The sequence below is a fragment of the Aethalodelphis obliquidens genome, unplaced genomic scaffold (genome assembly GCF_003676395.1).
Source record: "Aethalodelphis obliquidens isolate GAN/ISIS:26980383/991018 unplaced genomic scaffold, ASM367639v1 scaffold17, whole genome shotgun sequence".
NCBI classification, from domain to species: Eukaryota; Metazoa; Chordata; class Mammalia; order Artiodactyla; family Delphinidae; genus Aethalodelphis; species Aethalodelphis obliquidens.
Genome location: NW_020837961.1, coordinates 17,483,471 through 17,613,563, shown reverse-complemented (window position 1 = coordinate 17,613,563; position 130,093 = coordinate 17,483,471). Strand labels below are relative to the sequence as shown.

At 37.7% G+C, this 130,093-nt stretch overlaps 1 protein-coding gene and 1 non-coding gene across 3 annotated transcripts; both read left to right on the top strand.

The window, feature by feature from the left end:
- The first annotated feature begins 8,556 nt into the window (after window positions 1–8,556).
- Window positions 8,557–96,670, top strand: EMCN (endomucin). Of its 2 annotated transcripts, none has more exons than XM_027117001.1 (12): window positions 8,557–8,719; window positions 39,187–39,309; window positions 40,910–40,981; window positions 52,452–52,562; window positions 64,961–64,999; window positions 76,809–76,901; window positions 77,333–77,386; window positions 79,254–79,349; window positions 82,845–82,869; window positions 84,343–84,404; window positions 89,966–90,039; window positions 91,851–94,883. In XM_027117001.1, exons 1-11 carry the CDS (start codon window positions 8,650–8,652, stop codon window positions 89,998–90,000), a joined length of 780 nt encoding a protein of 259 aa, XP_026972802.1. In that variant the 5' UTR covers window positions 8,557–8,649; the 3' UTR covers window positions 90,001–90,039; window positions 91,851–94,883. The 2 variants fall into 2 exon arrangements, with proteins under 2 accessions (XP_026972802.1, XP_026972801.1); XM_027117000.1 differs by lacking the exon at window positions 91,851–94,883 and adding an exon at window positions 96,171–96,670 and having other exon boundaries at window positions 8,558–8,719.
- LOC113626149 (U1 spliceosomal RNA) lies at window positions 60,573–60,735 on the top strand. The gene has a single exon (XR_003435058.1). It is a non-coding gene; the product is annotated as a U1 spliceosomal RNA (small nuclear RNA).
- Window positions 96,671–130,093: the final 33,423 nt, after the last annotated feature.

The window sequence follows — 130,093 nt, the reverse complement described above, 5'->3', positions numbered from 1 at the left end:
TGTGTGTGTGTGTGTGTGTGTGTGTGTGTGTGTGTGTGTGTGTGTTTGTGTGTGTGTTAGAGAGAAAGAGAGAGAGAGAGAATGAAAATGAAAAACAGAACTGGTACAGTTTCATGCTACCTGTACAGATTTAGAGACATTTTTCCAGAACCATATTATTTTTTAGTTGAATATTTTAGACATTTTAACGTCCTCCATTTAGCTCCTCCAGGAAGGACAAGAAAAAGATTTTGTGGGAACTGAAGCTTATAAAAAGTGATAGTTACTTTTAAGGAAAAGATGTAAGGTATGAAGGCAATTATTCATTTAGAATGAGAGGAAAAAAGCACAACTGATGATGTATTTTAAAAGCCAACAAGTATCACAAAAGTCACAAAAAACACAGTTCTGTAATACTTATTTTCTACATATTTTGGCTTTGTAATATTTGATCACTTCCTCATATGACAAAAATTTTGTAAAATCATTTTCTACAGGGAGAAGAGAAAGATAATCATTCTTTCTCTAGCTGGGTTGAACAAAATTTGTTCTAGGTTACTTATAGTTGAGATGTCTAAACCTATGACTGCACACATATATACTTGCTACTTCTGCTACTAATCTAAGAAATACTGGCAACGTGATAAATTCTATTTCTCATGATTCTTATCAAAAAAGAAAAAAATTACATTGCGTTTTTATGTGACTATGTGGCATTTGTTGTTTTCCTGACAGAAGGGAACAAAAGGAACCACATGTTCAGCATGTACTTTGATGCATCTCATGAGTAGAATTATTCACAAACTACCATTTGACTCCATACATTTCAAATATTATTTTGCTTCCACAGTCCACAAAAGTCCAGTTCCAAGAGCTATCAAATGCATTCATATCATAATCAGACACATGCCTATCCATGTACAGCGCAAGGCCTGTCAGTGCAGTGACCAGTGAAGACATTCCTGAAAGGCAGTAGTGCGTTGAAGCAACTAGCAACTTAATAATACATAGAAGTGACTGTAAACCACAAAAAATACCTGTCACCAAATCCTAACTAAATTCCCAACTCAATTTCCCCTAAGCCATATCCTCATAATATCCATTCCAATGCTACCCAGCAGAAGAGGAAGGGAGACAAGGGAGAGAGAGACAATAATCCTAACTGATTTCAGCTAAAGCATTCTTCCTTTTATAAAGTTTATAGCAAAAACATATAACTACATGAAAAGTTTGCTAAGTCCCACCTAGATAAGCTTGATATTAGTATATGCAAGTGAAAGTCTCCGAAACATAAGTTTCATTAGCTTTGTGATAAATCTGCTTTTTGCCCCGAGGTCTGTCTCTGGTGGAAGTTTCATTCATCAGTGTATGGTGTTTCATGCAGAATGAAGACTGTGGAAAGGACAGTAGGTGGAGAGGAAGCCTGGTCTCCTGCAGAGTAGAGGTTCCACATGGCCTCTTAAAGGGCCATTAGTCCTGAGCCTCATATTTTGTCTTCTACATCTTTGTCTCTTAGAACATCAAAGGGGAAAAATATGTTTAGTATAGCGGGAGCTTCCATCTTTCATTATTTTCATCATGAAGAAAATCAACCAAAGGAATAGACACTGCTTTTCCAGTGTTGCCCAGGCAGGGTTGTCATAGAGGGAATACGTGGTTGGGCCACAATGGATCAGTATCTAGCGTTCAGTTTTGTAGCCCCAGAAACTCAAACTTGTTGAATCTGGAGAATTAAACCAAGCTAGTTACACTCAAAGAAGCTGGTTGGAGAAAAACACAAATGCTAATTTAGTAATTTAACAGAACATAATTACTGCTAAGGAGCTGAGACATTTGCCCTATGGGTCAATATGTTTTTTGGTTGTTTTTGGTTTTTGTTTTTTCCCAAGAGAATTCTACTTGGGTTGCGAAGGTGTTATTAGAAGATTATTTGGGCAGCACAAAACAAAACATGGTATTATAAACTGATTAGATAGAATGCCCTTCTAATAGAATCACACCTTGGTCACCATGTCTCAAATTTGAGTGTTCACAAAAACACCTCGGCCAAATAGAAAGGAAAAAATCTAAAACCACTTTGAATATAACCATTACTTCACGAGTTGGCAGTATTTTACTCTTGTTCTATGAATCAGGATGCAAATATAATGAGATTTAAAAGGGGTTCATGAACAATTATTCAAGGCAGTTTGGAATGTTTGGGATTTAAGAGCTCAGAATCATAAAAACTAAATATGTCTTTCCACATGGCCACTTGAAAAGATCATGACAGGCTTAATTAGCTGTGAGGCTGACAATATAAATGGAATTAATGGAATTTATATTTTAATTTAAAGCAATAAAAATTCTGTAAAAGTGAGTTTCTGAGATATTGTTGCTGCTTTTTTTTTTATTTTTGCAGTATGCGGGCCTCTCACTGTTGTGGCTTCTCCCGTTGCAGAGCACAGGCTCCCGACGCGCAGGCTCAGCGATCATGGCTCACGGGCCCAGCCGCTCCGCGGCATGTGGGATCTTCCCAGACCGGGGCACGAACCCGTGTCCCCTGCATCGGCAGGCGGACTCTCAACCGCTGCGCCACCAGGGAAGCCCGTCAGCCAGTTTTGACAAGAGTCAGGGTGGGGTGTATGGAACATCATAATCTGGGAAATCTCTCCACAGGTTAGTAAAATGTTGATCTGGGATACAGTATCCAAGGGGAAACCAAACTGAAACACCAGTAGGTAGAGGCCATTATGAAGGGCATCGACTGGATCCTGGGAGGGAATGACCAAAGAAGATTGGGAACAAAATAGACAAAGAGAGCAAACAGCAGTTTCTTGAATCCCCGGGGGAGTCGCCCAGGAGCCATTAGTAAGGTAACTCTTTCACTGAGTTATGTGTAAAGAGTGGTTTATTAAGAGGAATGAACCAGTACAGACACTCCGTTTCTAACTTTAAGTTTATATGTTTCTATGAATACCAGAAAGCTGTGCCTGCAGTTGGCTTTCTTTATTTGGAAAAAAAGAGAAAAAACAACCCAGTTTCTAGAGAATTAACTTCAACTTCCATTTGTCTGGAAGTTTGGAAGGGCGAAGTAAATAAATCCCTCATCATGCTTTTAAATTGTTTCAGATCTAGTCCTATGAAAGATTCCTCTGAGTATTACGAAATGGCCACAGAGATGAACAATGCAAAAAGGGATTGGGGAAACAGAATAAGAACTAAAATGGGTAGAAAAAAGGAGGAAAATCTGAATAGGTAAATTAGTTAAGCTGGATGGAGTATATATGAAGTGAAAGCACTTAGATGCCATGCAGTTATGTCACACTTTTGTATGAACATAACTGTAAAAAATCCCTGGCATAGACTACTCACTCAATTTTTATTAGGTATCATTTGACATAAGAAAAGAATATTCCCCTAAGATACTATTTCTAGCACACCAAAAATAAGACATCGGAGCAGAAATCTTGGACATAGGGTGTGTGGTAACAGCTGAGCTAAATGGAAAGTTGAGTAAATAATGAAGTACTTTATATTTGCTTATTTATCAATATTTCTGAGTTCATTTACATATTACAGAACTCCAAGGAAGTAATCATACCTGTGCTTCATTAGATATAATTAAATGAATTATATTCTATCTTATTCCCCAAAAGTGCTTGTAAAAATCTCATTTCCTTATTAATAGGATTAATGGAAAAAACCCTTAAGCTCAGTTTTGTACACAAAAAAACCAATTTATGACAATGATTTCCAAAGCTTCTTAAGGCAGATAAGGATGAGACATGGTGATTGAACTTTTTAACAAGAAGCATAGCCCAACAGGAGAACTGCCTTACAGAGTAATGAGCCCCAGTCATTTCTACGTTTGACATGCAAGCTCGTTCACCATTTGTCAGGGGATTCCTGACAAATGATGATGCTACTAAGAATTTTGTACTAAAGTAACTTTTTTGAATATCTTATCCACGAGCGACTGTGCTTTTACAATTTTCCCATATTTATGCCCTTATATATCGAGACTTAGAGACTGAACCCTATAAGGTTAGGGAGTTAGTGTGAGGTGAGAGCCTTGTCTTTATACGTTGAGGTGTAAAATTATAATGGACCATTGCAGAATGTAAAAGACAAGCTCTTCGGAAACTTCAAAAATCAGCTTACCGTGTCTTCTTTTAACTTGAGCAATAATGAAATAGCACTGGCCCTTGGCCACTGGGAGTTGATTATTAGTAAGTGAGGAAGATATTTTACTGACATAAGTTTGGCCAAATGACTGGGCCCGCCCACTATTGATCCTCGTATCCATTTTGGCTTTGCAGGAGGGGGACTTAATATCTCTAGGACCATGAGCCTGTTTGTCTTCAGCTCTGTTCCTAATACCTTCAGGAGATTCCCCAATTGCCATTTCAGATAGACAAGTAACAAAAGGAATCTGTTAGGTTCTATCTCCACTGAAGAAAGGACCTGATATTTAAAGAAACTTAAAAGTGGAACATGGAATAAATTCCTAAAAATAAGATTTGGGAGTCTGTTTAATCTGCTGTCAACAATATTTTGGGACTCTCATCATCGGAATACTTCTTAGGAAACTGGTCAGTCACTTTGGAATAATATGGTTTATTTAAAATCTGAACAACCTGAAAGCATACCATGGAACGAAGACAATCTATTTTAGCCTAAACTACAAGGTTAAGGTTTGTCTGTTTTAATATACAATTTTAGAAGACTTTCTGGAATCTCACTTAATTCTCTAAACACATTTGAAGTTTCCATGGTGATTATCTCCTTTTTTTCATGGGGAGACCAAGGCATAAAGAGGCCAGGTAATTCAGTTGAGCCATGAAGGACCAAAAGAAGGAGCCAGGATTGAACACAGAGCTCATGCTCTTTGCTAGTTCATGATCCCTTTTTTTTTTTTTTTTGCGGTACGCGGGCCTCTCACTGTTGTGGCCTCTCCCGTGGCAGAGCACAGGCTTCGGACGCGCAGGCTCAGTGGCCCGCGCGCGGCATGTGGAATCGTCCCGGACCGGGGCACGAACACGTGTCCCCTGCATCGGCAGGCGGACTCTCAACCACTGCGCCACCAGGGAAGCCCCATGATCACCTTTTGGCCTTCCTACCATTTTAGGTGATTTTATTCAGTGACGCGCTAGGAGAGAGGAAGGAGGCAAGGATGGAAAGGAAGTTTAATTTGGGGCTCAGTAATGGTGCCGGCTGAATAATCTTCTCAGCACCACACAAGTTAAAGTATGCCCATCAGTGTTGGAGTCTTCACTACACAATTTCTTCAGTGTCAAAGATGTCAATTGCAAACCTTGAGATGTGCTGGGAAAGAATTCTGAGATTGCTCTTGCATGACCTCACAACAGCTTATCTCTCAGATTCAACAAGAATACAGAGGACGAATTGTGAAAAAAACAAAAGCAAAAACCTCTTTTCATTTCTCAGATTAGAGTGGTTTAGTTCTCTTCACAGGTTTTCTTTTAATAAAGTGCTCTTAAATCACACACTTCCAAATAATGAAAACATTCAAGTAGGTTAGAATAAAAAATGTTTGTATAAATATTCCCTCAAAATATTAAATTAAACAAAAAGTATCAGGTCAAACATAAGTTTTGTTTTGTTTTGTTTTATGATAGAGATAATACGTTTTACTCTGAAAATCTTTTTAAGAAAAATAAAAAAATACAAGATAAAAACCATCCACAATTCGCTGCCAGAATATAAGCACTGTTAACATTTTCTATTTTAAATACATGTGTATATTCACACATATGTATATATGCATATGTACATACAAATGCATAGATACATGCAATAAAATATCATGAAGGTGTTTCCACATCCATAAAAAATTTTTTAATACTATTTTGTGGCAGAATATTCCATCTTATTCCCCAATAATTAATGTCCTTGACAAGTGTTTATAATAACATAAACTTTAATGAGCATCTTCCTTTTTAGAATAAGTTCCTAAACATATCATTGCAAGTTCAAAGAGTATGGTTCTTTAACATAGATGTATATTGTTTTAGTGTATCAATAACCTTGATGTATATTGTCAGGTCACATCCCCCTGAAAGGTCATACCCCAAGAATAAGACAGTAACTTTCCTTGAACATTAATTAAAACTGGGTATTGTCAGAAAATATACCTAATTATATTGGAAAGGCAAAAAAAAAATCTGTTATCTCAGTTCTTGAATATCCATGTGTTTAATTTCTACTGAGATAAATAATACTTTTCCATTTTGTTGGCCTTCTGTTTCTTCTATGATGTTGTTATTTTCAGGTGCAAAGTCATTGTTTTATTATTGATTAGCAAAAGGTCTTTTCATATGAAGGATATCAAATCTGTATTACGTATTATTTTTTCATGAACTTTTACATTTGCCTTTTCATCTTGTGTGTTGAGCCAAAAATCTTTTAATTCCTATGTAAGAAAAAAGATCAAGTCTTTCTTTTATGTATTCTGCTTTTGGAGTTATGCATAAAATGTCCTCTCTACCCCAGTTATATGCAAATAGTCACCCATGTTATCTTTTAGAATGTTATAATGTTGTTTTTTATGTTTAAATCTTTAACGTATAAGAAATTTATTTTGGTATTTGAAGTAGATACCTAACTTTAATTTTTTTTAAGATGGTTAAAAACCTGTCAAAAATCACCTATTAAATAATACATTCTACTCATCACATTTGCTGTATATTAAATTCATCTATATCTAAGCTCGCCACACACACATATGGGCAAATATACCTATGTATATATGTAGATAGCTATATATATTTCTGTGTCTGTACTTTCTATTTTATACCATTGATCTGTCTCTTCTTGCAGTCGCCACTGTTTCAATGAATTCTTTTAGCTTAAAGATACCCCTGATCTATTAAGATAAAGCTGACCTACTGTACTACTCCTATTTTTCCTTTTTTTTTTTTTTGCCTAACCATTTAAAAATGCATTTCTCAGATTTTGTTTTTATTTTCTTCATCTACAGGTCTTATCTTTTAAATAGACATAATATTCTATTATCAAGCATTCTTGGAATAGGCATCTAATGTTTTTCACGGAAATGCCTAGCAGTCAGGCATCAGAATCAAAGAAATCAAAATGCTATTGAATTCCTGCAACAATGATTGTGACCAACATCAGGACTGACCATGTGTGCTGAAAACTCCCTAGTTAAAGCAGAGGAAGGAGCAGGAAGTGAGGTAATGTGAGTGGCTCCACTGTGAGTTCATGGCCACACCCCAATTTATTTCTGGAAAGTGCATGTGACATCTATTCACATACATTGCTATCTTTATACTCTCCAGGATATGACAAATAAAGTAACAGCTCCAAAGGCAGTCTGTTTTAGAAAATTACTTAGAAGAGAGGGTAAAATTAGGTTTTATACACAAAATAGACACTTAGAGGCTCTTCTGAGACTTGGTATAACTTAGGATAAAACAACCTAGTTTTGGGGGTGTTTTGATCAATCAACTTGCTCTATCCACTCTCGGAATAAGTCCTTCCCTGCACCGCGCAGCAGTGAAATGTATGTCCTCCTTATAAACAGATAAAGGTGTACTTTTGGAATAGTTTTCTTGGCGGAACAGATGAATTAATATTGACCCACTGACACTCTTTTGTCCAGGGGCTTCATGCCTAAAGGTATATAAAGGACGATTGGCTGAGTTTAGACGTGTAGCCTGTGGCTGGGGAGAAGTGTAGAATTACTTGGCGCATACACACAGGGATTTTAGTCAGGGCTGAGCCTGCGTTAGCACCATGTTTTAATCAATTGCTATTAACATCAAAGAGATCCTTAATACACAGAGTATCTTGCCTGATTGACATTCTGGTCCAAAGACTCCATCTCTCCCTACTTCATTGACTTGTTACAAGGGCATTCCATCCCAGTGCCATTCCCATCACATTTCCTAGAGAAGAGTATCCACAGGGTATTATAAGTATTTTTTCCTTTTCCTTCAACGAATTCCAACAATAAGACCAGGAATGAGCCGTGAGCACTCACGGGTCTTTACTTAATTCTATTAGAAATATCCTGAAAAACCTCCCTGGCCATCAGATAAGAAGTCTTTTCACTTACTCAAGTCAGAGCATGATCTACTTAATAAAGTTTTGCACTTATCTCCAGAAGGTGGTCTTTACTGATCTGGCTTTCAAGTTGGAAAGAGAGAAGAAAAGTTGATTCTTTGTGGATTCTGCTCTCAAATTTAACCCTCAGGCAATTAAAGCCTCTTTATCCAAACCAAGTCGTTGTTTAATAAGGCCCCTTTATAAACACTCCAAAACATGCTTTCAAAACAAAAGTTAGAAAGCCTGTAAGATCCATTCTCAAGAAAGATCTCTTTCTGTTCAAAACCCGTCCTGACCTTTTTGTTGAAGAAGAACAAAATAATGTAGTAACAAAAACACAAGTGGCTGCCAAAGGAAGAGAAAAAAAAAAGTTCCTGTAAGGGACTGAAACAATAAATCTCCTCTCTGCTGAACTCCCAAAGGGAGTGTGTGCATTTCCTCCTGTTCTTTATCAGAGCCCCCGAAATAAGTAGGCATGGGCAGTGGCTGTTCAAGTCCAGCACACCTTTTCCATTTGCTGAGAAGGCCCTGCCAGGCTGGGAGGGAGTTGTCCCTGCCTGACCCTGGAGAGAAGAGCCACTGTGACGAGCCACAGGCACCATGAAACTGCTTCAAGGGACCATACTTTGTCTTCTTCTGTCCAGTCTTTGTAGCAGTTTGGACGACGCAGGTACCCTTTTCTCTTATTGTTCTGACGGTGTGGATCAGAAATCACTAGTGGGCGGCTCTGAGCCTCAGTTTACCTTCAGGGAGCCTCCCCTGAGAAGTAGACGCAGCAGTGCGTTTGCTGAGTTGAGTGTGTGTGCGTGGACGGGGGGATGCGTGGAGAAGGCTCCGCAGAGAGGATGTTTGTTTTCACGGAAGGAAAGTGTTTGCTGCTGCAGCGGCCTTGAAGTGTGTTCCATGGCATCGTAAAGGTACCGGGAATATACAATAGCCTTTTCAGAGAGTAACAATCTGGGGATCAAATGCTGGCTAAAAATGGACTATTTCTCAAAAATGTGCTCTTTTCAGACGTAAGTCTAGAAATAACAAGATTGTCATGTACCGGTGAAAGGCTGTAATCAGAAACATTGCTCTGCAGACGCTGGCCTATATTTGTCCCAACTATCTTTTGGCTCTGATAAATTGAGAGGTTGGATAAAACTGCCTGGGCAAGTGAATCTTAATATCTTGAGGGTGAGGGTGAGAATGGAGGAGAGTCACTTGATTAAAGTTTATGGATGCTTGCTCTAGAAATTAACACAGATCTACACACATACGTACAATATTTTGCATAACATTTCAGGGAATTTATAGACATAAAAACCCTACCCATTGACTGCAGGTTCTGAAACTTAGATAAAGGATATATATGCACCTACATAAGCCCTGACTATATTAATGACCAGTTGCAAGAAATTATTACATTTGACTTTTAACCCTTCCGGAGGGATTTACTGTAAGCAATTAGATTTAATCAATATTTATTAGGCTCTCACCATGTATTCAGCAGTGCAAGGAATACAAAAATGAGTTAAGACATTGTCCTTGCCCACAGTGGCAAATGCACTATTGGGAGAAATAAGCATGTAAATCTAACATAAGACAGATTTAATAGGTGCGAAAACTAAAGTACAAACTATCATAAAAGAACACGGTTGGGACACATTGATTCTGGCTCTGAGGAGCCCTGGAAAAACCTCAATTCTAATTTTATTGTGCATGTGCTCTTTTCAAACTTCACTGCTTACAAAATTCCATTTGCAGTGATTAGGTAGGAAAAAATAAACACACTCCTTCTTGAACAATATTTATCATTAATTTCTCAAAATATGTTATATAAATTTAGTACAAATGCCCAAACACTGCAAAATCACATACGATTGATTACAATCCATCTGGGACTTTCCAGGGTTAAGCTGAAGTGGGTATAAGACCAGAAAATTTCACTTAGATGAGTTACAAAGTTCTGATTTTTTTTTAATAAAGAATATTTATGAGATGACACAGAAATCAATGCACTAGCTTATAAGTAACTCTTCAGTTTGCATGGGAGAGATAGATAGGAATGGATTACATGTACTTCAGAAAGCAAAGTGGAATAGAATCAATAGAAGTAGCCTACAAAACCTGACCGTAAGGAAGCTGGAAAGGTGAAGGATAACCCAGAGATGACCTGGAAGATTTTTCTATTATGATCATTGTAGGAATAAAACCAGCGTCCTTTAGCTCATTGGTAATGAGCCCAACCTCTCTATTAATAGTGTTTTCTTTCTAATGAACTATTAACCAAAGTAAGATAATTTCTTTTTTTTAATTTAATTTTGTTTATATTTTTATACAGCAGGTTCTTATTAGTTACCCATTTTATACATATTAGTGTATATATGTCAATAGTAAGATAATTTCTTATTTGAGCAGAGACAGCGGTTACATAATGACTATCTCTTTCAACCTCTGCCAGGGAGCCTTTGTTAATTTTAAGGCAAGTGTCTGTAAAATCTACCCCATTTATCCTAGAAGAAGAAGTGCTGGTTCAGGAGCATAAATTGACCATCGGAGTGAGGCCTACAAGGAACTGGAAGAGATTTTCCCATCCACGTGTATGATTTTTTTTGCACCTGGTTCTGCCTGTTTTATGTTTTCCTTCCCAGATACGGTTCAGGAAATGAAGCGTTTCCTAAGCTGATTTATTAAGTTCTTTTCCTAACCCCCTGTACCGGAAACACATTGATTTCAAAGCTTTATATGTTCCCCAAGCTTAGAATGCTTAACATATTTCATCAGCAGAGTTGATTATAGGAGTACAGAAGGAGGCATTTCATCTGCCTTAAATTCACAAGTTGTCAAGAAGATCCATGCTTTTTTGCATAGTAATTTATTCCTAAATAATGATCTTTTAGAGAAATTGACTACTTTTCTTTTTCTTTCTGTCTTTTTTGTCAGTTTCAGATTTAAATAAATACAATATAGTTTTTTGTGCTCTTCGTGAAAACCAAGGAAATCTTTCTGCATGGCAGTGAGTGACTTTATTACTTGGTGAGCGGTACAATATTTTACAGTTTCCAATTTGGAAAGCCGTTCTATTGAAATATGTATGGGAGGTTCTTGAAAAGGAACTGTCATTCTTTCCCAAGGTTTTCTAAATTGTATTTAAAACTGAACAGACCCCTGCGTGGCTTTTAAGCTCCTTTGGCTTTTAAGTCTAGACTGATGAGCTTTAGACTGTCAGGACTGAGAAAAGTTAAATGAAGAAGGATTCCAAGAAAAAAGAGGCCCTGGAAGCAATTTACTTTTCAAGTACCATTTGCTTTTTGAACTTTACATTAATTTAGGAAAGATTAAAATGTTTTAGCCATCTGCAAGCAGGAACACACGTCACTTTATTGGTGTCTGAAGAAGAATTTAATTGCTTGTTGAAATTCATTTGTTAGGGATTGAACATTCAGTGTCATGGAAAAAAAAAATGGATTGAACACCCTCTAAGACAAACACTATGCTAGACGCTGTAGGTTTATAGCGATCACTGTGACTCAGCCCTTGTCCTAGAAGTGGTGGGGAAAGAGGAGCGCCAAATAATTACAAGTTTGACTCTATCGTAAGTCTTAAGTGGTAAATAAAGAATGCTGTGGAGAATTCACAACTAGCTTAGTTTTGGGTGTAGGAACATCAGAAAAGCCTTCATATAAAAGTGGAAATTATGATAAACTTTGAAACTTGAGAAACAGGTTGGATGGATGGAATTTCTTGAATAGGAACTTTAAAACATCAGTATGTAAGGAGGTCACAGATTGGACAGAGTTTAAGTGTTGGAAATATAGCCTCAGGATATGTTGAATACCAGGATGAGTAATATTGACTCATGTAGTTAATTACATTGGATTCTCTAAATGTGTTTGAGCATGGGAATTATCTGATTGGGACCATAAACTGAGAAGATTAATCTGTCAACAGGGTATACATTAGACTATTGCAGTCAGGAGAGAGAAAAGCTAAAGAAAATGGTTCAAGTGTTATTCCAAGTCTGAAAGTCTGTCAATAAAATGAAAAGAAGGGTCTAGGGAAGAGCTTTAAAGAAGTAGGAAGTTTGTGACGCCGTATTATTGACTGGCTATGAGAGAGATAGTGACTGAGGTGTAGCGTGTTATTTGAATAACAGAAGTAGGGAAATGGATTGGGACCAGACGTATGGAAAGATAGGAGGAGATGGTTTCGGGAGAAAGTGATGAACTTGATTTTGGACATGGTGAGTTCGAAGTCTTAATAAGATATTTAAATAGAGATGTCCAATGGTAGGTTAAAATCGTCTGGTTGTTAGGTGGAATGCCCCTGGAGGTGATGGTGGGGGATGAGTGTTCTTTACACTTGTCTGCCAAGAGATTTTAGTCCTGTCCTACTCACTGGAAGATTAGTAACATAGCGAGGCAATTTATTTCTCTGCTGGACGCCCATATTTGTAACTCTCTTATGGCCCTTATTTTCCAACTTTATCTTAGTTATTTGTGTGCATATCTTATCCCCTGTACCAGACTATAAGCACCATGAAAGTAAGGGTCATATTTATTATAGTCTGGATAGTAACAGTTCTAAACACATAATAAGGATATAATAAGCTGAATGAATGCATAAATGAATGATATAGTTGCCTATCCATTTTTAATTTCTTCCTCTGATAATCACTTTTTGTTTACTACCTTATCCTTGTGAAAGAGTTGTGGACAGGTATGAATCACAGAACATAACATGAAAACAAGTGGAGTATTTTGATCCCTGGCTATGAAAGCACGAGCCAAATACATGGAAAGGGGCTTCTTATCAAAGTAAGTCAATTCCCAAACTCCAGCAGAGGAGAATATGTTAGGGGTAGGGGGACAACCTAGTACCAGGTGACAGTAATTTACAGCAAACCTGGACGAATAAACTACTCTGACTATAATCATTGGGAGGAAGAATATCTAAATAAAATTGATTCTACTTCTCCTTTTTTGGGTATCAAATACTTTATGTAATATCTTCTATGGCTATAAATATTCAAGGAGAAACCTTATTACCAACCAATTTCTCAAAAATACAAAATGCCTTTTTTTCTAAAAGCAAAGTTCACATAAGAGAAGTTGGAAAAAAATTAAATAAATATCGTACATCATTAACTCATGTGTTATTTTAAGTAACATATGTGTTGCTTCAGAGCAGATTATCTTACTTGTTACTTCCTCTTAGCTTAGTCACTATCAATAGATCTTACCTGAAGTGGGTGATCTATTATAGAAAGAGTGAATGAGTGTGGAAACAAATTCAATGGGAAAAGTTTCCAAGCCTTTTATTTGGCATACTTTCCTTACTACTCTTTTTTTCTTCAATGATCTTTAAAAGTAGAAGTGATCATTCTAGAATTCTTATTTTTAAGAGACTCATAACAGTTGTCACTGGCAAATTGGCAATTTTATCTTGCTGATTGTAATTATTCAGATGTTGAGAAAAAAAGATGAACGTCTGAACGTTTCAAAAGCTTCTAATTTACTGGATAGTTGCCCATCCTTTCCTTTTCATTGATGACATTATATTTCAAGCTTCAGGTAAATATTTTAACTTGTAAATAATTATCTAGTCCAAGTTCCTTATATTCTTTTTTTCTTAGTCATCACTTTCCAACTTCCTCTTTACCTCTGAGAACAATCTGAGATGTGTTTTTCTAAACCTTGAATGTCAAAGCAGGAATTGACTCTAAACGACATTCCATTCCATTCCCTTGTAGTAAATGTCTCCATTCCTGTTAGTGAATTCCTGTGGGTCATTATAGCTCTGTCAGGTTAGGCTAATAATGCCTGTTGAGTGTTAAAAGAAGTTCTTTTAGTTAACAAGTAAGATCCTTTTTCCTTTTCTACTGTTGCACACAATATCAACAGTAGCATGGGAAAGATTAGTGGTGTCAATCACATCTAGAAGGGCCACTATATGATTCCCAAAGTTTGGCAACCATAAAAAAAATAGTTTTCTAAACTTGAATAGAGGTTTTGTGTCTTGTAGAATGACATATCAGTAGAGGTAATCATAACTAGTCTCTATATAGAAGCAGCCACCTACATCCTCTCTGGATGCCTTTAATCTAACCATTGCTATGGCAACCTCTCAGGTGTAGCTTGACAGTATCTTGTCTCACGTGAATGAGTATCTCTTGCTTTCCTGTCTCCTGTTGTTCTCATACTAAGGCATGCTTCACCTACAGAAACCCACCTGGCACTGTTGTGTATCTGAGCTAGAAGTGCAGGAGCCTTAGCACTCTATGAGACAGGCTTTGCCCAAAAGAAGAAAGGGGCCAGTGAATAAATGCTTTCCTCTTCTATTGCTGCTCCATTTTCACTATTTTAGTTCTCTACTCCTTTTCTTGACATCACTTTCCTTTACAAACTGCATACAAACCCTTGTCTCAGGCTCTGCTTTTTGAAGAAATTCAGGATTGATTATTTTCTGATGGGAACATTTTGGTTTGGATGATAATATATACATTATACCAGAGTTTCTCTGATATTCTAATTGATATTCACTACCTTTCTTCCTCTTCATTTCAAGAAAAAATTCGATAAAGCTTTTGTTGAATAAGTTAAACAATATTCTAAGCAGGTCCTTTCCTAAGGCAATCATTTGTCTGTATAGAGTCAATAAGGAACTATATTGTGAGGTTGGTAGTCAAAAATGTCAATGTCATTGATTCTATTCTTAGTGTGCTGCTCATCTGAAAGGTAAACTGATTTTTATTCTGTTTAATCAGTCATATTCTGGCCTAAACCTAAATTAGTTGTGTCAAAAAACAGAGAATGGAGACTTCCCTGGTGGTCCAGTGGTTAAGACTTCCACTGCACTTCCACTGCAGGGAGTGTGTGTTCTATCCCTGGCTGGGGAACTAAGATCCTGCAAGCTGCAAGATGCGGCCAAAAAAAAAGAAAAAAAGAAAAATGGAGATCACAACTAGGTCTGGTCCAAGTTAACCAAGATATGTATTGTTACAACATCTACTGACATCTACCATTTGTTGTACCTGGCACTTTACACACATTACTTCCATCACAACATTTCAAGGCCAGCTTTGTCATTCCCATTTTACTGATTAGGACACCGAGGCTTGGAGATAGTGTAAAGTTATCCTAGAGTGATAGTGCTTAAAATCAAATCAGAGAATATTATTCTTCAAAATCTTCCCTTCTAGCTTGCTATCTTCCAATGCAGTACAACTGCAATAAGTTGAGTTTTTCTGATCAAAAGAATAAGGGTAGAGACGTTCCACTTGAGTCGTTTGGAAGCACTGCTGCCTCTCATAGCCCCTTCAGCACCTCTAAACTGCAAACTAAGACCACAGTGCTATGAATGAATTTCTACTTAGTGCTAATTAGCCACTTAATATCCTGGATTCAATTAATTATTAGGGGATAGGTTAAAGGAGTTGTAGGCATTTCCCTACCTACTCACTGTTATGTTGGTTGGAAAAAAATAATGTTCTTGGCTCTGATACAAATGTCAGTGCAGCTAATATGGGACTTAGAAGAGAAGGAAAGAAGCAAAGAGGAAATAACTATTAGTGAAATAATTACTTAGTGTCACACCTATAATTCTTCTGGAGCCAGACTGTCTGGGTTCAAATTCCAGCTCTGCCACTTACTATCTGTGTGAACTCGGGCAAGTTACTTAACCTTCAGCTTTCTCAGCTATAAAATAGGGATAAGTACAGTCTCACCTCATAGGGATATTGGGAGGATCGTGTGAGGTAATACACAAAAACACTGAGAATAGTGTCCAGTATACAATGACTCTATGTTTTGCTGAGTTTGGGAACTCAGAATCCTACAGATTATAATATCCAATTCCTTAGACAAACTACTTTATTGCCAAGTTGATTCCAATCTGGAATCAGCAAATATTTAAATAATTACAATGTTCATTCTCACAAAGAGAAAAACCAGCACATAATTTTTCACAATAGAATTGAAGTAGGAATGAAATACGATTGCCAGTTATGTTCTTAATCATAATATATACAGGCACAATTTGACATATACAGACTGGTATATTATCTAAGATGCTTTTCAGATTTGTAAGTTATTTAACTCACCGTATAAACTACTCACTCAAATTAATAAGCAAAATTGTACTTGTGTTTAACGAAAATTCTAACTTTTTAGTCTGAGAATAGTCAACATCCTCAAATATTATTTCTTATCTTAAAGTATTGAGCATTGCTTACTCTTAGAGGTGGGATAGGTTAGTGGAAGGAACTTTGTTCTTAATGTGAGAACCAACCAACTTTGGATCCAGCTTCTTAGTATGCTGAAGCCAGCCAAGACACTAAATGCTTGTTACCCTCAGTTTCTTTATCTAAAAATGAGAAAAATGATAATTGTTGACACAATATTGGTATTAAATAATTGGAAAACCTATTTTAGATACTCTGTAAGTCATAAATCACTATTAAAATTTAGTTATTAATATGCAACCTAACATTTAACTCACGGAATCAACAGATGAAGAGGAATGTACTTCATAATTTGAGAATTTTTCTTTACTGTCTGGGCCTTTAACTGCCAATCCATCATTGCTCTTTTAGCCATGTACCTTTACATATTTTTTTATGGCTGCTACACACTCAAATTGCTATGTGTTGAAATTATGCCCAAGTTAAAAAAAACACACACACAAAACACAGAATATCATTTGTATCACACATTGAACTTATTTTTTTTTCCCACATCTTAATTGGAGTATAAATGCTTTACAATGTTGTGTTAGTTTCTGCTGTACAAAAAAGTGAATCAGCTGTATGTATATATATATATATCCCCATATCCCCTCCCTCTTGAGCCTCCCTCCCACCCTCCCTATCCCACCCCCCTAGGTCTTCACAAAGCATCGAGTTGATCTCCTTGTGTTACGCAGCAGCTTCCCACTAGCTATCTATTTCACGTTTGATAGTGTATATATGTCCATGCCACTCTCTCACTTCATCCCAGCTTCCCCTTCCCCCCAAACTTATTTTTAACTGAAGTGGGAAAAGGAACGATTTGTGTGTGTGTGTGTGTGTGTATGTGTGGTATGAACTGTGAAATTGTCCTCCTAGGGCATTCAGCAAGTATGAGGACATAAATGCTGAACTCTCACACACTTCCCCTAGGGAAGAGAGGCCACTCCTGCATTTGTCAGCTCAAGGCTATTCTGACAACTCCTCTGTCCAACAGTGAGACATCCCCCAGTTATCTCTCCCCCACAAATCCAATTTTAAAAAGTGAGAATCACCTTTTTAAATGCACATAATTAACTAATTTAAAGGTTTATTAATGGTAATTGCATTATTGGGATTAAGATAATTAAATTATGTGAATCTATGAACTTTTTTTTTTCATTTTCTGAAGGCCTCATTTGTTGGGTGCAAGTTTTATATCAATTAATGTTTAAAACGCTATAGATTTGCAAAGTAGAAGAAAAATGACAATGTTGTCAATCATTTAAAAAACCCTTATTAGAGTCCATTACAACCTAACTAAACATAAATCTCTTGGAAGCAAGGACAATGTCTAATTGATCATTGTTTTCTGCATGACCTATCTTTGAACACATAGGTGATGCTCACCAACTGGCTCTTGCTTTAATTTGGAGAACTGTATTTCTTCAAAAGTCAGCAGAGTTGAAAATACCCAAGGCATTCCTGGCTTTGTTTTCAGTGACTTGAGGACAATATTTATTTATTTATTTATTTATTTATTTTGCGGTACACGGGCCTTTCACTGTTGTGGCCTCTCCCGCTGCGGAGCACAGGCTCCGGACGCGCAGGCTCAGCGGCCATGGCTCACGGGCCCAGCCGCTCCGCGGCATGTGGGATCTTCCCGGACCGGGGCACGAACCGGCGTACCCTGCATCGGCAGGCAGACTCTCAACCACTGCGCCACCAGGGAAGCCCACAATATTTATTTTTATCCTTGGCCTGGGTTGTGGAGAAGCTGTGAGTGTCATTTTAGGATACTCTCTTCATTGGCTGAACTTATTTGATTTGCTCTATGAAGTTGACCTACTGTCTTATATTTGTATGAATAACAGAAAATGCCTGCCTTTCGTTTACATCAACTGTCCAAATCACACCAGAATGGTGTGATTATCTGAAGGCAAGTATTGAATCATTCCTGTGTCTTGCTCACAAGAAAAAATTGGTATCCTTTTATTCTAGGCACCATTCATCAGGTAATCCTGAATCATTTAGCTCAGAATAATCCTTACCCCCACCAGAACAAAATGTAAAATTATGGAAATTCAAGACACGCTGATTACAGAAGTCACCTCTCTGTTTCTGAAGTCTTGGTTCAGAAGGTCGAATAAATAACTTTATCCTATCTGATCCTGTTCAGAAGTAAAGGGATCCAATAATTCAATTATTCCCAGATTTTTAAATTGTCACTGATCAATAAATAATCAAAATGCCATCTGGGCAGTTGACATGGGACGAACAGCTTTTTCCTTTGTCAAATAAAAACACAAAAGTCCTACAACGCATATACCATTTTACGATCGTATCACATGAAAGAAAACCTGCTGTAGCTCCTTCCATATATTTGGAATATAAGATGTTCTCTTCCCTTCTTTTCTCATTGAGCTCTGGCTGGTGTCACAGACCAACGCTGTGCACCTGTGCGGGGTGCGCCGTCCTCTGAGCCAAGACCCTTTGGCTTTCGTCACCAGCAGCCACAAGCTTGCTGTGTGACTGAGCTAAGCAATTTTTTTTTTTTAACCTCTCAAGACTTTCATTTCTCCATCTATAACATGATGTGGTTTGACTAATCGATATCGAAGTTTTCTCCTGGATCTACAATTGTACGATCTTCCTGTAGCGAGCCATTTCTGTACATTTCGCCTCAAGTTATCTTGCTTCATTTTCATTCTGTGATTCCTAAATATGTTCATTCTGGAGCAAGATGTTCAATTCTGTTCCCTAATGTTTACCTCCTTCGGGAATTTTCAGATAGGGCTGTTAGAACGGATCTTCTTTGCATGTGAAAAAGCCAATTCTCTGCCGTGAGCAACATTTCTCAGAGTACGTACCAATGAAAGATCTTTTTTCCATTTTTCTACATGGCATTATTTGTATTTGGCTTGGCTGAGGGAGGGGTAGAAAAAAGGACTGCGAGAGAGAGAAGGAAATTTTCTGACATCAGAAAAAGATTGAGAGGAAAAATGAGGTTAAAAGAGATGGAGAAAGTGATAGAGGCTGATAGAGAGGCAGAGGCTCTCTGAAGGGGCTGGGATGGAGAAAGGTCAAGAATGAGAAGTGGAGGAAGGCTGATAGAGAGATGGGGAGACATTCTTTTTTTTAACATCATTATTGGAGTATAATTGCTTTACAATGGTGTGTTATTTTCTGCTGTATAACAAAGTGAATGAGCTATACATATACATATGTTCCTATATCTCCTCCCTCTTGCTCTCCCTCCCACCCTCCCTATCCCACCCCTCTAGGTGGTCTCAAAGCACCGAGCTGATCTCCCTGTGCTATGTGGCTGCTTCCCACTAGCTATTTTACATTTGGTAGTGTATATATGTCCATGCCACTCTCTCACTTCGTCCCAGCTTACCCTTCCCCCTCCTGTGTCCTCAAGTCCATTCTCTACTTCTGGGTCTTTATTACTGTCCTGCCCCTAGGTTCTTCAGAGCCAATTTTTTTTTTTTTTTTTTTAAGATTCCATATATATGTGTTAGCATACGGTATTTGTCTTTCTCTTTCTGACTTACTGCAGTCAGTATAACAGACTCTAGGTCCATCCACCTCACTACAAATAGATGGGGAGACATTCTAAATGCTCTAATGATTTGGGAGGAGCTTTCCCTATCGGCCCTCTAGCCACTTTTACAGATCCAATACCTTGTAGATTTCTTTCTTATCATTAAATCTCTTGCCAGTTCATTCCTCCATCCATTGCTTTGGCTGAATGCTGAATTTTTCAAAGCACTTTCACTGATCAAATATCTCATTTAATCCTTGACATTTGCCAGGGGATTGGCCAAGCTGGTGTTATCTGTGCTCATTATCAGAGGAGAAAAGCCCAAGGACTCGCACTTAGTGACTCAAAGCAGTAGCCCTCAATGTTAAAATATCTATTAAAATATTTTTTCCCAGTGATCTCCAGGCCACTCCCTTTCAGTAAAACACAGAAAACTATTTTTCCAGCAGTTACTGCAGATAATTTTTATACACTTGTACACTGAAATACCCTCTGAGAAACCCTAGACTAGACTCAAGTTTGTGACTAGTCATCTGAGCTCTTTTCACTGTCCCATACCTGCAAGATAACCAGAGGTGTCTGGAGGTGTTTATCTTTCAGAAAAGTGCTAGGGTGTAGTGCCTTCAGGGAAAATTTTGGTATTAATTCAGTATAACCTAATTTCTTCTTTTCTTTTTTACTTATACTAGTTTAGGATAATAGGAAACTTGATTTGGTCAAGACAAATATTAGTGGAAACGTTGAAATCTTCCTAGTCACATAGGCTTAAATTCCAGCTTTTTTTGGCCATCTCTTTATAAAGAGAGAGTCTTTACTCCCAACTCATTGTAAGATCTTATTGATTGCTTTCCATTCTGCTATTAATCTCCCTTCTGTTTTCATTAATACCAAAAGACCAGGAGCCTCTGCTGTATAGGCTACTCAAGAAAATTAGCCACCTTGAATAATGGATTGATTAGGGAAACAGCTGTAGTAGTCCTATCAAAGTTTCAAGTGGGGTCAGGATGTGTTTGATAATCCAAACACAAGTATTTCTGGTTCCCAGAGAACTGTTAAGAGCCAGAGGAATTTGAGAAGGTAGGGAGGATTAAATGATTAGCATTTGAGCATGAAGAGAAATGGAGAAGCGGTGAAGTTATGAATCTGGGCAATATATACAGGAAAACCTCCAGTATTAGAAAATGACAAACAAATCTGTAAACTGGTCATTACCCTGCTATTTCTTAATAAACCAGGATAAGATAAGTTTTAGAAAGAAGTCAACAGCCTCTCTTCCAGAGTTTTACAAACTAGAAACCTCTGATATCTAACTGGCAGAAGTGTGTTGTTTGGCCACACAATGTTTTATGACTACAAGCTACTATTTAAAAATCAGCAAGTTTCACAAAACAACAATGGCGACAGAGAAAGAAAGAGAAAATCTTATTTTCAGCTCTTTTGGCAACTCTAGGTTTCATATTTCCTCACAGCAGCACTCGGTTAAACCTGAGTAATAAGTGCCCCCTTTAAATTGGGGAATGCTCTCATTCCTGCAAAAGTATGTGCACTTCCACCCAATCTGACTCTCTCATTTGCTGCTTCGCAGATGTGGGCATAGGGTTAATCCCTTCACCTGTAGGATTTCATCTAAGCATTACGTGTGCAATTTGCAAAGCTATCACCATGTGCATGGTGGTTCAATAGATTTTTGAAAGGACAGGGTTCTGAGACAATTTTCTACAACTAACTAGGCTTGCCAGCTCAATCTCAGAATTTTAAAGACATTCCAGTCACCATTTTCTTTTTTATTTTTCTTAAAGATTAATGCTTTTATTACAATATGCTATAAGTAATTAACTTAGCCCTGATTAGTACTCTTGTTTCACAGTCTAGAGAAAGCATAAAACTTAGAAAATAATTTAAAGAATTTAGAAACGACAAATCATAGCACACGATTAAAATGTTGCTTGGGGTTTCCTTTGCCTTTACACCTTTTTCTGATGTATTTATTTTTACCCTGTTTTACTAAATTTGCACATTTTTTGCATTTGCTCTTTTGTTGTTTATATTTATTCCTACTAAACTTCGTCCTGTAAATGAATAATAATTTAATTATTTTATATTGCAAATTTCCTTACTATTATCCAAGATATTAAAAATGCAGCTCAACACACTCTCCTTTAAAAACCTGATTTAGATTCTAACTGGATTATTGTAGGTCATATGGCCCCTTTTTTTAATACAGTTGATCCTTGAACAACATGGGTTTGAACTGTGTGGGTCCACTTATATGTGGATTTTTTTAAATAGTAAATACTACAGTACTATGCAATTGGAGGTTGGTTGAATCCATGGATGCAAAACCTCAAATACAGAGGATAAGGAAGAATTGTGGAGAAGGAGGGCAGACTATAAATTATGTGTAGACTGCACAGAGGGTCAGCACCCCTAGCCCCCATGTTGTTCAAGGATCAACTGTATAACATTTTCTCCACATAGGTATTTGAGACATTAGATAATTATTGATCACCTATTCAGCCCTTAGTTTCTACTTGTATTATCAGTCCCTTAAACAATACTAAGCTTTGGGCTGCTTTGACCCTGATTGTTAAAGAAAGATGGGAATAACGCATAGTGGTATGAGATGAAAAGGGAAGGATAAAAATGGAGTTTGGGCTGACGTTCTGTCATATGGAGAAGCTAAAATTTAGGACATTACAAGGTACTTTAAAACTTACTGAGTGGGGGGGCTTCCCTGGTAGCGCAGTGGTTAAAAATCCACCTGCCAAGGCAGGGGACACAGGTTCGAGCCCTGGTCCAGGAAGATCCCACATGCCGCGGAGCAGCTAAGCCCGTGTGCCACAACGACTGAGCCTGCACTCTAGAGTCTGTTAGCCACAACTACTGAGCCCATGTACCACAACTACAGAAGCCCACACACCTAGAGCCCATGCTCCACAACAAGAGAAGCCACTGCAATGAGAAGCCCTTGCACCACAACGAAGAGTAGCGCCCGCAACTAGAGAAAGCCCATGCGCAGCCACAAAGACCCAATGCAGCCACAAATAAATAATAAATAAATAAACTTATTTAAAAAAAAAAAAAAAAAAAACTTACTGAGTGGGGACTTCCCTGGTGGTGTAGTGGTTAAGAATCCGCCAGCCAATGCAGGGGACACGGGTTCAAGCCCTGGTCCAGGAAGATCCCACATGCCACGGAGTAACTAAACCCATGTGCCACAACTACCTAGCCTGTGCCCTAGAGACTGTGAGTCACAACTACTGAGCCCACAAGCCACAACAACTGAAGCCCACGCACCTAGAGCTCCATGAGAAGAGAAGCCACTGCAACAAGAGAAGCCACTGCAATGAGAAGCCCGCAGACTGCAATGAAGAGTAGCCCCTGCTCGCCACAACTAGAGAAAGCCCATGCGCAGCAACGAAGACCCAACACAGCCAAAAATAAATAAATAAATATATTTTTTTAAAAAAAAGACTTACTGAGTGGCCTTAAAAGGCTCTCACCTAAAGCAGTATTTCCAGGGTGTGTAATGGGTACAACTGGTTGTACTTGAGATAATTTTAGGCATAAACGGAATTAAACAATATTGACTCAAATCTCTATGATTCTTACAGTTATACAGTGTATGTTTGGTGTTATGTCTTACTGTGCTGTAACACTCATTAATTTCACTTTTCAACATAGGGAGAGCAGGACTCAAGCATGGAACCATCATAGTCAATGATATCTTTATAGAATATGAATTTTATCATAGTATTTATTTATTTATTTACGGTACGCGGGCCTCTCACTGTTGTGGCCTCTCCCGTTGCGGAGCACAGGCTCTCGACGGGCAGGCTCAGCGGCCATGGCTCACGGGCCCAGCCGCTCCGCGGCATGTGGGATCTTCCCAGACCGGGGCACGAACCCGTGTCCCCTGCATCGGCAGGCGGACTCTCAACCACTGCTTCACCAGGGAAGCCCCCATTGTGTTTATTTTTATAGTTAATTTTTTAAGTGAGTTGATTTTAAGAAAAAGAGTAAGGCACCAATAGCAGATAGAGAATATGAATAAGCTCATAAAACTCGTACAGGAGTGAATGAAATTTTGGACACACTTTACTAGAGATTAAACCTTAGGAGGCTGCTATAACCAAATATGGCGTTTCCTTTTGCCAGCTTTTCTTTTCTCACTAGGAAGTTGCTAAAATGCACAAGAGTTTTAAAGACACTTTTATAGTTGGTAAGTGACTCTTCTGAATTTTAACAAACATATTTCACTTCAACCTTTATCACCCAGGAGAATAGGAAGTGTAATGCTTTCAAATGTTACAGAAGTCTCACTAGAAATAAGAAAAATGCCCAAAACATAGAAAATTCCCCACAAATTCTTCCCAGATTTTAAAATGACCCATATATCAGAAAAAAATCATAAATCCAAGTTTATGCAGCATTCAACACTGTTGAGTTCACAAAAAAAGCAGAGAAATGTTTACAAATAGTAGTAAAGCATAAAGGAATAATGATTCAGCAACAAATTTAAACTCAGAAATTTTATTTCAGTATGAAGTTTCAATAGTAGATCATACGTTCAATATAAATTCAACCCAAGTTTGTATTTTCTATTTTTAGTTTAAAGTGATAGATTAATTAAAATAGTTTGAAGATTCTGGCTATTCCGGTAAAACTTATATTTAGCATATAATAAACAGTTAATAAACACCTATTGTCAAGCACTAGTAATGGGAGATACACAGATAAATGTTAATGCTATTAGAATTGCTTGAAAATTGATTATTCTGGTATATTTTACATAATGATTCTAAACTAATAAAAATGTTTAGTTATCACTAATCAGTAGAGAAATGCAAACCAAAACTACAATGAGTTATCACCTCACACCGGTCAGAATGGTCATCGTAAAAAATCTACAAACAATAAATGCTGGAGAGGGTGTGTGGAGAAAAGGGAACCGTCTTGCACTGTTGGTAGGAATGTAAATTGATACAGCCACTATGGAGAACAGTATGGAGGTTCCTTAAAAAACTAAAAATAGGGGCTTCCCTGGTGGCGCAGTGGTTGAGAGTCCGCCTGCCGATGCAGGGGACACGGGTTCGTGCCCCGGTCTGGGAAGATCCCACATGCCGCAGAGCGGCTGGACCCGTGAGCCATGGCCACTGAGCCTGCGCGTCCGGACCCTGTGTCCCGCAACGGGAGAGGCCACAACAGTGAGAGGCCCGCGTACCGCAAAAAACAACAACAACAACAACAAAAACTAAAAATAGAACTACCACACGACCCAGCAATCCCACTATTGGGCATATACCCTGAGAAAACCATAATTCAAAAAGAGTCATGTACCACAATGATCACTGAAGCACTATTTACAATAGCCAGGACATGGAAGCAGCCTAAGTGTCCATCAACAGATGAATGGATAAAGAAGATGTGGCACATATATACAATGGAATATTACTCAGCCATAAAAAGACGAAATTGAGTTATTTGTAGTGAGGTGGATGGACCTAGAGTCTGTCCTACAGAGTGAAGTCAGAAAGAGAAAAACAAATACCCTATGCTAACACATATATATGGAATCTAAAAAAAAAAAAAAAAAAAAAAAAGGTCCTCATGAACCTAGGGGTGGGAAAGGAATAAAGACCCAGACATAGAGAATGGACTTGAGGCCATGGGAAGGGGGAAGGGTAAGCTGGGATGAAATGAGAGAGTAGCATTGACATATATACACTACCAAATGTAAAATAGATAGCTAGTGGGAAGCAGCCGCATAGCACAGGGAGGTCAGCTCAGTGCTTTGTGACCACCTAGAGGGGTGGGATAGGGAGGGTGGGAGGATATGCAAGAGGGAGGGGTTATGAGGATATATGTATATGTATAGCTGATTCACTTTGTTGTAAAGCAGAAACTAACACACCATTGTAAAGCAATTATACTCCAATAAAGACGTTAAAAAAATGTTTAGTTATACAGAGCACCATGCTTCTTAGGCATACCGGATAAAAGAAACTAAGTATGTATCAATAATAATGCGAGATTACATCTATTGGTTTTCTCTCATTAATATTGCTGTTAGGAAAGTAAATTTAATTGTTCTGGCATGAATTCATCTTCAAACCCAGAAAAATCAGTTTACAAATAAATGCCAACTGTGATCTAATGGTAACCTTCACACTTAGAAAACACTTTATTACTTAATAATGGTGGTATCTCAGATTTAAGTAATTATCGCTGCTGCATTGAAGTGCTTGTCCTATAGCTCCGTAGTCTATTTATTCTGATTATCCATCCTGCCATATTTGTGAAGCAAACAATTTATAGCCAACTCTGGAATAATTTGCTATACAGCAAATTTACAATTATCTTCTGCAGCAAGCACATAACTGTGACTCAGCCAATTTGATTCTGAGTCTGGTAAACAGCATTTAATAAAATAAAAATAATTTTATATAATTCAGATCGCTCCTGGATATCTCCAACTTTAATGTAAAAACATGTTCAGATTATAGACTTCCTTGCTGCTCTGGGAAAAAGCCCAATGCAGCCCATTTCTTCAAATCTTTCGTGGTGGAGGGAGGATTGAGTTCTCATGTTCACCTTTCTTTCCACCTTCTTGCACCCTTCAAATTTTGTACTCCACTTGGTTTCTTGTGACATTTTCTTTAACTTTGCACTGGCAACAACCAAAATGTAGTTCTCCTTTCTTTCCTGCATGCCCAGAAAGATCCACTTAACTAAAGTCTTGCTGGGTATTTGCGGACTGCATGTGGAATAGGTGACTTTACTGAAGGAAGGGAGGTTTTACAACAGAGTGGTGCAAAGTTAAGAATGTGTTTTAGGTATCTCCGTTCTTGAAAGTCTTTTGGATGCTTTACCTTCTTTCTTGGTCTATTCTCTCTCCTCCTCCCCCATATCTTCTCCTCTCTTACCCTCAAGGGTAAAAAATAACAGATCATTTCCATTTTCTTGGGCAGAACAATTCAGTTCTCTCTAGCTCTTTCTCTTACATTTCTTAAAGTTTTGGACATCCTTTTGAATTTCCAAAATCACTCTGACAAGTGTACACCTGACTGTTTGCTCTTAAATAAGAACAAATTTTCCATCCTAGTCATCATCTTGGCATTTGGGAAGGGATTTTGGAATGGTTCTTTCTTCTAGTTAAATTTGAATGATATTATGCGAGAGGGCACTACTTTTAAATGATGAGGCAAATTTGAGTTGATTGAGAAATAAAAGTATACAGTCATCCTTCTCTTTAAATATGGATTTCCTGATTTCTTCCATTGTCAGCAGAGCTGAATGTATCAGAAAGATACTTTCCAACCAGGCTTTGAAAACATATTCTGTAAACATGTCTGTTGCCTACTATTAAATAACAAAAATCTGTTGCAATGTTCAGTGTAAGCTCTTTCTTTTTCCAAAGGCTGCATCTGTCCCACAACACGCAGCGTTATTTTTAAATGTGTTAGATTTAATTAACCCATCACAAGTGACTCTTCGATGGCATCCTAAAGGTATGTTCAAAATATTTTTAATTTGGAAAATATGCCATATAAAAGCTAGTCTCCAAAATCAGAAAGTAGACACCATGACTTCTTCTCTGTTCTTATATAAATACATGATAGGCTTCTACTGGGCATGTGGTTCCATCTGAGCAAAACTGAGCAGTTTTTCCATCTCCAGTGTGGAGAAACCGATTCACAGAAAGAAAAAGTATGCTTTTATTCTAGCACTTAGAGCCGGCACATATTGGAAACAAAGAGCTATAAATCCCCTTCTCTGTAAGTCGCTGCTTGTTTGTTTCTAATTAAAAAGTATGAGTCATGGGTGTTTAAAGACTGACCCTAATTATTTGCAGGGAATGGATAAGACAAGATATCAAATTCCGGCTCAGTTTGTGATGCTGTATAAAGTCATCAGTCAAATAAACAAAATTGTACTGTTATTGACATACTAAGATCCACAAAGGAGTGGTCCCCCAATGTTTTGAAGATAAGTGCCTCATTTACATGGAAATTGTGAACCCCTTCCCAGTAAGATAATAATTGCACCCACTAATTGAGAAGACAGAATGCTGCTAAATATTTAGCAATTTTTAAACATTTGTATTTCATTAATCACAATAGAAACTATATAAATTTTAAAATGGTAGCGTATATGTGTGAATCATTTTTTTTCAATATGCAGACAATAGTTACTTGGAATATAGATTCAGCGATCCCTGGTTGAAACTCTGTAGATCCCAATTGTACCATGCCCACCACATGGTAGCAACCATGGACCTATGGAACAGCAACATGGAAAACCTCTTTCTTCTACTACATGAAACTGACTTTCATGTTTTCTTTATTCTATCCTGGAATCTTTCTGTTCCATTATTATAATCACAGTTTCTTAAAAGAAATGGTATAAGGATATCAGAAAAAGATAATACTAAAAATAATTTATAAAATCTGGCAAAGTTGTTGTCAAATTTAGGATGTAATTGGAAGAATCAGGTTATGATTTAGGGAGGAGCTTACGTTTTATTTAGAAAGACTTTACTAGCTTGAACTTACTGACTGTGTTGGACATGGCTCTGTAAATAGTTAATCAAGTATTTAGGGACAGTATAAGCAAGAAACATCAATTTGTCTGACCTATTGGTAGAGCTCTAAAATGTATCTCATGTCATCGACTTTTTTTTTTTTTTTTTTTTTGGTACACGGGACTCTCACTGTTGTGGCCTCTCCCGTTGCGGAGCACAGGCTCCGGACGTGCAGGCTCAGCGGCCATGGCTCACGGGCCCAGCCGCTCTGCGGCATGTGGGATCTTCCCGGACTGGGGCCCAAACCCACGTCCCCTGCATCGGCAGGCGGACTCTCAACAACTGCGCCACCAGGGAAGCCCGTCATCGACTTTTTAATCAGGATAAATTCAAGTGTAACCTAGATGTTAGCTGCATCTCTCAAGCTTTTATATATATTAATGTTTTGCTCTGCACAGAAACCCTATGTTTCTATAATTTTAAAAACAGAGGCTAAAGAGATTAAGTAATTTGCATAAGGTCACATAGCTGGTAAATTGTGGAGACCTGCAGTCACCTACTTCCTACACTACACTGCCTCTTGTTTTATTCTGTGCTAAGATATTTTTTTCATTTATTTAGTGTCTTTTCTTGCATTCACAAGAGACCCTGAATATATATGCTAAAAATAATTTGATGCAAATGAAATAAAGAAGGCAAAATAGTTCTTTGATGTGATCAATGTAAATTAATTGGTGATTTTGCTGTAAAAGTGAGACTGAACAATAATATATTCACTACATCACTGTTGCTTTACCCCAAAACAAGAAAGGAAAAAAAAATTTTTTTTATCATTTCCCTAAATCCAGAACTAACAAATAAAGGACACTGAAAAAAATCATGTCTTAGAAAGCCCTTCATAAATTTTCTGAGTCATATGATATTACAATAAAAGTTGACTTTCTTACTTTAAAATTTTTTAATAAAGTTGTTTCGCACTAATATTCTATTGATGAACAAGATAAGATATAACTTTGAGTGAAGAGATTTTGCTCTGTTTTACTTAATAATCCCTGATGGATGATGTGACTGGTCAATAAAAACAAAAAAAACGGAGGTACTACTGATGACAAATGCTTTTTACTTTCAGTAATTTACCTTAATTAGTTTCATTTGTTTTCATAATTAATAGCAACAATATGAGAAAAACAATTGTGCTCTAAAGTACTCTAAATAATACCGAATAGTAGCACAGAAATACTGCAACCACAAACGTGACATTGCAGTTCTAAGACTAGCCAATGTAGAGGAAAATCACAAGAAAGATGGGATTAGAACATCTGAGTGTAAACAAGGCTCTAACATCTTCCGCTGCTGCAGAAGATAATTGTAACTGTGACTCTTGGCAAGTCACAATCAGACCTCAGTTTCTTCATCTATGAAATGAAGATAACAGTATTGTCTGTTCTACTGTTCTATGAAATTGTTAAAATCAAATGATGTCAGTGAAAGCAATTATTGTTACACATGTTTGCATTCTTGGAATGTCTGTCATCTATAAAGTTTTTTGTCACTTCAAATAATTCTTTTTAGGGCAAGAAAAGATTGTCTTTGACTTTTCAGAAGATAGAAATAACATTTTGTCCTTTTATTTTACCCCTTAATAACTGAAATTACCATCTTTCAACAGATACAAATTAAAAAGCATTTAAAATCAGTTAGAGAGTTTTTCTTTACACTTAGAGAAGACAAAAATAGAGTAGATGAGGTGATAAATATGACATCTCAAAGTCAGCCAAATATCATTTTCTAGCTTCAAATGCAATACTGTAGACTTTTGTACAATCTCAGCTGTCACTCATTAAGTGTAGACATGAACACACACACACACACAGACCTACACATACACATTGCTGAGAAGGAGCTGTCTAGCTTATTGTATATGAGCTCTATTCATTCACGTAGATGCTAGTTTACCTATAATAAAATATTTCATCATTTGTTCTGCTATGTAAAAGAAAAGTTTCGGGCTTCCCTGGTGGCGCAGTGGTTGAGAGTCCGCCTGCCGATGCAAGGGACACGGGTTCGTGCCCCGGTCCAGGAGGATCCCACATGCCACGGAGCGGCTGGGCCTGTGAGCCATGGCCACTGAGCCTGCGCGTCCGGAGCCTGTGCCCCGCAGCGGGAGAGGCCACAACAGTGAGAGGCCCGCGTACCGCAAAAAAAAAAAAAAAAAAAAGTTTCAACACAAAGTATTCCAAATACCTATTCCAAACTTTGTCTTTCACATTTTCTCTATTTCTGGGTAGACTAACACCCTAAAGGGAAATACATTTTGTCCAGGTAACATTATCAGATTGCAAATAAACATAATCATTTTCTCCCTTGTAATACAGAATGCCTTTTGGGGCTTAGATTTCTCCCAGGTGATGAGTTTATAACTCTATAAAGCCTTTGTATATAACTGCTAAAGTACAAGCGTCCTTCTTGGTATGTAGAAATGCAACTTATGCTCAATTATTTGCCATAATGGATATTTACATTGTAATTTAATCTTACAGGTAATATAATTTTACAGTTGAAGAGATTTTGTTCAACAGACACTTTTCATAGAAAGGAAACTGAGGCCCAAAGTGGTGAAGTGGCTCACACAGTTACATAATTAGTTGATGTCACAATTGCCAAGGCTGTGTGTCCTTCCACCTCCCGTGGTGTCATTTCATGTGTGTCAATCACTCTTCTAATGTCACTGCTGGTGGAAAGTGTCTAGTGAGACCTTCCCTGTTCCTGAAGAAATGCCAGGAGAGCCTGTAGTGAAGACCCAGGATTTCAAGTGGCGACATTCTAAGCTCAGAAGAAAGCTGGGGGCGCCATTAGAGAGAGAAGAGGAACACCTCCTGCTCCGTTATCACTGCCCCTGTGTGGAGCCCAGACAAGGGACAGAGCAGTGCTGTTCCTCCCAGGACTGAGAGGGCCCTTGATTGATCCCCTTCCTGAGACAAGCCCAAGAGACTTGCTTGTAAGGTTTGCTGGTGCCGACAAGAACCTGCAAAGCCTAAGCATCTTGTTTCCTGGGAAGATGCTTTTTGAGCCACAGAATCACAGCTCCTCTCTGGGGTCAGAGCAGAGCATGGTAGGAGGGATCTGGGGATGGTTGATCTAAGAGCCCAGGAGTATGGCCAGGTCACTCCTTTCCCCTAATACTCTCACTCCTATAAATATTAAATATAACCTTTGCTTTTTTTATACCTCAAAGAGCTGAAACTTTCCAAACCTGATACAGTATACAAAAAGTCCCCTTATAATAGAGTCCACAATCTCAAATATCTTGTTATTATGCAACCTGAGTTTTAAAGAATCACAATTAGTTTGTGAAGGAAAAATACCTGCATTGCCCCATAATTTCAAACCTGACACGTGGGTGAGTGGAGGAAACTTGCCTTGGGAGGCTCCACCTGTGTGTCAGCCAGAACACCTTGGATTCTCAGGTCCATTTTGCAGATATTGTTGTTTTCTGTTTAAGAAACTCGCCAATGTACTGCTGCCTTCCCATTCTCCCCAGAGGGGCCAGGTGGCTGAGACACCTGTCCATGCTTGAGCCTGCCAGGCCTGGCACTCCTTCCCCACCTCACAGATGGCTGGCAACCTGAGGAGATTCGTCTTTAAGGCATAGCTCTCTCCCACTTACCTGCATATTTTCCTCTCTGTGAGAGATGAGATCTCCTTCTTTTTATTTTTATTTTTTTAACATCTTTATTGGAGTATAATTGCTTTACAATGTTGCATTAGTTTCTGCTGTATAACAAAGTGAATCAGCTATACGTATACATATATCCCCATATCCCTTCCCTCTTGCATCTTCCTCCCACCCTCCCTATCCCACCCCTCTAGGTGGTCACAAAACACCAAGCTGATCTCCCTGTGCTATGCGGCTGCTTCCCACTAGCTATCTATTTTACATTTGGTAGTGTATATAAGCCCATGCCTCTCTCTCACTTTGTCCCAGCTTACCCTTCCCCCTCCCCGTGTCCTCAAGTCCATTCTCTACATCTTCGTCTTTATTCTAACTTATCCCCCAAATTCATTCCACCTAGGAAAGGTAAGCATTCTAAAACCTTTTGTGCTCACTACAGTATTTTGTTAGCCTTAATCGAAAAAGTAAACTTCAAATCCTTCTTTTTTTTTTTGAGTTGCCACTAGCTCTGATGTTTTCATTGAAAATTAAATTTTTCTGTTTTCCTCTCCCCAAAGATTCTATTTTTAAGTGTCTAATATCCCCAAGGCCCCATTTCAGGCCTTATGTTATATAGCCTCTGTTTTATTTGGCACTATTGTCTTTGCCCTTCTCTTTGAATATCCTTTCTTCTTTTTCTACCATGAAGCATGATTTTTCTTTCTTTCTTGTGCTCATTTATCTGATTCCTTTTGAAATCTGTTCCACGGAGAAAATGATTCTCATTATCCTAGACACATAGAGAGACATCACCTTACTTTGATTTCACTCGTATAGGATGAGCTATGCATAGCATTAATTATACAGCACCATTTTCATATGGCACCTTAGCATAACCTTATAGGTGTTTCATGCATGTAGAGCTTGAGTATCAAAATAAAGTCTAAGATCCTCTAGGAAAAACATATTTTTAATTTTTGCTTAGGTCTTATTGAAATAGATGCTTAGTAAACGTTTATTGAGGTAGGTTACTCATTGGCTAGTAGTTTACTTATACATTTCATATAAGGTATCATGAAATTTTTAGATCAATGCAAGTAGAAGTCATCAGGAATACATCATCATGTAATAATTGTTGTTTTCTTTGAATTGAGGAAAAAAATTAACTTCATTTAATTTGGTTGGCAATGAACCAAAGTGACCTGTGCTGTATAAAAGAGCAAGGACCACCATTAATGGAAAAACGTGTTGCTATGACACTGATAATCAAAAGGAGTTGGTGCCCTGTCTTTCACAAAGGCTCTCTTTTGATGGGAATATAGAAAGGGTATCATATTTCCTTTATTTATTTTTATTATATTACTATAGAAATATATTTTACTTATATATAAATTTTGTATATTATACTATGTAATTAACATTTTAATATATTTTTAATGGGTGAGGGAAAATTGAAATTTTCCACTTAAACTTTGCTAATTCTTTGTTACTTCTTTTCTGACAAAGAAGATATAGCGTATATGTTGAACAAAAATTATAATGCTAGCAACTACTGACAAAGTACTATGAAAAAGGACCTTCTCACTATTTATGATACCCCAATTTGTGCACTGCCATCACATACAAACGTTAAGAAGTGGATCTCTATTCACTATAAGCCATGATGCATAGGGGAGAAGCAACCACAAATGACAACTGAAAATTGACAATTACTTTATTTCAAGATAAAATCTGTATAAAGTTCCTAAAAGCCTAAGGGGTGGCATATATGGGAGGTGGCACTGCATGAAGACAATATGAAATAGTAGAAATAGTATGTTGTAAGCTATTGAAATATAAAATTAGCTACTTTACCATCAATTCCATAGAGCAGTTGATCTAAGTGATGAGATTATTACCTAATAATGGTACTTTGAAGGTTTATAAGACCATTTAGTAGTTAGCATTTTGAATTTACTGTAATTATATATTTCTAAAGAAACCGTTCTTCTGTTTCCTTAAAGAACTTAAAACCTTCTTCTGAAATTGTGTTTATGGTTAAAACTAGCAAAGTAAATATTTTCAAAGGGAAACTTCAGCACTGTCTCTGCCACAATTGCATTCCACGTACCCAAATGGTAGAATTAGAAAAAAAAAATCAACTTTTTACTAATTGGTGCTATGATCTTTTGAAACTACCTTAAACTCATACATTTTCTAAGCTATAAAATGTAGGACTTCTATTACATTAAGATCTTTTTGAAAAGTTCTTTCCAGATCTCAAGTTCTAGAATTCTAAGTTACTGTCATTCAGTGTTTGTGCTGATCTAGAAGAAGCAAGAGCAATCTTCTTTAGTAGTGGATTTTCAGTGGACTTTAGAAACAGAATTGGTAGGGAAAAAGAAAGCTAGAGAAGCAATTGCTCCTTATGAGGATGGATGAAATTCTAACTCTTAGAGACTATTCGTGAGTTACCTCTAAATGTAATTACAAAGCATGTCTGAGAAGACTGGAGTCGATGACTTGATCATTTGAAAACAGGAGAAAGTATGAATCTTGGTTTCTAGCCATAAACTGAATTCTCAAAGTTCTTATGATTTTTATAATTAAAATAGTTATTTTATTAAAATCCCAATAATGCTTCATCCTTTCATAGCGTAGGAAACTGGTGCTAAGGCATCCCTTGTGCTCTCTCAGTTGGAGTGTATGGATATAGGGTAGAGTCAGGATGAAATGCCATCTGTTTCTCCCCAAAGCAGCACTATCTGGTTTGGCACAAGCAAAGCTGTGAAGCACAGGTCTCCTTGTTAAATTATTCTTTAATCACTTTGGAGATAAAGAGAGGGGAAATGCTACCTCACAGTGTCCTATGAAAACACTTCAGAATTAACCATTTTCCTCAATGGTTTATTATGAGATCAAATCAGACCTAGAAGAGATTTACAGATAATACAGTAAAAGCATAATTGATGGTTACTTGAATCCTGGTCAATAAAACCTTCAACAGTGGTAGTTACGGGAAATAATTCTTTTCCACCGTATGAGGAGAGAAAGTTTCTATTTGCAGAATTTTTTTAAACTCAGTAAATCTCTATTTTTATTTTTCAATTATAAATAGTTTTAAAAGATTGGAAATATTTTAAAGCTTTCAGTCTACTATGGAAAAATTTTATATGTGTGTTTATGTATAGGTACACGACAGTATGAATGCTTGTTATTAAAAAAGGAAAAAAAACAGTGAGGTGTTTTGTCTGTTTCCTCATCCTAGGCACGTAGAGGTAAAACATCGGTGCATCTAGTCACTTCCACATTTTTAATATCACACTCCGTCAAAGGCAGAAAGCAGGTGGGGCGGGGGTATGTGGCTTGGCATGGAGCCACCTTCCCATGGCCAGATGTGTGACGCTTCAGGGTATCTTCTCCGGAGTCAAAGGTGTCTGGATTCAAATTCGAACTGTATTACTTCCTATAATATGGACAAGTTGCTTACCATTTTTGATCCTCTTCTGTAAAATGGTGATCTAAGAGTATAAACATTGTAGGGTCTTAGAATTAAATGATATAATCCATGGAAAGTATTCACATACTACCTGGCGCAGAGTGACGCTCAGTATTCTTAGGGGTTGTTTGTCAGTCCTTGCCAAAAGAGGGAATACTCTCTGTTGAACAATCTGAAGAACTAGTAATGGAGACATTGATGAGTGCTAATGGATTAAGGTTTTACTCAGGGAAATCCGTGGCCAAATGTGTAGAAGGGCGGTAAGAAGGAGAAGCCTTACAGCACATTTCAACCTGACCACATAAGTAGCTAGAAATGTGTCTTGTTGTAGTTTGCCTCAAGTCATTGTATGGATGAGAACTCACTGATCTCACATGATGACTTCAAGAGGGCCGACCACATTGGTAAACATAAAAATGGCGGCTTTCAATTCTGTTCCACTGGTATCTTCTCATTCTCTGCCCCACTTATTTCCCCATTGTGTTTCCTACGGTTGAATTTCCATTTGGTCACTTCCTATGGCTCCCCACAGACTCGTAGATAAAGTCCTAAGTCTCTGACTTGGTGTTCAGAGTCCTTTACAATCTGGTCTCCAGAATTTTACCAGACACATCCACCATGTCCTGTCGTAGTACACAGCAATCCAGCCAAACAGAGCTCTTTGCAGTGCCCTCAGATATGTCTCACTCTCCCACTTCAGATCTTTACTCATGCTCTTTCCTCTTCCTGTGTCACCATATTACTCACTCTTCAAGCTCCAGCTCCTATGTCAACTCTCTCATGAAGTATTCCTTGCTCATGCCAGCAGGGTGGTCATTTTTTTTTTTTTTAATTTTGCGGTACGTGGGCCTCTCACTGTTGTGGCCTCTCCCGTTGTGGAGCACAGGCTCCGGACGCGCAGGCTCAGCGGCCATGGCTCACGGGCCCAGCCGCTCCGCGACATGTGGGATCTTTCCGGACCGGGGCACGAACCCGTGTCCCCTGCATCGGCAGGCGGACTCTCAACCACTGCGCCACCAGGGAAGCCCAGGGTGATCATTTTTTATCTTATAAATTCTTGCCCTAACTTTTTCTTGTCCCACAGTTTTCACATTTTTAGCTGGAATCACAGTAAGAGATACATTTTGCATTAACACACATTTCATTCTCAAACACACACACACACACACACACACACACAATGCTAAACAAAAGCTTCATGAAACAATACTTACCCTCACTATTTGCAGTATTAATCTAATATTGCCTCTTTTCTCTTTCATTTGGAAAAAAAAAGCTCTGGCTGCAATGTATTAAATAGACTTAAATTACTCTTTAATTGTATCATAACCTGAAGTTTGAAAAACACTGGTCTACACAACTCATACAGAATATTCTTTATTATTTATTGTGTATAGGCATTATGTTCCCTACCAGATTAAAAGCTACTCAAGGGTGATACTATGTGGAGCAACATAGAGTCTTTTGCAGTATCTAATCATGCTTTTCATATTAGTTCCCCAATAAGTATGTGTGGAAGCAAAAAAGGAAAGAAAAAAGTAAGGGAGGGAGGAAAGAAATATGAAAAATATCTCTGGAGTTGTTGATTATACTCAGAAATTAAGGTTGTTGCTATTTAGCAAGTCAACAGAGAGAGATCATTCAAGTTATTTACTGGTGAAATTTCCAGTCCATGGGGTATATGCCTCTTCAAATAACTTCTTCAATCTCAGTTTAAACTTAGAAATTAATGTTACCTCATGGACTCTAGGACAGAAAGAAAAATAGTGAGAACAAAATGACTAATAGAGAAAAGGTAACCTCATACACGCTGTGCTCCTTTTCTCTGCTGAGTATTGAGGGGAAGGAGAGGATGGGAGTAAGACCAAGGGTGTGAAGTGTTTCTCCAGAGGTGAAAAAGCTTTTGACTTGATTTCGGTAAAGCCCTTGAAAAAGCTGTTCTGTCATTCCTGTATGTGCGGAACACATCGGTATGTGCTGCATACATCAAGCAATTTCTGTGAGCTGTCTGTAAACAAAGTCAACGCTAAGCATAAACACTCCCAAGGCCCTCAAGTCTATAAAATAAAACAGGAAGTACACACTATCTCATGACATCTCAAATATTGCTTTTCAATGACTTGAAAGATTTTGGGGTTTTTTCCTCAGATTCAAAGAGGAAAATTTTGGATGAAATTTAAATTTGAGAAGTCATACAAATGACATACAATTACTGTAATGACATACTCAGTTTGACTGGGATTTGAACATGAGTCTTTGTTATTCAAAGTCCATCCTCTCAACTACCTGTTGTACTGACTCTGTATACAACTGACCCTTAAATAGCATGAGTTTGTACTGCGTGGGTCCACTTATACACAGATTTTTTTCAATAGTAAATACTACAGTGCTAAAATCTGAAGTTGTTTGAATCTTTGGATGCAGAGAAACCTCGGATAGGAAGGGCCACATATAAGTTATACTTGGATTTTTCTATCGCATGGAAGGTAGACGCCCCTAACCCCCAAGTTGTTAAAGGGTCAACTGTTCTGTATACAAAGTAACAACATAAAAATAGTGCTTTCCATGAACAGGAATATTTTTTCCACATCCTTTGTAAACATTTGTTTGCTGTTTTTTGATCTGCAACATAACAGTAAGTATACAGAGACAAGTCCAACAAATGCAGGATTAAAAAAGTGTATAAATGCCAATAAGTTACAATAATATTATATGAAACAAATCTTTCCATAGATCACTGAGAATTAAATCCTACATACTTCACTTTTAAAAAATAATATTGCAATGGAAGTTTTAAGAATTATTGTAAGATATTGGCTTTCTATTGCCAAAAAATAATTATTAAAAATAAACATAGGGCTTCCCTGGTGGCACAGTGGTTGAGAACCCGCCTGCCGATGCAGGGGACACGGGTTCGTACCCCGGTCTGGGAAGATCCCACGTGCCGCGGAGCAGCTGGGCCCGTGACCCATGGCCGCTGAGCCTGCACGTCCGGAGCCTGTGCTCCGCAACGGGAGAGGCCACAACAGTGAAAGGCCCGCGTACTGAAACAAAACAAATATATATATATATATATTTATATATATGTGTATACATATATATATATAATATACATAACAATGTATTGTCTTCACTTCTGTGCCTTTGAGAGAAATAAGTCATTTGAAAAGGCAGATTTATGGTGGCTCTATTCCCAAGAATGTAGGCTTGTTGCAATTGTTGAATTTCTTTAAAATTTATTTTCTCTTTAGAATATATATGTAGTTTATGGAGAGAGAGAGAGAGAAATGCTATGTACCAAAAAAAGATGCACTAATACTGAGATTTTAGTATTTAGTAACTTTAACGTGCTCTAAAACATTCAGTAAAATACCCACTGCCCAGAGAGTGCCTATTTAATTATTTCATCGGACAATGTTAGTTTAGTTGGATTAAAAATATTGTTAAGCTTCGAACTCATACATTTATTCCTCACTAGTTTTGTCAGATATTATTTTGTTTCAGAACCACAGACTGATTCTGCCAACCATCTTAAAAATTCACGCCATTGGTGAGAAGCAGATGGAGTTAGTGAATGAATACAGAAATCAAGGCTGGATTCATTACAATTAGAAAATTAATTCCAAAACCATACCCGATGCAGTAGTATACATACAGTTTACTTTGTTTAAATATACTAGGCTGTGATTGGCAAAATAAATGTAAATTTTAATGCAACTGCTTTAACACAATTTACTTTTTTCCGAAGTCAAAGATACAGCCACTCCTGTATTATCATCAACTTCTGCAACAAAAACATCTGTACCAACATCAAACACAACGTCATCACCAAATGTTGCAGAGAAATCAACAGTTGAAATATCTGCTAAAGGTAGGATTAACTCTTCATGACACTTACTTTAACTTTAACAAATTAAATTAGTAGCACCCATATAAATTAATCATAGGAAAATAATTTGGGAATCTCATATCTGTGCTTTGAAGGTCTAGGTTATTTCACTATTTTGAAACTCATGTGTTATTTTGGGTTGAATACAGAACTGTGAGATCACAGTGGGCTTCTTCGATGATATCGCTTTGGGTCACTTCCTGTTTGGGAATGATCCTATTGTGATGGTTACATATACAAAGTTTATTTTTAGAGAAGAAAAAATTGTCATTTCTCAGTCATAAAAATATCTTTCTAAATATTCCAGTTCCCCACTTAAGCAGCACAGCTCACAAGGTGAAACTGTATTAATAACAGAGCTGCTTGTATATTTTGGAGATTAATCCTTTGTCAGTTGCTTCCTTTGTCAGTTGCTTTGTTTGCATAGCACAGGGAGATCAGCTGGATGCTTTGTGACAATTTAGAGGGGTGGGATAGCGAGGGTGGGAGGGAAGCTCACGAGGGAGAGGATATGGGGATGTATGTATACATATAGCTGATTCACTTTGTTGTACAGCAGAAACTAAACACAACATTGTAAATCAATTATACTCCAATAAAGATATAAAAAAATAAAGTACTAGGTAAACTGTGCAGAGCCAAATATCTCCTCCCCCAAACACAGCATGTGTATATATAAGAACCAAGATTTTATGAATGTCACACAGTAAAAATAGAACCCTTGCCCTAATCACAAAAGGACATTCTAACATGTTTTAAGAGAAAAGGGAATGCTACCATGAGTAGCAAATCAGTAAGTTGTGTTCACTACTTAAAGCAGATCTTTATCCTTTTGTTGGTCCCCCTGTCCTGTATGAGTGCCATCTTAACTGAAACAACATTTACTACATGCTCACTCTATGCCAGGAATTATTCTTCATACGACGAAGATTAAAAAGATGACTAAGGGCCAGTCGGAGCATGCGGCAGCTGCGGGGAGTGGGGGGAGGGGCATGGGAAAAAAGAGGTGACTAAGGGTTAGGTACTGCCCTCAGAAGCCTAGGAGAGGGCTTTGTACAGAGTGGGAAATCAATGAATTGTATCATAAATGAAAAAAATTAATTAATTACAGGAGTTTGCAAGTTCCTTTATTATTTATGTTTATTGGAAGTTTCAAAGCCACAACTAAATCAACAAAATGAAATCTTACTTTGGGAAAAAAAGGCACATTACTCCTAGGTCCTATTGACCAGGTAATTTTTCCCACTGGGAAAAATAATATGATTTTAAATACTTCACTTTTAAAGAGACCTAAGTAACAATCTGCAGTAGAAATTTGCTTTTGGGACCTCTCATACAAAAGTGTGTGTGTGTGTGTGTGTGTGTGTGTGTGTGTGTGTGTATTTATCGGGCCACCCAAGCATTCAGTACTTACATTCCTCACCTTGGACAAAAGAAGCTGGAAAATGGAAAAATAAAGATAGACAAAGGTTTACCCAGTACCTATAGAAGGATTTTAATTCACCTTCAGATTTGACTTACTTTTCTTTACTCCATGACAGGTGAGATGAAATTGTAATTAATAATAATGTCATCTATCTAGGAGCTACCAGCAAGGAACCCTTAGAAACAACTCTGCTGTCAACACTGTCTTCAGTAACCACAGCAGTTAATGGTGAGTAATGTATCTGCTTTGCCACCATTTTTCTTTTATGTATATCATCACATACCATACCATAATAGTCACCCTTTTAAAGTATTCAATTAAGTGGGCTTTAGCATATTCACAAGCTTCTGTACACATCTGGGACATTTTCATCACCCCCAAAAGAAACCCTACATCTATTACCAATCACTCCCCCACCCTTCCTCTAACCCCTGGCAACCACTACTTTCTGTTTCTATAAATTTACCTATTCTAGAAATTTCATATAAATGGAATCATATGATATATGATCTTTTGTGTCTGGCTTCTTTCACTTAGCATAATGTTCTTAGATTCATCCATGCTATAACATGTATCTGTAGTTTATTTTTTTCTATTACTGAATGATATTTCATTGTGTAGACAGACCACATTTTGTTTATCTGTTTATTCGTTGATGGACATTTGGGTTGTTTCTACTTTTTTGCCTATTGTAAATAATGATGCTAAGAACAATTATGTGCATGTTTTTGTGTGGCCATGTGTTTTCATTTCTCTTGGGTATTCTCAAAAATTAATGAACAGAAACCTCAGTATTTTAAATAGAGTTGATGGGCCAGAAGAGGGAGCTCTCACACCCTGAGACAATAGCAGAGCCCAACAGGAAGCAGAGACTCTCTTCTTCCCTGGCAAGGACTCAATCAATGAAAAGTCAGGGACTCTTTGTTTACTATCACCCTCCCCACTTCCTTTTCCCCTCTATAAAAATTTCTTCTTCCCTTGCCATGTGGGAACTTACACATGACTTGCCATGGTTGCAGACCCTGAATTGCAATTCTCTTCTGATCCCAAGTAAGTGCATCTTGGCTGGAGAAATATCTGTCAGTCCGTTGGCTTCAGGTCAACAGTGAATACCTTGAAGTGGAATTGTGGAGTCACACGGTAACTCTATGTTTAACTTTTTGAGGAACTGATTTCCAAAGCAGCTTCACTATATTACATTCCCACCAGAAAGGTATAAGGGTACCTTCTCTGCACTGATGAGTCTGTCTCCAGTAAAAGGAAAATTTATATCCTGCCTTTAGGCAGATAAGGGAGGCATTTTTATGCATTTGCTACTTCTTAATTGCATTCAGTTTAAAATAATTTTATATCAAAGATGCATATTTGGGGGTGACATATTCTGGTTTCCTTTAGTAGTTTATGCTGTGGATCAAATCAGAGAAATACTTGCTCAACTCAAGATCACAAAGATTTAGACCAACGTTTTCTTCTAAGAAGTTGATACTTTCAGCTTTTAAAGTCTTTGATATAGTGTGAGTTAGATGTCCAGCTTCATTCTTTTGCATGTAGTCATCCAGTTGTCCTAACACCAATTGTTGAAAAGACTATTCTTTTCCCATTTGAATTATGGTAGAACCCTTGATAGAAGTCAGCTGGCCATAAAGGTATGTTTTTACTCCTGGACTTGCAATTCTAATCCATTTATGTATATATCTATTCTTATGCCAGAATCATTCAGTCTTGGTTATCATAGCTTTGCATTAAGTTTTGAAATTGGGAAATGTGAATCCTCCAACTTTTTCTTCTTTTTCTAGATTGTTTTGACTATTCTGGGTCACTTGAATTTCCATGTGAATTTTAGGATAAACTTGTCCTAACTTTCTGCAAAAAGCCAGCTGGGATTGTGATAGGGATTGCATTGAATCTATAGATCAATTTGGGAAGTACTGCCATCTTCACAGCTGTAAGTCTTCCAAATCATGAATACAGGATGCCTTTATTTAGGTCTTTAATATCCTTTGATAATGTTTACAGTTTTCAGTGCAGAAGACATTCACTTCTTTTGTTCAATTTATTCCTAATATTTTATTCATTTTATTGCTACTGTAAATGGAATCATTTTGCTCAATTTTGTTTTTGGATTGTTCATTGCTACTGTATAGAAATAGAATTTATTTTCATATACTGATATTATATCCTTCCACCTTGTTGAACTCATTTATTGGTTCAAGTTGTGTGTGTGTGTGTGGTGTGTGTATTCCTTAGTATTTTCTATATATAAGATTCATCTGCAAGTGGAGATAGTTTTACTTCCTCCTTTCCAATATGGATGTCTTTTATTTTCTTGCCTATTTGCCCTGACTAGAACTTCCAGTTCAATATTGAATAGAAGTGGTGAGAGAGGGCTCCTTTTCTTGTTCCCAATCTTAGAGGAACGCTTTCAGTATGTCACCATTAAGTATGATATTATTGTAGGTTTTTCAGAGATGCCCTTAATCAGGTTGAGGAAGTCCTCTTATATTACTAGTTTGCTGAGTGTTTTCATCATGCAAAAGTGTTAGATTTTGTTAAATGCCGTTCTTAGTGTATTAAGATTATTCTGTGATTTTTAATCCCTTATTTTATTAATATGGTATATGACATTGATTTTCATATGTGGGACCCATCTTGCATTCCTGTGGTAAATCCCACCTGGTGATGGTATATCATGCCTTTTATATGTTGCTAGATTTGTTATCAATTATTTTGTTAAGAATTTTCATGTCTGTATTCATAAGAGATATAAGTTTGTAGTTTTCTTCTGTTGTCTTCATCTGATTTTGGTATCGGGTTAATAATAATAGCCCCATAGGATGCACTGTGAAGTGTTTTCGTCTCTACTAATTTTTGGAAAAATTTGTAAACAATTGATGGTAAATATTCTTTAAACGTTTGGTAGAAGGTACCAGTGAAAATCTGGGATTTTCTTTGTGGAAAGCTTTTGATTACTAATTCAATCTCTTTACTTGGTATAGGCCTTTTCAGATTTTCTATTTCTTCTTGACTCAGTTTTGGTAGTTGATGCAACTGGGGTGTTAAAGTCTTCTATTATTATTGTGTTATTGTCAATTCTCCCTTTATTTTTGTTAATATTTGCCTTATATATGTAGGTGCTGCTATGTTGGATGCATGTATATTTACAATTATTTGATCTTGTGGGTTGATCCCTTGACCATTAGATAATGTCTTTCTTCATCTCTTGTTGCAGTCTTATTTTAAAGTCTATTTTGAGTAACTCAAAGTGGAGTAAATACTGCCAGAAGTTTACGTTCAAGAGTTCAGAATGCTACTCCCACTGGAAGGGCTGGGTCCTGGCAAGCTGCCCTCTGCCTGACTTCCTAGCATGCTCTGGACCGTGCATTTTTCTGACCAACAGTCAGAATTAATTACTTTTTCAATTGCTAAAATGTGGGGACCAGAGCTGTGTAGACTTAGATGAAAGGGAGGAAAATATTTCGATTTTGCAACTCCAGCCTGAATGGGCAATATTGCACATTGCTCAGCTTGATTTGTTTGTTAATTCAATTAAGCTCAACAGCCCACCTACAGGGGTTTGGTTAAATAAATTATAATACATGGATTTAAAAAGAAGTAAGTAGCTCTAAAATATACCATCATAAAAATGTGTCTAAGGTATGAAGTGTTTAATGCACTTTGAGCAATCATACCCCAATAAAGTGGTTTTTTAAAAATAAATTTAAAAAAAAAGTCTAAATTGTCTGTTATGAGTACTGCTACCCCAGCTTTCTTTTCATTTTCATTTGCATGGAATACCTTTTTCCATCCTCTCACATTCAGTCTATGTGTGTCTTTAGATCTGAAGTGAGTCTCCTGTAGGCAGTGTATATATGGGTCTTGTTTTTCGTTTTGTTTTGTTTTTTTAATCCGTTCAGCCACTCTATGTCTTTTGACTGGAACAGTTAATTCACTTACATTTAAGGTAATTATTGATAGGTATGTATTTATTTTCATTTTGTTAATTGTTTTCTGGTTGTTTTGTACTTCTTTTCTGTTCCTTTCTTCTTTTGCTCTATTCCCTTATGATTTGATGACAATCTTTAGTGTTATGTTTGGATTTCTTTCTCTTTTTTGTGTGTCTCTGTTATAGATTTTTGGTTTGTGATTATCATGAGATTTATACATAATTCTCTCTCTCTTTCTCTCTCTATATATATGTTTAATGTTTTTGACATCAACTTTTACATCTTTTTGTTTTAGGTATCCCTTAAATACTTATTGTTGATCTAGATGATTTTACTGCCTTGTCTTTTAACTTTCCTACTAGCTTTATGTGGTTGATCTACTATATTTACTGTATGTTTGCTTTTACCAATGAGATCTCTACTTTCATAATTTTCATATTTGTAGTTGTGGTCTTTTCTACTTCACTTAGGGAAGTCCCTTTAACATATCTTGTAGAGCTGGTTTAGTGGTGCTGAACTCTTTTAGCCTTTGCTTGCCTGTAAAACTCTTTATCTCTTCTTCAAATCTGAATGATATGTTTTCCAGTTAGATTATTCTTGGTTGTAGGTTTTTTCCTCTCATTACCTTGAATATATCATGCCACTCCCTTCCGGCTTACAAAGATTCTGCTGAAAATGCAGCTCATAGTCTTATGGGAGTTCTCTTGTATGTAACTAGTTGCTTTTCTCTTGGTGCTTTTAAGATTCTCTTCTTATCTTTAATATTTGTCATTTTAATTATGTTTCTTGCTGTAAACCACTTTAGGTTCATCTTGTCTGGAACTCTCTGTACTTTCCAGAAATAGACGCATGTTTCCTTTCCCAGCTTAGGGGAGTTTTCAGCTATTATTTCTTCAAATATGTTCTCTGCTTCTTTCTCTCTTTCTTCTCCTTCTAGGATCCCCCTTATAATGTGAATGTTAGTGCTTGATCTTATCCCAGAGGTCTCTTAAACTGTCCCCATCTTTTAAAATTCTTTTTTTCTTTTTTGTTCAGCTTGGAGACTGAGACTCCTCAGTCTCCAGTTCACTGATCGTTCCTCTGTATCATCTAATCTCCTGTTGATTCCTTCTACTGTATTTTTTATTTCAGTTATTGTATTCTTCAGCTCCATTTGATTCTTTTTATATTTTCTAACTCTTTATTAACTTCTCAACGTGATCATTCATTCTTCTCCCAAGTTCACTGAGCATTTTCATGATCATTACCTTGACCTCTTTATCATGTAGATTACTTATCTCCACTTCACTTAGTTCTTCTTCTTGGGTTTTGTCTTGTTCCTTCATTTGGAACATATTCTTTTGTCTCTTCATTTTGCCTGTCTCTATACATTTATTTCTATGTCTTAGGTAGGTTGGTTATGTTTTCCAGTCTTTGAGAAGTGGCCTTATGTAGGAGACATCCTATGGGGCTCAGCAGCCCACATCTTTCTGGTCACCAGAGCTGTATGCTCTAGGGGTGCCCCCTGTGGTGACTGTGTGGGCCCTTCTGTTGTGGTGGAACCAACTCCTGTGGGCACACTGGTAGGCAGGGCTGGCCCCAGGCCAGTTGGCTGCCAAGCTGTGACTCATATGGTGACTGCCAGCCCACGGGTAGGTAGGGCCAGGATCTGGCATGGCTGGTTGTGTCACCCAGCAGGTCCTGGAGCTGGTGCCTTCCTGCTGGTAGATAGGACCAGGTCCCAGTGTGGCTGCTGTGCAACCTGGGGAGTCCTAGGGCTGGTGACAGCCTGTTGGCAGGTGGGGTTGGGACCCGGAGCAGCTGGTTGCAGAGCCCCAGATCTCTAGGGACTGGTGCCTGCCTGCTGGTGGGTGGGTAAGTCTCTGGCGCTTCAAGGCTGGAGGGAGGTTTCCAAAATTGTGCTTGTCATCGCCAGCATCCTCATGGTAGAACAAGCTCCCCAGAATGTTTGCTGCCAGCATCTATGTTCCCAAGGGGAATCCACGTTGCTTCCTCTCTCTCTGTGGGGCTCTCCAAGATCAGCAAATGAATCTGACTCAGGCTCCTTTCAAATTACTGCCTCTGTACTGGAACTCGGAGCATGTGAAACTTTGTGTGAGCCCTTTAAGAGTGGGGTCTCTGTTTCCTATAGCCCTCTGGCTCTCCCATTACACAAGCCCTGCAGGCCTTCCAAGCCAGGTGTTCTGGGCACTCATTTTCCTGGGAGTGTAGGACATGCAGGTAGCGGGTCCCAATGTAGAATTCAGACCCCTCGCTCCTTGGGGAGAGCCTCTGGAATTGTGATAATCCTCCCGTTTGTGTGTCACCTATCTGTGGGTGTGGGTCTTCACTATACTGCATCTCTACCCCTCCTACCTGTCCTGTTGTGGTTCCTTCTTTGTATCTTTAGTTGTGGAAAATCTTTTCTGCTAGTCTTCAGGTGACTTTCATAGACAGTTTTCCTGTAAATAGTTGTAATTTTGCTGTACCTGGGGGCAGAGTTAGCTCAGCGTCTTCCTACCCCATCATCTTGCCCACACCTCAGGATATATTATCATTTTTTAAAGATTATTTTAAAATTGTTTAAAAACCGAAAAACTGAGTTTCAGAGAGCTTACATGACTTAACAAAAAAGCACAAAATTCATAATAACAATTTGGAATTTGAAAGTTGGCTCTTTAATTTTAAATTTTTCTCTCTATTGAACTAATTCACAATTAACTATTACTTAATGAGTATTACTATTTTAATCTCAACTATTTAGACTTCACTATTTAATAGTGAGCCCCTCAGGTTTTAACAGTGCTTATATAGCACTTTTCTTTCCTACACAAAATAGTCACAGAACTCTGTAACTTTTTGCCTTTCTTTTCCCTTTTTGGTTCATGTTCTGGTTCTTTCCCTGCTTTTAGGCTATATTTTGGGTGAGATTGCCAGCCTGCTATGAATGGTTATTTCTTTTAGGTTGCTCCTTTAAGTGGAAAACACATACACACATACATAAACACACACAACCAACTTGTTAGCATTGTGTTTTAAAAAGAGTAAATAAGTCCAAGTGAAAGGTGATATTCTTGAGCATAGTATAGAAACATTATTAGCACATGAATTTCACAATAACACAAGATCTTGTTATTTCTGCCTACTGTGTTGTTCATCTTACTTTCAGTGTGGTCAGACAATGTCTGATTTTAGGACCCTCATAAGTAATGCAATTAGTTGTTGTCTAAAATTGTTTGTAATTAGCAGAAACGTTTCTCATAAAATCTTTTGCAAAAGTCCAAAATGTGAATATATCAGACAAACAGAAGTTGAACCGCCCAGTTTGAAGCAGTGTGGTGGTATGTGCAGGGTGGACTGCCAGCCATTTCTCTCTCTTACCACCAAGCCTGTGAGGCTTCCCTACTGGACCCTTAGGACTTTAGTAGTACAGTTAAATTTTACTGAAATAAGTCATTATTCTGTTTAGTTAAATTCTATTCATAGTAAAATAAGTAATGAATGTGTTCTACAACCGGAAAACAAACAAAGCAATTCTTTTGCACCCTCCATCTAAGCTGGGAATAACCTCATCTGTAATGGTTAATTACAGTTTTTCCAAAGGGGCAGCTCAAATGTTTGAGAAGCTTTTAATGTCCCCATAAGCACTGTTGCTGATTTTTCCTATGTAAGAATTTATGGGTAAATAGGATCAATTGATATGAGAAAATAAAGAAGAAGCTCCTACCAATATTTGCTCTGGCTCCAAGAAACACTGTTAAAATAGATCTTAAGGAAATAGAAAGTCAACATCTATTTGTTAGTGAAGTCTCTAAGAAAGAACGAAGGGATTAAAACATTACTACATTGCTCCGAGGGCACCCAATACCTCAACCCACTTGATTTGGGGGATATATAATGCAAAAAGCCACTCTAAGTACAGATATAAGTTTATTCATGACCTAGGATCAGTCCCAAGTTCCTATATGAGCTTACCTTGGTAAATTGGGTTAGAGAATTGATAAATCTGGAGACACCTAAACAGCTTATTAGGCCAGGCCTAAACAGCAGGGAGCTCTCAGCAGTCTGCTGGGGCCTACTTTCCTGGGGTCATACTACACGGTACTTGATGGTTTTGCAAGAGGTAGGATATTGCTAAACACCCAATTCCAAGGGACCCGTAATGCCTACCTTAATCTACCCTCTAAATAATATGGAAAAGAAAAAGGAAATTTAATCTATATAGAAATAAAACTTTCCCCTCTTCTTGTCTCCCACTGAAAGCTATAGTCCTACTTTACGTACATTCCTTCACCAGCACCATTTTGTGCTTCTCCAGAATCTCTGGGGACACCGGGATAGTCTGGTTGCATGATCTGAGCTCCTCTTCCTCAGGAGTGAGTACTGGAGAGAACGACGTCTTACGTTCTCTTTGAATTGTTCAGGTATTTGGCCAACATTCCTTCACATCTTTTTCCCTTGGGTTTAGCATTTTAACTTATTTACATTCTGAGGTATTGCTTTTCACTCCAATGGAGGCGTTCAGAAGAATCTGAGCAAAACCTCAAGCAGCTTCTTTTCCGTTCTTTGCCACTGCTTTGACACATCTTCCTAGCATCATTGGTATAAACATTTCGGCCCTTCACAGTCTTTCTATGGGCTCTTTAATATTACCTCAGAAGTCACTTAAATGAATCAGGATATTAAATAATTTTACCCCAGACTACCCTCATTGCTATGGGTACATAATTTCTATGAAGCACTAGCTCATAAAATGATGCCTGAAAACGGAGCTACTTGGGCAATTGTTTTAGAAAATACTACCCTCAGAGGGTTTTACAAGGCACAATAACATCTGTAACAATTCTCAGTAATCCTAACACAAAGACATTCATCTGATGTTTTTTCAGAAACTATGCGGCTCCAAATAATTTGACTATCAAAGTGTTTTTTAACATAAACAAAGTAACATACCAAAGTACTAGTATTCTATAGCATATGTTTTAGTAAATGTTGATTTCATCAAAAAGTCACTTATCCCATATTCTATTTCTGAAGACAAAGTGACCACACAAGAAGCTTTTGTTACGCATATTGGACAAAACAATACTGTAAGTCAAATTATGTAATTTCAAAGGAATAAAGCTGCTTAATCCCCTTTGCTTCGCAATTTAACTCCATAAATCCTCCCTTCCAAGTCAGTCCGTTGTAAACACACCTTAAATTCCTAATATAATTAAAGTTCACATTTGTTGCTTACTTCCAAAAATTTAACCTCCCAAAACATACAACATGAATCTCACATTGATAATACCAAGACAAATTATAAAACAGCCCATATTCCTCATTCTGCTTAGTTCTAGCCAATGGTTCTAACTTAGGGCTCTGGTTGGAGTCAAAGTCTCTTCTCTGCATTTACACTGTGGTATCGATGAGACTTTCTCAAGCATCTCTTGTGTTTGATTCTTTATTTCAAGTTCAATATGGTTTAAAAATTCCTCATATTTTGTCTTTCATACATTCCACCTGTATCAAATTCTAAGACTTAAAAGAACATAAATTTCAAAAACACAAGTCCTAAAGGTAAAGCCACTATTATCTTGATGCTGTGATTTAAATTAGTATTGCTCAAGCAAAATAATGTTTGTCAAACCTAATACATGTATTATTACCTAGACTTAACAGTGTGAGTCACACCTGTAGACCACTGCTGATATATAGTGTTTTCTGGGGGAAAATGGCCAGACAGAAAAACTGAAAGAGAGCAAACCGTATAAGTTTAAAGAACAGCTTTGAGATTGGTTTCCTTTTGCTCTGAGGTGTCAATCACTTCTTGGCAGAAGTCCAGAATCTACTACCTGTGAACCTGAAGTGCAATTGGGAACATTTTCCCAAGAAGATGTTAATATAAGACTATGATTCTCATATTTTAATAAATGTAGGTTACTCATTTTCTTTTCTTCTGAGATTAGGATTTGAAATATTTAGTACATCAGTAAAGTTTGAAAGTTTATGCCTGTGGCAGCATTAGTCTCCACATTTTTCATTCTTTTCGCTTTTCATTCAATACATCTTTCATTCTATTCTATTTTCATAGTCCACCATGAATATTTCTAAATATTTGGATCACTTTCAAAACATTCCTGTCTCCTTCCATGGCCTAATTGACATGTGTCATTGACAACCTGTCCTGAATTGAGTGTGGGCTGTAATTCTATTCTCATTTGTGAAGTATATTCCACATTAATAATAAGCAATTCTCTAAATAAAATTTGGGGGGTCGTACCCCCAGCTACTCCATTATTCTCCTTTTCTCTTTGTATTTTCGTAAAGTGGCAGCTCCTCGCATCTTCCTTAGCTATACATTCTATTTTTTCCCATCACCGAGACTGTTGAGTCTGCTTTATACAAGGGAATTCTTCAGCCCATCAGGATAGCTTTTTCATGGTTTCCAATTTTAGCTCAGAAGAATTCTTCTCTGAAGATTTCTGAAGAAGAACTCCTGTTCTGATGTTTTCAAAGCATATGTTCTTGGAGTTCCAGTGAGAAGCAAGATCTTTATCCCCACGTTCCTTCATCCTCAAGTGTTGAGTTTCTGTAACTTTCCCACTTCCATACTATTACAAAGATCAATTTCTGCTTTCCTTACATAATAAGACATTTCTTTTCTTCCTCAAGTATTTCCCTCTCAATTTAATCAAGATTCCTCTGAAGTTGGTGACCATTTTCACTCATTCTTTCTCATATGCAGTGTTAATCCTATAGCCTCTATTCAAATTTATTCACTTTCTTTAGCATATCAATTTCTAAAGCCTTTTTGCCTGAAGACATATTTACCCACTGTCTATGAGGTCTTCCTGCAAACTATAAACTTCTCCAGCATGAATCTCTCAAGTGCACTAAGAATTTGCATTGCACTATAGATGCTTATTGCCATAGAATGAAAGCTGATTGGCACTTCTGGAAGGCACCAGCAGTTCAGGCTTCCAGACCTCTTTGTGGGAGGAGTCTATTAAACTGTCTTCCCCGCATCTCCAGCCAACATCATATCTAGCTAACACTAAGCGTGCACTAACCAGCATGCCTATCTTTTCTTTACTAACTCAATGTTCCCCATGCTAGACTTTGAAAAGACTGAAGGTCATCAATCATTTTGTTTTATAATATTTGTGCAAATATAGACTATTTAAAGTAATCTTATTCCAATGCTATTTTTGAAAACTCAGCTTATTTTTTCTTTGTTGCTGAATTTCCTTTTTGCCCCCCCAAAATGAACTAAATATAATTAAAAGTTTATTCTGTTTACTTCTTGTTATCTCTCTCCTCCCTGCTATTCCACCTACCTGAAAATTCTCTCCTAGACAGCATGGGAATCATACTACCACTTTCAACTACTACTGCTGCCTTACCACCCCCTTTCTAGGGTAGCTGAGCAACTAAGTTTTACATCAGAAACGTTTGGCTCTCTGTGACTGTGGGAAAATTATATAACTTTTCAGAATCATACGTAAAATTATGATCATAATTACTACTTAATTCAAAGAATTACTGTTATGATCAAGTGAAATAACCTATATCAGACATGTAGGAGAGTCTAATGTCCCTCCACTTTTAAAAATGTAATTAACTGACTCACCAAAATACAGACATCAAAACACTGGATTTCTATATCTTGATCAGAAGACTTTAAGTAACTAATCTTCAAGTTGTAACTGGATGTTTATATTAATATTAATGATATGATCTAGTGATTGTTTACACCCCTGATGGCTACTCATTCTTTTTTACATAATTAGGATCTACAGCCAAAGGTGTCACGAAGACTGCGTTCATCACTACAAGAACAACAGTGATAAATCTTCCACTTCCAAATGCTACTTCAACATTACAAAGTCCCCAATCCAAGAGTAAGTACAAGAATTTGTGCTGAAATGTTAAACTAGTATATTGGATAGAACTAAACTCAGAATGTTTTCCAGCCCACAGCTACCAAAGAACAATGCCTTACTCATATTCTCTCCTAGTCTCTACCAAATGGGACAACCATTTAGCGACTTTGCTTTGTACAGTGATACTCTATCCCTCCATAGCCACAAATGAGTGGATGCCAAGGAGGATCAGTCCAAGCCTGAGCAATAATCTATGATATCACCTGGCACAAAAAGGTGAGCTTGGCCAAAAAATTAGACAACTCTGATGAAATGGAAAAATTCTTAGAAACAAATTGCTAAAACTGCCTCAAGAAGATAGGAAGACTGAAAAGACCTAAAGCAATTTAAGATTCTGCATTAGAAATTTAAAATGGGCCCATGGAGAAAACTCCAAGCAGGATGGCATCAAGTGTGGATTCTATCAAAATATTCACAAAAGAAGTAATACTAATTCTTCTCAAACTCTTTTATGATGTAGAGGAAACATCGCACAGATAATTATCTGAGACCAGTATTACCCTAACACCAAAGATAGAAAAGAATGAAAAGAAAACACAAATAAAGAAAGCTACAGACCAATATCCATCATGAACACAGATACAAATATCCTTAATAAAATATTACAAAAAAATCTGCAACATATGAAAAGTGATATAAAGAATGAACAAATGGAATTTATCCAGGAATGCAAGGTTGGTTTAACATATGAAAATCAAGTAATGTAATACACCATATTAGTAGACTCAGTAAATGCAGAAAAAGTATTTGACAAAATATAACACCCACTCATAATTAAAACTCAATTAAATATAAATAAAATGGAACTTCCTCAAACTGGTAAAGGATATCTGTGAAAAATATACAGCAAACATCATACTTAATAGCGAAAGACTTAATACTTTACTCTTAAGATCTGGAACAAAACAAAGATTCCACTCTCCCCAATTCTATTCAAAATTATAACTAGAGGTTCTAGACAGTGCAATAAGCTGATAGATAGGTAGATAGGTAGATAGATAGATAGATAGATAGATAGATAGAAAGGGACAGATAGAATCATTCATCCAGATTGGAAAGGAGGAAATAAATGTGTTTCTCTCAGTAGACTGCATCATTATCTATGTAGAAAACCCAAAGATTTCACAGTAAAGCTACTAGAACTAATAAAGAGTATTCTATACCAGAGGATCCAAGATATGCACAAATAAATCATATTTCTTTATGTTAGCAATGGCAATCCAAAAAATAAGGAAACAATTCCATTCATAATAGCATCAGAAAGAATAAAGTATTTAAGAGTAAATTTAACGATAGAAATGCAAGATTTGTACACTGAACTATAAAACACTTCTGTGAGAAATTAAATATATAAATGGAAATTTCTGATTTGGTGAACATGTGAAGATTTGAGGAGAGTGGTGCACTAGGAGAGGACATGGAAGCTCCACATCCTTTCTCCATACCTTGTCCTGTGCATCTCTTCCATCTGGCTGTCCCTGAGTTATATCCTTTTATCATAAGCCAGTGATCTAATGAGGTAATGGAGTGAATTATCAAGAAAGATTTGTCCCCATCAGTAGGGCTAGTGAGTACCAGAATTAACAACTGGGCATATCTGATTCCTTGCCCTGTGTTCTCTTCTTTATTGCACACTGCCACCTCCCTGAGTTTTTTGTCTTAAGGCAGATAGTCATATGAGTATAATTGAACTAAGTAAGACTAGTCAGTGGTACCTGGCACATCAGCTGGAGGGGCTCTAGTGGGTGTCTGGGACTCTAAAAAGGACACATCATGGGGTCAGTTTCCAGGCAAGAGGAGCAAAAGAACTAAGGGACCCCCAAAGCCAAAGCAGAGCTGAGCCTATTCTGATCACATGCTCTGGACATTCACATTGTGGAGCCTGGTATCAGAGCACATATGGGAGATGTGGCAGGTGTGAGCCAGCAGGCCAGACACAGCAGAGCAGGGAGCAAAAGGCAATATATGCATTTTTAATGTAATGCACACACAATTAAATAATACATTTATTTTAGTATTATGTGAAAAGACCACTTGTTAGTTTTAGTAATTCAGACAAGCCCACTAAGGATCAAAAAAGAAAATTTTTCATTAGTACAATTACATCTGATACTTGAGCAAAGAAATCAGATTTTAAAACATTACTGCCGGTGGGAAAGTGCTAGTGAGATGCAAAAATGACATCATTTTGATTCTGACTTCAGCCACACAAAGCCATTTCAGGGGTTCACAAGAAAGATGGAATCGCGGGGGAAAGAAAAGTAGAATGTGAGTGTGTTGCTTCTGTATGTTTAAAATTTTTTTAAAGCCAATGATGAATGTTTTGAACATTTGCTTCCTTAGGTTTTATACTGTAATAACCTACCGTCAATTTTCGTAACAAATATATTTGTTTCTAAGTATATAACCATCAACAAAGACAGAAATAGAAAAAATTAAATGCAAACAGAAATACTTTACCTAACCATATATAAAATTGTTAAAAAAGCACACAAAAAGAATCCAAGTACTTTAAACAACATAGTCTTAGCTGCATACCCTCCTCAGTAGAACAGGTAAAGAGGGGGAGAGAAAAGGAAAACACTGCAGAGAAATCCTGAAATTCACTTGATGAGTTTGTTTTATTGAAATGAATATAGCGAATCTAAATACTTGGTACTACAAGATTGAAAAAACATATAGATGTGTTCTCAATGTGAAAAGGGGAGATAAAATACAGAATGGGGGAAGGAAAAAAAACACTGCATTATCATTGAAACCAAAGGCATCAGCATAACCTCACGATTAAAATTCAAATACATATTTAACATTGCAAAGAATAAATAAATAAATAAACAAACAAACATTACATGTTTATGGATTGGAAGACTTGATATTTTAAGACGGCGGTTGCTTCCAAGTTGATCAATAATTGATAAATTAGTCAGTGCAATCCCTATTAGAATACCAGCAGGTTTTTTGCATAGAAATTGATAAATCAATCCTAAAATATATATGGAAATGAAAAGGACCTTGAATAGTCAAAACACTTTTGAAAAAGAACAACAAGATTGGAAGACTCGAACACAGCCAATTTCAAAATTTACTCTAAAGCTATAGTAATCAAAACAGGGTGTGATTAATGTGTTAAGAATAGCATGATTCATAATGGTCAAACACTGAAAATAATCCAAATGTCCATTAAGTGGCGAAATAGAATATCTCATTTGATTTTCCATTTGGAATTCATCTGTAATATTCCAAAACATGGGATATCCATATAATAGAACACTATTCAGCAATTTAAAGGAACAAAATCCTGATACATTCTGTAATAGCATGAATCTGAAAAACATCATACAGTGAAAGAAGTCTTTCTCAAAATACAACGTATATGATTCCGTTTCTGTGAAATATCCAGAAAGGATATTTTTATAGGGACAGAAAGCAGATAAGTGGCTGTCTACACCTGGAGATGGGCCTGGGGATTGACTGCAGAAAGACCCAAGGAAGTTTTTTGTGTTGAAGAAAAGGTTCTAAAACTGTAGTACAGTGATGGTCACACAACTCTACACATTTACTAAATATTATTGGGTTGTGTACTTAAAATGAGTGCATTAAGTGGTGAGTTTCCAAATAAAGATTTGTTTAAAAACAAAAAGAAAGAGAATGTTAATCTAGGCCAATAAAATTCCCTTCTGGGTAATCAGAACTAGAAAACCCAAAGAAACCAAAAAGTCAGAGGAACTGTAGTAGCAAGGTTTTAGTAGAGTGAGTCTGAGACAGCCACGGTGATTGGTGTGTATGCCTGCGGCATAAGGAAGCAGGTATTATGAGTAAGCAGAGTTGGTAGAAGAAGAATGGAGAGAGACTATGTGCGGAAATAGAGACCCCACGAGCAAGATTAAGTTGTTCAGGCGAGACACAGAGAGTAGCAGTTCTGAGAGATCCCCTGATTCCTGACAGTTTTCCAGTTCCAGTCCACATGTATCTTCACAACAAGGACTTCCCTTACTCTGGCCTCTGTGACTGGAAGTAATCTGTACTTTTAGTCAAACTATCCTGAGTAGAAAAGCTAGCAATCTTCTGTAAGAGCCTTATCAGATCCCGTTCATTATAAATACAGGATGTACTGTTGGCAAACACGTAGTCCTTAAGAAAAAGCAGCTACAGGTGACTCACAGTCTCCAAGTCTCTTCTTGGGAGACCTCTAGGGTAGAATGACACAGCAAGTGGGGACTGTGGACGCCCAAGGCCCAATGTTGTCTACAAACACATCGAGAACCTCCATTTCCCCCCTTTTTTATTGTAATCATCTTAGGCACGACATAAAAAAGGTTATCTAGAAAAAGTTGAATTTCACACCATAATTGTAAACTAATCATTCTATTTAATTAGTCACCACATAAAGGAACTTAAAGAAGAGGGTAATTTTTCCTTCATAAGAAGAACATTTTTTTGTGGTAGTGTTTTGGGCTCTGATGAGTAGAACCTATTTTGTAGGCAATATATGTCTAAAAAGTACCTTTGGCAAACCAAAACCTCATCCATCTCATAATATGACTGCACCCAAGACAAACAAGAATAAAAGTGAATACACATCTGCAAAATGTGTAGCAGTTGAGGATTAAACTCAAATAATTTGTACTTTGCCCTGACACCCACCCAGGCAGTGCCTGATGTGGAAAATGTCATTCAAGAACCATGGTTTATTAAAATTAGCACTTAGAAGTCTGTGGTCAATCCCATGGGTCACTTGAGGTTCCTAATTCTGCCTTGATTCATGCAATAAAATGCCCTCTGCATCTCAGTTCTGGAGACGCCTGTATTTACTTAGCTTCTAAACACAGTCTGAAGTGGCTTTCTTCCAAGTAGTTTAAAAAATACACCCACAAAATCATTTCTTGAAAAATGAAACACCCTGGAAAGCAAGGTAATGAAAGAAGGGTACTTACTGCTTCCCGTTGCATTTGCCATTTGATTAACCAGTTCTATGCTAAGTCCTTTAGAAATTTTGTTATAAAACTCATTCTTTGGGCAGCCATCCTCCCTAGATCTCTCTCATTCCTCAAGGTGCTTCCTGCTAAGCATGGACTCCACTTGATATAATGAGTTTGCACACATTTCCATCGGCGCCTGACGAGACCAGGAGTCTGCCCAGATTCCTGGTTAGCAGGGCAATGCTCCCTTTCCATCTCCACCCCTCACACACACAAGCATTCAAAATTAGTGGAACCAAGACAGAGAAACAGAAGAACAAAACAATCTATAGGCACGGGAAGGTTGAACACCTCTTAAACATATGGGCAATGGGTCCTCGCAGAGTGACTCTCAGATAAAGGCACTGTGGGTACATTATCTCAAATGCAGGCTTGTTTTAGAGTAGAGAAGAGCTATTGAGGTCTGTTGCTTTACCCCCTAGAAAGGTGGAATGTAGATCAAAAAAGCATGTTCTCCAAACATTTCTAATCGTTTCCCATTCTCTTAAAGTTGTGTGTATTTCTCCTGTTTTATTCTTTTATTCTGCCTGTAGAAGACAAATTTCTAGACTACCAGGATTTTTAAGATAGAAATCCTCATTAATTCAGTGACCTGACTTTATAAAGAAACGCAGGCCCTTTGGATTAATTAGTAAATTAATTTATTCACTAAAAATCTTTTGGAGCGCATCGGTGACCTGACATGCCCCCTAGCTTCTGGAAATTGCCAGTAATTCTCTGCATTCCTTGGCTTAGAGATACATCACTCTAATCTCTGCCTCTGTCTTCACATTGTCTTTTTCCCTGTGTGTCTACATATGGCCTTCCCTTCTGTGTCTCCTCTTCTGTCTGTGTCTTCTTTTTTCATAGAGACAATTTCTTGGGATTTTGGGCCCACCCCAATCTGGAATGATTTCATCTCAAGATCCATAATTACACTGGCAAAGATCCTTTTTCTAATAAGGCTGTATTCACCGGTTCTAGGTACACATATCTTTCCAAGGAAGTCAGGGGGAGGGGGATGTCACCATTTAACCTACTCCAGACCATGTCCTGAATTTACCCTTGTTACGCCTAGATTTCAGCATCCATGCGTTTGTCACTGTCCATTGGTAGGGCTACCTCACTGGGCACTGAGGAGTGATTCAAAGAAATGTCAATCACAGGAGTCCCCATCCTCCAGTATCTAAACTGTGGGAAAATTGGACGTAAAACTCTGTTGTAAAATTACAAATCTTCTCTTCCTGAGTACCCTGTTTCTGCCAGTGGCTTAAAAATGCGGCACCCTCTCTGACTCTTTTCATTTCCTTTGCATACCTGATGGTTTCTGAAGAGAGAAGAGAAAAGTAGAAGGAGGATGGAGGGGAGAAAGCAAAATAGATGCTTTTCTTGCTGGAAACTTAGAGTCATTCAGATATCTATAACCAGATCTGAAAGCAGGTACAGTTCACACTGTAAGAGATTGACAGGGAAGGAGAGACCATTGCTCTTTCTCCCTTTGGTGGATTTTATCTCAGCTGAGGAGAGAATGTGGAATAAGGTTATAGGTAGAAGACAAATTGAGATGGGCGAATGTCAGGACATAACTCTACTAAGGCAAGTGCGTGGATAAAAATACTTCTCAGGCTTTTGCCACTTAGAGCTTCTGCTACCACAGCATATACAATATTACAGACTGGAAGTCTGAAGGGAAAAATCTGACTTTTGTTAAGTAAAAACGAGTAACATTTCTAAGTAATCAGTAGGTTATTTAGTCAGAGTTAATAACATTTATATGTAACAAATAGTTTATCGTATATGTTTCCTTTTTGCATAATTTATCCTAGTTTAGTATGGAGTTTGTTTAACACAAAAATCACATATAAGTGTAGTAATCAAGTAGCCTCTTCAGATATACTACTGGTTGAACATGAGGATGGCCTCTGCCCAAGCCTGTGCTTTCCAAGGCACCACAACCTTCTTAAAATAAAAAAAAAAGGGATCTACAATCATGCCAAGAGGAAGTTAGCTTATGGGTTACAAACAATGATTCTGAAATCAGATAGCTTAGGTTACAATAATAGCACAACCATTTATTTGGACTGTGGCCTTTGGTAAGCTCCTTAACTTCTCAGTTTCCTCATCTGTAAAGTGGTTGTAATAAGACTACACCCTTACAGGATTCATGTGAAGATTAAAAGAGGTAAAATTATATAAAGCTTAAAACAGTGTCTGGAAAGTAAATAATACATTTTAGCTATTCTTTTATTAATGATAATCCTTATAAAAGCCAGGCAAAGTTGGTATTTATGATACCAGTTTCACAAATAAGGAAGCAGGTTCAGAAAGACTAAATGACTTGGCCAAGGTTAAATTAAAAGATGAAATTCAGACCCTGTTTTTCTCGCCTCAAATCCCATAAAAGTCACTATACCACACTTGTTCTCATTACAACTGTTTCACACAAGGTAGCTAAAGGAATGAGACAACAACTAGCTTTTAATTGGGTGCATCATATGCTTGACAAGTAGAAGTTCAATCAATATGAGAGACTGACGGACTGATAGGCTGGTTGAATATAAACCTGTGATTCTCACCAGGGTGGTTCTCTTGCTGTCACCAGATTTATTCCCGACTGTGGTATTTGTTCATGCTGCCCTCCTCATCTGTATGGTCCTTCTTTCATCCCCTTGTCCTTCCTTCACTTGCTTATTCAAATGCTACACAACTATCAAGAGCCTCTGCAAGATGCTACCTCAATACTTCCCACAACTTAATGAGTGTTGCCAGATATGCGTACCATCTGCACTATTATTTAGTACTTTCTTTCAATTGATGCACTTTTTATTCTTAAATTTGTTTGAAAAGTAAACCATCATAAATGAAAAACCAGTTTGACTTGGCATAAACAGAAGCTAGAAAGTCACTATGATATAAGCAAAATAAAACAAAATTCTAGTTAGATTTTGTTGCTTTTGCCAAAGGCTCTGAGTTTGAGGCTTGCTTGTCCTTGTTTAAGAAAATAAATCAAATCCTTACCTGGAAGGGGAGATACCAGGATCATGAAGGTGGTTTTCCCCCGTCGAGGCTTATCCATAGCACTCTGGATGTGCTGTGCTGACCCCTGTGATTTTTCCAAATGTGGAAAACTCCACTGAATAATTTGTGATTGTTGGGGACTGCATTCTTCCCGCTGTGGGGTGAAAAAAAAATGATATAAGCACATGCTACATATTAATGACATATTTGCATCAAATTGAAATTTTGAAACTTCGTCATTGAAACAAACAAAAAAGCTGAAAAGAAAATAACTTTCTCATTTAGTGTTTCAATCTTATTTAATGTCACTTTCCAGTACTGCCTCATAGAATCTCTCTTACAATGCTATGCATCTCATGCTTTGGAAAACACTAATTTATCTGATCACCTATCCTCATTAGTTCTCTTGTGAATGTCACCATTTATCTATGACATTTATTTGGGAACTTAATTACAATGTTTCTTACATGATATTTAATAAGTTTGTATCATTTCATGTGGGCTGATAAAGGAGGAATACTCAGGATAACAAGGTCTTAGTCACAAGTCACAGATTAGCCAAACCAGAACTCATCTCATGTACAGTGGCTCAGTCAATACTTTGTTTGGAAGGGCGGCGTGGAAATGAGAAGGAAGATCTGAATTGGTCCTAGTAAATTATTTTTAAGCAAATCAGAAAAGAATTATGTATGGGAATGGCTGTATATATTTTTTCTCCTGGGCCTGTTAATGATAAATCATGTTCTGTGTGTAATTATATACAGCTATATATAGCTGTAAATATAATGGCCTTCATAAGATAAGAATATTTAGCAAAGTTACTTGTTGTAGTATTGCTTATTATTTCTGTTTTAAAAGCTGATAGTTTAAGCAAAGTTTAGCTTTGGATTAAATTGTGGATTAAAGTTTAGCATTTCAACGTTCATTTGCATTTCATAAGACTTCAGTTTCATATTAGAGACAAACTCAACCAAGAAATTTTAAGTTGCCAGCCACCCTGATTAAGGATTTGGTTTTTACTAAACATCTAAGCTTGAGACTAGGTTACACACTTATTTGCTATTTGACTTCACCTACTTCCTTTTCTTAAAAACACATTTGCATTATGAAATTTATAAATAAAAAAAAAACAAGAATAATACTTTAGCCATATTCCATAGCATTCCTCTCTATTAAGATTTTATATCCACAGAACTGAATCCAAATTTGAAAATAGTATGCCATATGAAAACACTTTATTATCTTCAGAATAATACATCCTTTATTTTAGGATAAAAAGCTATATATATTCCAGTATTGATTAAATATTTAAGATTTACAGAATTTTGTCCTCCGAATAATAACATATTCATTCATATATAAAATTCTGGACCTATTAAGATTCAGTAAAAGGATTTTGAATTTTTAAATAAATTTATTTATTTTCTCTTTGGCCGCGTTTGGGTCTTTGTTGCTGCGTGCGGGCTTTTCTCTGTTTGCAGCAAGCAGGGTCTACTCTTCGTTGCTGGGAGTGGGCTTCTCTTGTTGCGGAGCACCGGCTCTAGGTGTGTGGGCTTCAGTAGTTGTGGCACACAGGCTCAGTAGTTGTGGCTCGCAGGCTCTAGAGAGCAGGCTCAGTGGTGCACCGGCTTAGTTACTCTGCAGCATGTGGGATCTTCCTGGACCAGGGTTTGAACCCATGTCCCCTGCATTGGCAGGCGGATTCTTAACCACTGCACCACCAGGGAAGCCCAGATTTTGAATTGTTATATGTTATTTTTTTAATATTCAGCTACATCTTTAAGGCATAGTTATTTTTCTTTTGTGTAATATGTCCCTCTAAAATCATTATGCATTTTTTAAAACATCTTTATTGGAGTATAATTGCTTTACAATGGCAAGTTAGTTTCTGCTGTATAACAAAGTGAATCAGCTATATGTATACATATATCCCCATATCCCCTCCCTCTTGCGTCTCCCTCCCAGCCTCCCTATCCCACCCCTCTAGGTGGTCACAAAGCACTGAACTGATCTCCCTGTGCTATGCAGCTGCTTCCCATTAGCTATCTATTTTACAACCAGTACTGTATATATGTCCATGCCACTCTCTCACTTGGTCCCAGCTTACCATTCCCCCTCCCTGTGTCCCCAAGTCCATTCTCTCATTATGCATTTTTGAAGGATGAAAAAAATGCAAAAAAGGATAGTCAGAAGGTTTTGTCTGATATGAGTTTAAAAATTTTTCATTCTCTGTAAAGTCTATCAGCAAGAAGGTTATGACCTGATATTAAAAGCAGGAGGAACAAAAGGTTTGGATTTCATTTGTATTCTAATCCTCTGGCAGCTGATAAATATTTTAACTGCAACTTTCAAGTACAACATTATGCCATGTTCAAAAGTATTTTAACTAGTTATCAAAAGTAGGAATTAATTACATAAGCTTTCCACTCAGAACAGTTTAGTGGAAGGAAAAGCTGTCTCTTTGAGTAAAAGAGAATGGACCTTAGAGCCAACAGACCTGAATTATAATCACAGTCCTCCCTTTGAGAAAGTAGTTTCACTGCTTTCAACAATATTTGCAGATCTGCAAAATGGAAATAATAACGTCTTTCTTGTAGACATCAGAAATTAATATATGGAACTGATCATAAGAGTTGCTTGAAAAATAGTAGCTATAATTATCCAAGCAGGAATATTAAGTAAGGCATTCATTTTCTCTTAAAAATTGAATTCAAAGAGGTAGAACTAGGTTTATTATTATTACTTTCTACTGTTATTCGTTCATTCCTTATATTTTTACCAGAGACCTGGTAGTAGGCTCTGCAATTACGGCTCTGAGTAAAACAAGAAATCTTTTTCCTCCTGGAGTTACATTCTAACTAACAACAAGCATATTTTTAAAGAATCAATGTCCCTGGAGTGATAAAAGTACTGTTGAGCAGATGAGGCAGAGTGGTGGACTAGAGTGGAGGGAAATGAGGCTTGTGCCCCTGGGAGACAATTGTACCATGCTTTGATCTAAGATGGTGAGGGCGGAGGTGGGTTTGAGGATGCTAGTCAAGAGTTATGAATGCATAAAGAAGATGTGGTATATAGATACGATGGAATATTACTCAGCCATAAAAAAGAATGAAATAATGCCATTTGCAGCAACATGGATGGACCTAGAGATTATCATGCTAAGTGAAGTAAGTGAGACAGGGAAAGTCTAATATTATACTATTGCTTATATGTGGAATCTAAAACAAAAAGATACAGATGAACTTATTTACAGGAATAGACCCACAGACGTAGAGAACAAACTTATGGCTACCAAAGGGGAAGTGAGGGAGATAAATTAGGAGTTTGGGATTAACATATACATATTACTGTATGTAAAATAGACAACCAACAGGGACTTACTATATAGCACAGGGAATTATACTCAATATTTTGTAATAACATATAAGGGGAAAAAATCTGAAAAAGAATAAAAAGAATATATATATATATAAAATATATATATATATAAACTGAATTACTGTCACTGTGCTGTACATCTGATATTAACACAACATTATAAATCAACTATACTTCAGTAAAAAAGAGTTCAGTTTCAGGCATGTTAAATTTGAGATGATGATGAGACAGTCAAGTGAAAATACAAAGGAAGCAAGTGAATATTTTTAAACTATCATTATTGGGCTTCTATTTGTTTCAATTTTTTTCTATATTTTTTCATTTGGCAAATCTTGGTTCATGGTGCAAACACTCCAAGTTGTTGAAGTGATCTTTGATTATAATTCTCAGGTGATTTTATTTGTAGAAGCTCTTCTGAGCTATATTTACTTTAGAGGAATTCCCTAAGTTTCAGAGGAATCTGTCTGAACCATTCTGAATCTTCCTCAGGTCAGGAGATGCACAATAGCTTAGTAGGAATACGACACATGGCAGTGCCACTCATGAAGTACCTACCAAAGTTTTGTAGTTGTCTGGGTTATCTAGGCATATTCAAGATGTGGGGTTGTACTAGGTGCTCCAAAAGAGGATTCAGCAAAATACAGCTCACAGGCCAATCCAGACCCACACCTGTTTTTGTAAATAAAGTTTAATGGGAATACAGCCATACATATTCTTTAGGTATTATGTATAGCTGCATTCACACTACAATGGCAAAGCTGAATAGTCACTAGAGACTTATGACCCACAAAGCTTAAAATACTATTTGGCCCTTTAAGAAAAAGTTGGCTGACCCCTGCTCTGAAGTTTCTTCTAATCAGGAAGCCTCTTGATTTTATGATTTGATGAAAGTAAATCGGAAATGAGCTAAGATCTATATCTATTTACCACCTGAAATAATTGTGAGAGTACATTTGATATTCAACATTTAATTTTAGCAATTTTCTTTTCTTTCCTCTAAAGCTGAGATTCAGAGTTCAATCAAAGCCACAGAAACAACAGGTAAGTTAATTTTCTTTCTCTGAAAATATTCCCGGGTAAAATCCCAAGAAAGAGACAAAGTAGATCAATCAGTCTGAGGACAGAGTGAAATAGCACAAAGGAAAACATTACATGGCAACTAAAATATTTAGGAAATCTTGTGTTAAAAAAATGCAGTCCCGGAGAATATACAATGATGTGCCTCAGTGCTCTGGGGCTGGGATGAGTGGAACCAGTTCTGGTAAATGCATAAAGCCTGTGGAATCTTCCTCTGCTCAGAACCTACTGTTCCTGGTCTGTTTCTGTGGTCAGCTTGCCCTCTCTCAGAAGTATAGAGTGTGTGTTTGCTGTCTTCTCTACTTTCTAACAAAGCCTGGTCCTGGCATCCGAAGAGATGATGTTATAAACCACAGTTAACAGCCTAAAATGTTATCACTTAAAGAAGTGCTCATGCTTTGCCATCCTTAGTTTTAAACTGAATAAATTCTGGATGATGGAGCAACAGAAATTGAAAAAGATTATTGGGCAGAGGAAAATGATGATGTTGAATCTTCCTATTGTTTTGAAATTATAATTGTTTGGGGGATTTTTACCTTCCTACATCCTACCTGGTACTTATATACATGACAAATCTCTTAGGTTCTCAATAATAACCACCTTTGGTATATATAAAATGAGAAATACATGAAGTAAACTTGTAAGATCATGTAACTTTTTAAAAAATTGGAAAAATAAAGGCTTGAAAATTATGAGCGACTCTGATAACATTTTCACAGCAAATGTCCTAAATAATCATCATAGTTTACCTTCAAAGAATTAGAAATGAAAATTATTATGCTTTTAACTTTTCATCATTTATCTTCTACATAATACATCAAATGAATAAAGAAGTTATTTTTATATTGTTAACTCTATTTCACCTTATCGCCATATTTTTTTATTCTTATTTCCATCTACATAGTCTAGAAATGCAACAGAAAAAACATTGGGAAAAGCAAAGCAAAACAAAGCATAAATATAGTACATCCAGGCAAAGAGGGTAGCTTTACATCGGCTGATGCTTTGCACTGTTCTGGAGAAGTCCTGTCCGCCCGCTTCATGGATTGGTTATCAAGGAGAAGTTACAGATGAAAGACAATTGGGAAGCTGACAAAGTGTCAGCTCGTTTTAAGGGGAGACTGAAGCGTCTTTTATTTTGTCTAAAATAATGGTATCAACACAATGCCAACTTTAGCTATAATTGATTTTTAAATGTAATAAAAAGCCCATTTAGACTTTAATTTTGAATTATAGAAACTAATGCTCCTAAAACAATTAATAGACAAACCACTGATTTGAATAGCAGACTAGAAGGAAATGAGGCTGATTCTATCAGCTGTAGAAAAGTCAGTCTCAAACTTCAGATGTATGTTTGGGCTGAAGACTAAATCCAGATACACGCAAAAAATTCACAAATATTCACCCATATGATCAAGGAGAGGCATCTTCCTTAAAATAATTAGCATTTCTCTTTTAGGTAAAGTTGAGGTAGACTTCTTGACCACAGAATTATTAGTACTGCTTCCTTCCATAAATATGAGTTAAATATACATTTAATTTTTGACTAGAACATACTGAGTTCTCATGTTTGATATTTTCTTTCAGATTATGCATCTGACTTTAATTTTCTTGAAAAATTATGTTTTTACCACTCTCTTCAAAAACTATTTTTAAAGATCTAGAAATTGTTGATTGTTTTATGTAGGATCTTTTTTTGGAATTCAGGATAAGTAAGGCAACTATATATAAAATGTGAATTATAAGCAACTATACATAGATATGACATTCAATTTTATGTAATAAAGATAAAAGAAAGATAGTCATAGATGGAAATGATCAGTCAAAGTCAGAAGACATGTCCATTCATTCCACTCAACAGAGCAAAGGTAGTATGAATGGACAACTGAGTTTAACAATGCTAAGCATGAGGAATTCATGCCCAATATCTAAAGCATGTGGGAAAGTCAAACTTCACCTGACCACTGAAACATACCTGGAGAGACTCCAAATTTTGTATAATCCCCTGTCAAATATACAGAATGGTATATTCAACCAATCACCACTAACTGAGGCATTCAATAAATATTTGTTCTGTTCCATCACACATAGCACTAGCTAAGAGTTTGAGTGTTACATGGAGCCTGCCATTAAGGGTTACTAAAGACTAGTCAATATTATAAATAACTATAATCACTCCAGCAGTCATGTAGGTATAAAGTGATGTGTCATAGATGAGCCTCAGATAACCTTATGCTAAGATCAGAGAAGGAAGAGAGTTTTTTCCCTTTAGCTGTTGTTGTGGTATACATTGGGTGGGAAAAAGCAGTCTAAGAAAGATGAGGAAGGGGTTCATGAAAAAAGCGACCTTCTAGCTGCCAGATTTTTCTACCTACTCATTTTTTTAGCTCTGAATTCAGAGCTAATGAGGAGATAGAAAGACCCACTAAAAAGTGATGAAAAACTGTTTATTCCCCAGAGAAAGATGCAGCCATCATGCGGCCATTACAACAATTTAAAGCAATGATAGAATTCACTTTTCTTTAGCCTTATCATTTTCTCACAGACAGGCAGAGCTAATAATTTGTCCTTGAAAATGAACCTCTTGATTTCTTTGATAAGAGACCTCAGCTCCAGAGAAAAATGGAACAATATGCCTCAGAGTATTGGGAAAGGAATAAACCATCTGCCCTTAACTTTCTGAAAATATAACTATATTTGTCAGGGTTTTCCAGAGAAACAGAACAAAAAGAATATATATATATATATATATATATATATATATATATGTATGTATTTGTATATATGCATGGAAATCTCTAAAGAGGTTGATTATGAAGAATTGGCTCATGCATTACAGAGTCTGAGAAGTCCTAAGATCTCAGTTGGCAAACTAGAGGCCTGGAAAGGTAGGAGAATGGATGGTATAGTTCTAGTCCGTCCAAAGGGCTGAGGGCCAGGAGAGCAAATGGTGTAAGTTCCAGTCTGAAAGCTGGCAAGCTCAAGACCCAAGAAGAGTCGATATCTCAGTTCAAAGGCAAAGGAAACACTGATATCCCAGCTCAAGGCAATCCGGCAGAAAGAGTTCTTCTTATTCCATGGAGCCTTTCTGTTCTATACAGACCTTCAACTGATTGGATCAGAGCCACCCTAATGGAGGGTAATCTATTTCACTCAGTCTACTGATCTGAATGTTAATCTCATCCAAAAACACATTCACAGGCACACCCAGAATAATGCTTGACCAAATATCTGAGAACCCCATGGCCAAGTCTAGTTGACACATAAAACTACTCACCACAACAACATTCTCATAGTCACCAGCACAGCTTGTGAAAGTTCTCATTGTACCCATCTTCTTGACTTTCTCAACTGTGTTTCAGGACCTCAATTGTATTGTAGACATTAATTTTGATGGAAAATCAGAAGCCAGTACAGGCAAAAGTCCCATCAAAACTGACTACTGGCCTTTGGAAAGGAGGATGCTCTGTCTTGGTTCATTCATTATGCTTGACATCTTATGTAATGCCTGGGATTGGTTACTCATCTCTCAGAATTCATATAATGTGAAGCATGAATTATTTTTATACAGAGGATTACTTACCTGAATGTTTGAACTTTGAATGACAGAATCTTTGTTCAGGTAGAACTTTGTTCGGGTAGAATTATTGACAGATACTATTGTTCAGGTAGAACGCACTCAAACTAGAAATATACCCATAGCGAAGTGATATCCAGAGTTGTTTTTGTTAACTTGGAAATTTTATGCTGTTTGAAAATTAGTTGAGAATAAAATAACTCAGTTATGGAATGAAAAATATACCAATATTTATGTGATAGGGTCTGGCATAAACTTCCACTTAGGAAATTGTATGAATCTATAAATCTAGGTATGGCTATGTGGGTTCTTCTCTAGTTCAGGGATCTGATAACGCTCTAAGAAGTGCTCGGCCCTGTTCTTGTGGCTCTCTAGTCTACACTGAAAGGTCATAAAAACTCACAGTCTCAACTGATTAGCTAGCCAACACTCACTTTAAGAACCAACACATTTCAATGATATTGCTAAGGGTGTGAGCTCTTCCAATGAGCTCTACAATGTGTTTTATTTAATACACTAGGAATAATTCTGTCTGCTTGTATGTATATGCAGAGTCTGGTTTGGCCTATTGAAGGAAGGAGGTGTTTAGTTTACCTTGGTAGGAAGAATACCTTCTCAATTGGAGCCGAAATTGAAATAGATAACATTTCATGTAACAAAAATAAGAGGCATGCACTTATAACTCATTCCGACTGAGGAGCAGAAGCTTAGGCAGCACAGAATTGTGGTTGACAGAACAGAGTCTAGAGTTTGCATTCAAACCCCAGCTCTGTGTGACTTAGAGCAAATTATTTACACTCTCTGGGCTTCAGTTTCCACTTTATGAAATGAAAATATTATGAATAAAATAGTGAGTGTAAAACTCTTAGAACAATGCCTGGCATGCAGTGTCCCATAACTTGAAAATAAAGTCCTTTTTAACATTTTCATGTCCGTGTTTTGGATTGCTTACGCTCACATTCTCAGAAAGCATATGGCACAGGAAGAGTTACACGTTGAAAAGCTTCTCAGTGTTTTCAGGTCGTACTATCCAAATTGTGAATTTCAGGTAAGATGATGTATATATTTTGGGAGAGAGATGAGAACATTCTAAAACTTTCAGAATGCTGAGAAAAAAATTTCACTGGTCTCATTGATAATGATACCATTAACAAGTAAGATGAACTCAACTCACTTGAAACCTGTTGGTTGCACGGCATAATGGAAAGGAAACAGATAGGGTTTTGAGTCATACTTGGCTTATGTCTTAGCCCTTCTGCTTATTGCCAGACATGTTACCTTATCTCTCTGAGCCACAGTATCTCTCATCTTTAAAGCACATAATAAAAATGTTTAAGAATAAGGTGAGTTAGCACATATGGAAGTAATTAGCAGTGCCCCATTCATTCTTTGTGCATTGTATATAATTTTCTGGAAATTAATAACTATTTATATTAAGTCACAAAAGAAAAATATGCCCTCCTTCTTCAACGTATATTTCTACAGAGTTACGTAAAGTAAACAAATCTCTAGTCACAGTTATTACTGGGTTAGAGGATGCTATTACTTCTGGTTAGTTATGCTGATGGCCCAAAGCAAAGTGAAAGCACTTTGAGATAAAAATTGTTTTTGCAGAGCTTGAAGTGTACAACTAGGTCAGAAAGTTCAGGTCTGATGAGAGCAGAAATTAATTTTTCTCATGTGAAGGCAGAAAAGTTTCCTTTTGTCATTTTGCTCATTAAGTAGATGAGGGGAACCCGTTAAAAGTGAAAATGCAGACTAGCTATGACAAAATCTGAATTGAAAGGAACCCTGACAAGAATCTAAACCTTAAAGCTAGAAGAGACCTCAGGGATCATACCAGCATATTCCCCTCCCAAAACAGAGAATGGGACCAACCATACTCATAGCATTTACTGACTGGGCCGCTGATGTGCCACTTACGTATATAATAGACCATTTTCCACTCTGATAATGAAAGCCTAGAGTAAACCATGCTCCCTTTCCCTGAGTGTCAGGATGCTCAGAACCAATTCTTATGGCCAACGCCAGCAACCGTGTTGATGCTTGGTATTAACTCTTAGAAGGAGCTTATTTGTTTCTTCCAGTTTCCTTTGTTCTGATTTCTCATTTTTATTTTATTCATCTTATGGCCTATATCATTGCTTAAGCACCTCTAATTCTTTCTGTTGAGAATTAATTTATAAGTAAAATTCAATTAACAATAACATGGTATCTCTTATTTTAATCCTTGAGGTACTGTTTGTTTTTTTCACATCAATCAACTTTGTGCTGTTCACCTTCCCTGTGGGAGCTCCTTAAATGAAATAACTATCTCATGTACTCTGTTGTATTTCCTTCAGCATCTACTGTTGGACCCAGAGTAGGTGTCTATTTTTTTCTATTACTTCAGAATGAATGAAAAAAATTAATGAGAATGATTTTAAATAAGTACCCATCCTAATATTAAGGCAAAAAAGGAAAACACATGAATTCACTTCCTCCTCAACAATAGTCGCGTCTGCTGCCAAAAAATTTGTTGGTCCATTCAGCAAAACTTATGGTCGCTACTTGTACACACTGCTCTAGCGCTTGGGAAATATCAGTGAGCAAAATAAAGATTCTTGCCCTCGAGGATCTTATATTCTAGTATAAGTATAGACAAACTATAATCAATACACGTATTAATTAACCAAATTATAAAGCAAGGTGGGAGGTGGTAAGTGCTATGAGAAAGAGAAGATGTAGAACAGTGTAGAAGGGAGGGATTATGAGTGCCAGAGAGGTGGGGACCATTTTCAGTATTGAAAAAGTGGTCAAGGTAAGTCATAAAAAAGGTTTGAGAAAATACAAGAAGGAAGTGAGCCACCTAATACGTGGGGGAAGAGCATCTAAACAGAGCTACAACTTGAGGAGAGGACTGGTGTGTTAAACAGGGCAGGGAGGAAGGCGGGGGTATACCAGGCGGATTGCCTAAGATCTGGTGCGTTACTTCAAGGACTGTGATTTCTTCTGTAAGTGGAATGGAAAAACACTGAGGATTTTAAACAGAGGGGTGACATGATCTGACTCATGTTTTATAAGTATAACTCTGATTGCTGAGGAGAGACTGTCAAATGAAGCAAGATTATCTTTTGCAAATTTTCGAGGAGAGAAATGATGGTAGCTTGGACCAGTGCGGTCACAGGGTCATAGGGTGGCATGCAGTCTCCAAATTCCAAATATATTTTGGAGGTGGAGCCTATAGACATTCTTGATGATTGCATTTGGAATAGTATAGAAAGAGATGAATCAAAAATAACTCTGAGGCTTTTGGCCTGAGCAACTGGAAGGAATATCTGCCATCAGCTAAGATAGAAAGGCTGCAGATAGAGCAGAAATTCAAGTTTGGACATGTTGAGTTTCAGATTTTTATTATTTGCCATGATTATGAATCTGAAATTTAGGAAAGAGGTCTAGGCTGGAAGCATAAATTAGGAGATCATTTGCACTGATATTCTATTTAAACCTTGAAATTGACTGAAATCACCAATGAAACTAGTGTAGTTAGACATGAGGACAAAGGACTGCATTCTGGGGCCCTCCAAGACTGAGTCAGAAAGAAGAGACAAAACCAGCCAAGGAGACTGAGAAGAATAAGACATAAGGCAGGAGAAAAACCAGCAGTGTGTGCTCTGCTGGAGCCACATGGAGAAAAGGTGTTAAGGAGGAGGGAATGAGTTATTGTGACAAGTGCTGGAAAGTTCTTTTTGAAAGTGAGACATGAATCCATCAAATTGCAGTTAGAGACCAGTTCCAATTATTTATAAATAATGAGAAAAATGAATAAGCATTCCGTTCAATTGAATTTAGTCCCTCAAACACATATCAAATGCGTACATATCAAAAAGAAGAATAGGAAACATGGTGAAATGAAAACAGAACACACAGTTTTATTTTCTTTCTCACACTAGAATATTTTATCCTCTACTGCCTCTCACACTTCTTCTCCTGTTAATATCTGTGTATGGTATGCCTTCCTTTAAGGAAGGTTTGAGAAGGCCATCAGGGACCCCTCCAGCTCAAGTCCCTCCTCAGGGAAACCCATGGCTCCCAGGAGCAGACCTGCTTTCATATACTTGCCAGGCTCAATCGCTGGCTGGGAGCAGCCCGCAGGAGGTATGGCATCAGCACAAACACAGTGATGGAATTCAGAGAGCAGGTGGGGAACCTCGGTCAATTACACTGTAGTTCGCCTTCCATGAGGTGCATTCTCATAACCACCAGAGGTACCCTGGGACATCAATAAGGTCTTCTGTCTTTAAAACTTCCAATGATTTACCTAGTAATTGGTTTACAGCAAGAGCCAAATGTGTTCCACTGTCAGATGGCAATAGGGTAAATTTGGTTTTTTTTTTTAACTTTTTACTTTATATTGGAGTATAGCCAATTAACAATGTTGTGATAGTTTCAGGTGCACAGCAAAGGGACTCAGCCATACATATACATGTATCCATTCTCTCCCAAACTCCCCTCCCATCCAGGCTGCCACATAACATTGAGCAGAGTTCCCTGTGCCATACAGTAGGCCCTTGCTGGTTATCCATCTTAAATATAGCGGTGTGTACATGTCAATCCCAAACTCACTGACTATCCCTTTCCCCCATTTTCCCCCCAGTAACCATAAGTTCGTTCTCTAAGTCTGTGAGTCTGTTTCTGTTTTGTAAATAAGTTCATTTGTATCATTTCTTTTTAGATTCCGCATATAAGGGATATCACAATATTTCTCTTTCTCTGTCTGACTTACTTCACTCAGTATGAGAATCTCTAGGTCCCTCCATGTTGCTGTGACTGGCGTTGTTTTCATTCTTTTTAATGGCTGAGTAATACTTTTGTGTGTGTGTGTGTGTGTGTGTGTGTGTGTGTGTGTATACCCCACATCTTCTTTATGTATTCCTCTATCGAGGGGGATTTAGGTTGCTTCCATGTCTTGGCTATTGTAAACAGTGCTGCAATGAACATTGGGGTGCATGTATCCTTTTGGACCATGTTTTTCTCCAGATATATGCCCAAGAGTGGGATTGCATGGTCACATAGTAGCTCTATTTTTAGTTTTTTAAGAAACCTCCATACTGTTCTCCATAGTGGCTGTACCAATTTACATTCCCACCATCAGTGTAGGAGGGTTCCCTTCTCTCCACACCCTCTCCAGCATTTATTGCTTGTGGATTTTTTGATGATAGTCATTCTACCTGGTGTGAAGTGATACCTCATTGTAGTTTTGATTTGCATTTCTCTAATAATTAGTGGTGTTGACCATCTTTTCATGTGCCTTTTGCCCATCTGTATGTCTTCTTTGGAGAATTGTCTGTTTAGGTCTGCCCACTTTTTGACTGGGTTGTTTGTTTTGAGGATATTAAGCCTCATGAGCTGTTTGTAAATTTTGGGGACTAATCCATCGGGTAAATTTGGGTACACATTATTACAACAGACTTGGTTCTTCAAGTCTCTTTATTACAACAGACTTTATTCTGAGGTCTCTGCCTCAAACAGCCTGCTCTAATTTCTGGCCTGAAGTTTGCAAACTAAATTTAAGTCATAACATACCACATCTGCAATTCAATAGTCATTACAATCACCAAAAGTCAAGGTCTAAGAGCAAACTGATGTCATCTAAGAACACCATATACTCCAGTTTCTCCAGTTCCTGACTAGAGCAAGGAAGCTTATGAAAACATGTAAGTGTCTGAAGAGTCATATAGCTTTACACTTAGAATACCTGAGAAAATTAGATAAATTGACTTTGGTGAAAGACACAACTCTGTAGGTGCCTATCACAATATAACAATAGGATATTATTATAAAATAATATATTAATATAATATAAATTAACATAATTTTATAGTAATTATATATATTATAAACATATCAGTATCAACACTTCTAAGCAATTTAAATTTATTTTTACTCATTTAATTTTCACAACACTATGATGTAGAAAAATTATAATCACCATTTGTAGATGTGGAAACTCAGACACAAAGAGTTTAAGTGCCTTGCCTAAGATTCCACAGCAAATAAGTGCTAGAGTCAGATTTGAGCCCGCGTACTCAGCCTTCAGAATCATGCTCTCAACCATCCACTGTACCTCTCCTGTACCTCCTCTGCCGATGCCGCTTTAGTAGAACGTGGCATAATACAGTCTCAGTGAAATCCACAGAAATCATAAGCTCTGAACATACCATGGCTCCATCTTAATTACAGGAAGAATTACATTAAACTCACAATTTATGAATTCAGCCAAGACCTGTAATTTCATCAATATGATCATGCTAATGGACAGGGTTTCTCAAACTGTAAGTTAATTCCCATTAGCGGGTCATGACTACTATTTTTTAAAATGAAGTAAAAGAGACTAGAAAACACCAGAAATCATTCAATGTAATAGAGGTGAAGTGTGTGTATGTGTGTATGTGTGTGTGTGTGTGCTGGTTTCAGAAATGATTTATTAACTAAAGTTTGCGGTTAAAAGAAAAAAAAATAAGTCTTTGTTCAAGGAGCCAACAAATCCTCTTTTAAGAAGGGTTAATTCTATTGCCTCCCTGTGGATCATTAGCAATAATGGCACTGGACAGTCAACACGTTTTAACCTTTTAAGGAGGAGAGCTTGGAGTTTCATCTGAACCAGATAGATTATACTCAGAACTGTAGCCGCCACTTAGCCTGTCTATGAGAAGGTAATAAGGTAGAACGTGGAGTCTTGAAAATTAACCCGTGGGAAATCCCAGGGGAATTAATGCCATTGGTTATTTAATCAGCCATCTCATTCTCTACCAACACAACCAAAAGACCATTCATCCTCACTAGAACACTTGACACTGGAAAAAGCAACTAAGTACCGAGGTTTGAGCTAGTTCCCACTCTTGTATTTAAGATTCCTTTTTCTGCCTGCTCAGTGCACGAGCCTGACATTTTTCTTTGTTCTTACGGGCATATATCTAGCTTCCTCCCACAGATCTCTTGCCTGGCAAGAACAGAGTCTTAACATTATTCTCCCCCCACAAATGTCAAAAATGCATAAGCATGCAGTGCGTGCTGGGCTGTGGGTGACAAAGAGAGAAAGATACAAGGCAGTCATAGGCAATATCAATTTCTTTCATGCAGTTATGCATGGCCTTCACACTCCTAAGGGGGCCATAACTGTAAGAGGTGCCTCTTAGTTTATCCAAGCAGTCAGCTACATCTTACTGCATACCCACTGTGGTCAGAGCTTCGTGTGGTGGATGGTGGGAATTACAGCCCTCACACTCCAGGAGCTTGCAATTCAGTGTAGAGACAAGGCAAACAGGTGTGATTAAAAGATATTACTTCATATTTCAAGAAAAAGAGAATTATTTTTCAAAAAATGTTCAAAATACAAATTACATTTTATTACAGATTCACAAGAATAAACGTTGTACACTTATAAAACATAATTATCTATGTTTCCTTGAAATTTATTGAGATTTATGAGTTTTGAATAATAAATTTTTATTATTTTTTTGTTTTAGTCCTTCTGACTAAAGATGGCAAATGTTGACTTATGCAAACAAATAATAATAATCAATTTAAAATTAACATTTGCCATGGTAAAAAGAGCATGGACAGTGGTCGAAATGCATCCAAGCAGCAGTTACTCTAGAAAAGGCCTACAACTGTAAACCACTGCTGAGATAAAAATGAAGGGATCTTCTATTATTTTTTTCCCCAGTTCTTCCAACCAAAGTCTCAATTGCAATCTTTCTCTTTGACCACTAAGAAACATTATAAAATCTGAAGTCCTGTGTATTTATGTCCATTTTAAGTATTTATAGTGAAAAGAATCACTATCACTCAAAGTTGTAATATCTAGACTGTGATTAATGCTTCTGCATTGATTTGCATTCTTATGGGATGCAGAACTTCATGCAGTAGGTGATACAGTCTGTAGCCTAAGATGAGAAACTTGCTCACGTTTTTTTGGCCAGTTCTTGAAGGTATACTACTAACACCCAAGTTTTCTCATTCCAAATTTAATCATCTCTACAGGAGGAGATAGAATGAACTCATGGTTTAATGTATAACTGTATGTATCCCATTATTCAACAATAAGCAGTTTTTTACAGATCATCAGAAATGCAAATTGTTTGAATCTGCAAAGAAATCCAGTAAGAAGAGCAAATACTATCATCTGACGCTACATTTATCATTTTCCTACAGTTAACACTCTACAACCAGATGCGTCACCTACCAGAATCCCTACATTATCCTCAATATCAGTAACAATTCTGGAAAACATCTCCCAGTCTCAAGGTATGACTTCTGTGTGTATGAGTGGAAGCTTGCTTCGCCTGACCCCTCCTCACCGAGAAAACCTCACCCATTTAAAAAACAGCTTATTGAGGTATAATTTATACACAACAAAACTACACATCCTCAAACAAGGGAGGGGACACGAGGAAACTTTTGGAGGTGATGACTCTGTCTAGTACCTTGATTGTGGGGATGGTTTCATGGGTATATGCATGTGTCCAAACTCATCAGATTGTATACATTAACTCCCTACCAATCTTGAGTCATGAAACAGAACTCTTTCAGAATGAGATAAAATGTTTTCACTCCAAGACTCATACCTATAAATCACAGAGCCTTACCTAAACGGGGAGTGGGGGAGGTGGGGGGAGGAGTGTGAGAATTGGCACACATTAACCAAAGGTGACTTTTTTTCTTTCTTAAAATAATAGGCACTGAGAACGCAAAAAATGCAAGCTCTTCTTCAACCAGCCCCTCTTATTCCAGTGAGTAATACGTGCATCTTCATTCAAGGCAGTAGAACTGCAGAAAGTTTGAATGTTACCAATAAGGGAAGGGATTCAACTATAGACAGCCTTTTCTCAACTTTACTGAACCTGCAATCCCATTATAATCCTATATAATTGCTACCTGCTTTGAAAGTTTCCTCCCATTGAGTCTGGTTTTAATAAATACACTTTGGGGATTTTTTTTTTCCTTACCTTAGTGCTAAGCAGCTACCACCAGGGGTCAAGGTGAATTGATGGGACTAATCTCTGATAAGCCAAAGTGCATGGGCAGAGATTCCATAAAAATGAATTTTCACCTTTACAAAACTTTATCTTAATGTTAAAAATGGCCTTTTAAGAAAAGTTCCATTTTAGCAAAAACATATATATGTCAGCCACTGTTTATGCTAGGACTGAATAGAGAATATTCATTAATTTCCCTGAAAATTAAGAATAAGATGAATATATATGAAGCTGTGATAATAAAAGATTATCTTAGGTTTAGGTAAAGTCATTCCATTCAATAAGTCAGTACTGCATTTATTGAGCTGCTGATTCATTGCCATCTTCATTTTGGGAGGCACTAATGATCTCATGTAAGGTCTAATATGAACCCAGCAGAACTTACTTAAAACAAATATTTAACCATAACAGTGAAGTGTAACCCACCCTACAAATGAATCTCCTAGCTATTCTCAATCCCCCGGTAAATATAAGGGGTACCTATGCCAGCAGATGAGAACACCTAACTAAATAGTAACTATAACATCTATATCTCTACTTATATCCCTATGACAGCTTTTTCCTTTCTTCACTCTTGTTTTAACCTGGGAAATGACTGTCAGAAAAGAAGGCAGATGCTAAAACAAACAAACAAACAGCAAAAACCTTCTTTTAATGAGAACAGCAAAAACTCACCCTAGTTTACTGTAGCAACACCACTCCCCCAAGCAGACATTCACAAATACACACATGCTTATCTTTCTTGGACCATATTGTTCCACCATGATATCCATCTATATACACTTATGTTATTGTATGCCTTTTTTAGTCCTAAGGTATTTTTACAGAAAGATATTAGTGATTTTTTTTTTAAGAAGCCAGCTTTATGACTAGAGCATTTCCACTAGAACCAGTAGAGGATATATATTTCTTTTTCTTCCAGTTTTATTGAGATATAATTGACATACAGCACTGCATAAGTTTTAGGTGTACAGCATAATGATTTGACTTACATACATCATGAAACTTATCACAATAAGTTAGTGAACATCCATCACCTCATATGGATACAAAATTAAAGAAATAGAAAAATGTTTTTTCTTGTGATGAGAACTCTGGGGACTTGCTCTCTTAACAACTTTCATATGTAACATACAACAGAGTTAATTCTATTTTATCATGTTATACATTAAAACCCTAGTGCTTATTTATCTTATAATTGGAAGTTTGTGCCTTCTGAATGCCTTCATGCAAGCTATGTATTAGTAACTTCACTATAAACTAGTAAAGAATATAAAGTGTGAATATGGTTCTGACCATAGGGGACAGCTTCTTCCTGGCCAGTCTCCCACCTCCTCATTCCTTCAGTCACCAGGAAAGTGGGAACTGTCTTCCTTAGGTTTGGAGTTTTATTTCAGAAAGGCTACAAGACTGACATCAAGTGGATACATCAGAAATGACAACTAGGGCAAAACCCAGGAATCAGATAATTATCTTCTTTGCTTAAAAAAAAAAAATCTTCTTTTAAATAAAGTGATGTTTAAAGAAGAAAGGAAGCATACATGCTTTTCCTCAGTTCATGAATGATTTGTTGTGAAATTCAATAGCCACTCTAACTGACAATGTCTCCAATACTTTTTAGGTATCATTTTGCCTGTGGTTATTGCTTTGATTGCAATAACACTTTCAGTCTTTGCTTTGGTGGGTTTGTATCGAATGTGCTGGAAGACAGACCCAGGTAGGTAACAGTGTTTTGTTTCATTTTGTTTTCCTAAAAGGAGAATAAACATGCTTAGTCTAAACTTGAACTTAAACTCTTAAGAGGAGAGAGGCATTATACACAGAAACGAACTGCTGTATTGCTTGATCACAGAGGTAGAGGGAAAGGGGCAGAGAAATCCACTGAATGCCGGTGAAGGTAAGGAGTAGAAATTAGCTACTGATGGCAGATAATATCGAATATGGACACATTTTTTTAAAATGAAAAAGCCCTCGTTTTGTGGGTGGTCAGGGGAATACGGTAGTAAAGAAGGCATAAAGTGACATGCGTTAACTATAGCGAAGATTTGTTCCATTTCCGTATAACAGAGAATAAAGGGAAGTATCGCTAAGAATTTCACTTTGGGACCCATAATTTCAAGAAGAGTGTTTTGTGACTTACTTCCCTCCTGGGAGGCACAGCTGCCTTCCTATGAAGGTGTCTCTTCCACAACTGTGTGTTCTGCTAATTGAATCAGTTCCTCAGGATTGGACACTATTGCAATTTTTAGAGGGATTCTAGCCCAACAATTCTTTATTATCCTCCTTAATCTCTCCATTAGCTTTGGAAAGTCTTTCTTCTTTCATTGAAAATGACGCTGCCTTCTTTTACATCCTCACTCTTTTTCTTCTTTTTGCTGCTTCATCTTCTTCTCCCTGCCTCTTGAATATTTATGATTCCCATAATGGCATTACATTTTAAAGTCTTTTTTTAAATAAACTTTTAAACCTTAGGATAGATTTAGATTTACAGAAAAGTTGTGAAGGTAGGTAGAGAGTTCCCATCTACCCTTATGATTAATATCTTACGTTAGTATGGTATATTTGTCACAATTAATTGACCAAAATTGATACATTATTAACTAAAGTCCCGATTTTACTGAGATATCTTTTGGTCTTTATTCTGTCTTTTTTCTGTTCCAGGAACTTGAGGTCTCTTTTTATTTCATCCTTCCTCTGAATCCCCCTCCAGTTCCTGGGAACTCGCCTATGTTATCTTAAACTTCAATCTATCTTTCCATTTCAGACACCTTCCTGGTTGTATAATGTAGTGCCATGTATTCTGCTTCATCCATGTTATTCCTTCTCTTGGAATGTTCAGCCCACTGCTTAACTTTTATAACACACCTTAACTTTTATAACACACCTAATCTCCATCTTATCCATTAGAATCTAGCTTAAAAACAAACTTAATCCATATTTTTTCGACACCCCATCTCTTTAAGCAGAGTGGAGTGTTCTATTACTTCTAATTCCACAGAATTTAATAATAGTATTCATCACACTATAATATAGTTACTTCTCTATAAGCCTGCTTCCCCTGAAAGTCAAACATCGTATTCTGTCTAGGCTGCTGTAACAAAAATGCCATAGATTGGGTGGCTTAAACAACAAACATCTATTTCTCACAGCTCCCGAGGCTGACAAGTTCAACCAACACACCATCAGATTTGACGTCTGATGAGCGCACTCTTCCTGGTTTTCAGATCTGCCTGTGTCTTCTTGTGGCAGAGGGGACAAGAGAATTCTCTGGGGTCTCTTTTATAAGGGCACTAAGCCATTCCTAAGGACTCTGCCCTCATGACCTAATCACTTTCCAAAGGCCCAGCATCCTAATACCATCACATTGGGCATTAAGATTTAACATATGAATTTTGAGGGGACACAAACATTCAGTCCATAACTTCAGGCAACCCCTCCAAGTCACAAACTACGTATGACTCACATGGCATTGTGCATAATAACTAGCAGAGAGAGCCTTATGATACGCTTGTTGAGTTAAATTTTGTAATTTTCAGTAAAATAGAACCTTCCCTTTCCTCACTTTAATTCTAAACAGTTCACTAACAGAACTCTACCTAAGTCTCATATACTGTTAAAAAGTAAAAATGAATCATTTTTATGAGCCACGCTCTTCTTTGTTTACCCCATGGACAATGTGCCCCCAGGACACTAATGAATGCTGTTCCTGAGGCCAATCGCTGACTGTGCAGGGCGCGGACAGTTTGGCGCCTGAGCAAGACAGTGCAAGGGAAAGTAATGATATGAAAACAGCAGTGTTCATTTTAGCTCTTGCTGTAAAATAAGAAAAAAACAAATCAACGTCTTTCCCTCTGGGAGTTAGTGAATAAACTTCTTAATAAAGTCTGAAATATGTTTCTTCACTCAGTTTCCAGAGGGGAAATAGCATTTTTATAAATCAGTTTAATTTCTCTAAGTTTCTAAACCACCAATCCTATCTTTTATGGGAACTCAACCAATCTAGTTGAAGCCAGTGGGTGTTGAGTATACAGGATAGGGGAAAAAACTGTGGGCTAAATCCATCAGTAAAAATACCCTGTAGTGAAAAACTGCTTTGCATAGGAAGATTTGCAAATAAGTTATTTGAAAAGTTGACACCTTCTATTAAAGGGGACTTTATAGGTGAACTGGATTGTTGTTAAAACCCTACTGATGGTAGGGAAGATGAAGTTAGAGCTAGTTGGTGAATAGCATACCGTGCCATGAATTAAATTCTAGGGATTAAGATTCATGTTGGAGTAACTTAGCCAAGGTGACAGAAATAGCAGTAGCCAAAATTTTCGTGGAGATCAACGTCTTTATAAAACAATGATGGTCAAAGTCAAGAGAATGATATTCAAAAGGCATATCCTGATATGAGCTACCTTAGAGATGAAAAGAAATCCAAGAGATGGGAGCCGAGCCATGGAATAAAATCACAGCAAAATCCGGAATAAAGCAAGGCCCTTAAGTGATTACATTAAATATTTTGCCTAATAGGCCACAGATCAATGCAAGGTTTGACCAGCATGATCTGCTCCCGAGAGGCCATGCTCTTGTGCAGAATGAATCACTCTGCGTTCTCACGAGCCCGGCTTGCTTTCTACCGACCCTCGTGGAACAGCCCGGCAAAGCGGACAGAAGATGAGTTACAGTTAGTAGGCTCAGTGACGTTTTGTAGGGCACTTCTGAGAAGCTGAATCCGTGGGCTTCAGATGCAATTAGAAGCAATAGCAGCATCGTGGCTCACCACAAATACAGAGATTTAGGTCCCCAGAGAGAGCAACATATAAAGAAAAGCCAAAAATTCAATTCTTTGTTTTAAGAAGGTAATTCAATACTCTGAGAAGAATTTGTTTCCAGAGATACTGAAACCTTTTTTGGTGTCTGTGGGATGTACAATAATGGATAATAGTTCCACACAGTGATACGAAACTATAAGATTAAAATTAGTCCAGAGCTAAGTTCAGTAGAGTTGGCCTAGTTGAGACTATACCATGAATGGATTAGCTGTGACTGAGGAATGAGTAGTCACCACGTCTGAGGAAATGGTCAGTGGGGCGGGGAATGGGGCGAGAGACTGAAAAGTTAAAAACTGGCTTTAGAGACATCTTTGAGCAGAAAGTGGCAGGGGTCTCAGGTTTTTTGCAGCTAAGCTCCTCACAGCTCTAATAACAATTCCCTCCTCTCCTAGGCACACCTGAAAATGGAAATGACCAGTAAGTAATGCTACATCATTGTTTTCTTCTAGAAGCTCTGACCCTGTCATTTATATAGAGGAAAGTATTGATCCTCTACTCATACTTCTTCGGGTTTTTCAAGTATTTTGCAGAAGGCATAGTATATGGGGTTTGGCTACCTATTTGTCAGAGAGCTCTCAAGTATGAGAAATTCCAACAACTGGCTCTTAATCTTGGGTAAAGTGGTAAAATCAGAAATCAAAAGTTGCCCCAAAAATCATAGAAAAACATAGCTAGAGTTTTAAAATAGTTTTCCCATTGAAATTTTCAATATGCTTCTCACAATTAGGGAAAAATCATGCCTGCACCTTGAGACAGCTCTGAGTGGCTTTACTTTAACAACAGATGGTTATTTTGCTTCGACTTTACTAAAACAAACAAAGCAGTTGTTAGCAATCCTACCAACTGTTACAATCAAGGTACTGCAAAGGGACAAACTATTTTAATGTCAAAACCAAATTCTGTGGTTAAGTTTTCTGTGTTGACCTGACTTTGTAGCCCTTTTTGTGGGTGTTTTTGTATATTCATTGGGATGTGAACTTTAAGAATAATGTCCCAGGCTTCCCTGGTGGCACAGCGGTTGAGAGTCCGCCTGCCGATGGGGACACGGGTTCGTGCCCTGGTCCGGGAAGATCCCACATGCCGTGGAGTGGCTGGGCCCGTGAGCCATGGCCGCTGAGCCTGCGCGTCCGGAGCCTGTGCTCCACAACGGGAGAGGCCACAACAGTGAGAGGCCCGCGTACTGAAGAAAAAAAAAAAAAAAAAAAGAATAATGTCCCTACACCACCTACCATTCTTAATTAAAAGTAGAGGTTCTTGAGATGTCCAAGGAGAGGAATTGGGGTTTGAAACTATTTTGAGTCTGAGAAGGGATAGGTGGGAACTCTTGTTGAAATAGACAGTTCAGACACTATACTGCAGTATCCATGACCTCATGAAAAGGAATTACCCAGAACTCAGATCAGTCCAAAAGGTTTGGAAACATTTCTATGTCTTCCCCTCACAATTAGGAAGTGGAAGCATGTGCAACATGGACCTCATGACAGGTGGGTTTTTTTTGTTTGTTTGTTTTTTTCGGCTGTGCCGCTCAGCATGAGGGATGTTAGTTCTCCCACCAGGGATCGAACCTGTGCCCCCTGCATTGGGATCGCGGAGTCTTAACCACTGGACTGCCAGGGAAGTCCCTACGTGACCCATCTTGATGTTTAATTTAGCTGATGATCATCACCATAACAGAATAACAGAGATTTATTGGCTTGATTCCAGAAATGAAAGTGCTATAAAAGTATATGTGTCTGTACATGAAGAAACACAAGTTTTGCCATAGAAACACACAAAAATATATATGCACGTGTATATTCTTCTTTCTGTTTGTATCATGTTTACTTTCCTTCACAGATATGTAATGCTAATTACTGTGGCGCTAACTTAATGTTTTCTGTTTCCAAATAGACCTCAGTCCGATAAAGAGAGTGTGAAGCTTCTCACTGTTAAGACAATTTCTCATGAGTCTGGTAAGCTCCCAGATTGTCGATTAGATGAAAAATGGTTATTTCAAAATCTAACTTGGATTTTGTTCATGTGAACATAACCAAAAAGCATAACTTCTCTAGAAAAACTCAATCATTAACTCCCAAGAAATACAAAATTCTCCTATGAAGAAAAGATGAGCCCTAGAAATATCATTTTTGGTAAGATTATTAGACTCTCTGGCTTTTGGAGGTTGCATGCAGATGTGTTCTAAAGGATGGGTGGTGACTAGAGGCATTTTCTATTCTGCAGTAGTGGCAGAAAAAACACTAAGTATGCCGCAGGGTTTTTTTTAAAGTATTGCTGTTGTTTTGTTTCATTTTTGGTAATGGCTGTGTACAGTCAACCGGAACTAGGATTCATCAGTTAAAATGTATATCATATTTTATATCACTTCAAATACTTTAATTGAGCTTCTCAGTAAGGACAAAACACAATTTCCTACTGAAAAAATTTACATTTCTTTTTTCTAGTTTCTTAGGTTTTGATTTTGTTTGGTCTGCAATCTAAAAAGATTTTCAAAATACAGCTATGATTTGTATGAATTATATTTGTATCGAAAGCAATGAAAAATGAGATGCTAGATAGTTTTTAAAAATTAAAAAAACACAGATTACATTTTTGTTTTGAGTAAACAAAATATTTAAAACATCAATATGACCAAAAAAATAAAAAGTATATAAATAAAAAGTAATTATGAGTTTTATGAAACAACCTATGTGGCTCTAATTTAAATATCAAGTTACATCAAGACATTTACTATATTCAGTCCCCCCAATTTTACCTATACAAAATACTCCCACAATACATATGTTATGTGAAGTGAGAGCTATCAGATGATAAACATTATAAATATGTTGCAAAAACGATTTTGTAAAACAAAAGGCTATAAATATAGTCCCAATTGAAGAGCAAGATATCAAAGGCTGAATAAGGTCCCCATTTCAGGTAGGAGATTCTAACTAGAACAAATTACAACAGATAAACAAAAGAGGTTGAAAAGCAAGGGCACCCAAAATCTGCAGCGACATGGCCAAATCCCTCATGGGAGCCATTTTCTCTTAAGAGAGACTTTCATTCTCGTATCTCTTACACATTTCTTTATTCCCACACTGTTCTCTTGAAGGTAACCATATGAATGAATGAAAGAGTAAAATTCCTCCACAGGATAATTGGAAACCACTCACCAGTTTCTCCTGGCTGCTTACCAGCCTTGACTAAGTAGCTGAGCCTATTCTACTTGGTCAAGGAAAACCTCCAGGCAAGGAGACTAAACGTGGACCAGTCCTGAGTAAGGTTATGAAGGACCCGGAGTGCGACTACACCATTTATCAAGAAAAGCTCTCAGAATCTGCCTGTGACTTGTGAGCAGCATGACAACCTGTAATTTCATGCACGCTCCTTTATCCCCTCGGGATTTAAACCGAACACTCGGCAGCTTCTGGGGGTCTCCAAGCTGTGGACCAGAAGCCTCCGTATAGGAGCCCTTGGCTCTCCTGGTGAGGAGGGGCCTGAGATCAGGACCACCTGCTCTGCTACCTGTGTCTACCAGGGAAATGACAAGTGACACCAGAATCGCGGCTTTCAGGAGGGGAAATCCACAGAGAAACCTTGTGTTTCTTGGTTGCTAATTTGCTTTCTGATTCTTCTTCAAGGCCCAAGGATAATTCTGTGTAAGCTACTATCTCCCACTGTCATACTAACTGCAATAATAAGTGGGTAGATCACGGTGGGATAGTTAAGAAGACCCTGAACTACCCAAAGTTCCTTTTCTTCATAAGTAGCTTTTCAGGTCATAGGTCTAAGGAGGAAATATTACTATGGAAATAATAAAATCTAGTCTCTGGTACTTTTATTTCTGCCAACCTCAAGTTAGGAAGCACACTTCTTTTAAGAAAATAATCTCTCAAAAGTCAACCTAGCTGATTATAGAAAATATTTGGTAATAGGGGAAAACTAAAACGGGTGACTCTGAGTTGATTTCAGTAGCCTAGAACTGATAATCTAAAACAATGCCCTCCAAATTCTCTTTGTACTACCACAGTTTTTATTAAAGTCTGTCCACCATTAACAGGATTTGATGGTTCCTGAAACACCTGCAAACAAATCTCTTTCTACCTTCTTTCAAAACTTATTCAAACATGCTTTCGTTATAAAATTATGCTCACCACACTCAATAGAAATTACATTATTATAATTATTTTCACTTAAATCTCTCTTCCCTAATAGTGACATCATTCTAAAATATAACTAGAATAGTCTGAAATGATTAGGTTTTATATAAGTGCACAGGTTTAGCCTAAATTTCCACTATCTCCTATATAAAAATTTTTAAATAGTTAGAAAATACAGAAAAAGAATTTGATAGAATATGTGACTATTCACCACTCAGAACTGATGATTATTATATATTTCATATTATGTGCTACATGGCCTAAGGGACATAGTATTAATTAATGCACCAATGTGGGTAACAACATGAAATTTGAGATTCAATGGTCTTAAGAATTCATTGGATTGGTCAGTATGTCAATTTATAAACTCTGGTCTTATATCTCAAAATCAATTTTGCCATTTTAGAGGTCAATATATCATGTTTCCAAGGAAACAGAGCTCTGCAGCAACTCACCTTCAGGGGAATGCCAGTGGATGGTAAATTTTCTGGGTTTCTACAAGCCTCTATGTGTAATGGTTATTGTTCTGAGTATTTTCTCTGGATAAGACAGTTCCTTGCCTCAAGTCCTCCTCCTCTAATTGGCCATGGTGTTCATCCATCCACGCTTCCTGCTTCTTCTAAATATGTTCTTTGTCAAGCAGGGTTCTTCCGTTGAAAATGTGGCCCATAATGTTTAAAATTTGATTATTTCAATTGGGAGCTTTCTTTAATGTAAAAGAGAAAGCCTACTAGGGTATACACAAGAACGTGCTTTCAGAAAAAAATGAGCACCAAACATAGCAGATCACGGAGTCCTTTATGAGAACATATAAGATGCCACTCAGGTTTAGTAAGAAGTCTTGCCAAGTTAAACATCCTCATGATTTACTACAAAATATACATGTGACATGATGCATTTTCAAGATGATTCCCACTTACACCACTCCTCAGAAAGTTAATGTACATTATCTCATTTTTAACATGTAAGGCTATACAAATATGAAGAAAATTGCCTAAATTAAGGAATACATGATTCCACAAAAGAAAGAAAATACTGTATCACTGAATTTAATTTCAAAGCATCACTTGGTTTTGAACTATTTGGAGGAAGAAAAAGCAGATCTGAATCCATTTATAATTTTCCTTTGCTTAGAAAACTCTGATAAGTTTTAATTACTTAAGATTAAGTTCCAACACTTTAGCACGTCTACAAGGCCTTTCATGATGTGCCAGATTTCACTTGCTCAAATTTTGAACCACTTAATAACATGTACTTCCCAGATGTCACTCATCTCCTATCCTCTGTGTTCCTCACTGAGCTCAAGCTCTTTTGAAGGGGGAGACAGCACCTTGGTCTCCTTTGTCACTCCCACCTCCCCTCCTACGCATTGTGGTAATTACATATTATTCATATATTATTAGTAAACTAATACTAATTAGTATATTATGGTAATTACTCATTAAATGTACAGTTACTTTTCTGTTTATTTATGTTTTACAAACGTTCATTAACAACTGGAAATGAACAACTGTAAAGATGAGGGAAAGATTTATAGATGTATAAAACCATACAGAGATTCGGCATGTCTTCACAGCCCCTCAATAGTTGTTGCGTCAGTCTCTGCACTTACACCAAGGCTTCCTTGACTGTCCCAACTGTACGTGGTCTTTCTCTCCTCTAACTGTTGATTGGCAAGTCAGCATGCACTACTGCCTTGAATATCTCTTCATGGCTTAAACTGCCATTTTAATATCTGACCACGTTATGCATAATGGAGAATGGGGGAAAATGGAGAATAGAAAAGAATTTAAAATTACTTATGAGAGAAAACCTTGATATGATCAGTATTGGCATTTGGTGTATTTCTTTCCAGTTTTTTTTTTCTAGGTGTATATGTACTTTGTTTGCTTTTACCGTATATATCATTATTATAACTGTTATTTGAATCATATGGTTATTGAATCTTTCCACACTTTCTATTCCCAGTTAGACAGACTTTGGGAGGTATTAAGAATTGAAGTTTTTCATACGAGCTGTTTTACACGACTCTGGCAGACAGTAGGGGTTCAATAAATGTTTCTTTTGTTTACTTCTTATTCCTGTACTTTATAGCCATGGATTCCAGGACATGCTGTGCTTTCTGTTAAATAAACAATAGTGAGCAAAGGGCTGTAGCGGGTCAGGGGCTTGTGAGGGCTGTTGCTCTGAGCCTGACATTTTCTGAAGCAGAAGACTTAAGGATCTCTTGAAGGGGAGCCCTAGGTTTGTTCTTCTTAGGTCTCTGGCACTATTTACTATCGCCATGACAGTGCAGGTAACGGGTGACATCAATGGAGTCCCCAGAAGACTTGTTTCCTAGCTGGCAGATAAAAGCTGGAGCAAAACAATGACATTTGTTCTCAAAGCTGGACGCTTGGACCCATACTGCTTTTGTATAATGTGACTGCTGTTGTTACTTGAATCTACATGAAAGACACAGGTAATGTGAAATGCTTTGAACACAAATCCAAGAGCAAGTAAAAATGCTTGGGGGCTTCCCTGGTGACGCAGGGGTTAAGAATCCGCCTGCCAATGCAGGGGACACGGGTTCGAGCCCTGGGCCGGGAAGATTCCACATGCCGCGGAGCAACTAAGCCCATGTGCCACAACTACTGAGCCCGCGCACCTACAGCCCGTGCTCTGCAACAAGAGAAGCCACCGCAGTGAGAAGCCTGAGCACCACAATGAAGAGTAGCCCCTGCTCGCCGCAACTAGAGAAAGCCCCCGTGCAGCAACGAAGACCCAACGTAGCCAAAAATAAATTAAATAAATAAATTAAAAAAAAATGCTTGGAACCTCTCAGCTCCCCATCATCCTAAGTTAATATTTATCTTTATATTGATGATGGAATAACATGGTTATTTTGAGCAATGTTCCCTGTGCTGCTTTGTACGTCACCAACGTATTCATGTTGGCCTATAAATTCATTTTCACAAAACTTTCACTGAAGTATTTAAACAAAGGACCCTAGAATGTTTTCCTGATAAAATGGCATTTTAAATATATGATGTAGTTTTGCTCAGGCACAGCCAGCTTATGGAACAAGCAAAATTCAATAACTTATTCCCTAGGGCGCCTCTCTTGCTATCACCTCCCAACTCACACCCCCTATCTGCAGGGAGTGAGTTAGCATTGCTCCTCTAGGGTGAAAATAAACAATGGCCGAATAAAGCTCATAAATCTTGGTGAACAATTTCCAGGCAATACCAAGAGGTAAGTTGTGGCTCTAATGACGTTCTTGAAGGGAAATTGGACTTTCCTTGAAAAACAGAAAACAAGCCAAGAAACTTGTATTTTCATCGTTATTCACTCTCTGCGCTTATAGATCAAAGCATATCTTCTGCTTTTAGGTGAGCACTCTGCACAAGGAAAAACCAAGAACTGACAGCTTGATGAATCCTCTCCACACCTGGGCAATAAATATGTAAGTTCCCTAATTCCACTCACTGAGATACTCATTAATATCTGTTTTGTTAGCCTGCTGCAGCTCAGATTATTTTTAAAGACTTTTATAACCTGAAAAGTTAATAGCTTGTGTCAGTTAAACCATCATTTTCTATTTGTCTAAAAACAAACTCTAAGAACATTTGCCAGAGAAATAAATGTCTTGGGGGCTGAAGAAGATTCTTCCAGTTGCCCTGCCTACCTCAGGAATGATACAATTCCTCCTTTCTGCCTGTTCGTAATGTTTCCTCATAGATGTAGTTTGCCTCTGCCTGGGTCAGCATATATATACTTAACAGTGGCAGTTAGACAGGGTTCTATTGCTAAGGAAGATTTGCAGGACCCAAAATGACAGTAAAAAAAAAAAAAATAGTATATGACATAGGAGCTGCATTAAGGTAAGAATGCGCATCACAGCCAAAGGTTGGCTCAGGGAGAGGGGTCCAGAGATGCCAGGTGGGAGGTCCAATTGTCCTCTCTCAGTAAAAACCATACCCAGATGTACTTCCTCTCTGGAGCCAGGAACCATGGATGTGTGCACAAAGTACCTCAAACAAGGTGATCCAAAATGCACTCTCAGCTGGGGCTTCTTATACAGTAAGTCCCCTACATATGAACCTTCAAGTTGCGAACTTTCAAAGATGCGAACATGCATTCCATCGACGTCAGGCATGAGTGAAATTGCACTCTGTCTCCTATTGCTAACGACCCTTCAGCTCTACCATCTCCCACCTCCTCTCCCTCCTCCAGTCAGTAACTCTTCTTGCCTGTTGACTCGATGCCAGCCCCTGTATGCCAGCTGTTGTACTACTGTACTTTTCAAAGTACCATACTGTAAGAGTAAAAATGTTTCCTTCATTTTTTGTTTTTTTTAATGTATTATTTGTGTGAAAAGTATTATAAACCTATGACATTACAGTACTATACAGCTGATTGTGTTAGTTGGGTACCTAGGCTAACTTTGTTGGACTTACGAACACACTCTTGGAACAGAACTCGTTAGTATATAGGGAACTTACAGAACCCAGATGGTCATGTAGGCACATTCTTGCTGTATAACTAGATGAGCGACAGAGCCCTCCATGTGTCTCAATGAGACCAGATGCAAGGTGATCAATCTCATTACATTAATTGTTAATCAATGAATAATTGAAGCCTCTCAAAACTATGATTACAAGCAACTGCTATTCTGTGTGTTCCATTCTTTGACCAGGAGTCAGTGCAATGCAGGTACATGTCTTATTTCAGTAAAACAACTCAGCCCGATTTCAGGCCTGCTGGAATTAACCTTTCCAGCTTAGCATGGGACCATCTTTTGCTTTTCTAGAATTGGGTAAGAAAAGTTTCTTTTGACTTATTTTTCACAAGCAGCATTGATTAAGTGCCCTCACAATTAGGGTTTGATCATTTTTAGAACCTGCAGAGAAATTTACCCTTTAGCAACTAATAGTAAAAAAGCAAAAGAACAGATAAATAGGTGTATGCCCAGAATTGGCCTAAACACAATGGTAGTCACTCTGGGTAGCGTCCGGGGGGAATATCATTGTTATGCCCACTACCTATGTCTACTTCCCAGCACAAAGACAGTGCTGTTATGGATACTCAGCCAGTGTTTATTGAATAAATGATGCCAGCCATGCTTCTCTGGCCAGGAGCAGGAGACGTAAACAAAGGAGTGTCATCCAGACATGCATCAGTGTCAGAATTTCATCCTTCTCTAGCCAGCAAGGGGTGGGTTAGGATGAGAGGAATCTGGGCCTTTGCCTATCCTTTTGCAATGCACTCTTTCAGATGCAAGATTCAAGAACCTGAGAAGTGTGAGAAATTTGTGGAGACGTGGTCCAGCCCTCTCTAGTATATGGCAAGCTTCCTTCCGTACAAGCTATGGTTTCTTTGCAATCCTGTGGCTAGTAAAAGGATGCCTTCCAGATTGTTAAAATGCTCAAATCTTAGTGACTAATTGCCCAGTTTGGAGGAAGAAGAAGTCTTCTGTTCAGTTGGGAAGAGAAAGAAAGAAAAGTCTCTATGCAGGAGACAGTCTCTATACGGAAGAAAAGGAAGAGTACTGACCCAAATAAGCTCAACAAAATGAATTATTATCCAACTCCCATTCCTTTCAATTTTTGTACTTGAAAAAATATTCCTAGCCTCTAATCTCATGTCTTTTGATTTGCAGAGGTAAATAGCTTCTGTTGCCTTTCTGAGTAATTGTGGAATTACATAACAATGTTCTGAAGAGTAAAGATGAAAGTAATGGGAAGAAACATATTTGAAATTGGTCAGTTCTATTGTCTATTTGTCCTACTCTTTTTCAATATATTTCTATTAGCAACCATTGTACTTTAAACGTAGTAACCGCTGAGTAATTGCTTCCTCCTAGAAATCAGATATCACCTAGAAATCAGATATCAACTCAGAAATCCAGGATAAATAGGAATGCATTTATCAGAGCTAGAAGTTGAGAAAAGAAATTGAGAAGTCTTTGGATTGGTATGCAACCGCAAACACTGATACGGACACATTCACTCATGTTAAAATTTTTCACCTCAGGATAAATTTCTAGATGTATTTAATGCCTGCTGCTTCGTATAACGATCATCTATTTTGTGCTGAATGTTACATTTAATGGAATTCCAAAATACCTTTAATCTATGACCCTTGCCCTCTCTGCAAAGCTTTGTCTAGTGAGAACATGAAATCGCACATAAGAAATAAGAAAATAGAGAAAAAAGTTAAAAAGCTATATGGGCATGATTGATACAACTGATCAATTCAATCTAGTTCTAAAATCTCTTAAGACTTTTATGTCAACAAGAGGAAGGTTGATAGGAGTTTCAAAAAATATTATCCTTCACTGCAGATTTATTGCTATATTTAGGGACCATAATTTATTTAGAATAAGAAAATGATTATTTTAGTTTAAGCTTTCCCTGTATAATTCATTTTCCTCCCAGCTACTAGCTGATACCTCCCTCAAAATGGCTGTTAGTGCAAAAGTAACTTGTGGTAAGTTTTGAAGGCTGCTGGAATCAAAGATTAGAGATACATTAGCTGTATGTACTTCTACACATATTTGAGCTCACTTGTAATGCAAATATGCTCTGTTATCTTCTTCTGAGATTAATTCTTTTATGACAAGAGATTAATTATTTTATGACAAAGTGACAAGGAATTGATTTGCTGTTACATAGGACTTCTGCTAAGGCCAGAATTTTTATGCCAAAATGTAGAGCAGGAAAGCACATCCTTTTCTTACTGATGCCAACAAATGGTCTGAACAAATTTGTTAATAACGAGTGTGAAGGGACATTAGCTAATAATATCTATATGGGGAAAATATATAAAAAAACTAAATGTAAAAAAAAGTAGAAGAAAAATTTGTTAGGTTGTATTATGTGTCTGATTAAGAATTTTCAGACCAGGAAACAATATAACACAATGGAAATAATAGGAATTCTACTACATCATGACTTAAAATTTCCAAACATAAAAATTATCATAAACTATAAATTATAAATCAGGAACATGTTTGTCATAAATATGAGACCAATTCATTAATATTTTAAATATACAAAGACAGTTATACAAATCATAAATTTTTTAAATGAGCAAAGGCCAGGAACAGGCAATTCACAGAGGAGGAAATAAAAATGGTAATATAAAATTATAGAAGAGTTCCTGTACTATTACTAATCAAAAATGGAATTAAGACCAAAAAAATTATAACCTTCAATTACTTGAGTTTTTCTTTTCCTAATTTTTAAAAATCATACTGATGAAGCAAATAGTATCATATGCTGCATTTGACAGTATAAATTGGATTAACTGGATTAATCTTTCCAAAGAGCAGTTTGGTAATATTCACTAAGAGACTTAAAATATTCACATTTGTCACCTAGTAACTTCACTTTTAGGAAATTTTCAAAAGGAAATTATTTGAAATGTGATTAAAGATTAATATACAAAGAATGGTAGCAAACATTTAGAAACAGCATGTCCAGTGGTATGGAAATTTCAGATAAATTAGGTATAATCCAATCAATGACATTATACAACTAGCAAAAGTGATTATCAAGACAATTTTTAAATTGCATGTAGACATGTCCAAGATATATCTTAAATGAGGGGAAAAACAATTTTAGAACTGAAAAGAAAGTCTTTTGATTGTTCTGAGAGCAATCCTGTGCTTTAGAAGGGAGGAGACCTACTGCCACCTGGCCGCTCCCTCTCCAGTAGGTCTCCTGTCCGTTCTGTTCCAAGCCACCTGCCAGTTTAAGAAGTGAGGGGAGTTTCAGATCAACGAAGAACCAAGGGGCAGCAAGACCAATAACTTGTATGAAAGTCTCATCCCACAGATCCTCAACAAAGTGGAATGTTACCCATTTCTATTTTTCTTGCAGATGCAATTCACTGTACTTCTGTAATTTTCTAAATGATATCCTTGATAATCTAAAAGCATCTTTGTGAACTTCCAGAAAAGCTTAACATGTTCTTCAATTATTTTTCTTACATTTTAAAATGAAGAATGAGGGCTAAAAAGAAAACATCACAAGTAAAGCAAGATTTATTTTCTGATCCTAGTCTATGGCCTTCAACAAATTTCTTTATAATGCTTTGCAGTAGGTTCCACATCTATAAAACCAGGATAGAATGACCTTTTCTCCTAGAACCATTGTGCTTCTTTGCTTATAAAGTGTTGTCAATAATGATTAAAGAATCTATCATGGGGGCTTCTCTGGTGGCGCAGTGGTTGAGAGCCCGCCTGCCGATGCAGGGGACACGGGTTCGTGCCCCGGTCCGGGAAGATCCCACATGCCGTGGAGTGGCTGGGCCCGTGAGCCATGGCCGCTGAGCCTGCGCGTCCGGAGCCTGTGCTCCGCAACGGGAGAGGCCACAGCAGTGAGAGGCCCGCGTACTGCAAAAAAAGAAAGAAAGAAAGAAAGAAATGCCCTGCTTTACAGTCCTTTCCACAGACTAAGACTTGACCTGGATCCTGTGTCCACTCTCTGGTCTTCCAACTGTCCCGCAAAACACAGTAACCAGTGTCCGGCTCCCGCACTGCAAGGCAGCAATGCAACCATCCCTAGCAAAGGTCCTGCCTCACCGCTCATGCCATGAGGGAGCAAGATGCAGGTCTCCACGCTGGTCCACTGCCCACCCTCACCCCCACCATATCATCCTCCTCCCAGACTCCAGCAAACCACCAGCACTGCCATCAGCAGCACGACAGCACCTACCCTGCCATGCCGGGCATGTGCCCCTTTCCCAATTAAAGCACAGAAGCTTCCATCTCCTGCTGTTTTGGGGCGCCAATACAGAAAGTTCTTTCTGTACCGCAAACAAGAAAACCCAAAGTAATAAACCAAAGCCCTGACTCTCCTTTCTGTGAAGGAGAAGTGCAGAGTTGCCTGTTCACTCTTCTCCCTGATAAGTCCACGGAAGCAAAGCATGAAAGTTGCCAATCAATCTCTTAATTACTCACATTGTTACCCCAAGCAACAGACCTTGAACGATGTCGCGTTAGTGATAGGGTGCGGTGAAGTGCTTTCATCAGAAGAGGAATACGATGAGATTTGTGCTTGAGACACATCACTGAGTGTTCAGTGTGGAAGATTAATTCAACAGGAGTAAGACTGGAAGCGGAGAGGTCAGAGGGCTATTTCAGTATTCCCCGGGAAAAGAGCAAGGGCTTCACCAGGTCTGCAGATACAGTAGGAATACAGAGGAAGAGGCAGAATAGAATAAAGAATTGTCTGGAAGGTGACATTCTCCAGAGGTAGGGATTGTGTGAATGTAGGCATTGGGGAAGAACTATTAGGGGTATAGATTATGCCCACACATCTAGCATGAGTGCCTGGATGGATCATGAAGGTAAGAGCAAAGATTGGAATTACGGAGCGAGAGGGAATAGGTTTGGGAGGCAGTCTAGTGGGTTTCCTTTCAGACTTGTTGAGGTTGAAGTGCTTATGAGACATTCCAGTGACTCTACTGGGTGGAAAAATTCAGCTGGTCGCTAACATTTCTTACCAAGAGATGGTGTCCCCCAGCATCTCTACGTCTTCACTTTCTTAGAATCTGACCTTTTTTGTTTCCCCCTTTCCCACCCCACAGGCTTACTCTTCAGCTTCTGTGCTCCACGGTTAGAAAGGGAGAAAGCCCTGTGGATTCAATCCTGACCTCCAATCCTGCTCGCCAGTGTGCACCTGTCCCAATAAAGTGATGTCCAGATGACACGCAATAATCTAAGAGAATCGGAAACCATCCTGGGCCTCTCCTGTCCTTTAAGATGTGAAAAAACACATTACCACATTTTATAGGAACATTCCTAGGGGAGGGAATTTTAGGAGGGGCATCTGTGAGCAGGTAACCTGACAGCCCAGGCAGGTGCCTTCACTGATGAAATGACTGTCCCTTGAGTTTAAAGTTTTCAGAACTAACATTTCTTATCCACGGAGACTTTCCTACTTTCTCAGTGTTCTTTTATTACCTAACGTTTGTATTTATTGTTTTCTATTATGTTAATGCAGGGAAAATTTGCAAGTGTATTATTAAATATTGGGTCAAAATCCTGCCATGCCACTTTGTACATAAAGATATTTTATTCATACTTACATGTGTTACTTTTCATGAATAATTGCTGTACTCAACACACTAAAAATATGATAATATGACTGTGAAAATGGCAATGATATTGTCTTCCCATAATTATGAGTATTTTTGGATTGATTATTAGACTATGAGAACTCACTAATGAAAGGCATCTAATAAGTGAGAAAGGGACAAAGGATTCACGTATCAGACCCTGTTCAAGGGAAGTCAATTTACCATTTCTTTGGTCTTTCTCTTTGTATTTCACACTATGTGACAAGGATGTAAGGGCATTTATGACACTGTACTGCATTCATTATGAAGATAACAGGACTGTGATTTTTCATAATCGATTTGATTGACACTATCTCTGTGCATTTTTATTTTCTTTTAGAAATGTACTGATTTGTTCTAGCAATCATTCTTAAATCTCCAGTTTGTAGAAACCAACATTTCATAAATACATAATTGTGATATTATTTTTCAGTGTATCACTTTCCTAAAAATACCATATGATTATAGCTGCCGCTCCATCAGGGTCAAATTCTTCTGTTGAAGGCTGAATGATAAACCTTGACCACTCCTTGGACACAAGGGATCAAGACATCATGATGGCTGAAGTTCTGTGGAAAGTTCTGGAATGAAAACGCTGCCAGGGGCAGCTCTTTAACTTTTATGATTGCCTAAGCTGATTTCGGTGCTAAATTATCCTAGTGATACGAGGACAATGTAGTAGAGACAGAGGGTACATTTAAAACTACCTTTTACAATTTATATTGTTGCAGTGTATTTTAAAATGTTCAGCGTTGAGGATTATGTGAATAATCACTTTGGTTTTTGCTCCCTGATGTCTGCACGACTTCTAATCAAGGACACCAAACAAGAATACTTATATTTTTTACTGGTGCCTCTTTATGTTTCTTTGAGAAGAAAAATGGGGAAGAAAAAAGAAAAAGAACAACAATAGGGTATAGAAAAAGGCTAGGATCTCCAGTACCTACACTTTCCCTTGAGGGATGCTTTGCCCATGCTTAACTCTAACCTAGGAGTCTTTAAATGGGTGCAGCAGTGGCTAGAGCATGCCAACCATGGAGCATTTGTCTTCAAAAGAAAAATATTCCAACACCCCCAGAATGCTTTACAGAGCAAAAGCACTGTTACACAGAATGTAGTAAAGATACAAACTCTTCTGCAATTTAAATTACTACAAGTGATATGCTATTTTGACTTCTAGAAAAACCATTTTCTTGACCTTTAATAAATATTGTTTGAAGGGAGTTTATAAGGATCAGGAAGAAGGAAAGCTTTTTAAACATAATGAAAGAATGAAATTCACTCTAGTTCAAGAATTATACATAAGGAATATGCTTTATACTTACAACTATAGCATTAAATCTTTAAAAAGTCAAAGTGATAAGAGGATTGAGATATTTGCAGAGATATTCATGGCATTTTGTAAAGTCAATCTCAAAGGTAATGTCTGCATTTTTATAAGTCAACTTGAATGTCTGTTGAAATAAGGCACTTGGTTTTCAAGCCAAAATTATCATTAATCAGATTTTTTTTAATTATCTGATTTAGATGATTTACTTTTTTTTGCAGCCCCCCCACCCCACCCCTACTATTTTTATGCCTGATTTCTTATAAGATTTTTATTCTGATATACAGTTCAAATGTCACTGCAGCCAAGGAAAAAATGTATTTAGATCAAAGGCAAACCTTTCTGTGTGTTTGTTCTGCATGACAATATGAATATAATTTAAGTCTATCAATAGTCAAAACATAAACAAGAGCTAATTAACTGTTGTCATCTAAGAATAAGCGGATGTTGTTGTCTGACACACTGGCTGTGATCAGTCAGCAGAGAAAGACTTCTAAATTCCCCTTGCTGAGCTGAAATATTCCCTTACATATCTGACAAATCTGTATCTTATTTCTTGTCTACCTGCCAAACTTAAGTTCTTGAGGATCAACTTAGGACACCGACAAACCTTCAACAATGAGCAGGCTAGCTCTTCCGCCTGATTTTTCTCCATTGAGAATTTATGGGGTTCTAAAAAGAAAAGTCCTTTAAAAGCTGTTTTTTGAGTGGTAGTCTCAAGACTGTGAATTTGTTAATTATTGCCTAATATTGAAGATATCCGTCATTGTGATTAATTAACTAATAAGTACCTTGAAATGAGAATATGTCATGGATTATCTACAGAACTTCTGGTCACAATTTCCCCACAAACACAAACAAGACTTCTCATGTTCCTTTAAATGAGTATACTTTGTCTTTTCTTCAAGGGGATTTATCCTATGGGCCTGAACACCTTTTTCTTGTTCTGGATACTTTTTAAAGGAAAAACAGTTTTGATAAATAATGAAAAAACCTCTATCTTGTTCATCAATATTACATTCCTGAACTTAAAGTCAGAATTCTACCAAAGTGATTACGGATAATATCATTGGTTAGTGACACTGTGTCTGAGGCACTGTTTCCAGGCACTGTGCTAAAACCTTCACATCTGTCATCTCAGTTAATAAGAAAACAATGATAAGATACAACTTCTAATATTATGTTATATTTGTTTTATTATTTTTCTCAGCAGCAGCATATTCATTTTAGATATATGGAAACCAAGACAGAAAATTAAATAACTTACCCAAGGTGGTACAACTAGTAAGCAGTAAAAATTTGGATTCCAACCTAAACCCCAAATCCCTGCTCTTCATCACTATATTACTTAGTCTTTCTAATCTCAGTTTACCTATATATAAAAATGGGTTAACAATTATGCTCCTGGCTATAGTTAGTGGTAAAAGGACCACTTTACCATCCCATTATAAACAAAGGTGACAAAGTCATGCATTGATCCTATGAAATCTCCAAAAAACCTACCAAAATTAATAAATTAATTTGTAATGGTTGAAGAATATAAGATCAATATACAGAATCAACTGGTTTCTTTTATTTAGTAACCAAAAAATGAAAATTAAAAAAATATATATACCATTTACAATTATGCCAGTATATATAAAATTCTGAGGGATAAATTTTACAAGATATGTTCACTCCCTGTACACTTAAAAACTGTCAAACTTCTAAGAGAAATTAAAGAATACTAAATCATGCATTAAAAGACTCAGTATTATTAAGATGTCAGTCCTATTCGAATTGATCTACAGATTTATTACATTTTCAGGCCAAATTTAATTTTCTTCTTTGTAGAAATTGTTAAGATGATTCCAATGTTTATATGGAAATAGAATGGACTTAGAATAGCTAAAACATTTTCTTAAAAGCCTAAATTTGGAGGACTCACAATACTGGATTTAAAAACTTACTTTAAATCAAGACAGTTCAGAACTGACCTAAGAATAGAATTTAATCAATGAAATAAAATAGAGATTACAGAAAGAATCAAATGTATGCTTTTCTCCTATATACACATGAATATATGGTCAACTGATTTTTGACAAGGGTGCCACAATAATTCAATGGGGAAAGGACAGTCCTCTCAACAAATTGTTCTGGAACTCACGTGATGAAAAAGCAAAGCTCAACACTTACCTCATACCACACACAAAACTGACTCTAAAGTGTCATAACCTTAAACGTTAAATCCAGATCTATAACATTTGCCTTCTTTAATGTCAGTAAAGATTTCCTAGATAAGGCCCAAAAGGCCAAAATTAAAGACAACATCAGTCGAACTTTAAACTAAAAATTCTGCTCTCCAAATGAGCGTTAATAAACTGAAAATGCAAAGCCAAAGGATAGGAGAAAATATTTACATTATATATATCTGACATGGCTTAGATCTAGGACATGTAAGGAGCTCAAAAAGCTTAAAAATAAGAAGTCAATCCACTGAAAAACAGAAAAAAATTAGAAAAGACAATTCACTAAAGGGGATATATGATTTTCTGATAAGCACATGAAAAGACACTCAATATCAGTTATTCATCAGGAAAATGCAAATTTAAAACTACAGTGAGATACCACTACATATCCACAGGAGTGGCTAAAATTATAAAGGCCAACAATGCCAAGTGTTGATGGAAATATGGAGAAACTAGAACTCTCATACATTGCTAGTGGGAATGTAAAATCATTCAACAATTTGAAAAACAATTTAGCAGATTCTTCCTGGGATAAAATTTAAAAAGTTAAATATATACTTCTTGTATGACACACCATCTCCACTCATATGTATTTACCCAAGACAAATGAAAACACATGTCATGGCTATACAAAGACCTGTAACCAAAGGTTCATATTAGCTTTATTCATAATAGCCAAATGTTACTAAACAAATTGTGGTGTAGTCACACAATGGAATACCACTCAGAAATAAAATAGAAAAAAACTACTAATACACCCAACAAAATGAACCTAAAAAACATTATGCTGCAAAAAAGAAGCCAGACATAGTGGAAGGCATATTTTATGACTTCATTTATATGAAGCACTAGGAAAGAAATCAGCCCAGTGGCTGTCTTGAGCCAGGATATAAGGGGAATGCCAAGAGAGAGGGAATTTTTTGAGTTGATAGAAATTTCTGTAGTTTGATTATGGCATTGATTACAGAGGTGTACATATTTGCCAAAACTCATGCTGTAGACTTAAAATGGGTATATTTTTATATGTAAAATATACCTTAATAAAATTAACTTTAAAGGTATTTTTAATAATTAGTGATGTTGAGCATCTTTTCATGTGCTTTTTGGCCATCTGTATGTCTTCTTTGGAGAAATGTCTGTTTAGATCTTCTGCCCATTTATAGATTGGGTTGTTTTTGTTTTATTTGATATTGAGCTGCATGACCTGTTTGTATATTTTGGAGATTAGCCCACTGTCAGTTGCATCGTTTGCAAATATTTTCTCCCATTCTGTGGGTTGTTTATGATTTCCTTTGCTGTGCAAAAGCTTTTACGTTTGATTAGATTTTGAGCACCCTTCTCTAGTATCAGGTGTTTGTGATATCTGTGTACGCCCTTGCTCACAAACATAAACCAAGCCTGTGTGTGTGTGTGTGTGTGTGTGAGATAAACTCTGATAAAGGACAGAGTGTCTTTGGCATGCTGGCAACATATTATTAGAGAGCTTCTCCTGCTGCTATTACAGTACAGTATAATAATGCTGTGTGCATTTAAATTATAAATGTAAGTACAGTACATTATTTATAGCATTTTGCTTGGAACTAAAACTAAAGCAAATGAAAGCATTTAAAACAAAAACTGTCAGCCACTACATTGCTGTTCCCATTGGATTGCCATTTAATGATCTCAAAGAGCTTACATGAGTTGATAGATTGGAGGAGGCACAGATGAGGTTTCGCGGGATTTGCAGTGAAACCCACTTATTTGCTGAGTGCGGTACCACTGTTTGTGATATGTGTGCTACAAGAGGCAGGTTTTAACTAATTAGTTTTAATAATTAGTTCTATTATTTAAGAACCATGATTCAGAAAAGTACTGAACTTCACTTTGACATCCGCGACAGATGAGCCCAGTCTCAACTCTGTCTTGTTGTTGGGATATGGCCACTCCCTGGGATTGCCATGAATTTTTATTTCAAAAGAAGACTAGTTCCTCTAAAATCCTGCTAGCTGAGCTTCCCACTCTGTGGAGGTTCAGAATGTGGAGTATAGAAATGAAGTTGAACTGTCTGGATAGAGAAATGTGGGAAGTTTTCAAAGGTTGAAGTTTTTAAAAATGTGTGTGGGAAGGGAATAGAAATTGAAATCATCTATTAATACCACATTCTAATAGTTATCAACATCATCATCATCATTCTCAATAAAGTTTTATTACCTCCTACTAGCCCAGGGTATTGTTTTAGACACAGCAGTAACCAAAAGACACCATAAGTGATAATTCCCTCTAGGAGCTTATTATATAGAAGATAATACATATAGTTTAAGAGGAGGGCTCTTTGTGACTTACTGCTAACATGGGCAAGTGAGGTGAAGTGATTAAATGGAAAACTTAATGTTATAGGGCATTGCTTGTTCTCCAAGCTGTGTGCACTGGGCACAGAGCACAGGCATGGAATAAACGATGAGCTCTGAGTTAGCGATGAGCTAGGTTCCATCAGTTTTCCTCTCAATTCTGAGATGGTGATATTAAGGTTTTGAGAAGATTAAGTAAAATAATGCATGCAAATCATTTAGCACAATGACTAGCATATAAACCAAGCATGAAAAACAATGACTTCAAAACAAAACCAAATTAAATGTAGCAGAGGGCTGATACAGACAGTGAAGTATACAAGTTTCGAGCATAAATAGAAGCCACATCCTGGAAAAGTTCTGCCTCTCTTTCTATAGGTGCTAAAGAAACTCTACATGTATTTCAGCCAAGTAGAAGCTTATGGAGGCAAGAAATAGTTAAAGGATGATGCCGCAGCAGATCTTTTTTGTTTTGCTTTTAAATTAATGTTAATGCAGAAAGGAAGGAAAAGGGCAGAGTCAAAAATATTTCCAAAAGAATATGTGTGATTTTGATGCTGAGAATAGCTCCTTTGAGTGGCACAATTTAATGCCACGGGATTATATTTCCTTCTCCCAGTCTATTTTAGGGGATAGTTTGGGCCAAAGATCAAGAAAGACTCCCTTCTCCTTGCTGAACCCAATTAATTAATAAGGTACTTTACTAAAGCAGTGAAAGGGTCACACTCTTAAGATACAAACATTCATCTAAAGATTTCCAGAAAAGATCCCTTTATTTGCTACTCAACTCAGTATTAATTAATAATCAACAATTACCCACACTGGATTTTCAGACTTCAGCCACAAGAGTTTCTCTCCTGAATTGTTTCAAAGGCCTGAGATTTTCTGTGACTCACCCGACTCTATCCCCATTTTAAAAGGCATGGATTTTTAAAAATTGATTCATCCAGGATCAAGGTCGACAGATCACTGGATCTGTCCTTTGAGGTAACCTGCCAGCTTCTTTTATCCCAAGATGATGAACAGCAATAATAACCAATTACAATTTATACTGTCCAATTATGGGCATTGGGAAGCAGGTTTCCATTATTCTGTAAAAGACATTGCAAAGTTTCATGTAGGCAAAAATCCTCATGAAAGTGCAAGCTATGACAACTTAAGCACATCTTGTACTGTGTCATCTTATACATAAACTTGCCATAATAACCTTGTGGGTGGGTTGGGTTGCTATTATCAATTCTCCCCTTTTTATATATACGGAAACATATGGTTGGCTCCCAGCAAAATAATTTATTACTAACGAATATGCAGACTGTTTATAAGTGGCCAAGAAAGCTTTGGCTATAATCCAGGTCTTCTGACTTCTAGTTCAAAGCCATTTCCATCAGAGAAGCTGAAATTTATCTTTCCCTAGACTTGAAAGATCAGTTAGCCTACTGACCTTGCCCGGAATGTAATCGTGACTGCTAGATTACCAAAACTGTCATTATTGTCAACAAGAAGTTATTCAGCCAAAGACTTAAAAAGAAAATTCTCTTAACACCTTAGCTTCATGAAGAAAAAAAAGAATTTAATAGGTACTTATTTGGAGACACTTATTATCAGAATGTTTTGGGCTAACAGAATGATTAAAGCTTACATATTCACTGATATCTAAGCAAATTATATCACTAGACTCACAATCCTATGACAACTTTTCTATAGTCTAAAGCAATGCTATTCAATAGAAATGTAATGTGAGCCACATATGTAATTTAAAATTTTCTAGTAGTCACATCAAAAATAGAAACAGATGAAATTAATTATTTCAGTATATGTATACATTAACTATGAAAGAAATACGTTCTTTTTTCAAAACTAAGTCTTTGAAATCAGTTGTGCATTTTACACTTACAGCCCATCTCAATTCAGACTTGCCCACATTTCAAATGTTCAATAGCTACCATGTTTCAAGACTACCATATTGGACAGCATACGTCCACGGAGTCTAGGACCCCCAATCCTGATATCTAGTAACTCTAATACCCAAAACTAAAAAGAGGGAGCAGGAAGACAGAAAAATACTTTAAAATATCAAATAGTTCAGAACCAGTGCTTAGTGATAGAATCAAATACTTGTCAAGCTATACAATTAATTCTTCAAAATAAAGTGTTGTCTATATGATTTTTATAAAGGAAAACTGTGTTAAATTATAAATCAGTTGTCCTACTAGATACTCCCATTCTCCAGTTTTCTTCTCAAAAAAGACTACAACTAGGTTTTTAAATCTAATATATTGCACGTGGACCCAGCAGATATTTCCGCTTGGTATCAATAGTGAGATAACTATTAGGAATATAGTTAGAGATAAGGTAAGATCATTTTCAATTTTATCAACCACTCAGCATGTTGCAAATTGGTAAAGAGGAACCACCTGTGAACCAACAGGGGCTTATCATTCTCTATCTCTTACACTATAATGTTTCCTTGAGGCATTCACTCATCTGTGTATTCTGTATTCGATTAGTTGTATCTACCTTGAATCTGTGACTCTTTTGTCAGGACATAAACACGATTAGGCAAAGCAAAAAATCTTCCCCAGTCATTATCACTTTGGTTTATGGTCCACCACCCTTCTGAATCTAGTACTGTCCATGAATTCTAGGTGAAAGTTATCCTCAGTGATCCATGGGTAACTGCATTTTCAAAACCCTTCCAGTTATTTTCCACCCTCTTATTTCGATCACAATTAACTACACGCAAATCCCTGACTATTCCAGACTCTAGGTATTACTACCTTCCCCAGAAATGCTCTTCCTCTTAGACCGCCATCCTCCATAACTCTTAGACTTTATAGCTTTCTCTAAAGACCCACAACAGAATTCACTGTCACTCCTTCTGTGTCTCATTGTACATTTTATATAACTCTATTATATCTCACAATTGATTGCAATGATTTTAATATAAAAATATATTTGTATATTTAACCTGTGTTCTTTGTATTTACATAGCCACTTCCAAATCCTCATTCCCATGGGGCTGGAAAGAATTCTACCACGGCATAGAGCCAACCTTAATAGGCACTCAGTGCATGCATGTGGAATGAACGAGTGATCTTAGTACAATTTCTGGCATATCAAAGTTTCCAAATCAAGTCATTAGCCTATGTTATAGCTATAGCCACATTACTAGGTGGGAAGGAAATAAAATTGGCCCCGAAATTTTAACAAAACCTACCTTAATAGGAAAGCCTAGTTTAAAATTTCTTCTGGCTAATTGTCCTTGATACATTTTTTCCTAATACCCTAGTAATATAACAATGGTGACATACATCAATTTATTAGATGAATTATTTATTGGGAACCTAGGTTGTTCCAAACACTGTCACTATGTCAGAAGTAAAATGGCAAGACAGACATAGCTATTGCCCACTTAGAGGTCAGAGAAAAAGATGAAAACTCATACATTTGCCTAAAACTAAAATTAAAATGATGAAATGCAACTGGAAAAGGCCCCACAAATACTTTGCTTCTGAAAAGAGAGCAAACCTGCTTCTCTGAAAAGCAAGATAATGGAAAGGAACATGTCTTTTTATTTCCTCACTGTTTGCCCACTCAAAAAGAGGATATGACCTAACTAAAACATTGAGCATGAATCCTGTGGCTGCGGGGATTCTATTTTTTGAGGAGAGCAAGATGATATTCTCATGCTTCTTCATCCCCAAGACACCCTACCTCTCTTTCTAAAATACCTCTCTATTCTCCATGTAGAGACTGCAACACTCAGAAAACAACAGGCTAGAAGGAACAGGTCTTAAGCGCATGCACAAAAAGAGTCCTAGGAATAGAATATTCGGAGTATTCTTCTTTTTCATCTAGCGTGCTGATTCGAATTGTTACAGAAGGAAGTCGGGGACGGGGAGCTGAAGGAGGGGTGTCACATGATTGAATCTCAACAGGGTTTATCAGGTGAAAGGCTGCCAAACTCCAGAAATGGAAATAGAAACTGTGTAGCAATTTGTTCTCTTGTCATGCATATGATATTGAACAAACACTCAAGTGGATGGTGAGTGAGATCAAGGCAATCTATATAGTGTGTGTTTATAAACACCAGGTCTAGATCCATTTCCTTCAAGGAAGAGTAAACAAGCTAGTAAAATACAGCCTATGAAGAAAAGCTGCAGTACAGGAGAATAGAACAAGATAAGGAAGACTCAGAAGGAGAGCATAGGTCTGAAACCAATTTATCATGAGAATCGTCGCATAAGCTTGGAAAAGAGTGTGACCCCTATGACACAAAGAAACCAACATTAAGAGTACAGGTTAAGAGGCAATGGCAGCATGTGAGCACAAGTGTTTTGAAGATTCCAAGGGAACCAGATATAGTAGAATTAAAATTCTCTTTTGAAACTAAAAATAGAACTACCATATGACCCAGCAATCCCACTACTGGGCATATACCCTGAGAAAACCAGAATTCAAAAAGAGTCATGTACCACAATGTTCATTGCAGCTCTATTTACAATAGCCAGGACATGGAAGCAACCTAAGTGTCCGTCAACAGATGAATGGATAAAGAAGATGTGGCACATATATACAATGGAATATTACTCAGCCATAAAAAGAAACAAAATTGAGTTATTTGTAGTGAGATGGATGGACCTAGAGTCTGTCCTACAGAGTGAAGTAAGTCAGAAAGAGAAAAACAAATACCCTATGCTAACATATATATATGGAATCTAAAAAAAAAGAAACGAAAATGTTCTGAAGAACCTAGGGGCAGGACAGGAATAAAGATGCAGATGTACAGAATGGACTTGAAGACACGGGGAGGGGGAATGGTAAGCTGGGACAAAGTGAGAGAGTGGCATGGACATATATACACTACCAAATGTAAAATAGATAGCTAGTGGGAAGAAGCTGCATAGCACAGGGACACCAGCTCAGTGTTTTGTGACCACCTAGAGGGGTGGGATAGGGAGGGTGGGAGGGAGGGAGATGCAAGAGGGAAGAGATATGGGGATATATGTATATGTATAGCTGATTCACTTTGTTATAAAGCAGAAACTAACACACTGTTGTAAAGCAATTATACTCCAATAACGATGTTTAAAAAAAAAATCTCTTTTGAGGCAATAAAGAGTAGGGAAGAAAAAGGAGGGAAAAGACAAACAAAACAAGGAATGAGAAAAGGTCTGTAATAAATACAGAAAAGGTATTTTTTATTAGAAAAGAAAAATCTGTACAATTTTGTACTAATACATTTAAAAATTTTAATGAAATTGATGACTTTATGGGGAAATATAAATAGCACAGATTTACTCAACAATAAATTTAAAAAGCTGAAACTGCCGAGAACGGCATTTTCTTCTCTTCTGTGTACATTCCTCCTGCATAACCAACTGGAGGCTAAAACTGGTGTGAAGTCAGGGTACGGAGAGAAGGCCACCTTCTGTTCCCCAGCCCAGCAAACCAGAGCTCTCTAATGGAATTCGACACCTACCCTTGCTCGCTCTCTAATGGAATTCGACACCTACCCTTGCTCACCACAAAGTGCGGCAGTCTTGCCTTTGATCCACGTCCTCCATATTTTCCTTGAGTGCCTTGGGAAGAAGAGTGCTGTGATATGATGGAAGATTTAGTTTCTCCTGGGACTCCCTGGACAACACTCTCTAATAGCCCAATCTTGCTGTAAGTTATTAAAACATTTGCGTGCACTCCTCCCTCATTTGTAATAATCTTTCTGAATCCCCTCTTCTCTTCCCTCATTAAGATGTTGTATTAGTTTGCTAGGGCTGTCATAACAAAATACCATACACAGGAAGGTTTAAACAACAGGAGTTTCTTTTCTCACAGTTCTGGAGGCTAGACATCTAAGATGAAGTTGTCAGCAGGGTTAGTTTCCTCTGAAGCTTCTCTACTTGGCTTGTAGATGGTTGCCTTCTTGCTGCATCCCTGGTGTCTCTTTCTGTATGTCTTAACCTCTGCCTTATAAAGACACCACACTGCTGTTTTTTAAATAGATAACCAACAAGAACCTACTGTAAAATAATAATAATAAATAAATTTAAAAAGGCACCCATCAGATTAAACTAGGGTCCACCTAACAGCCTCATTTTAACCATAATTACCTCTTTAAAGACCCTATCTCCAAATACAGTTACATTCTGACGTACTAGGTGTTAGGACTTCAACATATGAATTTTGAAGGAACACAACTTAGCCCATAACAGATGCTTTCAAACAATGTAAGTATTATGAGTTTAGGCTTTGCAGGCACTTAGCCTATGACCTTTCACTGGAGCATCTACTCAATTTTCTCTGATCTATATTTGTCCACACGTAAGTATGAACAATTTTCCTCTTACCCCTATGGATATCAGATTTCCTCTTCTATAAAATAAAGGGATTTGACCAGATACAATTTATGGTGTCCTCAAACCTTAACAAAATCAGGATCCTAAGTCACTGTGTATAAATTCAGTCAGAGAATGAGAAGGCAAGAGGCTGGTGGGAAAAGGACCAAAGCTCAAAAGAAAGATATAGCCAAGTTTCCTCCTTGTGAGTGAAAGCTCCAGCCCTCTCCTCCCTCCAGCCCTACAGAGGCAGGAAGCAGGAGAAAGACGAGGCAGCAACTCTCCTGCCTTGACCTCTAAACCTCTCAAGGAGGCCTGTCTATACCCAATCAGATGTGGCCTCCTCATTTTTTACAGACATACTGAGCACAAAATGTCATTGCTACCTACCAACCTACACATATACGTGCATAGAACTTCTTACATATGTTTGTAGACTTTACAGTATTTATTTGGCAAATGCCATGTTTGTTGTTTCACTTTTTTTTCACTTTCAACAACTCCAGAAATAGGATGCATCTTAAAATCACTTTGGCCTAGCAGCAGTCATGACGGAGGTGTCATTGCCTGGACATGTGTATATGAATTCTTGAGGTATGGGTGTGAAATTTACAAGAAATTCTCAGAGACAATAGTTGGTCATCTTTTTAAGATGTGTGATCGCCAACGTGCTTGATGACACAGAGGATATTTTGAGGGTGGGGGGATGGGGCAGAGGAGAAAAGAACACCTAAACGAGGTGTTAAAAAATAAATCTCACAACAATGGGGACGTACTTAATGCCACTGAACTGCGCATTTAAAATGGTTAAGATGTTAAATTTTATGTGATGTGTAGTTAACCGCAATAAAAAATAAAATGATCGGAAGAGTCAGGTTCCGAATATGAAGATGTTTAGGACACGCGCTTACAAATTTATTCCCCTCTTTCCTTTCATATAAGTACGAGTGATAAGTGATAAAAATCTATACCCACACAAGACTAAACAATGTCTTCTATTAAATACAGAATAAAAATGCTAAATGGTGGGACTTCCCTGGTGGTCCAGTGGTTAAGACTTCGCCTTCCAATACAGGGAGTGCAGGTTCGATCCCTGGTCGGGAAGCTAAGATCCCACATGCCTCGCGGCCAAAAAACAGAAGAAATATTGTAACAAATTCAATAAAGACTTTAAAAATGGTTCACATCAAAAACAAATCTTTAAAAAAATGCTAAATGGTAAAAAAAGTATGATGTCATAGTTCAATTGGAAGTTGTTTTCTTCCTATAGGTAGATGAAATACTGGTGTGTCTTACAATCAATGCATCTTAGATTCAACCAAAGATAGTATTTAATGAGGTCCTACTATGTGTCAGGCACTGTGGTAAGAATGGAGAATATGGAATGAACGCAGGCCCTGCCCTTCAGGAGTTTACATGGTCTCAGTACATATAGTCACTAAAATATGACGTAAGAAAAATAATTAAGGGAGATGGGTGCTATAACACTGGAAGATAGTGCTCTTGGAGCGTACATCAGAGAGGTTTAATCTTGCCTGGGGGATCGTGGAAACCCCCTTGGAAAAATGATAGCTAAACTAGGACAGAAAAATGAGAAGGAGTTAGGCAGGAGTGAGGACATAATATTCTTCACAGAAAGGAGTAGCAGGTGCAAAGTCCTGAAAGCGAGCACAAGCACAGCTAACTATGGAACTAAGAAAAGTCGAACGTAAGTGAAGGAGAGAAAGGGGGAGGAGACATAGATAGAGCTGGAGAGGTAGGCAGGGGCTGTATCACACACAGGCCCAGGTCTTCCCGGGTTACACAGGCTGAGGCTCTACGTGTTCATAGGGGCAGCTTGAGGCGAGTTATGTTCTGCACCTGCCGCTTTGCTCATAGGTTGTAAGAATTTCCTCTGGGTCTTTTTTAGTAAACCATCTGTGACATTTCACAAATTCCCCTCACAGGCAAAGGTGCCTTGTCTGGCAAGAACTCTGCCTTAATTTCGCAGTTTTAAAAGTCTGCTGTCCAATCGATGCCTTAAAATTCCAACACTTAAGGAAGGTCCTAATTATTTTTATACAGTGGTCAGTTTTGAGTCTACTGTCTTTAAAATCAGCCCATTATTCTTAAGTTGTCTGATGCCTGAACAAGATGTTTCTCTATAAGAAGAAATGTCCTTAAAATGTAGTTGAAATTATTTTGCCAGCCAAGCAGATTAATCTTTGAGTAACGTGTGTGTGCTCCTACGAAATTTAAAATATTATGCACATCACCCACATTAGCCATGTATACTTGTCTATATTTCAGTGTCGACGTGGTTGATCATTCTGCATAGATTTCAGCCCCACAAAAGAAGCTAATACAATAACAATAAAAATAACCATATTAGCTTGGATGGTTAATTGTATGCAGCAACTTGACTGGGCCACTGGGTGCCCAGATATCTGGTTAAACATTGTCTTCATCCATTTGGGCTGTTATAACAAAATAGCATAAACTGAGCGGCTTATGGACAACAGAAATGTACTTCTCACAGTTCTGGAGGCTGGAGTCCAAGATAAAGACACCAGGAGATTCAGTGTCTGTTGGGGGCCCACTTCCCAGACAGCTGTCTTTTCCCTGTTACCTCACATGGTCAAAGGAGGAAGGGATCTTTCTAGGGTCTCCCTTATAAAGGGCACTAAACTCTTCCATAAGGGCTTTACCCTCACGACCCTATCACATTTCAAAGACTCCCACCTCCTAATACTATTTCCTAGAGGTTTGGGATTTCAACGTATAAATTTTAGAGGGACACAAACATTCAGTCCATTACAAACATTATTTCTGAGTGTGTCTGGGAGGGTGTTTCTGAATGAGATTAACACTTGAACTGGTAGCCTGAATAAAACAGATCACCCTCCCCAATGTGGATGGGGTTCATTGAAGACCTGAATAGCATAAAAGGCTGATAAAGAACAAATGCTTTCTGCTTGACTGTCTTTGAGCTGGGACCTTGATCTTCTGCCTTTAGACTCAGATGCAGATTGAGATTCACACCACTGTCTCCCCTGGGTATCCAGGTGGCTGACTGCAGATCATGGACTTACTTCTCAGCCTCCACAGCTGTATAAGGCAACTCCTTATAGTTTAAAATATATTATATTATATTATATTATATTATATATTTATATAATTTGTTCTGTTTCTCTAGAGAACTCAGACTAGTTCAATAGCTAACAAATATAGAGCCCTTAATAGTCCCAGATACTGTAATGAGGTACTTACGTTAAGTCCAATTAGGCTTGTAAATAACTGTAAGGTAGAAACCATTATTATCTCCATTTTGCGGATAAATAGAAATTGAGGCTTAGAGAGGTCAGGTAGATCTCCTAATGTCAGCTAACTTATTCAAATTCTCAGAACGAGTGTGGTATCACTATTTATTTTACAAACACTAATAATAGTAAGTACGCTGAACGTGGTTCTAAGTATTATCCAAACACTACTCAGTTAATCCTCCTAACAGCCTTGCGGGGCAGACACAGAGGTTGAGTAACTTACTATGAACCAGCAGAACCAGAATTCGAACCCAGATCATCTGACTTCGAAGTTCTGAGCCTAACCATTTTCTCAGTCGTTAGAGGCCAGACTAGCCAAAAATGTCCACTTTATGAATTACCAGCTTTATGCCCTTGGTAGAATCGTTTAATCAGAATTAAACTCCGAGCCTAAATTTTCTAATCTTTAAAATGCCAACTACACGAGATGATGTATACATCAAATGAGATGACACACATTTCATTATGATTTTAGTAGTCATTGTGATCCTACTTAGTCTATCACTTTACAACTATTATTATTGTCACTAATGATTTATATTAATTATATGTTATCATTAATTAAATGATTAATCCTCACAACTATGGGTGCTTCATTACAAGTATTGCAGACTGTTACCATTGTTTTTTTGTTTGTTTGTTTTTGTTTTTTTTTTTGCGGTACGCGGGCCTCTCACTGTTGTGGCCTCTCCCGTTGCGGAGCACAGGCTCCGGACGCACAGGCTCAGCGGCCATGGCTCACGGGCCCAGCCGCTCCGCGGCACGTGGGATCTTCCCGGACCGGGGCACAAACCCGTGACCCCTGCATCGGCAGGGGGACTCTCAACCACTGCGCCACCAGGGAAGCCCCAGACTGTTACCATTTTTCAGAGGCTCTGTGTAAATGAAGTTTTATCGTCTATTACTTATTGCTGGCTGGACTCTGTCTCAGTCCTCAACAAGAACAAAGAGGGAGGGAAAGACAACGGGATCAGGGTGAAGTGCCAAGAGACAAAAGGATATGGCTTGGAAACCCATTCTGAGTCACGGATCTCTCTCAAGAGGGAGAGTCAATGTTTATATTGCCACCATCCCAGTTCTTTTTCCAAGTATTGAGGCCATTTTCTGCCATTCTGTCTTGAAGTTTGGAACAACAAGTGCCAAAGACAATCCAAATGGTTCCGGTGCCCTTTGCTACATCCTTTCTTCGAGAATAGTAAATTCCAAGTATAATATCTGAGCAAGGATATGAATAAAGTGACTTCAAGCATACAAAATATGAATGACAAAGTATCAAAATTCACCACCAATGAAGCATAATCAGGGAAGTAAAACCTTCCCATCTCACTTGCAGCTGCAGAATACCTGGCCACTTGACTGACTCACCTCCTACCTGGCTTTGTGCTCAGCCATGGGACCTTCCTCAGCTCTACTTCCTTTTTCCCAATCCCTACACATCTGGGGAGACTTCAAGGTATTTTTTCTAGCTAAAGTCAAAACCTCAGTTGGCTGCATGCAACATTTTCTTTTCCTCATCAGCTCCCACTCCAAAATGCCTTAATCCAAAAACATTTGTGTTGCCATGGTGACTCCTATTGTAGTTGCTAGAAGCTTTTGTAAGACACAGTCAGTGTCTTGTTATATTTCAGTTTTAAAATTTCCAGCAACAAGAAAAATGAAGTTTCCTTTGTTAGAATAGGAAGTGGAGTGTTTAGCAAGTTTATAAGCAAATGACAGAGATCTGGGAGCACATAAGACACCGGATCCCCAGGAAAGAGGGCCTTGAATGCTGACTACAGGGTGAGGTATCTCTAAGGGAGAAGATACCAATGCAAAACACAGAGCCTCCTGTTCTTTTTAGCTTTAAATGGTCGTCTCAGTTTCTAGGGGCCTAAATAAGTGATTGAATAATTCAGCCAAAGGAAATTTCCAATATGAACTTGAAAGACCAGGGGTCCACAAACTACAGCCCACAGGCCAAACATGCCCTACCACCTGTTTTTTTCTTAAATAAAGTTTTACTGGAACACAGCCATGTCCACTCTTTTATGTGTTGCCTCTGGGTACTTTTACTCTACAATAGCAGAGTTTTGTAGTTGCAGCAGACACCATGTCACCCATAAGCATAAAACATTTACTATCTTGCCCTTTACCGAAATGTTGACCAACCCCTGCTATGGGCTGGGAAGAAGCAAAACAGTTAAAGGAGAGAGAGGGTGACCAAGTACAGTTTGGGATTTCATTAGAATATCTGCCTTTTGTCCCTTAGTTTTTCCCTAATACATTATTCACATCAAATTTAGAGCTCTAAAGTGTGGGAGAAAATCTCTTTCCCTTTTGTTTCAGCTCAAGTCCTTTGAGGAGCAGTTGCCTACACAGTATTAGACCTGCAAGGGATTCATTGGAACAAGTATGTGAGTCCTGCCCTCACAGGAGCAGTCCTGCCCAAAGCAAGCGCCGTACAAACACAAGGGAGGACTTGGAAGGCATCACTGGGACCACCCATCAATTACATTCCCCATGTTAGATCCAAGTGGAGCATTTTCACGGCCCTCACCCTGCCCCATCCTATTATTTCAAATTTATCATATTTCCAACCTGCCCACAATTGTTGAGAGGCCGATGTGCATACAGAGCACTACATTAAGTATTGTGATGGGGAAGAAGAATACAAAGGATAAAAAAATTCACTAAGCTCTGAGCAGCGGAAAGATCACTTCAGAACTGCTGGACAAGGCAATGATCTCTGACTTTCCCTGGCAGTTGTTTGTTAGGTTCTCAGAGCATCTGAAAAACTCTCTTCCTGACTTTGTTCCGAGCCCTCTGACACTCTGGACCACAGAACAAAGGGTCTGTATTATGCTGATTCTCTGATGGCTGTGCTCTGGGCTTCTCTTCTCTGTTGTCTAGATAGAGTGCATGCTGGTGGACGAGAGATATTAGACACATGAAGTGGAACAGATGTCAAACTGCTTTCAAGTTCCCGATTATTATTCCTGCTTTACAATGGAAACAAGCAGAGATGAGACAGGGATTTCAAAAAGATGAATCCCTGTAATGTTATTTCACAAGGCAAATGCTTGGCAGTCTTCATGTCTTTTCTTGCTTTCTCTGCCCAACCTCCTTTTGTCAAAATCTGACTGAAGAGTCGCTATGACCACCAGTTGAACACTGAAAATGATGCAGTCCGGAATCACTCCAAGAGTGCCAAGCTATTGTTAAATAAATATATTAGTGGACTGGGATTGATAGTTACAGTGTATTATTGCTCTCTCTTCAAGCAACTTAAAAGGATGACCTGGAGTCTCAAGAACTTGTTAGCTATTGTTTTAAAAAGCAGAATCCTTCTAGAATGCACTTTAGTTTCAGAATTAAATGACACCTTTCTTCCATGAAGGAAAGTCGGCAAGTCAGCCTTCTTTCATTGTTTTCTTACCGATACCTTGGAAATCAAGCCAACAGACACAGATATTTGTTCATCTCAAACCTTTGTCACCCTTCTCACTGCCATTTCACAGAGCCCTGTCACCTTTCATCCTTCTCCCTCCAATTCTAATTGGGATTAGGAAGAAAATAGAGAAAAGGACAGAGAGCTTTCTGTTCCCTGAAAGTTAAAAGCCTGGTAGCTTTCAAAGGCTCCTATCTCTGCTTTATGATTTTCTTGCCTTGACAACAACTTTCCTAATAATAAGTTGCCGGTAGAAATTCATGCTAATTCTGTAATAGAAAGAAAGAGACCTAAGTGTCCAGACTCTAGTTTATCAACCATTATACAAGAAGTAGTAAGAACTACTTTAATGAGATTCATATTAGCAGATATATTTTTAAGGTCAATCACTCATACCTTAAGACCCAGAACTTACTGATGAGAGTAATTTGGTAAAAATGCATTCTAAATTTGGGTCTCCCACAGTCTTATCACCCACATCACCCATCCCGGGCAGAGTAAGGGTGTGGAATTCAAATTTACTGAAGATAATAAAACATGAATAATTTTAGAAGATCATAATTAAAATTAATAATGGTTACAGCTGTCAATATATAGAGAACTCTCTCCTTAATTAATAGGTTTGATGTTCTTTCTTCTGTCCAGTTTAGAACAATATACATATCTGTGCCCATATATACATATAGATGCTGCTATTAATAAGTTACTGATTATAGGGAAATCAACAGACACTTCTCCTGTGCTGCATTCTATCTCATTTGAGGTCAATGGTTGCCAAAATTTTGAGCTGCCACAGTCCCTTGGAATTATTTTTCTTCTATGTGTTCCATGTTTTGAAACAGTCTACCGATCAAATGACCAGACTTAAATAGAAATTAATTAATTTTTTCCATTTCTATTCACCAAGGAATATGTAAGTATTCATCAGAGCTCGCACAGAGCTTGTGTTATTTCGCTTATCACCATGAGTTGATATAATTTTAGCCCATAGAGGACAGACAAGGTTTTATCCAGCAGCTGAAGCAGCTTTATTGTCAGTACGTTTACAGTTTCCACAAGGTTGTTTTAAAAAATAATGAACACTGCCTGCAGGTCTCCGTTACTAACTTCGTAAATCCCCAAAGAGCTTGGGACACAGTCGTTAAGCATTGTCCCAAGACAGAAGAGCTTCTTCTCAACATTTGTCCCACTCCAATATCCAGAAGCCACAGCCCACTCTTACAAGTAACTATTGATCACAGTGACAGATTACAGCCATGCTGCCCAGGGGTAGGGATTCCCAAGAATCTCAGGGAGAAATGGAGTCTGTCGAGAGGAGAGAGAATATATGAGTTGAAAAAGTGTCACAAGTGACTCTGATACAACCTTCACGTCCCCTCCTTAGCTGAAAACGACTTCTAGAAGTGATGTAATTCCTCAATAGAAAGGGCATTTGTATATTCAGTTATGAAAATTAAACCCTTTTCTATGAATCCTGGATGTAGCTAGCTGGGGAAATTCTCATGATCTGAAATACTTTTATTAGTTCCTCTGTATTTTCGAACCGGGAAGTAATATCTTTTGTCACTCCTGAAGACTGATCACTCTGAGAAGATAACAGTGCGGCTCCAGAATCCCTAGAGGCCGAGTTTGGTGCGTAGAACATCTATCCCATTATAAGCACTCACATATTACTCAACACTCTTTTAAAAACACAGGAAAGGGGGCTTTCAGGGACTGCAGCCAAATTTCACCACAAATTCCTCCACACGCTCCTCTCATTCCAGCTCCTGGGTGGCCTTCTGCTTTGGAGGAAGCTACTTTGAACTTCAGATGCTAAGAGACAACAGCATCAGGACACATACTGAAGGTGGGGGGCAAAGCTCTTGTCCCCTTCCCTGTGATTATGAAAAATGCCTCCCGTGCTCCCGAAGTTAACATTCCAAATGAAACGGTAAACCTGCAATCCAGCAATCTATTTTGGAAACGGTAGTCTCAGATGTGCATGAAGTTGATTCTGTTGAACTTTGATAATCTGCCAATGTCTTCATCATATTTTCCAGGGAGCTTATTATTAGCTGTACTCACAGTCCATGCACACCTTGAATACATTAGAGTAATCCCCATAGCTTTATCTTTCAAAAGATTTTGAACTAGAGCTTTGGCTACTTTTATTCTCCAGTGGAAGTCTAAACCTGCCAAGGACTCACAAGTGGAAGTATGCCCAAAACCGAGCCTATTTCTTTTCAATATATTATCTTTCTCAGCAGAGTTTCGACAAACATAAGAATTGTGCAAGGTTTTAAGCTTGTAGCTTATGAATTAAGTTTCAGGTAGTCAATACTTTGCATTCATGGGGATGGGGATAAGAGAGAGATATAGCACAGAAGAAGCTAAAGACATAAAGAGAAGGTAGCATAAACAAACTGACTTCCAAATTGAACAGGTAGGTAAGTTTACATCTAAATAACAAAAGGGCTATTACTGAAATATCCTATGTCCACTGGACATTTTTGTTTACATTGAAATTCCCTGCATAGACAACAGCATAGTTATACAGAAATGTATTAGAATAATAGACTCACCAAACAGGATACATAGGGCACTGAAGCTTCATTAATCTGAAACTCTGATTTCACACAGGAGGAAACTGCTAAGACACTGCATGTTTAAATGCATATTTCGGGTCACGCAATGGCAGATCCAGACCGTTTGGGTTTGATTTTTTCCATTACAATAGCTAATTACACATGAAGTTCCAAAATGCATTTGATTTTTGATCAAAAAGTATAAGAGTGGAATTAGGAGTAGTAAATCTGGGCTGTGGAGAACACTGAATAACATAGAAAGTAATGATATAGTTGAGATGAACTATTTATTGTATGCGCTGTGGTTGTGCTATTGTGTGACTTCTCAGACTCCTCAGTCTGGGAGAACTTGTTGAACTAAATCTCATTAAAACAAAATATTAATTATTAGTTGTCAATAAAAGACTGACTCCATGTGTTATGTTAAGGAATGAAAAATGACATTGGCCACTCTGAGTCTGCCTGACGTTCTTCCTCCACTTTGGAAAGACAGAATTGAGAAGAATTTTCTTTAAAATCTCAGACATTTTTGATGCAATGCCAAGTTCTCGATATGGTTACATTTTAGAAATTTACTAAAATCTTATAAAGTTTATTTCATTTTTTGGCATGTGACATAAATCAACTTAATTCAAATGTCAGCACAATTGTGATAATTTGTGACAATTAATCCTCCAATGAATGATGCTTCATTAAAATATAAAAAAGGGTAAACCTCTGATACTCTTAAAGGAGGCTAGCACTTACTGCATTGTACTGAAATTGGGTTTTATTAGAACATCTTCTCTATGTATTCCCTGAAGAGCCTAGCAATATCTTATTTACTATTAATATTCACAGACTCTACAGTTGCCCTGCAACAATCTTAGATCCCTATAGTATTTAGTACAAAAATTTGTGTTACATTGAACTGAATAGAATCCTTTTTATTTCTAAATGAAGGCAGAGAACTAGACTAGATCAGATGTGTGCATTCCAATGCAGAAATGATCAGAAAAAACACATCAAAAGGGGATCTGTTGCTGTTTTCTGATGGCACACGTGGAGGAGAGTTAACTGCCCACTAAAATCTGCCAGAGTACAAAGGTGACATTGAGAAGTGGCTTCATAGGCACGGCTTACATTTCCCAGCCTCCGCTGCAGGTAGGTGGGAGCATATGATTAATCCTCACTGGATTTCTGTACGTGTGAGAAATAACTTCCCTTGTGTTGAGCGACTGAATTTTGGTGCTTTCAATTATTGCAGCAGCTACTCCGAACCTAATAGAAACCACAAAATATCCCTATGCCTACCAGTCCCTTTTATGAAACTTTATACACAAATATCATTTTCTCCTGGATGCGCTGAGCTGGTGAGGTTAACAGTATGTTATTCAGGAGTAGCGACACTGCTTTTGAAGTACTGTATTATGCAACAGGATTTGCTACTTTCAGCTGAATTCATTATCAAAGCGACCCCGCTGACTTTTCTGCTGGTGGCAGATTTTTGAGGAGCTTATTCCAATCTTTAGCAAATCATCATTATTTTTCTCTTCAATCAAGCACAGGTAGATATTTCCTCACTTTCCTCTCTTCCTCCTCTTTCATTCTCCTTCTGTCACCCACGCCTACTTAGAGTCGCTAAATACTTACACAAATTTCTTTTTCTAACCAAAAGGCCTAATTTTAACTGCATTTTTTATAATCATAAAATCATTATTTTCCATACCTGATGAATAATTAACAATTGAAGAAGTAGATATTTGCTTGGATTTTACTTACGACTGTGTTGAATTCTCCACTGAATTTGAAATAAGGAAAGGCAGACCTGTCAACGATATCACCTATTGGAAAATATTACTGTGGTGCTAATCCTTTAATGAGACAGTAAGTAGGCCGCCTTTGGAGACTGGAGTCTTTTATGTTATAAAGATGTACAAATCAAATTGACTTTGCACATATTCAGCACACGTTCAGATTTATGCCTTTAATAAAGCACAGCAGTGATCTGGTTGCAGAGATGAACACTGACATCGTGCAGTAGAATTTTCCCAGTGGGTGCTATTTGCCCGCAAGCCATACGAGGAGAAGGCTGCGTGGTCCCCATAGGGTAAAAACATTTTCCAAAATCCTGCTGGGTTAGTCAACAGTGAAATGGACTTCTAATGAGAAATTGGGTAGTTAGAAATTCTGTAATCATTTAGTGATCATTTGATCTGCAAACATTTGTGGTTGGCTAAGTGCTCTCACACTTCAAGAAATGATACTATCTTTATTATTTGAAGGAAATCTGGCTCCCTTTATACTCTTGAATTCTATCCAGTAAAGAGTTCCCACCTCGCTCTTCTAATTAGTGAGCTGTGCCTAGCACCCGCAGCTATAGTACTAGTAGTGGGATCTAAGGTCCCAAACATCTCAAGATGGATTATAAGACCCTGTGTAATTTAGGTAAAGTTTGCCTTTCCAGTTCTATCTCTCATAACACATGCTTCCCCAGCATCCCTCTACTTTAGCACACGGACATGTGCAAACACCTACTCTCCAACCTTGTGAGCTGTTGGTACCCACTGTATATATTCTTAAACAGAATTACTTTAGTTCCAGGCTGAATGTCCTTTCCTCCAGAAAGCCTTATCTCATAGGTTTCATTCTCTGAGAAGAAGAATAACACAGAGGTTACTCTGCCAGAAGATTTTTAAAGAGTTCTCTTAGGATCAATATCTGATGGAAGAAAGGGAAGAAAACAAGATTGGACAGAAGGGGAAGTATACCTGTGATGAAATATCAGAAGAAACCTGAGCTGACTCCAGAGGGAGTTTTGAAGCTGACCCTTAAGTGCTGTCCTAAGTTGGGAGACAGGGTGGGGAGTTTGTAGCCCAGATCAACCAGGCACTGGGTGCAGAGTACCCGAGGCAGGAGGCATAACCTTGAGTGAGGCAGCTCTCATCAGTCAAGGCAGTACGTGAATGGTGCCTAGAGCGGAAGGCTTTCTGCCTGGAGGATTCTCAGTAATTGATGGGATCCGCTATTCCCTTATGAAGGGTGATAAGGAAGCACATCACAGCACTAAACACACACCTCCTCGCGCTCCACTCAGATCCACTTCTTTAAATGAAAATACTTCATACCAAAATTCACGGGATGCAACTAAACCACCAAGTAGAGAAAACTGTATAGTCTTAAATAAATGAGATAAGAATACGGGACAAGAATTTGGAAGGCAAATAATATCAAAGAAAGAGAAGTTAATCAGAAAAATGGAAAACAAATACACAATGGAGAGGTTCGACAAAGTCACAATTGGCTGAAAAGACCATTAGGACTTTGCTGGCGGTCCAGTGGTTAAGACTCTGTACTTCCACTGCAGGGGGCACAGGTTCGATCTCTGGATGGGGAACGAAGATCCCACATACTGCGTGGCGCAGCTAAGAATTTTTAAAAAATAAAAAGTTCAAAAAAGATTATTAAAATTAATAGGCTGATGGAGAGAGAGAGAAATAACCAGTTTAGTCGTGAAAAAGCTGATATCATTACAGATTTTACAGACAAAAATGCTTTAATTTGTAAGAGAGAAATAAATTCTTAAAACATTTTAATATTGAATTACTCAGGTCAATAATTTAAAATTTTCTACCTCAAAAACTCCAGGTCCAGATTGTTTGACTGCTGAGTTCTACTAAACATTAAGGGTGAATAATTCTAATGTACACAGACTCTTCCAAAGGATTAAAAATAGGTTTCAATTCTCAACTGATTTTAAGAATTAGCACTGTCTGGATAGCAAATCCCAGTAATGTCAGTAAAAGAGAAGAAAGTGACAGGCAATCTCACTCATAAACAATGATACAAAAAATCCTAAAGTTTTCACAACTCAGAAACAGCAATATATGAAAAGAATACTACATCATGACAAAAGTGGATTTATGTTAATCCTAAATTTGGTTTAAAATTGGAAAATCAGTCAATGTAAGTTTGTTAAGATAAGTAACCAGCAAAGATACAATTCATAACTTCTAAACTAGCTGAAGCAAATAAGAGAATTTTTAAAATCTTGATAAATTGAAGATGACAGAAAAGGACGGAGTAAGGGATAAGCATTGGACTAAAAGAAACACAAAGTAAGATTGTGGAAATCATTTCAAATACACCAGTAATCATTCCATATACAAAAGCACTAACTTGCCAGGTAAAATAGAGAGTCTGTCAGATTAGAAACACTGATAAATAAAGAAATAGTAGTACCAGCACATTAGTTACGTACATAGAGTAACAATAAGAACTGAAAATAAAAGCAATACTAGTTGTTGCTTCTGAGCAGCTGACTAAGGAGCAGTGGAGCAAGGAATTGACTTCCAATTTAAATTTTTTTACAAAATGTTTAGAAATAGCTACATATCAATACTATTCTTTACCAATACTTAGGTATCATCTACTTCCAGGTATTCCAAATATTTTCTCATTTTAAAAGATGCTTAAATATTTTTGTCTTTTTTTTTTCATTATTATTATTATTTTTTGCAGTATGCGGGCCTCTCACCACTGTGGCCCCTCCCGTTGTGGAGCACAGGCTCCTGACGCACAGGCCCAGCAGCCACGGCTCACGGGCCCAACCACTCCGTGGCACGCGGGATCCTCCCAGACTAGGGCATGAACCCGTGTCCCCTGCATCAGCAGGCGGACTCTCAACCACTGTGCCACCAGGGAAGCCCTTATTTTGAGTTTTTTAAGGAACCTTCATACGGTTCTCCATAGTGGCTGTATCACTTTACATTCCCAACAACAGTGTAAGAGGGTTCCCTTTTCTCCACACCCTCTCCAGCATTTATTGTCTGTAGATTTTTTTGATGATGGCCATTCTGACTGGTGTGAGGTGATACCTCATTGTAGTTTTGATTTGCATTTCTCTAATGATTAGTGATGCTGAGCATCCTTTCATGTGTTTGTTGGCAATCTGTACATCTTCTTTGGAGAAATGTCTATTTAGGTCTTCTGCTCATTTTTGGACTGGGTGTTTTGTTTTTTGATATTGAGCTGCATGAGCTGCTTGTAAATTTTGGAGATTAATCCTCTGTCAGTTGCTTCATTTGAAAATATTTTCTCCCATGCTGAGGGTTGTCTTTTCATCTTGTTAATGATTTCCTTTGCTGTGCAAAAGCTTTTAAGTTTCATTAGGTCCCATCTTTTTATTTGTTTTTATTTCCATTTCTCTAGGAGGTGGGTCAAAAAGGATCTTACTGTGATTTATGTCATAGAATGTTCTGCCTATATTTTCCTCTAAGTGTTTTGCAGTGTCTGGCCTTACATTTAGGTCTTTAATCCATTTTGAGTTTATTTCTGTGTATGGTGTTAGGGAGTGTTCTAATTTCATTCTTTTACATGTAGCTGTCCAGTTTTCCCAGCACCACTTATTGAAGAGGCTGTCTTTTCTCCATTGTATATTCTTGCCTCTTTTATCAAAAATAAGGTGACCATGTGTGCGTGGGTTTATCTCTGGACTTTCTTTCCTATTCCATTGATCTGTATTTCTGTTTTTGTGCCAGTACCATACTGCCTTGATTACTGTAGCTTTGTAGTAGAGTCTGAAGTCTGGGATCCTGATTCCTCCAGCTCCGTTTTTCTTTCTCAAGATTGCTTTGGCTCTTCGGGGTCTTTTGTGTTTCCATACAAATTGTGAAATTTTTTGTTCTAGTTCTGTGAAAAATGCCATTGGTAGTTTGATAGGGATTGCATTGAATCTGTAGATTGCTTTGGGTAGTAGAGTCATTTCCACAATGTTAATTCTTCTAATCCAAGAACATGGTATATCTCTCCAGCTGTTTGGATCATCTTTAATTTCCTTCAACAGTGTCTTATAGTTTTCTGCATACAGGTCTGTTGTCTTCTTAGGTAGGTTTATTCCTAGGTATTTTATTCTTTTTGTTGCAATGGTAAATGGGAGTGTTTCCTTAATTTCTCTTTCAGATTTTTCATCATTAGTGTATAGGAATGCAAGAAATTTCTGTGCATTAACTGTGTATCCTGCTACTTTACCAAATTCATTGATTAGCTCTAGTACTTTTCTGGTAGCATCATTAGGATTCTCTATGTATAGTATCATGTCATCTGCAAACAGTGACAGTTTTACTTCTTCTTTTCCTATTTGAATTCTTTTCTTTTTCTTCTCTGATTGCTGTGGCTAAAACTTCCAAAACTATGTTGAATAATAGTGGTGAGAGTGGACAACCTTGTCTTGTTCCTGATCTAGGAGGAAATCGTTTCAGTTTTTCACCATTGAGAATAATGTTGACTGTGGATTTGTCATATATGGCCTTTATTATGTTGAGGAAAGTTCCCTTTATGTCTACTTTCTGGAGGGCTTTTATCATAAATCGGTGTTGAATTTTGTCAAAAGCTTTTCCTGCATCTATTGAGATGATCATATGGTTTTACACATTCAATTTGTTAATATGATTAATCACATTGATTGATTTGCATGTACTGAAGAGTCCCTGCATTCCTGGGATAAACCCCGCTTAATTATGGTGTAGGATCCTTTTAATGTGCTGTTGGATTCTGTTTGCTGGTATTTTGTTGAGGATTTTTGCATCTATGTTCATCAATGATATTGGCCTGTAGTTTTCTTTCTTTGTGACATCTTTGTCTGGTTTTGGTATCAGGGTGATGGTGACCTCATAGAATGAGTTTGGGAGTGTTCCTCCCTCTGCTATATTTTGGAAGAGTTTGAGAAGGATAAGTGTTAGCTCTTCTCTAAATGTTTGATAGAATTCACTTGTGAAGTCATCTGGTCCTCGGCTTTTGTTTGTTGGAAGATTTTAAATCACAGTCTCAATTTCAGTGCTTGTGATTGGTCCGTTTAAATTTTCTATTTCTTCCTGGTTCAGTCTCAGAAGGTTGTGCTTCTCTAAGAATTTGTCCTTTTCTTCCAGGTTGCCCATTTTATTGGCATACGGTTGCTTATAGTAATCTCTCATGATCCTTTGTATTTCTGCAGTGTCAGTTGTTCCTTCTTTTTCATTTCTAAATCTATTGATTTGAGTCTTCTCCCTTTTTTTCTTGATGAGTCTGGCTAATGCTTTATCAATTCAGTTTATCTTCTCAAAGAAACAGCTTTGAGTTTTATTGATCTTTGCTATTGTTTCCTTCATTTCTTTTTCATTTATTACTGATCTGATCTTTATGATTTCTTCCCTTCTGCTAACTTTGGGATTTTTTGTTCTTCTTTCTCTAATTGCTTTAGGTGTAAGGTTAGGTTGTTTATTTGAGATGTTTCTTGTTTCTTGAGGTAGGATTGTATTGCTATAAACTTCCCCCTTAGAACTGCTTTTGCTTCATCCAATAGGCTTTAGGTCATTGTGTTTTCATGTCATTTGTTTCTAGGTATTTTTAGGTTTCCTCTTTGATTTCTGTTGTGATCTCTTGGTTACTAAGCAATGTATTGTTTAGCCTCCATGTGTTTGTATTTTTTACAGATATTTTTCCTGTAATTGATATCTAGTCTCATAGCATTGTGGTCAGAAAAGTTACTTGATATGATTTCAATTTTATTAAATTTACCAAGGCTTGATTTGTGACCCAAGATATGATCTATCCTGGAGAATGTTCCATGAGTACTTGAGAAGAAAGTGTATTCTGTTGTTTTTGGATGGAATGTCTTATAAATATCAATTAAGTCAATCTTGCTTAATGTATAATTTAAATCTTGCATTTCATTATTTATTGTCATTTTGGATGATCTGTCCATTGGTGAAAGTCGGGTGTTAAAGTCCCCTACTGTGACTGTATTACTGTTGATACCCCTTTTGTGGCTGTTAGCATTTGCCTTATGTATTGAGGTGCTTCTATGTTGGGGGCATAAATATTTACAATTGTATCTTCTTCTTGGATTGATCCTTTGATCATTATGTAGGGTCCTTCTTTGTCTCCTGTAATAGCCTTTATTTTAAAGTCTATTTTGTCTGATATGAGAATTGCTACTCCAGCTTTCTTTTGATTTCCATTTGCATGCATTATCTTTTTCCATCCCCTCACTTTCAGTCTGTATGTGTCCCTAGGTCTGAAGTGGGTCTCTTGTAGACAGCGTATGTATGGGTCTTGTTTTTGCATCCATTCAGCCAGTCTATGTCTTTTGGTTGGAGCACTTAATTCATTTACATTTAAGGTAATTATCGATATGTATGTTCCTATTACCATTTTATTAATTGTTTTGAGTTTGTTTTTGTAGGTCTTTTCCTTCTCTTGTGTTTCCGACCTAGAGAAGTTCCTTTAGCATTTGTTGTAAAGCTGTACTGGTGGTGCTGAATTCTATTAACTTTTGCTTATCTGTAAAGTTTTTAATTTCTCTGTGGAATCTGAATGAGATCCTTGCTGGGTAGAGTAATCTTGTTTGTAGGTTCTTCCTTTTCATCACTTTAAATATGTCCTGCCACTCCCTTCTGGCTTGCAGAGTTTCTGCTGAAAGATCAGCTGTTAACCTTATGGGGATTCCCTTGTGTGTTATTTGTTGTTTTTCCCTTGCTGCTTTTTATGTTTTTTCTTTGTATTACTTTTTGATAGTTTGATTAATATGTGTCTTGGCATGTTTCTTCTTGGGTTTATCCTGTATGGAACCCTCTGTGCTTCTTGGACTTGATTGACTATTTCCTTTCCCATATTAGGGAATTTTTCAACTATAATCTCTTCAAATATTTTCTCAGTCCCTTTCTTTTTCTCTTCTTCTTCTGGGACCCCTATAATTCAAATGTTGGTGCGTGTAATGTTGTCCCAGAGGTCTCTGAGACTGTCCTCAATTCTTTTCATTCTTTTATCTTTATTCTGCTCTCTGGTAGTTATTTCCAATATTTTATCTTCCAGGTCACTTGTCCATTCTCTGCCTCAGTTATTCTGCTATTGATTCCTTTTAGAGAATTCTTAATTTCATTTATTGTGTTGTTCATCATTGTTTGTTTGCTCTTTAGTTCTTCTAGGTCCTTGTTAAACGTTTCTTGTAGTTTCTCCATTCTATTTCCAAGATTTTGCGTCATCTCTACTATCATTGCTCTGAATTCTTTTTCAGGTAGGCTGCCTATTTCCTCCTCATTTGTTTGGTTTGATGGGTTTTTACCTTGCTCCTCCATCTGCTGTGTGTTTCTCTTCTCATTTTGCTTAACTTACTGTGTTTGGGGTCGCCTTTTCACAGGCTGCAGGTTCATAATTCCCACTGTTTTTGGTGTCTGCCCACAGTGGCTAAGGGTGGTTCAGTGAGTTGTGTAGGCTTCCTGGTGGAGGGGACTGGTTCCTGTGTTCTGGTGGTGAGGCTGGGTCTTGTCTTTCTGGTATGCAGGACCACATCTGGTGGTGTGTTTTGGGGTGCCTGTGACCTTATTATGACTTCAGGCAGCCTCTCTGCTAATGGGTGGGGTTGTGTTCCTGTCTTGCTAGTTGCTTGGCATAGGGTGTCCAGCACTGTAACTTGCTGATCGTTGAGTGGAGCTGAGTCTTCGTGTTGAGATGGAGATCTCTAGGAGAGCTTTTGCTGTTTGATATTACGTGGAGCCAGGAGGTCTCTGGTGAACCAATGTCCTGACCTCTGCTCTCCCACCTCAGGGCACAGGCCTGACTCCTGACTGGAGCACCAAGACCCTGTCAGCCACACAGGTCAGAAGGAAAGGGAGAAAAAAAGAAAGAAAGAAAAAAAGAAAGAAAGGAAGGAAGGAAGGAAGGAAGGAAGGAAAATAAAGTTATTAAAATAAAAAATTTTTTAATTTATTAAAAAGAAAAAAAATTAAAAGTAATAAAAATGAAAAAAGAAAGAAGAGAGCAACCAAACCAAGAAAATCTACCAATGATAACAAGCTCTAAAAAGTATACAAAAACAAGAAACAAAAACAGACAGACAGAACCCTAGGACCAATGGTAAATGCAAAGCTATACAGACAAAACTCACACAAAGAAGCATACACATACATACTCACAAAAAGAGAAAAAGGAAAAACATATATATAAAGGAAGACAGCAACCAAATCAATAAGCAAATCTACCAATGATAATAAACTCTAAATACTAAAAACTAAGATAAACATAAAACCAGAGACAAATTAGATACTGAAAGCAAACCCCAAGTCTACAGTTGCTCCCAAAGTCCACCACCTCAATTTTGGGATGATTCGTTGTCTATTCATGTATTCCACAGATACAGGGCACATCAAGTTGATTGTGGAGATTTAATCCACTGCTTCTGAGGCTGCTGGGAGAGATTTCCCTTTCTCTTCTTTGTTCTCACAGCTCCTACGGGCTCAGCTTTGGATTTGGCCCCGCCTCTGAGTGTAGGTCGCTGGAGGGCGTCTGTTCTTCGCTCAGACAAGACGGGGTTAAAGGAGCCGCTGATTCAGGGGCTCTGGCTCTCTCAGGCCGGGGGTAGGGAGGGGCACAGAGTGCGGGGCGAGCCTGCGGCGGCAGAGGCCGGCGTGACGTTGCACAGGCCTGAGGCGCGCCGTGCGTTCTCCTGGGTAAGTTGTCCCTGGATCCCGGGACCCTGGCCGTGGCGGGCTGCACAGGCTCCCCGGAAGCGGGGTGTGGATAGTGACCTGTGCTCGCACACAGGCTTCTTGGTGGCGGCAGCAGCAGCCTTAGCGTCTCATGCCCGTCTCTGGGGTCCGCGCTTTTAGCCACGGCTCGCGCCCGTCTCTGGAGCTCTTTTAAGCATCGCTCTTAATCCCCTCTCCTCGCGCACCAGGAAACGAAGAGGGAAGAAAAAGTCTCTTGTCTCTTCGTCAGGTCCAGACTTTTCCCCGGACCGTCCCGGCTGGCCGCGGTGCACTAACCCCTTCAGGCTGTGTTCACGCCACCAACTCCAGTCCTCTCCCCTGGATCCGACCAAAGCCCGAGCCTCAGCTCCCAGCCCCGCCCGCCCTGACGGGTGAGCAGACAAGCCTCTCGGGCTGGTGAGTGCCGGTCGGCACCAATCCTCTGTGCGGGAATCTCTCCGCTTTGCCCTCCGAACCCCTGTTGCTGCGCTCTCCTCCGCAGTTCCGAAGCTTTCCCCCTCCGCCACCCGCAGTCTCCGCCCGCGAAGGGGCTTCCTAGTGTGTGGAAACCTTTCCTCCTTCCCCACTCCCTTCCACTGGCGATGGCCCGTCCCTATTCCTTTGTCTCTGTTTATTCTTTTTTCTTTTGCCCTACCCAGGTACGTGGGGAGTTTCTCGCCTTTTGGGAGGTCTGAGGTCTTCTGCCAGCGTTCAGTAGGTGTTCTGTAGGGGTTGTTCCACATATAGATGTATTTCTGATGTATTTGTGGGGAGGAAGATGATCGCCACGTCTTGCTCCCCCGACATCTTGAAGGTCTCCCCAAGAAATGAACTTTTATACTCATTAAATTTAGAAAGAAAATCTGGATATTTCTATCAATAGATATCAGTATTATAGATGAAACAAGACACATTATTTTCAACAATGATAAATGGCAAACACTTATATAAAGCTTGCCAGATGCCATATCCTCTGATCTAAGAGATTTTATATGTAATTCATTAAATCTTGACAACCTATGAAGAAGTCGCTAAAATTATACCCATTTTATAAATGAGCAAACTGACAGGAGGGGTTAATAACTTTTTCACATTCACCCAGGTGTTGAGAAGCGGAGCCAGGTTTGAACACAGGCATATGGCTGCAAAGTTTGTACTCTTAGCCCCTGTGATATAAAGGTAACACATAAACATTATGGAAAGTAAGAATAGTAAAGGGAAAAGGCACCCATAATCCTTATATAACTATTGTAAATTGTATAGTCTCTTTCTATTCTACGTCATGATTTTGTATTATGATTATTATAGTACATATTCTGAACTTGGGTTTCATCAGTTAACATATTAAAACTATTTTTCAATGTTTTTGTATAATTATTACAATTTGGTTTATGT

Coding starts and splice junctions, on each gene's coding strand:
- EMCN (XM_027117000.1), top strand. CDS start 8,650: ATGAAACTGCTTCAAGGGACCATACTTTGTCTTCTTCTGTCCAGTCTT. Junction 65,000..76,808: donor CAAAGCCACAGAAACAACAG/GTAAGTTAATTT, acceptor ATTTTCCTACAG/TTAACACTCTACAACCAGAT. Junction 77,387..79,253: donor AACCAGCCCCTCTTATTCCA/GTGAGTAATACG, acceptor AATACTTTTTAG/GTATCATTTTGCCTGTGGTT.